The sequence below is a fragment of the Cryptomeria japonica genome, chromosome 4, assembly GCF_030272615.1.
Source record: "Cryptomeria japonica chromosome 4, Sugi_1.0, whole genome shotgun sequence".
NCBI classification, from domain to species: Eukaryota; Viridiplantae; Streptophyta; class Pinopsida; order Cupressales; family Cupressaceae; genus Cryptomeria; species Cryptomeria japonica.
In genome coordinates, this window is record NC_081408.1 from 2,899,030 (window position 1) to 3,043,208 (window position 144,179).

Genomic DNA, 144,179 nt, shown 5'->3' on the forward strand with positions numbered 1-144,179 from the left:
TGGACTGTGTGATCACAAAGACAACTCCAAGGTTCCAAATTCATGCAGATATTTTCAGTTGGTTTGTTCTAATATGTTGGTAATCTCAATGGGGATTTACAAAAGTGTTTGAGGAATGAATCAATCAAAGGATTCTCTTGATTGTTGACACTTGTAACTTTCTCTTTTTTTGAAATAATTTTGCAATAAGTTCTTTTCAATCTTAATTCTACTAAGACTTGGAGAAAAGGGCAAAAGGATGAGGGTTTAGGAAGATAATTCTAACTCTAGATTAATCCTATGAACTCCGAAGACCGAAATTGCAAAAGTGGAATTAAAAACAATTCTTGCTTCGCCAAATTCAACAACTACACAAGAAAGGTGGAATCTTCTAAGGAATTCAAAAGATTTTCATATCACTAATATTCACTAACATTTTCAACAATGAATATATCAATAGAAGTTAATTTATTTTTTACTGGTTCAAGCTAACTTTTCAGAATAATTGAAAATCAAGCAATTATAAAAAGTATGAACTCATCCATTCCACATTAAGCAATTCTCTCAAATCCTTTGTTCAATCTAACAACTTAGAAATTAAATATATTCTATTGAGAGCCAAGAAACCATGCTAACTTGCAAAGGTAGACAAAATTCACCAACAATTCAAAATGTGAATTATGTCTTAGCACTTAAGAAGTATCACTACAACGGTTTCTCAGAAATCTCCCTTTACAAATGAGAGGAGGAGGGTTTATATAGGCACTCCATTACAAAGCAACGATTCAAATTAATCTAAGATCGACAACCAAGATTAACATATAAAACCCTAATTAGGGTTAATTGCAAAAAAACTCCTTTTGGCCAATGAGAAAATTACAATGGTTTGCATAACCAATGAGAAAATAGCTTCCACTTGTTGAGTCTGGTTAATTGCACCTGCACATGTCTAACTTGGAACCCTAGGATTGGTTGATTGATGATTGGGATGTCACCTTAGCTTGACTTGCATATTTGAATCCTCATCATGAAGAAGTGTTGATATGCTACTCTTGGATTTCCAAAGGAAATGCAAAATGTTTAGAACATTTTCTTCATTCTCGTTGCTTTTTGAACTTATCGCTCCTTGGTGTGGAATCTTTTGATTTGATTTTGGATTTCCAAAAGAAATCCAAGGTCGATGTGAAGCCTTTCATCTTTATATGACTTAATCTTCTTGAATCTCTTGATGAAATGTAAGTCCCTCTTCTTTATTCCTTTCATCCTTGGGTTCCATCTTGAAGCGTGAATGTTGTCCTTCCATGACTTGTGGAATCATCTTTCCAACCTGTTTCCTTGTTACTGAACTTTGTCTACATCTTTCCGGAAATCCCTCCTTGTGCTAACATCCACTACCTGAAAATATAAAAAGTTTCCAAGTTAGGGAAATACACATGATGTGCACATGACAAATTTCGAAAGATAACTCTGATTTTCTGATTTAATTCTTGAAATCAGACCCAAAATCAAACTGACTAAAGTTTGAAAAACGAAAAATCAGAATTAGAAAAACTTGGAAATTATGGAATTGATGTCTGATTGCAAACTTTAGAAATGGAAATCAGACTTAGTTACGTTCTGAAATTTGAAATCAAACTTAGAAAAACTCTTGATATCATGGAATTAAGTCTACATTTTAAACTTTCTTTCTTCAAAATTTGAAAAACACAAAAAAGCAATATGCTTTCTCTGATGAAATTCGAAAAATTTGTGAAGGAAATCCATGTGCAAGTCTTAGAATCAAAAATTCAAACTTAGAAAAGAATTTTGAAGGATTGTGATTTCAAAAATTTGCTTTGAGAATGCGTCTAGACCTAAAAAATATTGAAGCAATCCTTTGACTTTGATTTCTTTCTTGAAGTTATTTTGCACTTGCAATTTCACTTTGAAAATCAACTTCACAACCTGGAAAAAAATTCTTGGAAGAGTTTGAATTCTAAGCATGAGAATCAAGGTGTGCATAATGAATTTGCCAATGCTAATGTTTATTGGTAATTCAAACTTACTTGGCTTTGTCTTTTTTTTTTAATTATTATTTAAAACTTGTGGCAATTCTCTTTCTTTACTTCCTTCTAGAAGCCTTCCTTAAGCGAGCCTTTTGCTTTATCTGCCTTTTCACTTCTCAAGACAAGCGAATTCTTGCTTTCATCCTTTTTGCTTTATTTATTTCCATTTTGCCAAAAAAAAACTTTCACTCTCTCTCTCCTCAAGTTGGGTGGATTCTCTTGTGCTTTATTTCTTTTACCCCCGACTTTTGTTCTTCCACCAAATTCTTCTTTCTAACTTGGGTGATCTTTTGCTTTGTTCAAACTTCATCCTTGTCCACCAAGGGCGAACTTCATGACGGATTAGGAAATTTTTCCCATGTCTAGGCAGACTTGGGGTGTATGCAAGGAACTTCTTATCACCTAGAGGGCGGACTTTGATGCTAGCCAAGGAAGGTTTTCTCATGCCTAGCCATATTCTACCTGCTCACAAGGAAGACTTGGGTGGACTTAATCCCTTGGCTAGAGATTATTTCCATGCCTTAACACTTAGCCATAAAAATTCTAAACTCTTTTCCTTCTCCAAGTGCTCACCCTTAACCATTTTCTATTTTTCTTTCATTTCATATCCACTCCTAAGGTGGAGTTCATGTGGTCTTGAGGAATATCTTTTATACTTAGTCAAAAGCCTGAATTTTTCTTCCCAAGGTACTAACACTTAACCATTTTGCACACTCAATCTTGGGTGGACTTTGCATGGTCATGAGGAAAATTTTCATGCCTTGGAGCAGACTATGCTAGTTGACATGGAACTTTGCTCGTGAGGTAGGGCGGACTTTGCCATGCTTTAGAAATATTTATATGTGCCTAGGGCGGAGTTGGCTTCTTGTTGAGGAAGACTTCATATGTTTTTTCCTATCCACCTCCCAACACTTAATCCCTTTCCATACCCACTCCTTGAGCGGACTTTGCACATGGCCAAGGAAGTTTTCAATCATGCTTGGGCAGACTTTGCATGTGCACACGTATGATTGCTCACCTAGAGAGGGCAGACTATGCATATGCCCACGTATAATTTAGCATAGAGAGGGCAGACTTTGCATATGCACATGTATAATTTCACATGCCTTGGTCTTCAATTGAAAATTTTATCCTTTCTAGGCGACCTCCATGCTTTAAACAAAGAAATTCTTGATTTTGATTCCAAACTTTACCATTTCGCCATGATCTTCAACTTAGCTTTTCAAGAACACATCTTCTAGATTGGAAAAGATATTTCACGCTTGGTCCGTTTGGGATGAATTTTTCCAACCTAACACTTTCTCTGACCTTGAAACCATCCATGATCAATAAAGCAAAAAAGCAACTTTCTATTTTTAGAAAAAAATCAAACCGAAAAAGCAAGTTCTCGGACTGGCCCCAAAATGCCAAAAACAAAACTTCCTAAATTTAGACATAAAACAAAAAAAAAATTCAAAACAAAGACGCTAAGAGAACCCAAAAAAAAAAAAAAAGAGGAGATCCCCATTTGCAAGGGAGCGATGGGTGAAAACGTCAAAACAGTGAATACCGCAACAAGCCTTAGGTTAATGAAAAGGTGAAGCTAGTAGAGACAAACAACTAGGAGTTAAAAAAATATATACATCCATTGATATAGAATAAACTGCTTGTGCAATTAGTATTAATGAGGGTTTATTCTATATCATCGAGTTGTCTGTAAACACATTTAGGCATTTAACTTTCAAATTAAAACATTTATTTTCTTATAAACAAAAGGAAAATCAATACCCCCGAAAGAATATTTGATATTTTATTGACTAGAAAGATGTTAATAGAGAAGAAAAATATTTTATATTATGTGGCAGATTTGATTATGCTTGGTTGTTTGATAGCAGCGATTACTGGGGAAAAAATGGAATTCCAATCCCAATGTATCTGATTCTGTGTAAAAATTGGTATATGCAATCATTACAAACAGCATAGTACAAACTTATATTTGTATACTAGCATCATGAGTGTTTTGTCCAAATCCACTGGGTGGTTTTCTATTATTCAGATGAGCCACTGGCGAAGGATTTCTTTGTCAAGCTTACAATGATTGCATCTTGTTATGACTACTATCTCCGTGTGAATAAATCCATGATGCAGATTCGAAATTGTTGCAAAAGCACTTCATTATCTACTAAGTTCCTATACATATGTCTGCCATTCAAAATCCCATGCCACGATTGAATAAACAAATTTAAGTGTAACAAAAACATATGTTAGAGAAGAACCCATTTTGTTGTGTGTGAAAGGTCCATGGATCATATGCTTGACTAATTAACTTGCAAATATGACTTATTAAATTGTAACTTACACATTGAACTTATGTACACCAAAATATCATAAAGATACTGATTTTCAATATTATATAAAAACGCTTTCAATTAAGGTGCCATTTATAATGTGACTAACGAATAAGGACCCTAAGAGTGAATGGATTTGAGACTACGAGTATCTAGATTTCTTTTAGTTCAACCTACTTGTAAATATTTTAGTTATAAATTCTTTGCAGCTGTCTTAATAATCTCTATATTATCAGAAATGATAAATAGATTTACAGATCCTATACTAAAAAATTAAATAAGAATGTTATTTCAGTTTTAATTTTCCCTTTTATGCTTTAGAGGATAGCCAAGTGCTTTACAAGATCTAATGAGATGAAATCGGTACTTGCAAATAGGGTCTAATATTAAAAGACTTCTAACAAAATATTTAAGTATCTGCCTGCAGTGCATTCGCAACTATTATCAAGCTTCGAGTTCATTATTGTTTGTTTCGCAACATGATACAAAATACCAGTCAGTTCAAAGTTTTATGAACTGCAAAATAGCAAATTCTTGAAGGCCATATCAGTTATCTGATTAAATAGTTACAACTATAGTTACAAAACTTACAATAATACTTATAAACAGGAAAAATGGGATAAGAAATTAAAAAGGTCAGTTGGGAAAGATCTTCTACAGAAAGAAAAGTGGCATCCAAGCTGATGAATCATATCCACTGAGACTCATTGGGTCCTGCCAGTTTCTCATGCATAGAAATTGGTCTTAAGCAGGTTCAAGCGCCAGTTTTGACAGAGCCTGAGACAGTGACTCTGCCCGTGCTGCCTCTTGAGATTTAGTTTGTTTTGCAGCATCTGAAGCAATTGCTTTGTCCTCTGAGGCATTCAGTTTACCCTCTGAAACAAATATTTTATCCTCTGAAGCTTGCAATTTACTCAATAGATTCTCATCTTCAAGTTCCATCTCAAGTCTTCCAAATTCCTCCTCGAGGTCTTCATTTTCCATGTCAACGAATGAAATTGGTTTTGCCCCTGCATTACACAAGTTTGATATCAGTGGAGATCAAAACAATTTATGTAAACAATGGAAATTGGATTACACTTAAAAAAGGCATCATATAATAGGGGGGAAACTAAATTAGTTGTGAATAGTTAGAATGTGTGTAACTGAATAATATCCTTTGTTTGGAAACAAGATTGAATACACAAAAATGATCAAGAGATCACACCATGACGATCCAAGACTTTTTTTCAGCAATTGCAGGGCATTTCTTCCTTTTTGAACTTAACACTCCAAAAGCACTAATGGCACTGATACTTTTTCTTTAGATATTTCATAAAGTTTTCCTTTGGGAAAACAATTAAATGCAAAGTCTTGAGTATCAGCATGATGCCTTGTAATCTGGTCGGTAGCATTTCAAGGTTATGTTACTAACAACACATCTTTATGGTACATATTCAAAATCATTGCCTATGATTTATAAGTCTTTGCCAGGAAGAAGAGAACAAATGTATTTTATTGCTTTTCACAAATTCCTGTATGACAGACACAGTACTCTCTAGTTTTTTCCATTGTTACCAAATCCAGCTGAATCTGGTTCAAATCAGGCCAGATACCAATTTCTTGGACTGACTTGAATTGTCTGATTTGGTATGCATTTTTCCAATCCTAGAGAAATTTTATTTTATCTTTTACTTTCCTTTATTTTTGCTTTTAAATTCCAGATTACAGAATTCTTTCAACAAATTGAATTTTTCAAAATTGGTAACTATAATTTTTGCCATGAAATCAAAGAACATGATAAATCCAGTTGTAGCAATGATTTACAAAATTGGAATACGAAAGATTCTAACCATCATGTACCTCTGTCAAAACAGAACGTTATACATTGTTTGATGAGGTGTAGAATCCTACATCACTCTAGATTTGAACCTCAGTCTCACATATGCCCTCACCATCAAGACAATGACCAAAATACCTCTAAATCAACAAAATGAAATTTCCCAATAATCCAATACCATATATGCAAGTAAAACTTAAAAGTATGAATCTACAGTTGAAGGGAAGAATTTTTGGATAATTATTAGGAGTGTTATCAATAAGGAAAAATCAAATATTTAAAATGGGACACCACATAAAAGAAAACACACACAGTTATACTGAGAGTGGGGGTGAATCAGTATAAGAACATTTTTTTCAATTTATAACTTTAGCAATCTTAAGCAATAATCAATTTCACTAATCAGTGCCCATGATAAATTGCAATAACTTTAATTTGCAGGGGTCACAAGGGAAAGATAAGCAAATTGATGGAGCTCGAAATACTCAAGATCATTTGGTTTGAGTCAATTCTCGCCCAGCAGTCATTTAATGCCCATTTCTGCTAATAGAAAGGTTGGGAAAATATTATCCTGACTTGGTTATGTGTGAGAACAGAAAATAGTATAATGCCTCTTTGGTTATTGTTTAACTTTGGAATAAATGACAAATGTTTGATGCAATGTTCCACTAGTCAATGAGCATTTTTCTGGACAGTGTATCAGAAATTGATAAGCTTTATATAATTTCTTTGGTATCCATTACAGACAGCCAAGTGTTTGTCAAATTGCCTAATTGCAAAAAGGGAATGGTATGTGATTCTATCATTTACACAAGCACTTTCATAGCAAACACATTCAAAAATTGCAAAGCATGAACCCATGTCAAGTGTTTGACAAAATATCAATTCACTAAAATCAGAAATTTAATCATTTTGAACAATTATCTTGGCACAGAACATTACACGTTCCAAGTCTTGGGGAGGTTTATGAGTGCAATGATAGCATGCTTGGTCAAATGATAGCCACTATACAAAAGAAAGAGAACACCTTCCAATTCTATAATGAGCACATTAAGCCTATCATTCAATGGAGGGAGAAGCTCAACAACACTCCCTTGTACATAGTTGCCTGCAAATTAAACCCAAAGTGATATGTGTGTAAGTTTAGCAGAGTCGTCCTATGCGAGGTGAAGAGAGATTTCAAGAAAGCAATTGAAGAGATGTACAATGTAGAGGCCCACATCATTTGTCATAAGTGGCCCAAATTTGCTGCAATCAAGCGCTAAGAAGATGAGGCAAAGTTGGGTAGGGACACTTTTGTGCAGGAGAACCCAATGCTGTGGTGGCATTTGCATGGACCTCATTTACTAACAACCACATTAGTTGTTCTCCTCTTCAGACAACTGTGTAGTTCTCTTGCTATTGAGAGAAATAGGTTTACACATTGTTTCATCCACACTATCAAGAACATGCTTACCTCTAACTGAGAAAAGAAACTTGTGGTTGTATATTGTGCCTTGCATATCTCATGGACTCCAAGCCGTTTGTATACAAAGAGAGTCCAATAGATAGTTGGGATGACGACCCAAAGGAGTCCATGCAAATTGAATCATTGATAAGGAGCAAGACACACAAGCAAGGTTAGTTGGTGTCCACTTGGGGGAGCTTCAGTGTAATGTCCCCGCTTTGAAATAAAATTTAATAATAAATGATAATAATAAAATTAAAATATTTAAAATTAAATTAAAATATTTAAAATTGAATTGAAACATAAAATAATATAATTAAATATGATTAATTAAAAATTAATTAAGTTAATGAAAAGTCAAATGACATGAAAGGAAAAGTTGTGACTCCCTCAACAATGAGATATAAAAGGGAGAAGAGAACCTCAGTTGAGAGGGGGGATAATTTGGAAATGAGAAGTGCAGATCTGATTATGAGAGGTTGTGTCCCTTTCAAAGGGCAGAAATAATGAAGAGTTGCACTCTATCAAAGGGAATGGTGAAAGGGTGTGTCTCTTGCCAAAGGGCATACATGATGAAGAGGTGTGACCTCTCCCTCACATTGAGAGATATAAAGGAAAGGAATCAAAAGCATCTAGTAAGATCACCATGGATCAAATCAGATCAGAACTGTTATTAAGTTACAGGCAGTAACATCCTTGTTCTTGGTGGTATACATGGGGATGTGTTTAATAAGTATGCTTAATATATGAAGCCCAATAATGTTCTTATGCAGAATTAATAGTAATACTAATATGGACTGCAATATGTATGACAGTCATACTTAATTTCATATATATATTCATAATACATAAGAAATATATATAGTTATATACTTAATTTCATATATATATTCATAATACATAAGAAATATATATAGTTATACTTATAGTCTAAATCATGTTATTACTTTCCGTATTTAAAAAGATGGGATTGAGATGTTCCAAAGAGGGGCAGTCTAAATCCAAGCAATAGGTTAAATCCAAGCAATAGGTTAAGTCCCAAGATAGGGTGGGGATCAGCGACCCATAAGCCTTGAGGGTATAGACCCAAGATAGGTAAGGACTTGGATCTGTAAACTTTGAGGGAACCTATTGTAGTTGGTCTCTAAGCGCTTTGGTAACATATGTAAACCCTTCTCCCTTAAAACTGAAGTAGTAGCAGGGTTTGATATCTATATTAAGGACTATGAATAATGAAATTAATCAGTTAATGAGGAAAATAGAGAAGCAGTTGTTAATAACTTATTGAAGAAAATCTATCAATTTTAGTATATTTATATTGATTAGGTAGGGGACATTACATTCAGCTTGATAGGCCCAACAGTTCTAGCAATGGGGGAGTTTGCTATGATGTTTGAAGAGGATAATTAGATCAAAGTTGTAAAACTCTGTGGACTCGCCAAGACTTGCGAATCTGTTGGCAGGCAAAGTTGACTCGCCATGGACTCGCAAGCCAAGTCCAGGAGAGTCCATCTCCAAGACTCCTGATTTTTTACAGAGGACTTGCGCGAGTCTGATATTGGGACTTGCGAGTATGATATTTGGACTCTCAGAATTTGCTGGAAACAGGTCTGTAGGGTTTCAAGAAGGTGAGGAAACAAGATCAAAGAGGCAAAAAAAATTTAGGTAAAGGAGATCAATGATGAAATTTCAAATATTGAGTGTTTGGAGATCATATGATATGTGCAATGTTTCAATTATCGCTCTTATGTTCTCTAAATGCATTAATTTCTTTTTGTTTTTTTGTATACGGTTTTCTTTTTGGCCGAGTACTTTCCCAAGTTTTTGCTGAGCCCGAGTCCAAGTCCAATTTTTGGGCTGCCGAGTCTATGGCGAGTCAAAGTTTTCCAACTATGAATTAGATCACTAAGGCATTGGCCCATTGTACTTGAAAGTTGAAATATGATGTAATTATGATATTGAATATAATGAAATATTGATATGATATTCAAAATTTTCAATGCATTCTTGGTTCAATAGATTCATTTTGTTTACAATGTCAACTTTTCATTTCTTTTTGTTTTTTTGTATACGGTTTTCTTTTTGGCCGAGTACCTTCCCAAGTTTTTGCTGAGCCCGAGTCCAAGTCCAATTTTTGGGCTGCCAAGTCTATGGCGAGTCAAAGTTTTCCAACTATGAATTAGATCACTAAGGAATTGGTCCATTGTACTTGAAAGTTGAAATATGATGTAATTATGATATTGAATATAATGAAATATTGATATTCAAAATTTTCAATGCATTCTTGGTTCAATAGATTCATTTTGTTTACAATGTCAACTTTTCAATAGATTCATTTTGTTTACAATGTCAACTTTTACAACTAATTTTTCTTGTACTATCCCCAAATTTAAAAACATAGTGCCTCTATTGCCAAGACCCATCCCCTGTCCCCCATCCCCTCATTCTGAAACTCTATGGAACTATGCTAAATGGTTAAACACAACTTCCTACAAGGGTGGGATCATGCAACCATAGCCAGGTTCTGAAAGCTAGATATAAATGACAAATGCAGGCGCAAATGGCAATTACAAGCAAAGAAGAAATAACTACTCATAAAAATCACATTGCTTAAACAATGCAGTGGCATTAATATATGCATTATTTCTTAAGCAAGGCTGAATTTGGCCCTTAAATACCAATGTTATATAGTCCCAACCTGTTGTGACCATTTCACACATCGCCCCATTAGAATGGAGACCCCCTCTTTTTCTTGGGTTTTGCTTTCCCTTAGTTAGGTTTTCTCTGCTTGCTAGGTGTTTTGAGTGAGTGAATGGTCGCTTGGGCTGGGTAGATTAGGGTTTCTCTCTAAGAGCTCGTCTTAGGGTTTCTTTCAAAGCTGAGTAAAGTCTGGATTTGGGAAGTCAGATATTGTTTGCCTTGAACCCTAGGGTTGTCGCAGAGGAGGTTTTACCTTTCAGGAAAATGAAGATGGATAGATTGGATGAAAGAGATGATAGGTCTTAGGTCAGGGTAGGTCTGGAATGTTGGTTTTCTTGTCACAGTCTTGTTTTCCTCCAGCTCAGAGCCGATTAAGCAGAGTCAGTGGCCAAGGGGAGATTTAGGAGGCGATTTCAAGAATTGATGAGCAAATTTACTTGATGATGATTTAAGAAGTATTGAAAAGTTATATCCAAGACAAGAAAGGAGGTTTGAGGTATAAAATGAGTCTAAAAATTGAATTTCGCTCCTGAACCTTCCAAAGGGTCCGGGGCGAAATTCATATTCCTCTGCTCTGCCCCTTGTCTGGACCAATTTTGAAACTTCTACTGCATGGGATGGAGGACTAGGATGCATTTTTGCCTTAGGAAGAAGGTTTGAAGAGACAAAATGATGGAAATTAGCCTGGAAAAGATGAATTTCGCTCCTGACCCTTCCAAAGGGTCCAGAGCGAAATCCTCATTTGACCCTCAATTTTGGTCTAAGGCGTTGAAAATGAAGATTTTTGAGTCAAGTGGATGGTAAGTAGACATGATGGTGCTAGGGAGAGGTGAAATTGATCAAGTCTAAAGTGAGTTGAGTAGGAAAGAGGTGTGAAATCAACCCAAAACATGAATTTCGCTCCTGACCCTTCCAAAGGGTCCAAAGCGAAATTCCAAGAAGACAGTTTTTCTCCTGGTTTGCACTAGAAGTCTTGTTCCTTAGACATGTGGTGAAGGTTTTGATATTTTCTTGCCTAAGAAGTGATTGAAACCATTAAAGGAGGAAGATTATGACCCAAGACATGGATTTCGCTCCTGACCCTTCCAAAGGGTCCAAAGCAAAATCCACTTCTCCTCCACTTTGCTCAAGGATATGACCAAGATTGTTGACTTTTGAGGCATAGTTGATAAGGTTTTGATGCATGTTTGCCTTAGAGAGGAGGTTGAGACTTTGAAATGGCGAAAATCAACCTGGGAGGAGAATTTCGCTCCTGACCCTTCCAAAGGGTCCAAAGCGAAATCCTCCATTGAGCCTTCCTTTGACCTTAAAGACCTAGTTTGACCTTGCCTGGGGCCAGTTGGATGATGGATTGTCTTGATTGCGATAGGAGGAAGTTGAATCGATCAAGTTTGAATGAGAATGAGATGAAAGAGGGTGAGAAACTAGCCAAGAGTGATATTTTCGCTCCTGACCCTTCCAAAGGGTCCAGAGTGAAAATCCTTATACACCTCAATTTCTTCATTGTCCAAACCAATTTCCTAGTTTCTAAGGCATGTTCGAAGGTGTCTTGAAATGTTCTAGCCTTAGGGAGTGATTAGAGTTGGGACAGATGATGGATTTTAGCCTAAAAATTGAATTTCGCTCCTGATCCTTCCAAAGGGTCCAGAGCGAAATTCTTGAAAACACTCATTTTCCCCTTAGCCAAAGTTAGGACCTTGGTGGAGATGCAAGGAGAGCAGTCTATTTTTGCCTCCCAAAGAAGATTGGAGTTAAAAAAATGAACAATCAAGCCTAAAACATGATTTTCGCTCTTGACCCTTCCAAAGGGTCCAGAGCGAAAATCCTCATAACCCTCATTTCCTTCCTAATTTTGGCTAAGTGTTGGTCTCTAAGGCATGTTGGAAGGTGGATTGATGTGTTCTTGCCTTGGGGGATGATTGAAAGCGTTGAAAAGTGAGGATTTTGTTCAAGAATGGAAATTTCGCTCCTAACCCTTCCAAAGGGTCCAGAGCGAAATTTCCCATAAACCTCATCTTCTTCATTGTTTGGACCTACATTCTAGTTTTGAAGTGATGGGATGTAAGAATGTGAAGGATTTTAGCCTAAGACTTGAATTTTGCTCCTGACCCTTCCAAAGGGTCCAGAGCGAAATTCCTTACAAACCTATTTTTAATTTTTTTAACCTTGCTTGGGCTTAAAACTTTGTTCCTTGGGTGAAAAACGATGAAATTTTATCTTGTAATGAAGAATGAGATTGAAAGGATGAAGAATCAAGTCAAGAATGAGAAATTCGCTCCTGACCCTTCCAAAGGGTCCAGAGCGAATTTTCTCTAAACCAATCTTTTCTCTTAACTTTGTGCTAGATCATGTGTGGACTAAGGTAAATTCAAGAAGGAGATGTCCCTAAGAATGACTTTGAGGTGCTAGTAATCATTGAATTTGAAGGAATTGTGCAAAACCAAGATTTTTGCTCCTGACCCTTCCAAAGGGTCCAGAGCGAAATTTCTAAAAATCATCTATTTTCCCTGCAGGTCAAGTCAAACTTTGGGTTGTTATAGCTTGGATGAGTGTGAGGAGAGGTGTCCTTGCCCTTTTGAAGTTGATTGAGGTTGAAAGATGGAGGAATAAGCCTAAAACAAGATTTTCACTCCTGACCCTTCCAAAGGGTCCAGAGTGAAAAACCCTAAAACCATCTTTTTCTCCAAAATTTGTGTGGAGACTGGCCTAGACCAAGGTGAGAAAAGCTCTTGGGATTGCCTTTGAATGATTTTTGATCACCAAAAGTGTAAGTTTTGAGCTAAGACTTGAATTTTGCTCCTGACCCTTCCAAAGAGTCCAGAGCGAAATTTTGGATAGGTCCTGTCCCTGGCTAGGTTTTTGAGCGAATTTTCCTTTTCAAGGCTTTTGAGGATCAAGCAAATGTTGCCAAGTTGAGAAATGGATTCAAAAGAGGGAGTCTAGAGGAAACAAGGTGAAAGGAATGGAGTTGAGTCAGGATAAACAAGCAAAAGATGAATTTCACTCCTGACCCTTCCAAAGGGTCCAGAGCGAAATTCTTCAAATCCACTATTTCCTCCTTGTGTCAAGTCAAGATTTTGATTCCTAGGGTGTGGTTGAGATTGGAATGAGGTTATTTAATCCTTGCAAGATGAGTTGAAGTGAAGGAGATGAAGAATTAAGCCTAAGACTTGAATTTCACTCTTGACCCTTCCAAAGGGTCCAAAGCAAAATTCATAAAATGACATTTTTCCTCCAAAATTGTGTTGAGCCAAGTCAGTGATCCAGGTGGATTGGGCTTAGAGATTGCCTTAGAAGAGATGGTGAATGAAAGAAGGATGAATTTTGACCTAAAAGGTGAATTTCTCTCCTGACCCTTCCAAAGGGACCAGAGCGAAATTCTCATAACCACCTAATTTACCCATGGTGGAAGCTAAAAAATTGAATCCCTAGGCTATGTTGAGCTAAAACTAGCATATGCTCACCTTCGGGAGGAATTCGGAATGAAAGAATGAGGCAATTGAGACCTAAAGGAGGAAATCGCTCCTGACCCTTCCAAAGGGTCCAAGGTGAAATCCTTGGAAAAACCTATTCTTCACCTTGTTTGGACTAAGACAAAGGCAAGTTGCAAAGAAATGATGACAAAAGCATGAAGTGGTGATAAATCAAGGTTGTGAAGATGTTGATTAATGGAGTAAATATAACTAAGTGAGATAGTCAAACAAGCCTCCTTGGAGTGATCTAAACCTCTCTCATATCATGGACATTCTAGTGACTATGAAAAGCATCTCCTTGATTTACCTTGTCTCTTTAAATAATTCACAAGCGAAATTCTTCAAGGCACATTTTTTTTCTTATTTCAAATCAGTCACTAAACCTTATCCTTGATTAATAAAGCAAATATGCCTTGATTAAGCAATTGTTAAAATTGACAAAATCGACTTTTAGGCTTTGAAATTAACTTAAAATCAAAAAATCCACACTTTGGCACTCAAAACATTTCATTTTTGCTTTATTACCAAGTCGGCCAGCTTGTAAAAGGTTTTGTTTTATTTTATTCACACATTTATCAAGTTGGCCTAGTGGTAAAATGGTGGCAGCGCCCTATAAAGGAAAGGTGTGTTTTAAATTTTCTAAATCACTCATTCATTTTCTCCTATACGAATTTGGAAGAGCAGAACTAAAGGTGCGAATTCCAGCAGACTTGGGCGAATTTTTTTGATTAAAGAAAACTGGTTAAGGCGGATTGAAGGCTGATTGAGAGCTAAGTCACCAAGGGAAGAATCTGATATTCAGATCAAAGACCTTTCATCCAGCAAATCTCCATTTTCCTTTATTCATTTTTTCAAGGTTGATAGCTAAAAATCAAAGAGAAGGTATGTACAATCAGATTTTTGAAAGCATGTTGAAGATTTGATTTAATTTGCTATATCAATCCTTTATGAGGTTAAGTCTTTCATAATCTGATTTAATTCATAAGTAATATAAATTTGAAAATTCATAATTCTAAAGGTTTATCACATTATTTTCAAATTGTAATCTATTTATTTGCTTGAAAGGTCTCAAATATCCTATCTTAAGATATCATGCTCGAACCTAACTTAAGTGTTTTTTGTAGGTATCAAATGACAACCCCCAAGGCCAGTGGATCCACTACCCGGCAGGATCTCATCAAAGAGGATCAGAAGAACGATGAATTGGAGACCAGGATCGTGTCCAAGTGGAGCAATATCGGAGACACCAATCTAGGAAACTTCAATGTGAAGAAGTTTCGAGAAGCACCCTACATCGGCAAGCCGTCACCTGTTGCGAAGAGGATAATTGAGAGTGGCATCATCAAGGCTGCAGGATTTCCTCCTGCCGTCAAATGTCACGAGTTGATGATTGAATGTGCCCGACACTATGATTCACATTCGAGGACGATCGTAGCCAAGGATGGAACTATCTTAGCCTACCTTTTAGAGGAAGCTATAAGTGAAGCTTTTCATCTCCCGGAGCCGAGAGACATGATCTACAAAAGTTTGGAAGGAGCTAGGTCTATCTACGAAGATGATCCCGATTCCTGTCTGAACTTCATCAACAAGAATTGGTTACTCAAGAGTAGACCTCACTTGAACAAGATTCCCAATACACCGCACAGAATTGATTTCCAAGAAGAATTCAGGGACTTGATAACCATGCTCAATCGGGTTTTTGGTGCCTCTCAAGCCTTCTTCTTCGACAAGTGGATGTTCTTCTTCATACAAGTGATTGTCCAAGGAAAAGGAATGCTCAATTGGACTAGAATCATTAGCAACAACCTAGACGTGCAGTTGAGGAGGTTAAACCCTACCAAGACTTTTCACATGAGTTCATATGTTATATATTCCTTAGTCAGAAGTTTTGAGTATGCAGGGCTACCACACAGAGGAGTTGTTGGGAGAGGACCCGGAGAGATAAGAGCATGTGATTCTTATGTTCAACTGCATCATCCGCCAAGGAATGACTACAAGCTAATCAATGACACCTTCACAATGTACATCACCAGGACATTGCAAGGAGGGATTCATTACCGGTTGTCTACCGAGGCACAAGAACTCGTGAAGAAGCATGGTGCATGGTGCATGGTTCATTCAATTTCCAAAATTCACCTATATCAAAGTCCATGGATATCCTTCACCTCCCTATATGTTGCCAAGGTATCTAACGGACAAGATAATATTACTTGAGGTGACTAGACAGTTGGCAGCTTATGCTAGAGCATCAAGACATAAGCATGGAAATGGAATCCCCATACCCATTCTACTAGGGAATTCAATTGAAGTGTGTCCTAATTCTCAAGCTGCAGAGGATGCAGAGAAGGAGTTATCTCTATATTCGTTCACATCTTTTGCCTCAAGGGAGAATTTTGACCCACATGGTCACATGGAAGAGACAGTTGGGAGGAAATACAAGCATGAGTTTCAAGTAGAGGACTTCTGGATGAATATTCAGGATGATATAGAGGTGAAAAGAAAGATGCATTCTAGATTGCCCTTGGATCTCATCAGGAAATGTAAAGTTTACAGAGTAGCCGATCAAGCTCAAGACAGTGGTAGACATCTCCAATCGTCCTATGAGAAGGAAGATAAAGAAGTGAAGATAGATTGGAATGAGCCAGAGGTTTCGAACCTAAGAGCATTAATGGCTCCTGTGTTGAATTGCACTCGCAGATGGGTGGACGTACAACATCAAAAACTGAAAGAAAAGAATGTAGCCATGACGTTCACCCTGGAAACAAGAACAGAAGAAGGAGAAGCAAGTGTGAGTGAGAATACTTCTCATTCCAAGGGATCAAAGAGAAAAGAAGGACCTGAGAAGAGAGAGCCTTCCAAGAAGAAACAAAAGGTGAATCCTAATCGTCCACCGAGTACGTCTTCTAGGCATGAAAAAGAAACAAGTCAAGGAGAAGATCAAAGACAAATAGTGTATGAAATTGATGAGTCTATGGAATCTATGGTGCAGAATGATAAACAAGGTAAAGGACAAACACCACAGCATTCATCGAGTCAATCTCTCCAGGTTGGTGCTAATGAACAACAAGAAGAAAAGAATGATGATGAAGCAACATCTCCTTTTAGAGAAGATAGACCTCTGCCTAAGGAAATACAAGTGAGGGAAAGAAAGTCTTCTATTCCAGATTGGCTAAAAGAAAGGCTAACAAGGGTAGTCGTGGTTGAAGAAGAAGAACAAGTATTCGACTTGGAAAGTCTCATAGGAAATTCCCATGAAGAGATCGAAAAGAAGGAGGCTACAAAGATGTCAAAGGTAATTAAAGATGATGCAAGATCTAGAAAGGTACAGGTAGCCACACCAGTAGTGGACAAGTGAGGATGAGATTCTGGCAGAGGAATATGATCTAGAGACATTTGATCTTGGTCCACTTACCTCCGAGCAGGCCATGGAAGAAGCAATTGATTCAGTGAGAGCACTGAATGACAAACTCAAAGAAGAAATGGAAAAGAATAAGAAGCTAGAAAGGGAGGTCAGTGCTTGGAGGGATTATTTTGGCCACCTTAACCAACCTTTAAGGCGACAGGATCCAGCAATATCTCCTTAGGATGCACTTCCTCCCTCCTGAATCAATAAATGAGACAGAAAGGATGAAAGAACTTGGCCCAACTCATGAGTTCTTGGATTGATGAATCTTACAAGGTAGCCATTGAATTTGCAACAAGAATGATGAAGACAGTCCATTGGGCTATCCAGGTCCTTGAGATCATTCATAATCTATTGATAATTGTAGATGCATTCACTCACACTAGAGACGTTATCATCCCAGTCTTGCAAGTGATAAGAAGGACACCGAGACAGATTTTAACACAAGAGAAGATAATGGATGGAGGAACCCATACCCTTCTACAATGGTCCACTTTACTCTAGATGAAAAAAGTTCTTTTCGAGGACATCAATATCAGATGCAACCAAGTTGAAGGCACTATCCACCCTATTCAAGACAAGGTGTTTGATATATTGCGTACGATCCTTGACAGAAGGATTGAGATCGAGACCGATGTGGATGTCCAAGAGTTGGAAGACGAGATCAAGATCATTTTTTGCAAGGAAGAGAACACGAAAGAGCTAGAGCCTGGATGGGAGACGACCCTTCTCACAGCTTTTGATCAAGTCCTCCACTTGGAAGAACAAATGAAGAATCTTCATGAGATTCCCATTGCTGAAATTGAGGGGATTACGTCCAGATTCATTGAATATGCTAGAAAAGAGCAAAGGGAACAAAATTCTAGATGAAAAGTTGTTATAAGATGATGTGGCAACATTATTCCCATTGGGCTATGTTTCCTCGTTATTTGTGCCAATTTCTATTGGCTATGGATTGATAATGTTTATCTAAATGGGGTCTTTTTTGTAACAAACCCTAATTAGGATTTAGGTGTCAAAATCTCAGCCATTGATCTTCTTTTGATCCAGGCCATCCATTGTATTTGAGAGTGCTATATAAGCCCTCACTCATTTCATTTTAAAGAGTTAGAGAGTTAGAGTCAGAAAAAAAGAGAAATAAGATTAATATTGTTAGCAGCAGAGAAATAAGTAGTGAGGAGAGAAAGTTGAACAATTGTTATTTATTTGGCTATGAGATCATTGAAATATTGAAGTTATGGTGTTTTATTGCAATCCTTGTGGCTATTTTCATGGTTGTTTATCTTCTTGAATCACTCTTAGTAGAGATAGCGTTTAAGTTTTAAGATTGAAGGATGAATGTTGTGCTTGATCTTTGGTAAAACTCATAATCCAAACCACTAGCTCCTTACTGATTGTAAGTACGCCCTATGTGATCAACTGGAAACATTAAGATTGTTCAAAAGTTCAATCATTATTGGAGATATTTGATATGTATCTTAGTGATAGTATCTATCCCATTGATGACTTGAAAACCATTGAATCCCCTTAGAAGATCGCACCAATTCCAATGGAGTTGTAATCTTTTAGCAATATTGAAATTGGTAGAGTTTTACCTAGACCAGTCCTCATTGAGTCATTCTTAGGATTAGTTTAGTCTCATCTCCTTAAAACCATTATCTTTTCCCCTTTTTTGAAACATCAATTAGTATCAGGAGAATCCAATTTCCTCATTGAAAAGTAGTTGCACGAACAAGCTTTCCCTGAAAGTACGTAAGGCCCCTTGTAAAACAGCAAACACAACGACCACTGGTGCTTATCCACGAGTAGAGAACCTACATAACAGAACCTTGAAGTTTCTCCGATTGATCCTTTTTGCAATATCTTCAGCATTCGGGAACTTTACTCAAGAGAGGATAAGATACCTCTGGGTGTTTTATTCTGTGTTTGGTCGTGTACAAAAGACACATCAACACAACCATGCAAGAAAAATGAGCAGATTATACACAATAGTTATCAGAGAATAATTTCAACAACAGAATTAAATGGCTATGTCAGGAAACTTACCCAAGGAATCTTCCATCTCCCTTTGCAAAGCAACACTCTCATCAAGATCCTGTAGACATGCATGAACTTCTTCAATGCTGATGCCGTTTTCCTTTATTGATTGTGCCCCCAGTTGAATAGCTTCACTGACCTGTGAAAGAAAAGACCATACAGTGGAATTCAGCCTGGTTGCAATACAATATTGTTGTCATATTTCACTTGTTGGGTATGGAAAGAATATTTGTTCAAAACTGACCAATGTTTTCTCTCACATGTCATTGTTTTTCCTTTAGACAGAAAAACGTGTCAAGGTTTTCTCCTCATTTAGCTGATTTTCTTCAGCAGCACACCGAGCAGCCTTTTTATTTTTAAATGGCATCCTTTAATTTATTCTGATCTTCTCTTATCAAGTATAATGAGCTGCATACCTCAGGTGTATGAAATGCAGAAGATGGTTCGACCAGTTCCTCATTGGTTTTAGCCGATGAGCCAATACAGATAAATGGTATGTTTCATTCACATTGGTCACTTTTGGTCATTGATTAAATGCATTTCACTTTTAATTTCTAATCAAATCACATACTATGTATAAGAAAATTTGAAATTGGATTGTGAGCTTTACCTTTTTTGTTGATTCAGTATCCACTATTACACCAAGAACTTCTTCCACTCTGTCCATGAATCCAACACATTTTGCTTTACTTTCTAATGCCATCTTCATGTAACGTACATGTCTGAGAGAAACTTGTTTGTTCCCAGCCTGGATTGCAGATAGTGCTGAGGCCTTTGACCTGCCAAATGCTTTACACTTTGATCATCATGCATCATTCACACAAAATCAGATTATACATCCCTGTTCTACCTAAACTTAAATCCATCATATACACGTTTTCAGTGGCTGATATTTTTCATGATTTCTTTGAACCAGAATCACATAGAAAAATCAATCCTTCTTTCAGTACAATGAATATGGATAAACTCTGTTAGCTGTTATCAGAACATTATTAGCATGTAAAACCATATTAGGAAAGCAATATTGGTTCAAACCATAGATATGGGAACAAAGGCATTTTTCTCTTAGCTTGTTCAGTTTAAGGTTGTTTGTAAAACAAGTGTGACTAGAAGTTTAATTCTGGTAACTTAAATATGTATTCCTTGAGTTGCAACTTTGCATGCCTCCTCCATATGAAACTGAAAATGGTCAAAGAATATGGTCATTACTTCTTACATCGTGTATCAATCACTTCAAGCTGTTTTTGAAGCCTGTCCAATGTCCAATGCAAATGCAGAATGTCATAATCCAATTGTGAAACATTAGTCACAGGAACTGAGACCAGAGATACTTTTACACCCTGTCAACAGAAAACCAAGGAAATAAACATGAAATTAAAGCTATGGAGCTAAAAGATTCAATCAAAGCAGTTTTTCTAGCACATTACATTCTAGACTACCCACTAAAATGCATCAATACACCTAGAAAGCGACAAAAGTTTTACCTCAATATGGCCGTCTTCTCTATCAATTAGAAGGTGCTGAGCTCTTCTACAATCCAGAAAATTTGCCATGACCACATTTGCCTCTTCAAACCCTCCACAAAGATTTTGGAATCTTTCCATAGTCATAACACAATGAGAAGTCCAATGGCTTTCTGTTAAAGAACTTCTGACTTGATCAGCTCGTTCCTGCAGAATTTTCCAACCAAAGCACTCAAAACTGAGTGAAAAATCTCCCTATAATGGCAACAACCTATTATCATCCATGGGCCCACAGACACACTGCAAACTATGCCAAGTGATTTTTTTTTATGTAATGTTCCTCAGAAAGTGACAGGGAATTCTTGATAGTAAAGCACATGTTTATATAACTCCATGCAAAGATTCTAAAGAATTGTCACTGGAAAGACAAACATTTGAAATTTATATTTGTGGCTTCCATTATACATTTTACATAAATATTTGATTGGTCAAGAAAAAATCAAATCATGTAATGGTAAAAGATAAAACACAGTAAATACTACCACAATAATATTCAGAAATTTGCTCTGCAGAAGTCTGAAAGGCCCTCTTTTAGCAGGATAAATAAGTTTGGATACAAAAAACTAATCTTCAAGATATTGTGTACATGGATATGCAAATAGAATACACTGTTATGAAAAGCATGTCTTTATGCTACTTCAGTCAGTCCATTGTTCGTCATTCCTTAATCTCCTCATACTCAACGCATTTTTGAAAAACCAAATAAATGAATTGTCAAATGGCTAAACTTGTAAGACCCCGTTAACTCATATAAATTATCATTTAACTTTGCTTATAATATGATTATATGTAATGTCCCACTTTGAGATAGAATTCAATGATAAATAATAATATTAAAATTAAAATACAAAAGAACAAAAATAAAAAAATACAATTTAAATTAACATATAAAAGAATATAATAAAATATAATTAAAATTTTAATTAAGTTAATGAATGGTCAAAAAACATGATATGAAAGTTGTGACTCCCTCAAACATGAGATATAAATGGGAGAAGAGAACCTCATTTGAGATGGTAGATGGAGAAAGAAATAAGGAAGGGAGCATGTAAATCAAGGAAAAATTAATGGAAGAAGAAAAGGAATGGGAAGTAGATAAGGAAGTGGCTCTTTTAAATGGCAGAGATTATGAAGGGTTCTACTCTTTCAAAAGGGTGCTAACTGTGAAATGTGTCTCTTTCAATGGGCAGGAATAATGAAGAATTGCACTCTTTCAAAGGGGTGCTAATGGTGAAAGGTTGTGTATCTTGCCAAATGGCCCTACATGATGAAGTGTGACCTCTGCCTCAAATCGGGAGATATAAAGGGAAGAAGGTTCATTTGAGGAAGGTATCCAAGGGAGATCAGTTTGGAGAATAATATATTATTCTCAACGGCAGCAATGAAAAGTGGTGACTCAATTCTTAAGAAAGGTGGTGCCTCAATCCCTATGAAAGGTGGTGACTCTTTCACTAATAAAGTATAAAGGAAAGATCATTTGACTTATAGAGTATAGGGAAGAACAAGAGAGCAGTTCAAAATATGCAGACCTGCAAATCAGTAATCAGCAGACTGGTAATACATCAATCCATTAAGAATATCAAATCTGATATATCTTTATACAATCTGCATTCAATGAAGGAAAAACAATTGAGTAGGCATTGAAGAAGTACAATCATAAGCATTCGATCCAGAAGAGTCTTCAGATTCAGATATAAATATATTAACCAGTGGCCTAGATATCTATCTAAATAGTGTGGTATAAAATATAATGCATTATGCCTTTGCTGAGTCATTATTGTGGAATATTAAGTTGCTACAGTTATATCTGGTTCCTATATTGCTGTTGTCATTATAATTCTGTCTATAGAATAGAGATAATGATTCCTCAATAGCTTCATCCAATCTGCCATCCTGTTATGGAGGGAGATGTGGGCATATAAGGAAAGCAAGTAACCGAGTGATCCATTCAAGTTGAGTTGGGGAGCCGAATGATGGATGTTAGTCCATACCCCAGACTTGATGGATAGGCTCAAGGTGCCTTGTATGATCTCCCATGGGCTTCATAACGTGGATGAGTTGTTGAGTAAAGCCTCAAAGGAATCCCACATATACTTTATGATTGTTATGATGATGAATAGAATTCTGTTTGTAACATCATTGGATTATATGTTTATTTATCTTTCAATAACTAACCTGGTTTCGGGATCTAAATCAAGACATTAAGTCGGCAAATCACATTTCCAAACATAATCCATACCTCATTTAGGTATTCTAGGGCACATTGAGTTAAACCCTAGTAGGGGGCATTACATTATATGAGATTAATTACAAATCTATAAAACTATTGCAAATGCCCCCTTCCATTTGGGGACAAAGCTATGTAGATTATGATTTTTGTATCATTTATCGAGCTATCTTTCCTTTAGTTTGGCCAATAAACGAACACAAAACATTATGTAAATATAAGGAATCACTAATTTTATGTAAGAGGGTAGATTGACATGGAATAACTGAAACTCAAATAGAGTCATGCTTTAAACATAGATTGATGGGAATACAGCCACATAGTTAGGACATACAAACACCACCTTTCAGTACGCCAACTTCCTTTTTCAATTCATATTCAAATGTTGTTAAGTAGCTTAAGTACACATCTTGCCTTGACACCATTGAATAATAGACGTCGAGCCTGTTACAATCCACATAATGCATGAGAAAACTTTACTCAGTGTTCCAAGGGAACATAACCCCATGGTTTTGGGCCATGTCCCAGACATTGACCACGTTTCAAGGACAACAAGACACTCCTTGTCCCCTTTTGTGCAAGATTCGATGTAATGTCCACTTTCCAACCAGTTGAGTTGGTAGACATTTAGCCTATCCAATTGGTTCTAGTAGGCTAATGAGTTAGCGTTAGGGAACCGTGGAGGTAGTTTATCTAGTGCTTTGACAGCATTTGATGGATAAGTTGAGCTCCCACCGTTATTATGAGCTTAATGCCCTTTTCTGGAGTGATTTTGGGTTAGTCTTGTAATACTTACTATTTTTAGTAAGTCAATTTCGAGCACCAACTAGACTAGCTAGCACGGTTACTATTTTTAGTATTGTCGATGGGTTTAGTTTTGATGACTATCTCAACAATTTATATTTTGGTGGTTTTAAATATAATAACGATAAGTTATTAATTGATAAAGTTAAATTTAACTTTATCATTATTTTAATTTATTTTATATAGTGAAAAATGACTTATTTTAAATATATGGGCCTTTATATTTAATGAGACATTGGAGAATTCAAAGAGATGATTTTTAGTAAAGAAAAAAATGGAACCTCTTGGGGAGTCTAATAAAAGGCATTTTGGGAGTTAATTTTCATTCATCTTGAGTTTTGATATTGGATATTGTTATTTCTTTTGGGAAGATTGTTTTCTTAGTTAGTAAGGACGGAAACCCTTACAGGCAACATTCTCTACAAAGTTGAAAGACACTATCTGGAGAATTTCTTGGTATTTTCATACAAAAGGAACAGCTATGCTTATCTGTGGAGATTTTCATTTCAGTTTTGTAATGTCCCCTTTTTTCCATGGTCCCGAGGGCTAACCAGGACATTTTAGGGACTAGTGAGGAAGTTGGCCTAGGTGTTTTCAGTTTCAGGCTGATCGGAGGTGATTTGATGGATTTTTCCAGACACTTACTGTTTATAGTAAGTCACCAGGAGCGCAGTGGCAGTGGAAATTTTGATGCATTTATTATGCCGACTTCTTTGGGTTCATTTATTTCCAGTTGGATTGCCATTTTAATTAATGATTTACTTGGCTAATTTATTAAAAGTTCCTAAGTTCAAAGTAAATATTTAACTTAGTGAATTATTTAATGCTGGGACTATAGTCAAAAAAAAGAGAATTAAAAGTGTCCCTTTCATTTGGGAGACATAAGGGATAATAATATTTTATTCTATCTTTCATTTATCCCACATTGCTGGAGCCTTGGGATGTGTGCCAAAGTGAAGTAATAAATAGAGCATTTAATGAGGATTTGAGGGCATCTTGGAAATTGTGTCCTGATGTTGGTGATTTCTGGAAATTAATTCTGCAGATTTTTCTCGCTTTTGACGACATTCATCCTCAATTGTATCAATTCGTACGCTTGTGAAAGATCAAGTCTAAGAATTTCTCAAAAAGCAAACAGTGCTGGTGGATTGAAGTCATGAATGTTTTCAGTGGGTCTGCTTATTAATGGCTTGGTTTGGATCGCAGTCAAGTCTCAGGTATTCCTTCCAAATTTATGCACTGAAAATTGTTATTCTGAAGGTATCAGGTGTATAGAATCGAACTCCAGCAGTAGCAGGCATCTACCATTCCAACAGTATTCAGTTGCTTAGGTTGAAGTCGTACTTTCACTCTATGAACAGCCATATCGAACTTAACTTCTGAGCTCAGACAGTAGTATTGTGTGGAGTCCAGACAGGGAAATTTAGGTTACAGCGACATTGAATTACTCTTTGCATTTGCAGCAGGTCGCAGGGGATTAAGTGTCCGTAGATAATGGTGAGCACTGTGCATGGGTTCTGCAGCTGGACGTAGTCTTCTCCCTTGAGCCGAACTCACAACTGAAGTAGTTCTGCAGATGGTGTATGGAAGTGGTTTGTGCAGTTCAAATAGAGGGACTGGACACAAGTTATATTCACAGCTGCATTTTGGATGTGGCATAGATCCACAACAGTATTGGTCCGAATGCTGACATGAGTCGTGGAGGTGTGAAGGCTGTCTAGGTGAATGTGGCGTTGGGGAACTGCAGATTACAATGCTTTGCAAACACTTGAGTCACAGGAAAAATCAGGTTCTAATATTCAAACAATCCCATTACTTGCTGTGCATTGTACCAATTCGGCAGATGTAATTTGGATTTATTTGCAAGTTACAGTTGAGAGTGTGCTGCCTTTCCTTAGAAAAACTAATTGACTGAATTAGTGATGGTCAGTAAATGCTATTGTTCTTGTATTAGACTGTAAGAAATTGCTGTTAGAATAAATTTATATATATATATACACATGCTGGAAAGAATTACATGTATATCATATGAAACCCAAAACACGCACCAGGTTACAACAAAACTTCAGTAAACTCAGAAAAGGGAAAAAATTGAATGCTTGCAAACTGTTCGAATTAATTCCAACAGCAGGGCTAATAGGGAAATTACAGCAGATAGGGCATCCTATTACAAGTTTGTAGAGGTTTTGAGCACCAGTTTTGTGAAGAGCAAAGGAGGAGGAGATTCAGAGAAGATTTAATTGTTTATTGCTGGGTTTTAATTCCCCCAAGCTGGCCATACATTTCCAAAGCTTGTTGCAAACCTTCCACTTGGTCGTGTAGGGTTTTGAGGAGGTTAAACTTGCTGTTTTGGGGTGTTTTGGACCTGCACTTCCTTGCATACCTTCAGCATAGCCCTTGGAGCAGATTGTGAGGGTTGGTGTTCACTTTGGAGTGATATTTTAGTGATTTTTGTGAGCAGCTCAAGCAAAACCAGTATTGCATTTTCTAGGGCTGCATATTAATTCAAGATCATCCCCTTGTTTTTAAATGATTTTTGGGGACACCTTGGCATCCATAGGATAGCCAAGGCACATCATGGCACAGCTCAACCATCCTAGGGACATCAAGGAATCTACTATGACACAATACATTTTGGGCCTTTAAGATTCTTGGGTCCCAAAACCACTACTTCATTTCCTAGAGCAAAGTCTCACTTTCAAGCAGAGAAACAAGACTCGCCCAAACTCGGCGAGTCCGGGTCCAAGTCATGCCTCCTGAGTCCAGGAGGCAAAATCGCCAGACTCACCGAGTTGGTGAATTTGGCCTAAAATCACCAAACTCGGCGAGTCTCGTGCCTGAAACTTGGCTACAATTTGTGTTATTTCCTTCAACTACAATTTGCGTTTATGCTTATGTGATTGATGTATACTTGTGTATGTAATCGAATGAGCCGAGTTTGATGATGTTATTGTGTCTTTAAGGTGTATTCAATAAAGGGTGCATGAAACAAGTTTTAAATCTTAAAAAAACTCTAAATTTCTTGAGTTTTTCAATTTCCCGAGTCCAGCTGAGTCCGAGTCCGAGTCCCGAGTCCGAGTCCGAGTCCCGTTTCTTTGCTTTCAAGGCCAAGGTTGTCATCATGAAAGTGAGACTTGCTCATCCACAAAATATTGAGGGTTCAAGGTCAACTCTACAAAAATGTTTTCTCTCCTATGCTTCGAGTTCAACTTAGATGCAGGAGAGTGTTCCTAGGGGTATACCTTAACAAATATTTGGATCAAACAATATGAACAACTAAACTTGCTCATCTTGTTTAGTTGACCCCTAAATTATCACTAATTCAAGCAAGACTGGCTATTTATAGCCCCTATATAGTTGATGAAATTGTGAAAGCATGACCCGCATGAAATAAATTCATTTTAAATATCCCTTAATAATGATTCCCTAAATATATTATTAGGTCATGAATGTACAACATTGATTTTTTATCCCTGCACTACTGATTGATGTTCTAATTTGTTGGGATGATGTGAGATTGGTAAAGGGGAATTAAGACTAGTGCCTATCCAATTCGAGAATTGTTGTGCGTATTGCACACCCATCCCCGTACTAGACAAGGACCCCCCCCTTTTTTTTAGTCTAGTCTGCCCTATAGAGAGAGAGGCATGCGGTTGAAGTATGTGAGAAACCCCACGATTCGCGTAAGATCATTAAGATCAAAATGAGAATGCTCTGATGGCGAATGTCAAGGGTTTGCAGTATGAACCCGACTCTACCTGAACGCCTTTAAAGACCAGCATCCAAACCCATTTCGTGAGGAAGTTTAAACAAATACCAGGAGATCAACATCATGCATTTCTTCTAGGAGTCAAGTTTTCCAAGCAATGAGGGATAGAAGCCCAAAATCACACAAAACGACCATTATGCCCTAAACCACTTCAAGCTTCCAAAGTAACGATAAAGGCCGAGTAAACATAAGCTCAAATTCGGCTTCCAAGCCGAAGCTGGCTGCAAACCAAGTCACGATTTCGAGTCATTTGACCGAAATACAAGATCGCCCGAGTTCTCAAAATGGCTTCATAGCTCGAAAATGAAGGGCGGGCTAAAACTTGCGAGTTTCCCTTCTAAGCCGAAAATCGTTCACAAGTCACAAGGTCGGCTAACAAGCCCAAATGCAAACTCACAACTCGAGAAATCTCCAAAAGAGCCGAAAATCATGAAGGAAAGGCGTTATAAAAATTTGCAAAGGTCTTTTTAGCCCGAAAATGGGCAAACATGCAAATCGCGCGACATAAAGTAAGGCGTATCTTAAAACATTTCCAAAAGGGACTTTCAACCCGAAATTGAAAACTTAAATGGCATTTAAACTTTAGAGCTTTTCATAGGCCCCTTTTGACCCGAAAATGGAAAAAGGTTAAAACATAAAACTTTATAACACCTTGCAAAATGACATAAATCGCCGAACTTTGCAAAATGGCTCTATGAGCCGAAAACATCAAAACCCTTCATTTGGCCGAATTTCGAGAAAATACGAAAGGAGTAAAATAGCGAAGTTTTGCATTTTATACTTCTCGCCCGAAAATGCTAAAATGGTTGAAATCGCGCATTTTAATAATTTTGTCTGAAGTTCAAAATCGCGTGAGGAATCCCAAAAATTATAAAACAGACTAAGTTCGCAAATTGCCCTTTTCAGCCGAGAACCCTGGATCGCGCAAACACACCATTTGGCCCGAAAGTCATGCAAAAATAAAATCTCTTAGCCCAAAAAACATAAAGATGAAATTCGCGCAAAAGGATGATTTAGGCCGAAAAAGAACTTTAAAGGAAGTCATGCATTATATCCTGTTAGCCTGGAACTCGCAAAATAGTTCCACAGGCCGAAAGGGTCCGACAAGTTCGCAGAATGGCTCTATGAGCCGAAAATCTCTCAAAACTCCAAAACACATGAGAAAATTGCGAAAGAGAAGTCCCCACTTAACCCAAAACCCCGAAGTCTTCTTAGGCCGAAAATCACGAACAATGAAAATCGCACAACTCATTTGCAAATCCCGAATTTGCTGATACAAAGGGCAAACAATAAATTGTGTAAATCAGTCAAACTACCCGAGTTTGGGCATAAGAAAAACTCGCGTGAAAGTTTTAAAATGTTAAGTTCGCCCATTTTAACCTAAGAGGCCAAAAACACTAAAAAACAAATCTCCCAAAATCGGCTTATACGTTGAAAAATGCCAAACTGGTTTCAGTTCGCCTAAGAACACAAATTTCGCCCATTTTCATCATAATGAGCGAGTTTTGTGTTATAACAAAGGATGTAGAGTTTTAAAGTAAGGCATTTCAAGATGCCTAAAATATAAATCGTGCATTTTGGCTAAGTAGCCCGAAATTGCCATGAAAGGGCATTGGGATGAAAATTTCCAAGTCAAGCAACCCCCAGTCAAAATGCCCAAAATAAGATGAAGAGTTTAAATTCACATTCCCTCAGCTAATCGAAAAGGAGAAATGAGACCTCTCAAATCGCCCAATAGACTCGGAAATCATGTAAGAACAAGGGAAAACATGTGCAAATTATTGTGTTGAATGGTACGTCAAGTGATAAGGTTTAGGTTATGATCAATGTACGAGGGAACTAGAAGGTACAGTCATCTTAACCTCAAATTCAGCTAAGGATCTAACGAAGGCATTTGAGATTCGCCTTAAGGAAACACATCATCTCTCAACTTGCCTAAAGGTCTTGAAAATCCCAAAGAGGAGGCGAAAACATTTAAAAGATACATCTCACAAAGAGCTTCTCAAACCAGAAGTCGTAATTAAAATTTCATATTTGTTAAATTAAATTATTTAATTTTTCTAATTAATTTATTAAAGTGAGATTGATTGTTCGCAAGACGTCATCAGAAGAACTAGGAGAAAGCCTGAAACGACAAAGCCAGGTGCTAAGTTGAAGAGAAAGATGTTGGAATGCGCTATAGGAGCGCGATCTGAACCAAGCATCGGAAACCGTGTCGCTGAACAAAGATGAAGTCCACCATGCAAGTCTATGCATTCTTAGGAAAAGTGCACAGCTGGATTTAATTCTAGAAGTTTAGTTTCTGAAAGCTGAAACTATTTTATTGTAAAACTGCCTGTGGGCCCCACTCAGATATTTTGAAAGAAAGGGGAAACAAGTCAATTGTGGACAGTTATGTCCAACTACTGGATAGATTCAAATTAAATGCCAAAACAATTGTGGGTAGTTGAGATAGTGGTTGGATAGATGACTGAGAGTTTAATGGGCATGGGTTAAGGCTACAAGCTTCTGGAAGGCAGGTCAGGACCCTTGGATGCAGTCCATCCTAGCCTTCAATTCAATATTGTAAAGATCTATAAAAGGCAGAGGCCTTTCTTTTGTAAAGGGTTAGACAGTTAGAGAGAATTTTGTAGTTAGAGTTCTATAGTTAGATTTTAGAAGTTAGAATAGGTTAGACCTTAGCAGTAGAATAGAGATGCTGCTAGAATTGTTGTAATAGGCAGCTGAAATCAATATATAAACATTGATTTGGTGTTTATTGTCTTGCTTTCATCCTGTTTGCATGGTTTCTTTTAGCATTCTAGATAGATCTTTCTGTTTTGGGTGTGCAGGTATTTGATAGATTCAGGCTCATATCATTGAAGATATACTGATTGTGTACCCTTTTGTATGGTTAACCTGAGCCTTTGAATTGTGCTTAGTTCAATTGCAGGTGTCCATCTAAGCTGTGCCAAAATTGGGTGCCTAGCCGTGCATCTCCAGTCTTAAAATCTTCCAAGTCCCTTTGAAGATTGCACCATTCCTGCAAGGTTGTGAGCTATTCTGGCCAAGCAGGAATTGGTTATGTTGTATCCGTCTACCCGCATACCAATCTTGTTAGCTTTAGCTCTCCTATCCCTTCCCTTTTGATTTTATTTCGCAAGTCCGAGAATCATAGCAGACCAGCTTGTTGCAAAACCATAAGTCCCCTTTGTGTTTCCAGCAAAACACATCAAACTACTAGGCTATCCTGCAGTCAAGACCTGACAACCAAAACATTGAGGTAATCCCCATTGATCAAATTAACACAACATTAGGGATTTCCTTATCTAGAGAGAGGATAGGATTCTTAGTATTTCTATTCTGCGTTGGCCGGATGAAGTCGTAAGTTCAGTGATTTTAGACACATCAACAGAATTGGCGCTAGAAGGAGGGCCATTATCAGGTACCTTGCAACAAGTTGAGTCCATTGAGACCTTTTAAATGCTATATTCAGGATATGCAAGATCCCTGTTAAACCAGAAAATCCAAAAAATCAGAAAATTTGAAAATACAAAAAGTATTTCTGAGTCAGTATGTTGGGTCAGCCATCTCATGAAGATTGTCCGCAATCCGACGTTTTCCAATTCCAGCAAAGGTTGAGTTTGCAGCTATATCCCAAGCGGCTGTCCAAATTTACATCTACAGCTCATTGCAGAATTCATGACACCACAGTGCACGAAGAACTGAATTGCTTGGCATTTTTGTCAAGGGTCGATTTAGCACTGCAGGGACAAATATTTTTCTGGGATATCCCCAAACCAAAGGAGATCCTACAGTCGGATATTCCCAGTCCTTCGTCCAGCATCGAGGAGTTTACAAGATTCAAGAATTTGATTGATAACCAATTTGGTCTCGAAGAGGAGTTATGCTTGGAGAACGTGCTGTCACCTTGGTGGTGCCGAATTCAACACACCCCACATTCAGAGTTCACCTGCTCGCTATGCATGGAGGCAGTCAGTCAAGTCAAAGCCCGGTTTGGACTGTCGGAAGATCTAGAGGAGAGCATCACCAGCAAAGTGTGGAGTGCCTACCTTGCTGCAGACGAGTATAGATGAACGCAAAATCAATGCAGCGTCCCACTCCCCGATGATGTTAGGATGGAGCTATCAAGTGTTGAGCAAGATGAACTAGTCAATCAGACCAAGGCAGCAGATGAATTTATTATCCCTGCAACTGATGAGGACAGTGTTCAAGAGGACGATCAAGTGAGCTTTGTGGATCAGCCACGGGTTGAGGGGCAGTTTGCAGCAGCCTCACCAATGGACGATGCAATCCAGGAGTCTGTCGAGGACGTTTTTGAGGATCAATCGATCAAAGAGTCCCTGTTGTTTGGAGACGTGTTGACAGAAGTGCATAAGGCTGCACTATTCATTCAATCCAAAGATACACTGATAGACGATGCACCCCTCTTTCCTGAGTTTGAGTTCGGTTTCAAGACTGATTTTCAGCCTGCGCAACCCAATGTGGAATTCGATGCTGATTTACACACACCGGACGCTATCGAGAACGTCCACCACCAATGGCGACCTCCTGATACAGTTGTTGAAGATCTTCCGCCTCACGACACCCTGCATGACTCAAAAACTTGCCAGGTTGTTTCTTTCCCTTTTGCTGTTACTTCTGAAAATTTTCAATTTAATTTTGAATATTCTGGGAAAACAACCTGTAAATGGATTAACCACGAACCTAATGAACTCCCTCAATTGATAATTTTGCCCGATGCCCTAGTTAAACCTGAGAGTGGCCAACTGAAAATTTTCTTTTCAGAGTACAAAGACAAACAAGCCAAACTGAGAACTATTCCCACTGCCCTGTTACTACTGCATATACTGAAAAATCATCATGGATTGGGAACGCATGCATATAGTCCACCTTTTGTACAATCAGTCTTTTCTTGTATATAGTTAGTCTAGGTTTTGTTTTACGTTTTAGAGTCATTTGTTTTTCTGTTCTTAGTTTAGTTTCCTTGTTTTGCTGCTTTAGTTTAGTTTGTTTTTCGTAGCGTAGGTGTCTTTTCAGAAGAAGTTGTCTCCCTGTCAGTTTTTGTAGGGGTATGTTTGCTTTTCCCAACATTGGTGTACAAAGTTAGGAAGTTTTGCCAGTCTGTTTCTTGGATGCCAACTTTGGTAGAGCGCCTAATTGACGGTTGCCCCCGTAGTCATCTCATTTGGTTTAAGGCTTAGTCATTCTAAAAATTTAGTTGCTTACTGCGTTTTGTCACCAACGTTGCGATCGTTGCACTTTTAAGCACTTAAAATCACTTAAGTCTGTCGTTTTATCAAAGGGAAGTCATTGCAAGTGAAAAATCTGAAGCTCTACTTCAGCGACCACTATAACACTCAATCCCACATAGGCTTCACTGCTTACCAGCCAAGGTGAAAAAGTGGAAATAAAAGAAAAATCAAAAGAAATGAAATTGAAAAGCAAAGAAATATCAAGTTGCTTGGCTTTGGGAGTACAGACACCTCTGTTGGTATTCAAAAGAAAATTCATTGGAAACACAGCAATCTCTGTGAGCTTACAGGCGATAACTCCGTCGAGGCTATATACGCTTGCTGGCAGCGGGGCTCTATCCAGGTTGCTTTTGGAGTTAGAGTTGCTCTACGTAGCTTGCATTAACTAAACAATGATATCTCAACTCTCTTTAAGCTTGAATGAACTTCACTGCACACACTTGATTCTCAGGTTCGGTGACTTAGTTCAACTTGCGACCTCATTTTTACTTTGAATCTGTCTTCTATCATTTGGATTGTTTTGTGGGGTATATAGTGGATATTCTGGGGTTTGATCGGGATAGTCATCCTTGAAATGCTCAGGAACATTTCCCAACCGAGTCGCCATTTGTTGTGCGTATTGCACACCCATCCCCGTCCTGGACAGGGACCCCCCCTTTATTTTAGTCTAGTCTGCCCTATAGAGAGAGAGGCATGCGGTTGAAGTATGTGAGAAACCCCACGATTCGTGTAAAATCATTAAGATCAAAATGAGAATGCTCTGATGGCGAATGTCAAGGGTTTGCAGTATGAACCCGACTCTACCCAAACGCCTTCAAAGACCAGCATCCAAACCCATTTCGTGAGGAAGTTTAAACAAATACCAGGAGATCCACATCGTGCGTTTCTTCTAGGAGTCGATTTTTCCAAGCAATGAGGGATAGAAGCCCAAAATCGCACAGAACATCCATTATGCTCAAAACCACTTCAAGCTTCCAAAGTAACAATAAAGGTCGAGTAAACTTAAGCCTCTCAAATTCGGCTTCCAGGCCGAAGCTAGCTGCAAACCAAGTTGCGATTTCGGGTCATTTGACCAAAATACAAGATTGCCCGAGTTCTCAAAATGGTTTTATAGCCCGAAAATGAAGTAAGGGCTAAAACTCGCAAGTTTCCCTTCTAAGCCGAAAATCGTTCACAAGTCACAAGGTCGGCTAAGAAGCCCGAAATGCAAAATCACAACTTGAGAAATCTCCAAAAGAGCCGAAACTCATGAAGGAAAGGCGTTATAAAAATTTGCAAAGGTCTTTTTAGCCCGAAAATGGGCAAACATGCAAATCGCGCGACATAAAGTAAGGCGTATCTTAAAACATTTCCAAAAGGGACTTTCAACCCGAAATTGAAAAGTTAAATGGTGTTAAAACTTCAGAGCTTTTCATAGGGCCCCTTTTGACCCGAAAATGGGAAAAGGTTAAAACGTAAAACTTTATAACACCTTGCAAAATGACATAAATTGTCGAACTTTGCAAAATGGCTCTATGAGCGGAAAAAATCAAAACACTTCATTTGGCCAAATTTCGCAAAAATACGAAAGGGGAGTAAAATCGCAAAGTTTTGCATTTTATACTTCTCACCTGAAAATGCCAAAATGGTTGAAATCGCGCATTTTAATAATTTCGCCCGAAGTTCAAAATCGCGTGAGGAATCTCGAAAATTATAAAACAGACTAAGTTCGCAAATTGCCCATTTCTGCCGAGAACCCTGGATCGCGCAAACACACCATTTGCCCCAAAAGTCCTTCAAAATAAAATCTCTTAGCCTGAAAAACATAAGATGAAATTCACGCAAAAGGATGATTTAGGCCGAAAATGAACTTTAAAGGAAATCATGCATTATATCCTGTTAGCCCGAAACTCGCAAAATAGTTCCACAGGCCGAAAGGGTCCAAGTTCGCAGAATGGCTCTATCAACCTAAAATCTCTCAAAACTCCAAAACACTTGAGAAAATCGCGAAAGAGAAGTCCACACTTAACCCAAAAGCCCAAAGTCTTCTTAGGCCAAAAATCACGAACAATGAAAATCGCACAACACATTTGCAAATCCCAAATTTGCTGATAGAAAGGGCAAACAATAAATCACGTAAATCAGTCAAAATGCCCGAGTTTGGGCATAAGAAAATTCACGTGAAAGTTTTAAAATGTTAAGTTCACCCATTTTAACCTAAGAGGCCAAAAACACTAAAAAAACAAATCTCCCAAAATCAGCTTGTACGCCAAAAAATGCCAAAATGGTTTCAGTTCGCCTAAGAACACAAATTTCGCCCATTTTCATCATAATGAGCGAGTTTTATTTTAAAACAAAGGATGTCGAGTTTTAAAGTAAGGCATTTCAAGACGCCTAAAATATAAATCGTGCAATTTGGCTAAGTAGCCCGAAATTGCCATGAAAGGGCATTGGGATGAAAATTTCCAAGTCAAGCAACCCCCAGTCAAAATGCCCAAAATAAGATGAAGAGTTTGAATTCGCATTCCCTCAGCTAATCGAAAAGGAGAAATGAGACCTCTCAAATCGCCCAATAGACCCGGAAATCATGTAAGAACAGGGGAAAACGGGTGCAGATTATTGTGTTGAATGGTACGTCAAGTGAAAAGGTTTAGGTTATGATCAATGTACGAGGGAACTAGAAGGTACAGTCATCCTAACCTCAAATTCAGCTAAGGATCTAATGAAGGCATTTGAGATTCGCCTTGAGGAAACACAACATCTCTCAACTTGCCTAAAGGTCTTGAAAATCCCAAAGAGGAGGCGAAAACATTTGAAAGATACATCTCACAAAGAGCTTCTCAAACCACACGTCCTAATTAAAATTTAATATTTGTTAAATTAAATTATTTAATTTTTCAAATTAATTTATTAAAGTGAGATTGATTGTTCGCAGGACGTCATCAAAAGAACCAGGGGAAAGCCTGAAACGACAAAGCCAGGTGCTGAGCTAAAGAGAAAGATGCTGGAACGCACTGCACGAGCGCGATCTTAACCGAGCATCAGGAATCGTGTCGCTGAACAAAGATGAAGTCCACCACCGGGACCAAAGACCAAAGAACACTCCGAATGCAGCAAGTCTATGCATTCTCAGGAAAAGTGCACAGCTGGATTTAATTCCAAAAGTTCAGTTTCTGAAAGCTGAAACTGTTTTATTTTAAAATTGTCTATGGGCCCCACTCAGATATTTTGAAAGAAAGGGGAAACAAGTCAGTTGTGGACAGTTATGTCCAACTACCGGATAGATTCAAATTAAATGCCAAAACAGTTGTGGGTAGTTGAGATAGTGGTTGGATAGATGACTGAGAGTTTAATGGGCATGGGTTAAGGCTGCCAGGTTCTGGAAAGCAGGTCAGGACCCTTGGATGCAGTCCATCCTAGCCTTCAATTCAATATTGTAAAGATCTATAAAAGGTAGAGGCCTTTCTTTTGTAAAGGGTTAGACAATAAGAGAGAATTTTGTAGTTAGAGTTCTATAGTTAGATTTTAGAAGTTAGAATAGGTTAGACCTTAGCAGTAGAATAGAGATGCTGCTAAAATTGTTGTAATAGGCAGCTGAAATCAATATATAAACATTGATTTGGTGTTTATTGTCTTGCTTTCATCCTGTTTCCATGGTTTCTTTTAGCGTTTTAGATAGATCTTTCTGTTTTGGGTGTGCAAGTATTTGATAGATTCAGGCTCATATCATTGAAGATATACTGATTGTGTACCCTTTTGTATGGTTAACCTGAGCCTTTGAATTGTGCTTAGTTCAATTGCAGGTGTCCGTCTAAGCTGCGCCAGAATTGGGTGCTTAGCCGTGCATTTCCGGTTTTAAAATCTTCCGAGTCCCTTTGAAGATTGCACCATTTCTGCAAGGTTGTGAGCTATTCTGGCCGAGCAGGAATTGGTTATGTTGAATCCGTCTACCCGCATACCAATCTTGTTAGCTTTAGATCTCCTATCCCTTCCCTTTTGATTTTATTTCGCAAGTCCGAGAATCGTAGCAGACCAGCTTGTTGCAAAACCATAAGTCCCCTTTTTGTTTCCAGCAAAACACATCAAACTACTAGGCTATCCTACAGTCAAGACCTAACAACCAAAACATTGAGGTAATCCCCATTGATCAAATTAACACAGCATTAGGGATTTCCTTATCTCAAGAGAGGATAGTATTCTTAGTATTTCTATTCTGCGTTGGTCAGATGAAGTCGTAAGTTCAGTGATTTTAGACACGTCAACAGGTACAATGTCACAAACAACGGAAAAGAAAACAATGAATAGAAACAAATAAAAATAAATCTAGGCACATGTGCCATCAACTTACAAGCATTAAACACAAAGCATACTTAGTAATCCTAGATTAACTTGCACGAATCCATATGAAGAGAACAAAAGACTATTAGAGCACATTCATTTCAACAAATTCGACCAGAGAAAACGTTGACAAAAGTACAGATTTAATTGAAGAAATACAAATAGTTTTACCCCACTTGTCTCCCAACTTCACCCCCTTTTTGTAGTTGGACATGGCATGATTAAAACCCTAAACAAACCCCTACAGTTGCACAATCTGTAGCCACCACCAGAGCCAAAAAAAGCATTTCCAAAATGACTAAAAACTTATCAAAATCAGAGTTGGCGCCTACTCCACTCAGCAATATTGTAGCACCCCAACATTGAATGGTGCAAATGCATTATCCTTCAAATTCATGTCCCGAATGTGAGATGGAAACATTGAGGTATGCATGGTATCTAGGAGAGACACCCTACAATAATGGTGATTAGGTTTAAAAGACAAACATAGCACCACTCTGTTGGGCACTCTATATCACTTTAAAAGTCTTTTAAAACAATATATGGGCTCCCTTTGAAAGCTTGCCTTTTAAAATGCTTTGAACAAGTCTTCATACCAATACCTTTTTGTTTGAATTGTGCCCCTTGTCTTTTAAATTGTGTGCCAAATCTATTTCATGACAACCTTTGACATTTTGTTGGCACCAAAGGCCAAGTGCATTATGACCTATAGACCTCCAATAAACCTAGAGCTCACACTTAATACCCTTAAGCATCAGTGTCAACATAGTATGTTTATGTTGAGGAGCAAACACATTATTATAATAAGACTCTCAACATATCCCCAATTCTTCCCACTGAATTCACCATACAAGCTTGTCGGGCTTGTATAGGAAAGCATGCATCAATATTTTGATATCTCTGGCAGATAATGAGTTTCTTACAATACAAAGCTTTGCGCCTTTGGATATAGTCAAGCCATTGAGCCTTTGACAATTTGCCTACCCATGAGATGGGAGGATACATAACATCAACTTCCCAATAACTCTACATGCTTCACATGTCAAGGTGGGAAACAAGTCTCTACCACCCTAATGTTCTAACCAAACAATACAATGCCTTCCCATTTTGGGCCATTCCATCATCTATTGCCAAGGAATGGAGGTAGGCACATCTTCAATATCTTGATAAAAAAAATACAATGCTCCTTACCTTAATTTTCTCTACTTGAATATATCGAACATCCTTTGAGATGCTTGCCATATGGGACACGAATAGAGGACACCCCAAGACATCAATAAAAATCCACTACCTTCATATATCAGGTTTCTCATTCTTATATGGCACATGGGATGGATATGAAATACCCTAGAAGTTCCAATAACACCAAGTGACTCACACAAACATTTCCAACACAACCTTAGTGTAATTCAGAAGGTTGATTCAATTTTTGTATACTAGTCAATAGCTATACCTCTTAGGATGGCTAGTGTTGATGTGTGTTTTATGCACTATCGAACACAAAATAAAGTATTGAATACTCCATAGCTATCCTCTCTTGAACAAAGACTTCCCAAATGCTGAGTGTTAGGATCACTTGAGACAACTCCAAGGTTTACAATGTTAAGTCTTGACATGTTGGATTAGCTTCAATGGTTTGATGTGTTTGCTACTCCTCAAATGGACTTACGTAATTGTTCTTCAAAGAATCAAAACTTCTTAATCACAAGGAATGTTGTTCTTACGAATGATATTGCAATGAGGTTCTTCTACTACTGCTAATGATCTCTTGATAAAAAAAGTGAAAAAGGGGATGAGGGTTTAGGAAAGCTAGACTAATACTAGGAATCCAAGAGTGATGGAAGACTTCAAGTGAGGCTCAACTAAGCTTTGCTTTGACATGCGATGAACATCTCCACAAGGCTAGTGCGATCTTCTAGGGATAGCTAATGATTTTCAAATCACTACCACAAACATAGATACCCTCAAGATGAAGCATATCAATGTAAAAGTAATAATTGAAGTTAAGCTTGGCTTAATGAGTTCAGTTGACTACGCAAGATACTTCACCATTGATGAAATACTTTTAGCATGAACAATAAGAACCTCACTATCAATCATGCACATGAGTCTTTCATTCATCTAAATACTTAAGAAAATTCTACTCTATCTTCTTCTTTTTTTGTTCTTTTAGATTTTAAGTTCTCTCATAAAAGGATGAAGATACAAGCAAATGCTCCAAAACACAATAACTCACCAACATTTCAATGACATTATTATTTCTAGCACCATCTAAGCAACAATTGTTCAAAACTCTTTAATCAATCCTTCACAAACGAAATGAGTGGAGCTTATTTAGTGCTCCCAAATACAATGAATGGACAAGATTGAATCAAAATCAAGGGCCAAGATCTTGCCACCTAAACCCTAATTAGAGTTTGTTACAACAAAATGCCTATCTATTGCAAATTATTGAAAATCAGCCAATGGAAATGTGACATCCATTTGGCACAAATTTCGAGTAAAGATCCTCCAATGAGAAAAATGACGCCACATGGTATCATAACAAACTTTCTTCTAGAAGTTTGTTTCCCTTATCCTTTTCTTTTGTTGCAAATTCAATGAGTCTGGACATTGTAATTTCAATTTCAGCTATTAGAGCAGCAGGTACATTTTTCAACTGATCTTCCATGAAGCTCACTTCATCTAAGGCAGAAGCAAAGGTTTTCTCCCAACCTGGCCCAAAACCTTTACTCTTGCTAGCAAGTACCATGAATGAGTGTATATCTTCTAGTTGTTTCTCCGAAGGTGATTTGGCTATCCCAAAGAATATGACTTTTACTCTCTCAATCGATTGATCAGCATCTATATGGATTCCTGCATTCATTTCTTTCTCAAGTATAATCTCAGCTACTTCCATGATTTTATCATGTATCACGTTTATTACATTGTCTACTTGAGTGCAACCACTGTCGATATCTTCGAAGATGACCTTCCTCATTCAGAGCAAGTTATACCAATGATGGAAATCATGTGATTGTCCTTTCGCCACTCCTCCATTCACCAAAGTCTACTTAGGTAAATTCTTCATTGTTTGTTGTCTCAGCAAGGTGTAATCTTTGGTGAAAGTGAAAACATCATAAGCTGCCATGAGGGTTTGGCTTATGTCAAGAACACTTGGGACTTTATCAAATATCCATACTAGTTCTTTCACGAATGCATTAACATTTTTGAAAGACTTATCTATCCACTTTTCCATCAAATGAGCTTAAGTCCTCATCTTTTCTAAATTATCAATTGAGTTTGGAGGAAGCAGCGGTGGAGGCGTGCTTGATGAATCATGTTGCTTTATCGGTTCTTTGAACTGTTGTAGTTAGTTCCTCAATGCATTCACTTCTTTCTCAAGCTTCTTGTTCTTCTCGACCTCAAGCTTCAACATATCATGAACTGTTTTCCCGACGTCATTCAAGTCTTCCATTGCCTGCTCAATAGTGGGAGGACCTAAGTCAATAGTCTCCAAGTCATACTCCTCTGCTGTGATCTCATCCTTAGGCTTCTCTACCCTTGGAGTGGCAATTTGTATCAATCGAGATCCTGTACTATCCTTTGTAATCTTCGACATCTTGGTGACCTTCTTTTCAACTCTCTCTTGAGCTCTATTTAGGAGGTTGTCAAAATCATCTATAGGCTCTTCTTCTATCACTATGACTTCCTTTGCCAATCTCTCCAGAAGCCATGTTGGGATAGCAAATCTTTCTTCTCCCACTTGCACCTCCTTGAGTTGTTGATCTTCTCGGGGTGGAGAGGTTACCTCTTCATCATCATTCTCTATATCCACATATGCATCTTCACCTGCTTTGCCTTGTACTTAGGGTGGTTTCCCTTAATTTGTCTTTTCACATCTCACTGAGTATTAGGACAACCGGTAAAGTTTAACAATGCAGTTGCAGATTTGTCTAAGTGTCTAAACCGGTATACTTTATGAGTTGATTCAGAGTTGAAAGTTTGTTTTGGTGAAAGTTTAGTTTATTTTCTATCTACTGATTCACCCCCCCTCTCAGTAGTTGATCGGATCTTTATAGTTTCATCATATTATCAAAAAGAGATCGGACTTTTGAGAGGGCACTGACAAGAAGTGGTCGGGCTTTTGAGTAGGCACTGACAATGCCTTGCTCATGGTTTAGCCCTTGGTGAAAGTAAAAGCTTCCAATCTCCATTATGTTCATGCCTTCAAACTTCTTTGGCGATCCATTTGATCTCTCCTTTACCTTACTCGACACATTGAATTCATCATTCTCTCATCATTACCATAGTCATCGCCTTAGACATTTTCTCTTCTAAGCTTGGGCGGGGATTTGAGCATGCACTGACAATCACTCAAGGAGGTCATGGTTTTCATGGTGCACTGACTAGAAGTGGTCGTGGTTTTCACCCCTCACTAACAGTGAGCCAAAAGATGTTAACTTTTCTTGCTCAATCACCTCTATCTCTCAAAACATCAAGCACTCATCTCAAGAGACCTTCATCTTGCTACGATCGAGCTTTCAAGGGGTCACAGGAAATACCTGTGAGCAGGTCGAACTTTTGAGGGGGCACTAACAATAGGCTGAGGCAAGGCTTTCAGGGGGTCACTGACAATGACTCAACTTTGATCAAATTTGTGAGTAGTAGCACTCACCTCACCAACTCAAAGGGTCCCTCATCATCATCAAAGCCTTTCCATGCTATTTAAGCCTTCATCTTGCATCTATCATCTCAATTCTCATGATTCATCTTCATACTTGCATTCATTGCATTCATCTCTAAAGATGATGATTAAACGAAATGATCATCATATATCACTCATAGCCAAGGTATTGAGGGCTAAATCAACTCAACCTAATCTAATCTAAAGGATCTGACTGTTACCAAACTAACCTAAGACCTAAAACCGATAGCAAAAGAGGAGATCCCAATTTGTGATGGGGTAAAGATCAACTTTGCCCCCTTTCCTTATCACAAGGACAGCTTGTTACCATTTGATGTAGCTCATCTCTAGCCTCTATGAGAAAAAGGGTTGCATGTTGCAAAGCAATCATTTAATCTTCCACTGGAGTTCCTTTGCCCTTTGTACCACCATTGCATATATGTACATACATAGATTGGGTTTGACAAAAAGAGAAACAACTAATCATCTCTTTTTGGACATTATCATGTACAGAATGACCAAATCAAAAAATTTCTTCTACAATTATATCTTTTGTCCCAGGTACAAATGCAATTTTGTCTCTGGTTTTTTTGTTTCTAGTTTGCTATCAAATATGGAACATCTGAATTCCAGCAATTTTGGAAACCATCCACCTAATATCTCTTTGGATACAGGTTAACAGCCCCCATGCAGACCATAAACAAGAAAGAATAGCTGGTAGGTTCTAGAAGTCATCAAAAGAAGCACAGATGAACTAAGAGGGACCGTAATTCAAAAGCTAGGGTAGTTGGGTTAGTTTAAAGAAGATGTAAGATTCAAATACACATGAGGTTAAAAGTCTTCTCTACATGGCTGCATGAACATGTCTAATAGATCATTACAGCAGCACTGACTCAGACACCTATGAGCTTAAGTATTTAAATGCCAAGACCATTACCTATGAATGACAAGGGACAAAAAGGGCCATAACAAAGTTAAACTTTGAGAAGAAATCTTTAAGTCCTTGCTTCACATCCCATATCTTTAGAGATTCAACCTTGTGCTCCACTGCAGTCTAAAGAATATGTACTTGTTTGCCTCACTGGGTAAACAGAGAGAGTACAGAAGTAACGCAGAAATAAACAGTACAAAATGAATGCAAGAATAAGCTTTCCATTAATAACTCAAAGTGTATACAAGGTTCATAGTATTATATGCCGTCACACAACACACTTCAATACCCACAGGTAGTACAATATATAACAGCCGAAGGGGTGCGACACAACCGTCAGCTAACTAACTACTAACAAATGACATTACTACCAAAACATAAGATATACATATTTCCCGACAACATCATCCCCCCCAAAAAAAGAAGTCATCTCCGACAACTAACAACAAAAATGGAGATAAAACCACCCATACAAAATATTCATCCAAGACAAAACTAAGGAGGGAGCTGAGGAAGCGTCCCTGAAGTAGAAGGCTGAGATGACGGTGTCTGGGCCGCCAAGTGGGCGCGGAGCTCATAAACCTGCTGAGTGTGTGGAGTCACATCCCGCTCCACCACCAATACTTTCTCCAAAGCCATCTTCACCATGTGCGCGGCTTCCGACAACTCCTCTTTTGTATCCGCTGCCTCCGTCATACAGACCAATCGAGTCTGCAATAGGCTCCTCTCGGCACTGACTGCATCCAACTCCTGTTGCACGTGGCTCCTCACACTCTGCTCAGCCGCCAGGCGAGTCTCCACCTCAGCCTTCTCTACTCGGGTATCAGTCGTCTTTGCTCGGGCCACCTCGAGTGTGCCAACAACTGTGCCCTCGCTGCTGCCCACGAGGCCTGCTGACTGGCCACATCCCTCTCCAACTCGACTCGTGCAGCCTCGCGGACCGCAGACTCCTGATGTGTACGCCTCAATGTATAACAGGCGTCTCGGTAGACCTGGTCGATCTCTCAGATGACTTCCATCACCCGACTCTCCACAATGGGCTCTCACACAATCCAAGCCTATAGCATCTCATCCATCTGTGTAGTCGACCATCCCTGAGACTCAAAGCATGTAGCAAAGGCTGTCGGGCAGCCCACCCACATAAACTGTAGGACCCGCTCTAACTCCACCACAACCTACTGTAATGCTTGCATCCGAGTCGTGGCCACCACTAGTCTACCCCTCGTCACCACGTCAGCTAAATAGGCCTCAATGTCCTCCCCCGTCTACTCTAAGGGTTGTGACCGTGATGGAAGTGGCCTCTGTGTAAGAGCGCCAAGGGGTAAAGGAGAAGTCTCTGGCGGAACAGATACTGCCGCATCCGGCTGGCATGAAGGTACCTCCTCCGCCACTACAGGTGTAACATCCCCCTGTTCCTGTACGCAGAGACGACTTCTCCTACCTCGTTCCCAACTGCTAGTCCATGTGCCTCGCCTGATGAGTCGTCCAAGTCTACTACCTCTGCTGGAGTCTCTCGACAAGGTAAGAATACAACAGTTCCCACGGGTGATACCACTATCATCTGAAATCGTCGAGTCAGCCAGCTCTCCATAGCTACTACCAACGGGTCTGTACTAGGGATCCCCGGGACTCTCTGCATCTCTACCACTGGAGGATGTGTCGCCATAGCCATGGGCTCCTCCAACAAAGAGGCGGAAATAGTCACCACTACCTCAGTTCCAACAACATCCAATCGCACCTGAGGCTCCTCATCGACCACTACCCGATGCGGCGACTCTCCCATGTCTTCTGTAAGTGCCTCCATGGTCGAGGCCGGTCCCGAAGGTGGTGCTGGATCCGGCGAAGGTGATGCTACCTATTGCTGGAGGGGGCCAAGTGCAACTGGCGTGCGGCTCTGCCCAAATGCAGGAATAAAGGTGCCTCCCACTCCGAATGACATCACAGGTGTGCCCATCGATAACCAGGGTGGGGCAAAAAGGACCCTCTCCTCCGTCGCCCTGCTGCTATCATCCTCCTCATCCTCCGCTTCTGAATCCTCTGTACTACTGGAAGTCTCCCTCCCACTATCAGGTTCCCCTGAGGCTGTATCCACCGTCCGTTTCCGCTTTGCGGAAGAATGCCCAATGTCCAGGTGTCTCCAATACATGATAGGAGGCTTACCCGCTGCCAACGGTCCCTGAGGCCGTACCTCCAGCTCTGCCTCCGACACGGCTTCCTGCGTGGCCTCCAAGAACAGCCCTATAGCATACTGGGGCATGTAGAACGTGCGATGTTGCATCGTCAAAAACTCATACATGCGCTCTGCTAGCAACGCGGCCCAATCGTACACAATGTCGTTCATCAGCCCGTTCATTAGCATAATCTGAGGGAGTGCGATGTCCAATGCCCTACCCGATCCCGTCAACCTGCTCTTAATGATATCCATAATGCACCGCCAGTGGCCCTCTGCAACAAATGTTTTCCGGATTCCTCGTCCCTTCGTGGCATTAGCCACGCTGTCCAACTCTGTTGTCGTCAAGTTCCTAGATATTAATTTTATCCAATACTCCTCCTCCCGCTTCATCTTCTTAGCCTTCAACTCTATTTTTCTGCCCTGTCTACCCGGAATGCCGAATACTCTGGTAAAGTCCACCACTTTGAAGGATATGGTGACATCCCTCCCGAGGTATTCAAAAGTACTGGTGCATGTGTTTGTCGAAGGTGTCCACCATGAACCGCAGGGCACCCTCATACTCGCGGATAGGAAACACGGGCATTCGAATAGCCCACTCCACTTGTGCCTTACGAAGATTCTGCTTCACCAAATCATCGTTGGGAGTGTCTTGCCACCATTTCCGGCATTCCGACCCATTCAGGGCTTCAAAGGTGATATTCTAAGGTGTTAATGTATTTTTCCCACTTATGGCAGTTTGTGGTGCTTTCTGCTTTTGCTTATGGCTGGCGCTAGCATCCATTGTGTTGCCTGCCACACGCATGCCTGACGACAAGACCCTGGTATTTCTATCCATCTGCCTGCTATTGGAGGAAGCCTGCAACTGCTTTTTCCAGCTTCGTTTCCCCGCTGACTCCATTAATTTTTGGTATAACTAATTTCTGGTTAAAAGTCATACGGTCATTGGACACCTTTGTAACCACCTTCTTCGGTTGTGTATGGTTGCGTTGTTGTGCGGGGCTGTTGCGTTGTTGTGCGGGGCTACTGGTGTGTGCGTCTCTCTTTTTTTTTTTTCTTCGTCTGTTTTGCATTTGGCGGAGGGTTTATGTTTTTTTTTGGCGTGGGCTGCGTGGTGCGGGGGTTTTATTTTTTTGTGTTGGCGGTGGTGTACACTGCACGGTGGCATCCACCGCACAGTGGTGTCCACCACCGATGGTCCCACCCCACGGTGGCTCCACCATCGGTGTTACCACCGCATGGTGGTTCCACCTTCGATGGTCCCACCGCCGGTGTTACCACCGCACGGTGGTCCCACCGCCGGTGTGGTCACTGCACAGTGGCCCCCGTCAGTGTTGCCACCGTACGTCCGGTTTTTTTTGTTTTTTTTTTTTTTAAATACTGTCAAACATCCTGATTGGAGGGTCCAGGTTCCCTCCGTTCGTGGTAAACTTTTAATTTCGACCCATTGACGGCGTCTGGTATCTCCTTCCCGTCGAGCGTCCACAACCTAATCGCCCTGTTGGCATTGACCTCACGTACCTTGAAGGGCCCTAGCCATCGCACTTTAAATTTTCCTGGTTTGATTTCGTTCCTCCCGTTGAATTTCAACACTAACTGCCCAGGAGTAAACTTCATTCGTCAAAGATGCTTGTCGTGCCAGACCTTCCATCTTTGCTGGGCTACCTCTATGGCCCATTGTGCCATCATTCTTTTTTCGTCCAAATGGCTTAAGGCATACAGTCTCTCCCTCATACTCTCCATATCCTGAGTCTATTCTCTACTGCAATGCGAAGGCTTGGCACCACAGCTTCCTGCCCGTACATGAGTTGGAACGGAGTGTGGCCTGTGGTCACCTTGTAGGTTGTACGATAGGCCCACAAGACCAAAGGTAACTTTTCTTCCCAATCTTCTCCCTCGACACCGCACGACTTGTATATCACGCTCACAATAATCTTGTTGGTAGCCTCGGCTTGTCTGTTGGCTCGCGGGTAGTAGGGGCTAGATAGTGAATGAAAAATCTTGAATTTTGTAGTAAGGAGTTTAATCACGTGGTTCACAAAATGTCCGCCTCTGTCGCTTGTCAACTGCATAGGGATCCCATACCGCGTAATAATTTGCTCATAGATAAATCTTGTTGTACTTACGACCGAGTTGTCTGGTAGGGCTCGCGCTTCAACCCACTTTGTTAAATATTCAGTGGCTACCACAATGTAGCGACACCTCCTAGCACGGCTCACTTTGAGCGGCCCGATGAAATTCAGCCCCCGGCGCTTGAATAGTTCTTGAGCATGCGACGGGTTGAGGGGCATGAAATCCCTTTTTAGCGGCCTCCCCGCTCTCTGGCAAGTATCACAACCCACTACCCATTCTCTCGCATCATTATACAATGTGGGCCACCAGAGGCCTGCTAGCAACACCTTCCTTGCTATAGTGTCTGGTCCCATATGGCCTCCTGCGGGCCCCTCATGTGCTTCCCTCAGGATGCTTGGCACCTCTTCCTCCATCACACACCGACGTAACACCTCGTCGAGCCCCATTTTATACAATAAACCATTAATCAGCTAGAATGTGCGGCTTCTCAACACAAGCTTTCTTCGCTCTCCCGACGACATGCCTTGGGGGAATACAAAGGTGGAGAGATATTCCTCCATGGCAGTATACCATGGTTGTAGTACTGCGATCTTGAATAGGTGGGCGTCTGGAAAGTCGTCATTTACCCCTTCTGTCGGCTCTCCGAACCTGATCCGGGACAGTTGGTCAACAATGACATGGCTTTTCCCTGGCCGTACAATTATTGTGAACGTAAACCCCTGTAGCAAGAGTAGCCACCGACTAATCCTTCCCTGAATTATCGGCTTGTTGACCAAGTACATGAGGGCTTGATGGTCCACGTAGAATGTGAACAATGTCGCCAACAGATAGTGTCTGAATTTTTGTACCGCATAGATCATCCCCAATGCCTCCCGTTCTGTTGTGCTGTAATTCTTCTCCGCTTTAGATAACAGTATACTAGCAAAATAGACAGGATGATCCAACCCATGATCTCCCACTTGGGCCAGTGTGGCACTGATCGCAAAGTTTGAGGCATCCACATGGACATGGAACTCCCTGTCCCAGTTGAGGTAAGCGAGGATGGGAGCAACTACCAGCCTTGTCTTTAATTCCTCAAATGCTTCACTCTCAGGGGTCCCCCAGGTGTACGGCTCACCCTTGCGAGTGAGCTTGTCCAAGGGGTGGGATATTTGTGCAAAGTTTTTTATGAATCTTCTATAGTAGCTGATATAGCCCAGGAAGGACTTTACCCCAGTGACATCCGTAGGGGGCTCCATCTCCACGATCACCCGTATTTTTGTCTGGGTCCGTCTTCAGACCTGCTTTGCATACGATGTGCCCAAGCAATTTGCCTTGTGGCACCATAAATCGACATTTTTTTGGATTAAGGGCCAGCCTTGCCCTTCAGCATCTCTCCAAGCACTCTCTGAGGGCTACCAAATGCGTATCTTGGCCACTATAGATGGACCAATCGTCGAGGAAGGCTTTAAAATTCCCTACCGACATCTTGTCGAATATGTGTAGTATAATTCGCTGGAATGTTGCAAGTGCATTGCATAGGCCGAATGGCATCCGGTTGTATGCATAGACACCATCTTCGACCACGAAGGTGGTCTTCAATTTATCTTCCTCGGCGATTGAGATCTGGTTATATCCGGAGAATCCATCCAAAAACGAGTACATCTCATGGCCGCTCCTCCAGTATGCTGTCCGTAAATAGGATTGGGAAAGGGTCTTTAATCGTAACTGCATTGAGACACCGGAAGTCCACACAAATCCTTATTTGGTTAGCCTCCTTCTTTAGTGAAATGACTATGGGTGACACCCATTCGCTTGTCTGCACTTTAAAAATGATACCGGCCTCGAGCATTTTTTCTCTCTTCATTCACCCGCACTGCATAGTTGCGGTTCATCCGGTACGGTCTTTTTCGTACCGGCTAGGCTCCGAGTACCAACGAGATGCAGTGCACGCACAGTTTGGGAGGTACTCCCTTCAAGTCTTTATACGTCCATGCGAAGACATCTTTAAACTCCAAAATATTTTGAAGGCCACTGCTTTCAGCACAGGATCCCAGTCATCCCCGACTAATATATTCCGTGGGTCCTCTTTTCCCAGGTTTGTTGCCTTCAACTTGGACTCTTCAAATTGAATTGGCTTGTCTTTTTCGAACTGATGTGCAGGTGCCTCGTCCACCCGGGCTTCCCCCTCCTTATATTCCCTGTACTCTGGAGGGAAGACCTCCTTATCGGCGGGCTCCTCTATCTGCAACATGTTGCATTGAAAAAGTTCGTAATCCTCCATTTGCTAATGGAAGACCCGTTGAGTGAGCACACTTCGTCTCCAGAACATTCCTCCAATTCGAGTACCCCTTCACTGTTTGGCTCCATCGCGTTCTTGCCTTTGCTTCCGTCGGAACCCCATTCCCATTTATTAGAGTCCTCTACGTCTAAGTCGAGAGAGGCGAGCTCTTCACCAACATTTGGGGTCCGTAGGTCAATGATATATTTCCGCCCTCCTTTCTCCATGGAGAGTGTATTTTTCTTCCAATTGTGGTTCACCCTCACGGTGATCAACCACACTCTCCCCAGGATGGCGTCATAGCCTTTCTTTTTCGAGGGAATAACCACAAAATCTAACAGGAATGGTTGCGTACCAATTTCACTTGCTGGGCCATCAATAGGCCGAGTGGCTTGATGCCGTGTTGGTCGGCTCCCACCAGATTGAATGTGGGTGGCCACAGGGTGGGCTTCCCCAGCCGCTTCCATGTCTCTTCTGGTAGTACATTCACTCCAGAACCCCCGTCCACAATGGTGTCCTTCAGAATGGTCCCACAGATACCCATTTCGACCACAACTGGGTGTCTACCACTGCTCAAGGCTAGTAACATCGGGTCAGTCGAAGGGCTGACGGGAACCTCCACCTGTGGTGCACTTGTCGAAGCGCTGACGGGAACCTCTACCTGTGGTGTACTCGAAGATGCATGTGCGGTGCTTTGCACATTGGTGAGGATGGCAGTCCTCAAATGTGGCATGGAGTCTAGAAGGTCTTTTACCTTTATCGACACCTCCATCTGCAAGATTTGCCCAATGATATTCTTTTCCGCTTTCAGGCGGGTTGAGGGACTCATCATCTCCGTGTTCTTCTATCCTTCTGCCGCCATCTCCCATTCAATGTCGTCCTTCGCCTCCCGCAGTCTCTCCTTCTCTGTGCGGGGGTCGAAATAGGTTGCCTTCTTCGCCTGCGCGCGAGTGATTTCCAGCACTTCTTTGTCTTCGCCCCTCTTCTCAATATTGAGCAAATTCACCCCCTACTTAGGGCAGCGTGTGTCATCGTGGTCACCGGGGCCACACCATTTTCAAAGGCTCTGGGGGGTTTCAGTGTTCTGGCATTCCCGAGCGAAGTGCCCCCATTGGTTGCAGGCCCGACATTGAATTATTGGTCGCCCCTTAGTATCATACTGCACTCTGCTTTGATTGTTATTGTTGTTGTTGTTGCCTCTCCCTCCTCTTCGGTTTCCTCTATAACCACTGGATGATGCAGTGGCGTCGGCTTGCAACAGGGCGGAGCCTGCTACTGCGGGCAGCGAGGGTTGCTCTTGCGCAAAGAATACCTGGTTCCCTTTCGTTTTCATGTTGTAGGGACACTCTTTGACAGCATGTCCAAACATTTGGCAAATTTCGCAGAATGCCTTTTTCGGGCAGGTGCCTTTTGTATGGCCTCCTTCCTTACATTCCGTGCACCACACGTCTTCATTTTTACTCGTGCTCCCTCTCATGTTCTTAAATTCCTTCATCATACGGTGCATATCCTTTTGAAGAGCTTGCACCTTCTTACTTGACGATTCATCACTACTGCTTCCTCCCGAGGACTCCTCTTCTCCAGAGGACTTGTCCTTTTTCTTCCGCAATGTTTTGTCTTCACTTTCCAAATCCATCGCGCGGTTGTATGCGTCATCGTATGAGGTGGGCGTTACAATTTTCATTTTTCTCCGTAGGGATGACCGCAACCCTTCCACGAACCATCTCTTCTCTAGTCCGTCAGCCGGCTGGTTCTCCATCTTCCCCAGTAACTCTTTTAACCGTCGCCTGTATGTTCGCACTGTCTCGTGCTTTCCCTGCTTTGTGCTTAATATCTCCACCACGATCTCATTATCATCTCGAAGGAGTCGAAACTCCGTCTCGAAAGCTTTCTGTAGGTCGTCCCATGTTCCCACCTTTGTTTTATCCACATCAGAGTACCAATCAATGGCTACTCCTCTCAGGGTGGCAAGGAACTGTACCACCCAATCCGCTTTGTCAACTACCCCGTTGGTTGACCATATTGTCTCACACGTACGGCAATGCCATACGGGGTCATCGTTGCCATCTCCGTTGAATTTAGGCAACTTTTGTTTGCCCGCCATCGATGGGGGTCGTCTGCCTAGAGGTGGTTGTGGTTGTGTCTGTGCCACTCCCCCCGGCGCTGGTGGTGTGTCCTGCATGGGTGACTGGAGGTACGGTGTTTTTCCTGCCGTGTGTGGCACCTACAGCCGTACGGTTATCCTCCTCTTCGTCCTCACCCGCGCCCACTCCTGGCTCCCTTTGGTGATCCTCACTTCATGGTGTAAGGGATAAGTTTCTGAACCGATCCCGGGTCTCTTCGACTAGATCTCTCTGTAACCTTGTTTCCTCCAGAAACTCTTCGTGGCTTCTCACCCTACGGTGGTCTGGCGACGCGTAGAAATTCCCCTCGGCTTCTGCACCCTCTATGACACCTCCTTGGTTCCCTTCGAGCAACCCCTCGTCAAGTTGCCTCAGCCTTCGTCTACGTTCTACTCGTCGTTCCAGAATCAAGGCCCTCTGCGCGGCCTCCCACTCGTCCGTTTTTGCTTTCTTATTTCTATCTTTGTTTAATAGATTGGGCATTAATTGTCGTACATTTCCATAATTCACAATACATAAACCAAAACAAGCCTTTATTAATTCATTTTGTCAGATACAACTTGTGTCAATATTATGACACCTTTATTTGAATATAGAATGTTCCTTTATCCCTAGGGATTCAGGGTTCAATTCCTTCCTGGCCTGGCACCATCCCGTTCCGCTTCCCGTCGGCTGCTTTCTTTGTACTGTTGAAGGATTTGTTGGCGTCGCTCTTCTTGGGCAATCTCCTCCAGGCAAGCTTGTTGTGCCAGCAATGCCTGTGCAAGCAACCGGGGAAGGTGGTTCATCAACCGATTTACTGTCGGGCTAACCTCCAATGCTGTCCACACGGCACTTGGTAGGATTTCCGCCTCCATGGCCTCTCGTCAGACGTAGGTCTCGATGGCTACCTGGAGCAGAATTGAAAATTCCCTCGTCGCAGTGTCTTCTCCGTTGTAGAGCTCTGTTAGCGCGTCGTCGGCCTCTGGGTTTATCTCACCAACGGGTAGGCCCATCATGTTCGTGCACCATCCACGTCTTCCGTTCCCGAGTATGTCTAGGCAACGGCGCCAAATGTTTGCCACACTGGGTAAACAGAGAGAGTATAGAAGTAACGCAGAAATAAACAATACAACATGAACGCAAGAATAAGCTTTCCATTAATAACTCAAAGTGTATACAAGGTTCATAGTATTATCTGTCGTCACACAACACACTTCAATACCCACAGGTAGTACAATATATAACAGCTGAAGGGGTGCGACACAACCGTCGCGACTCCAACTACCTACCCGTCGGCTAACTAACTACTAACAAATGACATTACTACCAAAACATAAGATATACATATTTCCCATATCTAAAGAATATGTACTATGGTACACTTTTAAAATAAAACTAAAAATATTAAATCTCCTCTCCCAAGTTTGACCTTGCCTCACATTCCATATCTTTCAATGAACCATGGGGACACATCCCACCCCTCCCACCCCCTCACCCCCACACACAAAAATTCTCACGTTTCTCCGATGTGAGGACTTGGGGGAAACGCCCCCCACTGGGACATTTGAGGACGCCAAGATATCCAGGGGACTTACGTGTGTCTCTTGACTATCTCGGGGTTGCCAAGGCATCTCCCATGGCCCCCAATTAGAAACTCCAAGTGAAAACATAAAAAGGTGATAAACTTGTGAAAATGAAATTCGTCATGAAGGTTTGTGATAAAATTGCAGACCCTCAAAAGGGACGCTACCCACTGGGGCCATTGCCCCCAAAGCCATACATGAACTGCTACGACTTGACTCGTTGGGGGCTCTACCCCCAGACCTCAACCCACCATTGTTATTGTTAATGCAATCATTGCTATGTTTTTATGTTTATTAGTTTAAAATTCACTTAGCATGCCAAAGTTAAATTTGCAATTCTTATTCCTGATTTGCTCCCAAATTTCCAAAACTCCGCCCAACATTGTTAATGTTCAATGCAATCATTGCAATATTTTTAATGTTTATTAGTTTAAATTTTACATAGTAGGCCAATGTTTTATTTGCAATTCTTATACTTATTCCTTATACATCTTCTTATAAATAAATTTTCAAGCACTATATGTATATGAGTACTGCCCCCCACCAATTTTCTGCTGCTGTCCCCCTACCATCCCCAAACTTAAGCCCTTAGGTCCTCCCATCCCCACATTCCCACACCCCCCTGTCAAGAAAACTATGATATCTTTAGAGAGACAACTTTCTGGTACAGTGCAATTTAAAGAATATAAACCTAAGTATACTGTAGTCCCAGAAGTAGGTGGATTGAACAGTATACAAGAGCTTTTAGGGATGACTTTGGCCAAAATCAAGCCCAACTTTCAGAGAAAAAGTTAATCTAACATGCACAATTCAAACTTACAAAATGGTTACATATTGTTGCAGTTTTCAGAACAGCTAAGAGTGGCATCAACTTCATCACTCGAATTCAGATTTATTCAATCAATTGATATTTCTGCTCCACTGTGATGTCACCTAGGGCACTGTGGCATGACAGTTACTACTTTACTTAAATATCTAGCGTTTTTTATTTTTTTAATGTGCTATAATGCAGCCAGTATTTTCCAGTGACCTGGCTTTCAGAAGCATTCATTATCTAGAAAGGAATATCTCTCAACATGCATAAACCATAGAGTATCTCCAGAATCATCTAACAAGATAAGGAATATAGGGATTTGCATGAACATAGCTTTCATTTTCAAATGTATACGGTGGAGATAAAAAAATTTACTTATAACTTCCCAGTGTAGTGCTCCAAAATGAATCCTATACATTTCATGAATGCTGGAAATTTTGATCACACCCTATTTAATAGACGGAATAGAAATTGTGGTATATCATTGCTTAACCAGGTGGTAAAAGCCAAAGTCCTCAATACAAATACTTAATAAGCTAAATCTAAAGTCTTTGGACATGGTTGTATTGCCCACTTTGTGAAGACAAATATCCTTTGAATATGAACATTCTAAATTGTGTAGGTGTATTCACCAAAAGCTGATTTGGGTAGGACAAGATGAAAAATCCAATCAGAAATTATAATCAAGCAAGTGACCTTGACCAATACTGTCACAGCGAATTTCCCTTCAACCACGTCCTGGACAGGAGTTGATGATATGCCTATCAAACTTGCTACTTGTTTAAACAGCCACAGAAAATGAGAGGATGTTGGACCTTTCACATCTTGATCTCGGTTGTAAAGATCCCCAGACCTGTACATTTCAAGCTGTGCAATACAATGAAAAGAACAAGTTAAAAGTAAGTATAAAAAATATATGCAAGAATATGTTAATGAAGTTGATATGACAGAACAAACCCTAGTATATTTGAGAAAAAACTATAGTATATTTGAAAATGTAGGCAAATAAATAAACATAACTTGAGCAGGTAAGTAGGTCAGCAAGAATGGTTGTGATATGCTATTAAACACACTCTAGCTGCTACGTCTAATGCAATTGAACAGAGAGAAACAACATAAAAGTTGGAAGAGATAAAAATATGAAAAGCAGTTTTGAAAGCACTATTGAGAAAAGTAGACCACCCCAACTTTTTAATTGCTTAAAAACCTTGCAATTGATAAAATCCAATGCTAATATATTCATTGAATTCAAAACAAAGAGAAACGAGAGTTTTATGATTGAATAAACCAAATGAATTATCTAGCAGTCCATCTATCTTGAAGATAAAAACTTAAGTCCAAACCTCTAGTTGTGTTTAATGGTATCAATCAGGGGCAATACCATTTTTTATAATGTGTGCCAATATTAGCACTTAGTGGTTTTTTATCCCATAAGCTTCCCTTCATTTCACATTGAACGTACACCACAGATTGATTGCACGAGAATAAATGTAAACTTTTGAAAGCAAATCAGAATTTGATTATTATTTTTCCCAAGAAGGTCGCTTTCTCATGGGCACTTAAATCTTATCCTGCACTAAGCAAAGAGCAAGTTCACACAACATCATCTCATATCGCAGATAATTCTGATAATCTGATGTTCACCAAATGCCAAATGCTTTTTACACTTTCATATTTCAGAAAGCATAATTTTTTATGCAATAAAGTCTCTTCTTTTGACATACAGCACTAACTTGAATTATAGCTTGTGAAAAATAAATAATGAAATTTTACCAACTGAACTTCATTTTTGCACTTAGCTCACAGAAACGAATTATGCCATGGAGAATATAAACAGATGATTGTTGCACGATAAATTTCAACATAGCTTGCTTAGAAATTAGAAGATAGAAGACACTATTAATGGCCCAAAAAAGCTCATTTTTCAGCTTAAAATCAACAGCTAGTAAGATTCCCCAATTCAGTTGTATTTTTAGAAGATTAAAATGTTCCGTCCCTTGTTTCAATTAAATTTCTTTAGTTACACTAACTGATTGCTACTTGATATACTTTTTCCTGAATTCTCATATTTAAAAATTTAAGCTATTTTTCTTATTTGTCATAAATCTCAATTTTTGCAACTAGAAATTAGGTCACAGCCTTCTTTGGCTTCAATTATTAATTTTTTTCAATGCATCACCATGGTGTTAAAAAACATTAATCTGTTCATGATCCCAAAAAGCCCTGGAATCCAAATTCCCAGAAAGTTTCTGATTGTAATGGTAAACATCTAAAGAGCTTCAAGTATTATGGTTAACAAAAATGATCCCTAAAATTTATTCGTGGTACAACATCTACAAAAATTTGATAAGCTTCAAGAGGCAACAAACAATGATGCTAGTTCTCCACAAACTCCAATTGCTTTTCTCTTTGATTTATATGTTTTCTTCATGTGTTTGACATGGAATTATAGGATATTAATACATCTATGGGTCATGAAATCCTTTGTTCATGTAATTTTCTGCTGTTAGATTACATTCCATTTCTTAAACCCTAGTTGCATGCTTGTCTATTTCAAAAATCCTTCTATATGGAATGAATCTTTATGTTCGTTCTTCTTTCTTTGTAGTCATTTTACCATTTCTATTTTAGTTTAACTATAATTCCTACTTTTTGGTTAAAATCATACCTTTAAAAACTAAAATCTTATCATGCGAGGGAGTTGAACCTCTAAAATTCAAAGCAAAATTAAGTAATAACTTTTCTAACAGTTGGTTTATTTGTTTCTGCCTGCTGGACAATTCAGGATCATTTTTCAAGGTGGAACCACAGCAACAAATCTATTTACCAACAATGCTCATGATATAGTGTATTAAATTGCTCGCAGGTAAATTTAGGTTTTTAGTCTATCAAGCTCTTCTTTTTCTATGTTTTTACTCTAATAATTTTTTTGTCTTATATGTAATGTTTTAGGGTTGTTTCACAATGTCTACCCCTATTAGCTACCTATACCAAGGTCCTAGGAGCCATCTCCTTAAATTTTCTTGGGCACATTTGGAAACCTTGGTTTTACCATATTTTCATTTATGTTATCATGTTAATGGCAGCTCTCTTCATATTTATTTTTTTGAATTTGCACACTCAGAAACACACACTAGACATAAAATATACCCACATACTCCAATACTCAAATTTTGAACAAAGCATTGACACTACCCCATTCTTGTATCCAAACGTCTACTAGTACCCATGTTTCCTATAACAATAATTGAATGGAATTCATTTGGATGTTGATTCTACTTCTAGTGTTCAAGAGTGATAGAATTAAGACTCATGGTGGCTTTCTTGAGGATTTGTTGTATGTTCCTATTGAAACGGGATTTCGAACTTATCAAGCAATATACAAGAACAGTTTTTTAGATGAATTTTGAGATCTCAAAGATTACCCTATGAAATTTGGTTATCATTGATATTATGGTTTTAGTGGGAAGCAAGGGTAATGCATATGTGGTAGAAAATATTGATAATAATTTTAGTAAACCCTTATAAAGATATTACTATAAGCAATATTTGGCATGAAAGGTTGCCTCACCTGAATTGTTCTTGCATCAATCTCATGAGTAGACTTAGAATATTTAAACAACTTTCCCATACTACCCCTAAGAATACTTCTTGTGGAGGTTGTATAACTATAACTGAATGACAACATCTAGAAAACACAAAAAAGCACAAATCCATGAGTTAAAACATGTCGTGTCTCCTTTTTAGGATTAAATCCATGGAGAGGACCTCTAATCTATTCCCTTTCCCTATAGGCTATAGATGGAACAAGGGATTAAAAATAATAATATTTTAACTTGTCATCGTGATCACTTATTTTCAAATAGGCAACTCAAAATATTATTTTTGGTCCTATGTAATATTCACTCTTGCATGGAGAAACATCTCCCACCACCTGGGATACACTTTAAATTTTAGAATGCATCTCCAATACCAAAGATGGGTGTGGAATGTGCCCCATGATAGGAGATGCCCCATCTAAAAATTCACAAGTCTCCCTAGCAAGACTCTGAAAGAAAATGAAAAATCCTTAAAACAAAAAAAAAATATCTTAAAATTGTTAACAATGTTGCAATACACTTCATTATTAATTGTTTTACTCCCATTATGAAGACAAAGGAGTGTAAGAATTCTTTTGAAAATGGTGTTTACATTTGTAGAAGTCGTAGAAGAACAAATTTTAGTTTACAATGATACAAGTGATGTCAAAAGCAGCAAACCTTTTGAGCTTCGTTTAATTTTATTTGTTTCCTTGTTCTCTATTAGCGGATACATAGCATACATGAAAAATTCATAGAGTTTTAGGCAAATTTAAGAAAAATAGCATATTAAAATTTTTTAAAATATCTTGAAAATTTATAATGTATAGTCTAGGTTACAAGGTTTAAACTTTAAAACTGCAAACTATAATTTTAAATTCTCTGCCATAACTTAAAACTTTAATAATTTAACTTATGAATTTATTAATTTTCATTTTTTATTTTTTATTTTTTATTTTTTATTTTTTAAATTACATGTTTTATGATTTATTTTTTAGTATTTTAAATTTTCTGAAAATTTATTGTTATATTTATATGATAATACATATTTTTTAAAATTTAAATTTTAAATTCAAAATGTTTAAATAATTAGTTTTATGATTCATTTTTTTATTTTTCAAATTTTATGAAATTGTTTGTGTGTTCGTGCACACGTGTGTGCCTGTGTGCGTGTGTGTGTGCAAGTACCATGTCTTCTATTTTTTTAAATCTCATACTTTACCACTAACTATCTCTCATACTAGTATCGGCAGCCATCTCCTAGCAACTATGGTAATATTTTAAAAGTATTTTTAACACTTTATTCAAATGTAATTCAAAAAGGAGCCTTTGGATAAAATAAAGTTTAATAGTATCTTTAAATAATTGGAGGGAAAAAGAAAAATAAATAAAAATAAAATAAAATAGAGGGCCTTAAGTAAAGGGCCTATAAAAGAGATGTCAAGGGTCACATCAAATCATCATTTGTCATTCTCTTTTTGAATACTTTTTGGAGATCGGTATTTTTGTTCATCTTTCCATCCAAGGACAAGAATCCTTGACATTTTGGACATCTTGCAGGTTGAAAACCCTCTTGATTTCCACAATTGGACTTGAGGATGCAACGCCTTTTGTCCATTAAAGGTGATTCCACCAAGGGATCACATTTGTGCTCAAATAATTGAAATCATTTTCAACTTACTACAATGTCATTACAGTCAATTATTGAAGATTTCAACCTGTAGAAGATTGAATCAAATTAGACTTGCAAAAAAACCAATGTTATTGCTGATTTTCAGACTTTTTCAACATATTTGTTGTTGTTCTTCATTATCATTCACCATATTTTGGAGCACCAACAGCATAGGGAAGATTCCATACAAATTTAGGGCAATTGTATTGCTGCACAGCACTTGGAATTATTAGATTAACTTCAGACCTGCAAGTTCCAGGCCATTTTTTACTCATATTACCTGCTGCTGTACAGTTTCTGTTGGAATTGTTTGTCATTTCACCAAAACCTCGAACTATCAATGCCCAACACAAACACTGGATTTAACCTGACCCTTGGGAGGCAATTAAGCCATGTCACGAGTCCCCAAGGAGGTGATGACCACCAAGTTAACAATCTCCCCCTTAGCACCAACTGAGCCTTCAACACCCACTGGAGGAAGACTCGAACCCGTGATCAAGGCTCTGATACCAATTGTTAAAATCATTTGCCTGCGTTTCCTTTCGCGATTCTGCATTCCGCATGGCCTTCGGTTTTTTCGTTTTTTCTGGTCATGTCTGGAAGTATCTGAAGCCGCCGACCCTTCATCTCCTACCGTGATGGGTTTATTTTTTGCTAGCGACAAACTTTATTTCTCTCAGCCAACTAGGGTTTCTTTGAAATCCTCTGATTTTTTGGTCGGATCCAAATTTAGCCTACATAATATTTGTGGGTTTTTCAAGAAGTTTTCTAGGTCATCGTCAAAAATTTTGGGTCTAATGAAAAAAAAATTCTTCAAGTTTCGTGTCAGTCATACTTCATAATTTTTCAAAGTATGTACCCGATTCTACCTTTGCTTTAGTTTCACACCTTTTCAAATTTCTCATTTTCCGTGCTTTGGGAAGTATGCACAATGGTGTCATTAACCAGCTTAATGTTGGAAGGCAGTCAGAGATTCAACGGCAAGAATTATAACACCTGGAAGCAACGCATGTTGACTATTTTTTAATATCGTCGTCTTGATGATCTTGTTTTGGGAAAAGAGTCTCGTCCTACCACAGTCGGATCAGATCAAGACAAGTTTGATGATCGGAATCGAGAAGCTGTCATGCTCCTCGAGCTCTCCGTCACATATGACCAGTTGCCTCAGATTCCCATCGGCAAGTCAGCATCAGAAATCTGGAAGCATCTGAAGGAATTGCATCAAGCATCCGGCAAAAGTCGAGCGTTCTTTCTGAAGAACCAATTGTTCTCCATCATGATGGATGAATGTGTGTCCTTACAAGAGCATCTCACAAAGATTAAGGATCTTCGAGATGAACTCGAAGCTATTGGTCGGAAAAAAGGAGGAAGAGGATATGGCAGTCATTACCTTGAAGAGTCTGCCAAAATCCAATGAGCACTTCATAGAAACTCTCAACATTACCTCGAGGAATGTTGATCTGAAATTTCCAGAGTTGTGCACCAAACTTTTGCAGCAAGATCGTTGGAAACAACAGTTTGGTAGCAGTGCCACTTCATCCTCCTCAGAGCAAGCCTTTGCAGCCAAATCCTTTCACAAGGATAAAGGCAAAGCTCAGTCCTCTCAATCATCTCAGCAAAAGGGCTCCAATCAATCTTAGGATGGTTCGAAGAAGAAAAAGGTTCAATGCAACTACTGTGATAAATATGGCCACATGATCAACTTTTGTCGCAATTGGATAGCTCTTGAACAGCGGAAGCAAGGAGGGTCTTAGCCTAAAGCCAATGTCGTTGAGCACATAGAGCAGAAAGAGTCTTCCTTCTATGCCTTCATGGCTAAAAGACCTGCAGACCAAGTGAAGGCTTTTGCCTGGTATATAGATTCTGGTGCTTCTTGGCATTTCACTCACAAGCGTGATTGGTTTACAGAATTCTCTCTATATACTGATTCAATCATTTTTGGAGGATGTGAAGAGCATACTGTTGTCGGCAAGGGCAACGTTCAAATACAGTCTGGTGGGAGGAATCTTATATTCCTCAATGTATACTACGTTCTTGGCATGGAACAAAACCTACTCGCTGTGAGTCGAATCATGCGGCATTCTCCTCAGCTTGATGTGATCTTCAGTTCACACAAGAGTTCAATTGTTGATTGTGCATCTTGCACTACTGTAGCTGTTGGCATCAAGAATCATGGTCTATACAAACTTGTGGATACGGGTGATTCTCTTGAGCGTGCTTTTGCAGCTAAATCCTCCTCTATCAGCATTCTCTGGCATCAACGATATGGTCAACTGAACATTCACTACCTTGCTCAGCTTGTTCAGGAAGATTTAGTACATGGCCTACCTGAAATTCAAACTCAAAATCAATGAGTTTGTGAAGCTTGTCAGGCTGGGAAGCAGCACAGGACACCGTTCAAGGATGGTGACTCATGGCGAGCCTCTAAGGTACTACAGTTGGTCCACGCTGATGTATGTGGTCCAATGAATACATCTTTTGTTACTGGGTGCAAGTATTTATTGCTTTTTGTTGATGACTTCAGTCGTAAAATGTGGGTGTACTTTCTTAAACAAAAATCAGATGTGTTCCCTGTATTTCCGAAATTTAAGGCCTTGGTAGAAAAAGAGTCTGGTTGTTCTATTATTACTCTAGGTTTGATAATGGGGGGGAGTTTTGTTCTACTGCTTTCTCCACTTTTTGTGATACACATGGCATAAAACGTCAGTTAACCACACCATACACCCCTCAACAAAACAGCGTTGTAGAACGTCGCAACCACACCATTACAGAAATGGCTAGGTCAATGTTGGAACATAGGAATGTTCCTAAGAAGTATTGAGCAGAAGCAATGTTTACTACAGTCTGTCTCCTTAATAGGTCTCCCACTCATGTTCTTAAAGGGAAGACTCCTGAGGAAGCCTAGACTGGTCGCAAACCCAAGATCAGTCATCTGAAGGTTTTTGGCTCTTTAGCATATGTATGGATTCCAGATGCCAAGCACTCCCAAGTTGTATTCCAGGAGTCAAAAGCTTATGTTTATAGGGTACAGTGACAACCACAAGGCTTACTGGCAGACATTGATCATCTTATCTTCAGTCGTGATGTTGTCTTTCATGAAGAACCAAGACCATTTCAGCTTTCCTTGTCTGAGCAAAATTTTGAGGATCAGCCTTTGAAGGCTTCTGATTTGGGTGTATGTCTTCCATTTGGTTCACCTGATGGGAGGGATGATGTAGATTCTAAATTTGATGATGCACTACCTGAATTTCCTCCAGATGATGCTAATCTTCCATCTTATTTAGGTCTTGTTCCCGTTATTCCTCCTGCACCTGATGTTGGTTCTTGTTTACCTCACTGGGTAAACAGGAAGAATACAGAAATCGAACAGCAATGCACAATACAAATACAAAAGAAGTACCAGAATAAGCTTGCCATTAATGTCAAAAGATGTTCATATTATAACCTGTCGCCAATGTTACATGTCCTCCAACACCCGGAGGTGGTACAATATATGACAGCCGAAGGGGTGCGACACAACCGTCGCGACTCCAACTACCTACCCGTCGGCTAACTAACTATTGATAATTAACATTACTAACTATACACTTTTTCCCGATAACATCATCCCCCCCAAAAAAGAAGTCGTCTCCGACGACTAACAACAAAATGGAGACAATGTAATATAGATATACAACCAAGATAAAGTCAAGGAGGGGGCCGAGGAAGCATCCCTGAAGTCGAAGGCTGAGATGCGGGTGTCTGGGCCGCCAGGCGGGCGCGGAGCTCATAGACCTGCTGGGTGCGTGCTGCCACATCCCGCTCGGCCACCAACACCTTCTCTAAGGCCGTCTTCACCATAAGCGCAGCCTCCAGCAGCTCCTTCTCCTTGGTATCGGCGGACTCTGTCATGCGAACCAACTAAGCCTGAACAACATCTAACTCCTGCTGGACGAGACTCTGCGGACTCTGCTCCTCCGAAAGACGGGTGTCCACCGCAACCTTCTCTGCGCGGGCTGTCTCAAGCTGTGCTATCAACTCTGATCTCTCGGCTGCCCACGAGGCTTGTTGTCTGGCCATGTCCTGCTCTAACTCAACTCGAGCAGCCTCACGAACCGTAGACTCATGCTGCGTCTGACGTAAGGCATAGTAGGCCTCCCGGTAAACCTGCTCAATCTCCCGGACGAGAGTCGTCACCCTACTCTCCACGACTGGCTGAGGCACACTCCAAGCCTCCAACATCGCATCCGTCTGGATAACTGGCCACCCTCGTGCCTCAAAACATGAAGTGAAAGCTGCGGGACAGCCGTCTCGCATAAACTGGAGGACCTGGTCTAATTCCTCCACAACCTGCTGCAGAGCTCGTGTCTGAGCCGCGGCCACCACTCGCCGACCCCTCGTCACCATATCTGCCAAGTAAAGCTCAATATCCTCCCCATCCAGCCCTGATGTAGGTACAGGAAGCCCACGTGGTAACTCAAAAGTCTCCTCAGGGACCACACCTGCTGCATCCTGCTGGCACAATGGTGTCTCCCCCGCCCCCTCAAGTATAGCAGTCGCCTGCTCTGGGCCGGTAGGAACACCCTCTCTAATCACCTGTCCCTCTGCTGGTGCCTGCGTCTCCGCCGAGGAATCCTCCAGATCCACCACGTCAGTGGGAGGCTCTCGCCAAGGTGAGAATACAGCTGCTCCTATGGGTGGCATCACTGTCATCTGGAATCTCTGGGTCAGCCAACTCCCCATAGCCGCCACCGATGGAACTGCACTCAACACCTCCGACCCTCTCTCCCCCTCGGAAACATGTCCTGCGATGGGCTCCTCCAACAAGGAGGCAGCAACCGTCACCACTGCCTCGGATCCCACAACGTCCAGTCGCACCTGAGGCTCCGTCTCAACCATCTCCTCTGCCACGCCTCCGTGCGGTGGACCACACGACTCCGCCCTGCTGTCAGTACATGCCTTTGCGGGAGTCGGTCCTGCGGCTGGTGCACAAGCCTGCTGCGGTGGTATGGCGGAAGGTGATGCGGCCGGCTGCATGGGCCCGAGTGTAACGGGTGTGCGGCTCTGCCCAAATGCCGGAATCGAAGTACTGCCCGCTGATGACCCCACAAGTGTGCCAAGTGGGAGTGTGGGTGGCGCAAACAGCATACGTTCTCCGGCGGGCTCCATCCTCCCCTCGTCTGTGGCCCGACTGCTACTGTCATCCTCATCCTCTGAATCCTTGGAATCCTCTGCACTGCTAGAAGTTTCTCGCCCACTATCCGGTTCTGCTGCGGTGGTCTCTAATATCCGTTTCCGCTTCACGGAAGAGTGTCCAATGTCCAGGTGTCTCCAGTGCATGATAGGAGGCTCACCCTCCGCCAAAGGTCCCTGTGGCCGTACCTCCAACTCAGCCTCTGGCACTGCTTCCCGCGTAGCCTCCAAGAACAGTCCAATGGCATAGTGGGGCATGTAAAAGGTGCGCTGCTCCATCATCAAGAATGCGCACATCCGCTCTGATAACAAGGTAGCCCAATCATACACGACGCCGTTCATCAACCCGTTAATCAATACGATCTGTGGTAGAGCGATGTCTGATGCCCTACCCGACCCTGTCAACCTGCTTTTGATGACATCCATAATGCACCGCCAATGACCCTCTGCGACAAAGGACCTACGCATCCCACGACCCTTCGTGGCATCTACGATGCTCGCCAACTCTGCTGGGGTCAAGTCTCGGGACACTCGCGTAATCCAATGTTCCTTTTCCTCCCGTGTCATCTTCTTGGCCTTCAAGTCCACTCTCTTGCCATGTATGCCTGGGATGCCAAATACTCTCGTGAAATCTGCAGGTTTGAAGGATATGGTGATATCCTTCCCAAGGTACTCAAATGTGCTCGTCCGTGAGTGGCTATCAAAGGTATCAACCATATATCGCAATGCTCCCACGTACTCGCGAATGGCGAACACAGGCATCCGGATAGCCCATTCTACCCCTGCTTTGCGAAGACTTGTCTTCACCAAATTATCATCTGGCGTTTCTTGCCACCATTTCCGACATTCCGCCCCATTCAATCCCTCAAAGGTGATACTATGTGAAGTGAAGGTGTTCTTCCCTCGTGCAGTGGGCTACTGTGGTGTCTTTTTCTTCTGCCTGGCTTCCATTGTGCCACCTGCTATTCGAACACCTGAAGGAAGAATACGTGCATCCGGCTTCCTATGGCTGCTATCCTGCAACTGTTTTTTCCAATTCCTTTTTCCCGCAGACTCCATTACTACTACCTGGTAACCACTTCTTAATTTTGCCTTGTCGAACGAAAAGCACCTAACTACCTCCTGGCAGGTAGGCCGTACGGCGGTAATCCCCAACTACCTCCAGCTAGTAAAAAGCTGAACAAAAGTCCTCTTGTCCACCTCCCGCACTATATATATCTCCGCCTATGTTTGTGAACACCACACGGTAGCTTCTTGTCCGCCTATATTTGTGAACACCGCACGGTAGCTTCTTGTGCTATCTTCTGTGTACAGTCAGAGGTAAATTTCAACACGCTTCGGCACAAACAGATCACAAAGGAAAATAGAGCTTGTTTCACAAAGGACACGATGACATGCTGCACTGCCCTGCCACAGCAAGCTCATCCTTCATCTCCCACACAAGGTTATGGGTTCCCAGAACGAGGAAGCCTGCATTCGACCCTAACAGCCCTTTTGTAAAAAATGAAGTGACGCAAATCTTTCTCGAACCCTTGCCCACAAACTTCCTGTTCCTTTCCGCTGTTCCGTAATCAGCCGACACAACTCTCCTTCCCTGAGAAACTGCTCGTATGTCTCGCTTTCCCAAGTGAATTTCTAGGACGAAACGAAGCCAAGATTATAGCGCAAATCAAATATTAAACATTCCTCCATCCGTCTCCTTCACCGTTAATGATGATGTGTCTGGCCTTCCATTCATTCTCCCGCATCATGACTCGCGCACGCTCTCTGATCGCTATTACCGAGAATCCTTCCTTCCATCCACATCTGCTCAATTACAATCTGCCGTCGTCAACTGCCGGACACATGCACTTCACTAAACCCCTGCCTTTGTACCTACTGCTCCATCAATCAATTACAATCCGTCTGCTCTTCTGTCAGTTGCCGCATACGATACGTCTGTGTACCGACACCTCTGCTTAGGAGACACTGCGGGGACCGGTTTGCGAGGCGGGCCCTGCATTTGCACGCACCTTCCTTTTTCTTTTCCTTCCTCGCCGTGGTAGCTTCTACCTCTCCTCGGCGGTGTGCGGCGTTGCGTGGTGGCATGGTGGTGCGGGTTCAGCGGCTACCTTTCTTTTCTTCAGCAGTGCCTCTTCCTTGCGGCGTTTCCCTTCGGCGACATTCCTTAGCGTGCGGTGTTGTAATAGAACCCTTTCGTTTGGCAGCCTTTATTTCCCACGGCCTTCGGTGGGTTCCACCGCACGGTGGCTTCCACCGCACGGTGGTGCCACCACGTGTCCACCGTACGGTGGTCTTTTTTTTTCGTTTTTCTTTTTTTTTTTTTTTTTTTTTTTCAATTTTTCTTTTATATATACTTTTTTTTCAAATTTTCATATATATATATTTTTTCCATTTTATATATATATTTTTTTTCAAATTTTCTAATTTTTAGCTGTGGCCGTTTGACTAGGGGTTCCCGGTTGCCTTCGTTCGTGATAGACTTTCAGTTTGGACCCGTTGACTGCCTCTGGTATCTCTTTTCCGTCGAGGGTCGAGAGCTTGACTGATCCATTCGCTGCGACCTCTCGGATCCTGTAAGGACCTAGCCACTTCACTCTGAACTTGCCGGGCTTAATCTCGTTCCGTCCGTTATACTTTAGGACTAATTGGCCCGGCGTGAACCTCGCCCACCGAATGTGTTGGTCATTCCAATATTTCCTGCGTTGCTGGGCCACGTCTGTCACCCATTGTGCCATCGTCCGTCTTTCATCCAACTTGTTTAGGGCGTATAGTCTCTCTTGAAGGCTTTCCATGTCGCCTAGCCTGTTGTCAATAGCGATTCTGAGACTTGGCACCATGAATTCCACCGGTACCACAGCCTCCTGGCCGTACATCAATTGGAAAGGTGTCTGCCCGGTGGTTACTTTGTAAGTTGTTCGGTACGCCCAAAGTACCGACGACAGACGCTCCTCCTAGTCTTCTTTTTCAACCCCACAGGACTTATAAATTACCGACACCATGATTTTGTTGGTCGCCTCAGCCTGACCGTTTGCCCTGGGATAGTACGGACTTGATAGGGAATGAAAAATTTTGAACTCGGTTGTCAGTAGTCAAATAATATGATTTACAAAGTGCCCCCCTCTATCACTTGTCAGTTGAATAGGTATTCCGTACCGGGTGATAATCTGTTCATAAATGAATTTTGCCGTACTGACGGCGGAGTTGTCTACCAAAGCCCTCGCTTCCACCCATTTGGTCAAATATTTTGTCGCCACGACAATGTATCTACATCGTCGGGCGCGACTCGGTTTCAATGGACCAACGAAGTCTAACCCCCATCTTTCGAACAACTCTTGAGCATGCGACGGGTTAAGTGGCATGAAATCTCTCTTTAACGGTCGCCCAGCACGCTGACATGTATCACAACTTGTCACCCATTCTCTGGCATCATTATGCAGTGTCGGCCACCACAAGCCCGCTAGTAGGACCTTCCTTGCTGTCGTATCCGGTCCCATGTGTCCTCCAGCGGCCCCTTCATGGGCTTCTCTCAATACTCCTGGGATTTCCTCTTCCAAGACGCATCGTCGTAGGATCTGGTCAGGTCCCATTTTGTAGAGAAGGCCATTTATAAGTTGGAATGTTCGGCTTCTTAATACAAGTTTCTGTCTTTCGCCTGCTGACATTTCCTTAGGAAATTTTGACGTTGATAGGTATTCACCCACACTCGTGTACCAGGGAGGAAGGATGGCAATGCGGAAAAGATGGGCGTCCGGAAAATCCTCGCTAACGCCTTCGGCCGGCTCTCCCGACTTGATCCGTGATAGCTGGTCGCCTATGACATGGCTCCTGCCAGGTCTGACAATGATGTTGAACGTAAATTCTTGTAACAGCAACAGCCATCGACTAATCCGCCCCTGGATGATTGGCTTGTTCACCAAATACATCAACGCCTGGTGATCCACATAAAATGTGAATGGTGTCGCCAATAGGTAATGTCGGAATTTTTGGACGGAGTATACCATGCCGAGGGCTTCTCTCTCCGTCGTGCTGTAGTTCCTCTCTGCGTTTGACAAGAGTCGACTTGCAAAATACACTAGGTGGTCCAGCCCGTGGCTGCCAACCTATGCCAGGGTGGCCCCTATGGCGAAGTTGGATGCGTCGACATGTACATGGAACTCTTTGTCCCAGTCTGGGTATGTCAAGATTGGCGCACCCACCAATCGTGACTTTAACTCTTGAAAAGCCTCTTCTTGGGCCGTCCCCCAGACGTACGGCTCCCCCCTTCGTGTCAGCCTATCAAGTGGGTATGATACTTGGGCAAAGTTCTTAATAAACCGCCTATAATACCCGATGTGTCCAAGAAATGACTTGACGCCAGTGACATCGTCAGGCGCCTCCATCTCCACAATGACCCGTACTTTGTCAAGGTCCGTCTTCAGTCCAGCCTTGCAGACGATGTGCCCTAGTAACTTGCCCTGAGGCACCATGAATCTGCATTTCTTGGGATTTAGGGCGAGGCGGGCTCGTCGGCATCTCTCCATGCATTCGCCAAGTGTGGCCAGATGTGCCTCCTCCGTACTGTAAATAGACCAATCATCCAAGAATGCTTTGAAGTTTCCTACGGATATTTTATCGAAAATATGGAGGATTATCCGTTGAAAGGTAGCTGGCGCGTTGCACAACCCGAATGGCATCCGGTTGTATGCATAGACGCCATCTTCTACGACAAAGGTGGTCTTCAATTTGTCCTCCTCTGCAATGGAGATTTGATTATATCTGGAGAATCCATCCATAAATGAATAAATTTCATGACCCGCGACTTCCTCGAGGATGGTGTCTGTGAATGGTATGGGAAATGGATCTTTAATTGTGACAGCATTCAAACACCTGAAGTCTACACAGATTCTTATCTGATCGGCCTCCTTTTTCAAGGATATCACAATGGGTGATACCCATTCACTCGTCTGGACCTTGAAGATAATCCCTGATTCAAGCATGCGGTCAATTTCGTTATTTACCCTGGCCGCATAATTTTTGTTCATCCTGTATGGCCTCTTCCGTACGAGCACGGCTCCGGGAACCAGAGGGATCCGATGTACACAAAGTTCTTGTGGTACCCCCTTGAGGTCCTTATACGTCCAAGCGAACACATCTTTGTATTCTGTGAAGATTTTGAACGCCGGCGTCTTTAAGACCGGATTCCAATCGTCGCCGACTAGAATGTTTTTCTGTTCTGAAGTTTCTCCAAGGTTTGTAACTTGAAGTGCGGATTCTTCGTACCTTATGGGCTTACTTTTGTCAAACTGGTGCGCTGGTGCGTCATCCATAGGGACATCCCCTTCCTTGTACTGTCCGTATTCTGGCGGAAACTCGTTCATGTCAGGTCCTTCAATCCCCAACATATTGCACCCATACAATAATTCATAGTCTTCCATTTGCCAATGGAAGAGCCCTCTCAAAGAATCCGTCTCATCCTCAGAACAAGCTTGAATTCCTAAGATGCCTTCGTCATCTGGTTCCCTGCCATCTTTTCCTTCGTCGATATCGTTGTCTCCGTCGGACTCTGACTCTGACGCCAACTCTTCACTGACCAGTTGAGTTTTGAGGTCAATGGTATACTTTCTACCAGCCTTTTCCATGGACAAGGTGTTCTTCTTCCAATTGTGGTTTGCTTTGGCCGCCACCAACCAGCCTCTGCCGAGGATGGCATCATACCTCTTCTTCTTCAATGGGATGACCACAAAATTCAAGACGAACGGCTGTGTTCCGATCGTCACTGGTTGCGCCATGAGTGTGCCAAGCGGCTTGATGCCATGTTGGTCTGCTCCCAATAAATTAAAGGTGGACGGCCAGAGAGTAGGTTTACCCAATTTTTTCCATGTTTCCTCTGGCAAGACATTTACTCCCGACCCGCCGTCGACAATTGTGTCGGTCAGGATGGTGCCCAATATACCCATTTCCACCACTGCTGGGTGTCTACCATTATTGATCGTCAGGGTTAATGGGTCTGTCGCTGTCTGGCCAAGGTTGTCCTTGCCTTGTATTGGTTGGCCTACTGGGGTTATCATTGCAGATTGCAACAATGTCGCTCGCAAGTGCGGCATACTTTCCAGGAGGTCCTTCATTTTGACGGGTATCTTGACCTGTAACAGTTGGTTTATAATGTTTGTTTCTCCTTCAGAGCGAGAAGTACCCGCAAGCCCCTGTGCATCCTTGCTCATTGACATCTCCTTCTCCAGTTCCGCTCGTGCCTCTAGTGCCTTTCGTTTTTCCGTGCGGGGATCTGGATAAGTGGCCGCTTTCGTCTTGGACCTTGTTATGGCGAGTACATCCTCCGTTTCTACATTCAACAGGTTCACGCCAGATTTGGGACAATTGCCATCATCATAGTCCCCCGGACCGCACCACTTGCAAAGTTTTTGTGGTGCTTCCTCCACTGTACAGTCTCTGGCGAAATGCCCCCAGTGATTGCAAGCTCGGCATTGTATCATCGGCCGCCCTTTAGCGTCGTATTGGATTCGGCTTCTATTATTCGTATTGTTATTATTACCTCTTCCTCGCCTGTTGTTTCGATAGCCGCCAGACGAGGCGTTGTTGCTCGCAGGCTGGGACATGCCGGTTGACGCAGATGGTTCTATAAAGAGAACCTGTTGGTTACGGGTCCTCATATCGTACGGACACTCCTTGGTAAGGTGTCCGGCAATCTGGCAAATATCACAAAATGCTTTTTTCGGACAAGACCCCTTGGTGTGTCCGTCGGTACGGCAGTCCGTGCACCATAACTCCCCTTCGTCGCCCTTGCTTGTGCTTCCTTTGGTTGCCTTTATTTCTCTCATCATTCGCTCCATATCTTTCTGGAGAGCCCGTGCCTTCCGATTAGAGTCGTCATCACTGCTATCACTTTTGTCAGAAGAGGAATCATCCTCCGACGAGGATTTATTTTTCTTCTTCTTGGACGTCTTCTGTTCACTTTCTAAATCCATTGCCCTGTTATAGGCATCAGACTATGAAGAGGGAGGTACTATCTTCATTTTTCGTCTAAGGGATTTCTTTAGACCTTCCACGAACCACCGTTTTTTCAGTCCGTCTGCCGGCTGGTTCTCCATCTTTCCTAGCAGCTCTTTGAGCCGCCGGCTGTAGGTTCGAACAGTCTCGTCCTTTCTCTGTTTCGTGCCGTAGATTTCGGCTATGATCTCATTATCGTCTCTTAGGAGACGAAACTCTGCTTGAAATTCCTTCTTCAAGTCTGCCCATGTGCTAATTTTAGCCTTATCCGTATCCGAAAACCAGTCGATGGCTACGCCCCTCAAGGTTGCGGGAAACTGTGTTACCCACTCGTCCTCATCGGTAACACCATTCGGTCCCCAAATTGTTTCACAAGTGCGACAGTGGCGGACAGGGTCTTCTTTCCCATCCCCATGGAACTTTGGAAGTTTTTGTTTTTGTGCCATGCCTTGTCTTTTTACTACTGGTGGCTGTTGTCCTACTCCGAATGGGTCAGATCCTATAAGGGGTGCTTGACCGCCGTGCCCCGGTGTCCCTCCGACACTCCTGGCAGCCCCGGTGTCTTCTCCCTCTCCTGCCTCCTCCCCACTCCTTGGAGTTTTCCTAGCCTCTGGTGTGTGTGGCAAGTCCCTCAAATCCCTCAACTGAGTTTTGGTACACTCTATCCTACGGCGGGTTTCCGCAAGTAACTCCTCCCGACTCCGTGGGTGGCCACTGGCCTCACCGTCCCCTTCGGAGCGTTCCTCCTCTCTTCGCTTATACCTCTGTCGCCTTTCCGCTTGCTGTTCAAGGATCAAGGCACGTTGGGCTACTGCACGTTCATCTATATATTGTTGCTTATTTTTGTCTTTATTCAGTGTATTGGGCATTAATTCCCAACAGCTTTCTATATACTTAATGACATAAAAAGTAGAACACTTTTATTCATTCATAATGTGGAAGACAAGTTTATGCCAACAATATGACATAATTATTACAATAAGTGTTCTTTATTCCGCCCCGTATGGCTCACGGTTCAAATGCCCCTGACCTGGCGCCATCTCGTTCTGCTTCCCGTTCCTCGTACTGTTGCAAAATTTGTTGGCGTCGCTCCTCCCAGGCAATCTCCTCCAGGCGAGCTTGTTGTGCCAACAATGCTTGTGCTAGCAATCGGGGGAGATGGTTCATCAACCGATTTACCTCCGGACTGACTTCCAACGCTGTCCACACGGCACTTGGTGGGACTTCCGCCTCCGCCGCACGTAGGTCTGAATGGCTACTTGGAGTAGAATTGAAAATTCTCTTGTCGCGGTGTCTTCTCCTATGTAGAGTTCTGTTTGGGCATCGTCCACTTCTGGGTTTATTTCACTAACGGGTAGGCCCATTTGGTCTGTGTGCCATCCATGTCTTCCGTTCCCGAGTTAGTCTAGGCAACGGCGCCAAATGTTTACCCCACTGGGTAAACAGGAAGAATACAGAAATCGAACAGCAATGCACAATGCAAATACAAAAGAAGTACCAGAATAAGCTTGCCATTAATGTCAAAAGATGTTCATATTATAACCTGTCGCCAATGTTACATGTCCTCCAACACCCGGAGGTGGTACAATATATGACAGCCGAAGGGGTGCGACACAACCGTCGCGACTCCAACTACCTACCCGTCGGCTAACTAACTATTGATAATTAACATTACTAACTATACACTTTTTCCCGATAACAGTTCTTCTACTCTCCGACCTAAATGGTGAGCTAAGACAATCAGTATCTTTGTCCTGGTGAGCTCATTGAGGGTAGATCTTCCAGAAACAAGAGCAAACAGCCGTCTATAGTCAATTTTTCTCTCATGGCCAACATTCATAGTATTTATGAGCCTTAGACATATGCAGAGGCAAAAGGGATTCCAAAGTGGGAGCAGGCAATGGACGTAGAATACCAGAGCCTTTTGAAGAACAACACCTGGGTTCTCTCTGATCTTCCTCCAAGGAAGAAGCCCTTAGCTACAAATGGGTGTATAAGGTTAAGTATCATACAAATGGTACCTTGGATAAATACAAGGCCAGATTGGTTGCTCGAGGATTTACACAGCGGGAGGGCATTGATTATGAGGAGACTTTTGCTCCTACTGCCAAGATGAGTACAATTCGTCGTCTTCTTGCTATTGCCACTCAATTTGGATGGAAAGTCCATCAAATGGATGTTAAGAGTGCCTTCCTCAACGGTGAGTTACAAGAAGAAGTCTACATGACGCAACCTCCTAGTTTCAAGGTTGCCGGCAAAGAACATCAAGTATGTAGACTCATGAAAGCACTCTATGGACTCAAACAGGCTCCTCGAGCATGGTACATCAAGATTGATCAGTACTTGGTTGCTCATGGTTTTCAGCGTTGTCCTTCTACCACTAATCTTTATATCAAACACTCTGGTGATGATGTTCTCTTTCTTGTTGTCTATGTTGATGACTTGATCATTACTAGCAGTTCAGCACATTTGATTGTAGAAACCAAAAAAGACCTATGCAAGGCTTTTGACATGACAGATTTGGGGCTTCTCCATTATTGTTTAGGTGTTGAGGTTCAGCAGATTGATGGTAGCATTTTTATTTCTCAATTTAAGTGCTAGGAACATGCTTGACAAGTTTCAAATGCAAGATTGTAAACCTACTCCCACGCCTATGGAGACAGGACTCAAGTTGTCAACCAAGTCTGATTCTCCTCCTGTAGATGAGACAACATTCAGGCAACTAGTGGGCAGTCTAATCTATCTCACTACCACTAGACCTGATCTCAATTTTGCAGTGAGCTACATTTCACGCTTCATGACAACCCCCAAGGCTGATTATTGGGTAGCAGCGAAGAGTGTGCTGCATTATGTGAAGGGCACTTCTGATTATGGACTTCTTTGCACTCAGAGTCACAATCCTAGACTCAATGGTTTCATAGATTCAGATTGGGCAGGTTTTGTTGATGACAGGAAATAAATATCTAGGTATGTGTTCAGTTTGGGATCTAGTGCAGTCACATGGGCAGTAAAAAGCAGTCAAGATCCTAGACTCAATGGTTTCATAGATTCAGATTGGACAGGTTCGGTTGATGACAGGAAATCAATATCTGGGTATGTGTTCAGTTTGGGATCTAGTGCAATCACATGGACAATAAAAAGCAGCAAGTTGTGGCTCTCTCCTCGACACACTTGGAGTCACGATCCTAGACTCAATGGTTTCATAGATTCAGATTGGGCAGGTTCGATTGATGACAGGAAATCAATATCTGGGTATGCGTTCAGTTTGGGATCTAGTGCAGTCACATGGACAGTAAAAAGCAACAGGCAGTGGCTCTCTCCTCGACAGAAGTAGGGTATCGAGGAGCAATTAAGGTAGCTTGTGAGGCAGTTTGGCTTCGCTGGATGCTTGCAGATATGCAAATATCTCAAGCAGGTCCGACTACCTTGATCTGTGATAATCAAGAAGTTCTCAAACTTGCCAAGAATCTCATCTTCCATGAAAGAAGCAAGCATGTAGAAACTCATTGTCATTTTATTCAGAAGCTTGTTGAAGACAGTTCAGTTCAATTGCAGTATGTTCCAACTGCGGATCAGACTGCAGACATTCTCACCAAGTCTCTCAACCCAGATAAGTTTGCTAAATTCGGGGGGCAGCTTGGTGTTGTTGACAGATTGACCATTAAGGGAGGGTATTAGAATAATATTGTTTATTATTAATTAATGGTCAATTATGTATTATATTGTAAATAATTAGATTCTTTATATTTACGATTGTTTCTTATTTAGAAACATTGTCTTTATAACTCTATAAGATTATTTCGATCTTTGTTAAAAATTCATTAAGCTTTTTACCAATTACTTGTTTGTAATACTTCAAAAGTGGAATTGTTAAAATTCTTCCAAGGCAAGAAAATCTTCCAAAATGTCTTTTGTGAGCCTGGGATGGAAAGGTTTTTGTAAAGGATGAGATGGCAACGTGCAAAGAGAATATTCCATGTTAATGAAGCACAACCCGGAAAATTATAGAAGTTCCTATGATGGTGAGATCCACTTGCATGGTGAGAATCTATTGAATGCATGGCAGCATGATGGCGCATTTACTGCTAGCGAACATCTTGACCGAGTGGTGGCATACTTAATGCATGGCAGCTACCTTATTCCAAGAAGTAATGGTTCATTTATTGCATGTTGGGTGATTTTGGAGGTAGTGGTGCATTCAATGCATGTTGGGTGATTTTTGAAGAATGATGGGCATTTAATGCATTGTGGGTGCCATTTTGAGCAAAGGGTAATTAATGTATAGTGGCCGAGATTCCTCATTTATGACTCTCCCCACTACTTGGCGTCATGTATTTTGGAATCTTATGGGTCAAACCCTAATTAGGGTTTGCATGTTGAAACTTAGTCGTTGATCGGTTTGTAATCTAGGTCGTCCATTTTCAAGCTAGAGGCCTATATAAGGGGGTCACCCCTTCATTTGTAAGGGACCTGATTGTATGAGATTGTTGCGATAAGTTATTGAGATAATAATAGTGATATATTGTTCTCTGATGGTGTTCACTTAAGCTATTTTTCAAAACTTGCATGGTTTCACCTTCCTCACTTTGAATAGAATTTTATTTTCCAAGCAGTTAGATGAACAAAGTTGATTGCAATGTTTTAAGGTGAAGATCGCTTGCTTTGAATCTTTTGTTGGTAGATGATTTTTATCAACAGTGTACGGTTGGACTCAGCTATTTTATGTGTGCACTTAATCTAAATTATTGGATGAATATTGTTCTCTGATGGTATTCATCAATGGTTTAAAACCTTTCAAACATGACCTCTAAAGATTGCACCCGCTTCATGTAGTTGTCTTCTAGTGGCAAATGAAGTGTGGTTGATCTCATCCGAAGCATTGCTATCAATTGAGTTCTTAGATTTAGCTTACTCTTCCTAAACCCTTTCCCCTTTAATTTCAGTTCATTCTAGTTCAGTTCGTTTGAAGCAGAAGCATCACAGAATTGCTACATCCGATAATGAAGTTCCAGCCACAGCAAAAAAGTGAAAGAATGATCCAAACATAAGTGCCCTTGGATTACCAGCAACATCAACCACACGAGCTTATATCCATATAAAGTCGCTAGTACGCAGTTGGAACCTTGGAGACAATGTATGATCTTCTTGCAATCTTAGCATACATTTGATTTTGATCAAGAGAGGATGAGGTAGCTGTTTGGAAACTTTATTCTGTGTTGGTGTGGTCACAAAACACCACTCAACACTACCCTTATCATCTATTGGTCAAAACTCAAAGGACATGTGTCCATTTTAATGTAATTTTATCATTGGTCAAGCATTAAATGCTTTGTAATGGGTGTAACAACCCCTAATTAGGGTTTCTATCTTTCAGTCTTGGCCATTGATTGTGAATCAATCTGAGCCATTCAATGTAATGAGAGCACTATATAAGGCTCTACTTCATTTGTAAAGGTTAAAAGTGAATAGTTGATAGTTCAAGAATAGATTACTAGCAAATAATAATTAGCAGCTAGAATAGAGTAGGAAGAGAAGGCAAAGATTGTTGCCAGGACTTTGTTTTATGCAGCATATCAATTTCATTGAAGATATGGTAAACTTTATGTGTTGATTCAACAATTTGCATGGTCTCTACTTCTCATTTAATTTCCATGTTGTTTAGATGAATGGAAGAAATTTGGGCATGATAAATGGCGAAATTCGTACATCAATACTACTAACACCTTGCTGATTGTAAAGTGTCTTGCGTAGTCAACTGGATGCATCTTAGTCGAGCGTAACTTCAATTGCTACTTCTTCATTGATATGCATCGTCTTAATGGTGTCTATGCTTGTAGTGATGATTTGAAAATCATTAGCTATTCCTAGAAGATTGCACTAGCCTTGTGGAGATGTTCGTTGCATGTCAAAACAAAGCTTAGTTAAGTTTCATCAAAGATTGTCCATTGCTCTTACATTCCTAGGATTAGTGTAGCTTCCTAAACCCTATCTCTTTTGCTCTTTTTTAAGTTAAGTCAATTTTCCACGTTCCAACAACCTTCAAGAATTCAAAGATTCAACACATGCCCTGTTGTGACATATTCACACATCGCTCCATTGCAAATGGGGGCCCCCACTTGTTCGCTTTCTTGGTTGGTTGTCTTAGCTTGGTTGTTGGTTGTTGTCAAGTCTTTGCTATTAGCCTCTTATTTGTAGTTGCTCAGGTAAGGATGATACTCATGAGTTAAGAGGTATGCAAGAGAGATTGAGATCATCTAAGTCTCTTAGCTTAGGTCAATTAGGGTTTGAAAAGAGCATGAGGAATGTGAATGAAGGTTTGCCTCAACTATGTTGAAATATCAACACTTAGTGCAAATAAGCTTTTGGTGGTCAATTTGGTAAAGAAGGTTTCAAAAAAGGATGAAGTTTTGAATCGTGATTTGCCTTAAAAGATGAGATTGGACAAACTTAGTTTCAAACTCTGACAAAACTTTGGAGTGCAAATGGATTGCAAAACAAGTCAAAGTGGCCTATCAAGTTTTGAATTGCAAAGGTCACTTAGAAATCCACCCATGATGTTTAGTTTCAAAACCACCTTCAGAAGCCACTTAGATTATTGAGATGCAAAGATGCCCCTAAAGGCCGCCTAAGTGCAAACTTGCAATGGTACTCCAAAAGGCTGCCACCACTCACATTTGCAATGCTCTCTCTAAAAAACCGACCACTATGAAAAGTTGCAAAGGTCATCCAAAATACCGACTTGATGTTGAGATGCAAAGCTCCTTAAGAAATGTGCCCTCGTGCTAAAGTTGCAAAGCCGCCTTAAAAATCTTATCAAGAGAAGGCTTGCAAAGATGTGTTCTAAAGCTTCTTAAGGTAAAAATTGCAAAGCTATCCGTAAAAGTGGACTTGGAGAGTGAGTTGAAAAGATGGCAAGGAAATCCAACTTGATGACGAAATTGCAATGGTGTCTTAAATTGCCGACTTGAAGATTGATTTGCAAAGGTCCTCTAAATTGCCGCCAAGAGCTGAAGATGCAATGGTGTCTCAAGAATCCGCCTAAGATCATGAGTTGCAAAGAGACTAATGAATTTCGCCTAGGTCAAAGGATGTAATGGTCATTGAACAGCTAAGGTCTCCTAAAATTCCACCCAAGGTGCATGATGCAAAGGTCCTCCAAATTTCCACCTGTTGTGACGTTTTCACACATCGCCCCATCGCAAATGGGGACACCTGCTTTTTTTTGCTTTTTAGGGTTTGTCTTTCTAGGCCTTTTAGGGTTTTGTCCATTAGCCTTTGCATTTTGGGTGTTGTCAGGGAGATCAATAGGATAGCAGGTCCTGCTTGATTGATGTCCTGATCCTGAAATTTGGCTAAGTCTGAAAGTCTTGATCCTAAAATTTGGCTAAGTCTGGAAATTGAAAAACCTCAAAAAACTAGATTTTGCAATATAACTCCTGGAGGTCTGAAACCAATCTCAAACATCCTGAAAGTATATATGGAATATAACTTAAAGTATAAGAACTTATACTTAAATGTTATATTCCATAAAAATTATCCTGATAGAGAGTTCAAAAAGTCAAAAGCGCTCCTGTCCCTCACCAAGGGACCAGAGCACAAATGTTATTTTATGCATATTTGTCACTGACTTTTCTATTTTGTTTTGTGCAGGGTCTTCCGGAATGATAATTGGACATGACTTGATACTTTTTGAAGATTTTGAAGGCACAAAAATGGTGAATTCTGAAGGTTAAAGGAAAAAGTGCTCCTATCCCTCTCCAAGGGACCAAGGCGAAGTGCTCCCGTCCCTCACTGAGGGACCAGGGCGAAAAGACTTATTTGAGCCATTCCTGGCCTTGTTTGGTTAAATTGAGACATCAAAGGCATGGTGAAGGACGAAATGAACATGATAAAGCATCCAGACTTGATTGAAAACAATGAAATGATGAAGTTTTTGCCTAGAAGGTCAAAAGTGCTCCCGTCCCTCACTGAAGGACTGGAGCTTGAATTTCAAATTTGCACTGCCTTTACAAGATTAAAGTGATTTTATGGTTTGAAGAGGTTAAGGGAAGCATGTTTTGTCCATTGAATATAATTTAAGCGGATCACAAAGGAGTAAATCAATCCAAATGACAAAAAGTGCTCCTGTCCCTCACTGAAGGACCATGGCACTTTTTCAAGTTTCTCCTGTTTGTTTGATATTTTATGGCAAAACTTGACTTGGATGGGAAGGACAAATCATGTTTTATGCCTTATATGCGATCGAAGGTTTAAAAGACAAAGAAGTACGCCAAGAAGTGAAAAAGTGCTCCTGTCCCTCTCCAAGGGACCAGAGCGATTTTCAAAAGTGCTCCCGTCCCTCACCAAGGGACCAGAGCGATTTTCCAAAAAGTGTAAATTTCTTGCAAAGGTAAGGCAAGTTTCGTGATTGAAATGAATGAAAGAAGGCAAGATTCATCCATTGAAGATAATTTGGAAGACTAGCAAAGGACGAATTGGCTTGGAATTGCAAAAGTGCTCCCGTCCCTCACTGAAGGACCAGAGCAATTTTCAAAAGTGCTCCTGTCCCTCTCCAAGGGACCAGAGCACTTAACATGTTATCTTGCCTTTCTCACCAATTTTCGACAAATTGAGGCCAAGGCGCAAGTTTGAAAAAGTGTTTAAAATGCCTTGAAGTGGAATTGAGATGCGAAAGTTGCAAATTTTGATGACAACTGGCACAAGTGCTCCCGTCCCTCACCAAGGGACCAGGGCGCAATTTCCAAGTATGACCATTTACCTTGTATTTTGAAATGATATTTTTATTACCAAGGCTCAAGATGGAGTGAAATGTGATATTCTACGCCTTGAGGGTAAATTGAAGATTAATGTGATCAAGAATTCATGCAATGGACTCAAAAGTGCTCCCGTCCCTCACTGAAGGACCACAGCGCTTTTTATGAAAACAACTAACTCCCTCCGAGATTATGCTAAGGCAAAGTTGTATGAGATGGTAAAGGTCTTCTAAAGCATAGTGAACAAAGATTTGACTTCAAAATTTGAGAATCCTGTGCTAAAATGCAAAAAGTGCTCCTCTCCCTCACTGAAGGACCAGGGCGAAAATCTTGGGAGAACCTATTTTGCCTTGCAAGAACGAGTTAAGAGTGCATGGAATGGATAAGAGAGATCATTACTTACCCCACAATGAGAGTTGGCAATTAAAAGCTGAAGGATTGAAGACAAAAGTGAAAAAGTGCTCCTGTCCCTCTCCAAGGGACCAGGGCGAAAATGTCCTAAGGCACGTTCCTTCTAGAGATCAAGTAAATTAAACTCAAGATGCCTATTGAAAATGCCATTTTAAAATGCCTAGATGAAGTTTTGAACGTGAAAAGTGAGGAATGCAAGGCAAAAAATGCAAAAGTGCTCCTGTCCCTCTCCAAGGGACCAGAGCGAAGTTATTGGCATTCACTATTTTCTACCATATTTTGGATGTTAACATCTTCCAAATCGCATTAGAAGCTAAATTTGCCAACTTCAAAATATTTGAAAAAATTAATTAAATTGGCATTTAATAAAAGACGCATTGGCATTTAATAAATTAATTTTGAGCCTTTAGAAAATCGATTTTTTTTTTATTTGGGGCATTTAAAATTAATTTTTATTAAATTAAAATTAAAAAATGGAGCGCTTGAGGTATCGTTTTTTTAATATTTTATCAAGTCGGCCTCTTCTTTTTTTAATTTTATTTATTTTTAGGCTTATTTGCTAGGTCGGCCTCATGGTTGAAGAAGGTGAGCGCTCTATAAGAGAGGAGTGTTGTGGACAAATGCAAATCATTCATTCATTGTTTTAAAATGCGAATTGGAGGAGCAAATTGGAGAGGCGAATTTCTTGCTAGATTAGAGGATAATTTCCAGATTTTTGAAGGCATTTGAAGGCGAATTTCCAGATTTTGAAGAAGCTAGTGGAAGGTGGAGCTCTTTTGAAGGCTAGAGGAGGCGTAATTCATCCAAGGGAGGACTATAATCTAAGCTTGTCCATCAAAATCCGGTTTTCTTTCATCTTTTGCCAAGGTTTTGTAAGTTAAGCAATCAAAGAGGAGGTATGAAGAATCATTTTTGAAGTTCTTATTCAAGACTTATTGTGATCCCATTGCAATTTTGTAAAATCTAAGTCTTGAAAATCCAATTTCCATTCATGATTAATTTGAAAATGTATAGTTCTTGATTTATCATAACTTTTTTTCAAATTAATATCTTAAGTTTTACCTTTGAAAGGTCTTAAATTTCATGCTTTGATGTTTGATGCTCAAAAGACTAACTTTAATATTTTGTGTAGGCATCAAATGGAGATCCCGGAGTTGGAAAATCAAGCCAGATCAAGGACGATCAAGCAAGGACAAGGGCGACCTCATCCAGTCTAGCATCGACAAGGACGACCTTCTTTGATCCAGCATCATCAGGATAAGGGCGACCTCCTCCAGTCTAGCATCGGCAAGGACGGCCTTCTTTGGACTAACGTCATCAAGGGCGACTTCTCCAATCCAACATTCCAAGGCGAGGTACATCAATCATCCTGCACATCGAAGACGAAAGAAGTTAGAGCAAGGGTTCGTTGAAGAAGCAGATACTTCCAGATGAATTAATTAAAGCTAGCTTCTCAACAACATCAAGTTGAATATCTACCAAGTTACAAGTGTCGGACGAGGTGGCATCCTAGTCATCGCTCATCCAATCAGTGTGGTCCACCTCAGCATGTCCAGATTCAATGTACCTAACTCATGGAAGGTGGCACAAACTTCGATGTACCTACCCCAGCTATCCATTGGTCGATTTTTCCAGAGAGGACATGTGTCCAAGCAATACAATTTTATCATTGGTCAAGCATTAAATGTTATGTAATGGTTGTAACAAACCCTAATTAGGGTTTTCATTGTTGAATCTTGGCCATTGATCTCAAATCGATCTAAGCCATCGAATTGTATTCAGGGCACTATATAAGCCCTGGCATTTCATTTTGTAAAGGCATATAGAAAAAGTTGGAAGCAGTTAGAAAGGAGTTAGTGAATAGAGAGTAGTTAGCTAGTTGATAGAATAGCAATTAGAGTAGAGTAGATAGAGAAGGCAAAGGTTGTTGCCAAGATGTTGTTGTAAGAGACTTGTAAAACTTGATTGAAGAAATGGTGAAATTTATGGGTCGATTCGACAATTTGCATGGTCTTTATACTTCTCATATTTGATTTCATGTTATTAGATGAGTGGAAGAAATGTGCTTGATTGATGGTGAAATTCGCATATCCATACTACTAGCAGTTTGTTGATTGCAGACTTGCCTTGTGTAGTCAACTGGAATCATTCAGCTTAAGCTTAACTTCAATTGTCGCTTCTTCATTGATATGCATCAGCTTGATGGTGTTTATGCCTGCAATGATGATTTGAACATCATAAAGCTTTCCTTCGAAGATCGCACTAGCCTTGTGGAGATGGTCCTGCGATGTCAAAACAAGACCTAGTTAGAATTTCATCAAAGATCATTCATTGCTCCTACATTCTTAGTATTAGGATTAGATCCTTTCCTCGCCCTCGTCTTTTTTTCCTTTTTTTTTCAAATCTAAGCCAGTAAAATCCTGTGTTCCAGCAGTATTCAAAGCAAATCAAAAGTTCAGTCATCAAGTGTAAGTCCTCTTGTGATTCCAGCAAATCACATCATACCACAAAGAGCTTATCCACACGTAGAGATCCTACAACGAAGAACCTTGGAGTCATCCTGATTGATCCTTTCTCGCGATATCTTCAGCATTCAGAGACTTTATTCAAGAGAGGATAAGGTACCCTTGGGTATTTTATTCTGTGTTTGATAGTGTACAAAATACACGTCAACACCACCATGATGTCAAATTGCAAAGGTAATCAAAAAAGCCGCCACCTATCAAATATTGCAAAGGTGTTGCCAAAATACACCCAAGAGGAAAAGTTGTAAAGCTCCTCCAAATTGCCGCCTCAACCCTGAGATGCAATGGTCTTTCAAAAAGCCACCTAAGGTGACAAGTTGCAAATCTCCCAAAATACACCCAAGAGGAAAAGTTGTAAAGCTCCTCCAAATTGTCGCCTAAACCCTGAGATGCAATGGTCTTTCAAAAAGCCACCTAAGGTGACAAGTTGCAAATCCCCCTTGAAATGCCGCCTCAATGCTAGGATGCAAAGGTCCCTCAAATTTCTGCCAAGAGGTTATGTTGCAAAGGTGCTCTAAAAAGATGCCATGATGAAGGAGATGCAAAGGTCTACTCAAATGTTACAAAGGTGCTCAAAAAATCCACCAAGTATGATTGACTTGCAAAGGTCATCCAGAAATCCGCCTTGAAGAAATCTCACAAAGGTTATTCAAAATTCCGCCCAAGGTGAAAACTTGCAATGCTCCTTCAAAATGCCGCCTTCATCAAAAGTTGCAATGGTCATCCCAAATGCCACCTAGGTAATGATTTGCAAAGGTGTCCCTAAAAGCCCCACCTGGGTGGATGAATTGCAAAGATAGATGATTTGACCTATCCATGTTATGGTTTGCAAAGGAAGACAAAATGGCCGATCACACCATGAGGTGCAAAGGTGGCTTATAAAACCGATCACATCAAAGGTGCCAAAGGTCCCTAAAATCCCACCAAGGCTAGTACAGAGCTAAGTGAATTTACCATACATTGCATTAGACCTCACAAACGTAAAATCAGATCTAAAGCATAACGATAGACCTCAAAGGGTGGAAAGAGATCTCCAAACATGTGACTCGGACCTCGAAGCACTTCAAAATCAGATATGGAAATGAAAGATAGAATCACCATCTCACCATCGTTTTGAGGATATACCAAATTGTAGGTTTGTGAAATCTATCTATATGTGTTTAATACCATCTTTGTTTATTTTGCAGGTGACAAAGGATGAAGATACGAACTGCAAACAACATCAAGAACAATTCAAAAGTATGGAAGAAGATTCAAGACATTGCAAAGATGAAAAGACTTCAAACCTACCAATCATCGCATCGCGAGGAAGTTAGGACATTGGAACATAACTTACATTGTGAAGGAAAGTTTTACAATCTTGAATTCCCTTTGGGAATCCAAGAATCAAAGTCAATACATTGAGGAATTAACCCCAACCAGGTGCACCATTCATCAAGTGTATCATGAACAAGGGAGGATCAATCAAGGTCATCACACAATCTATATCAAACATAATCAAGGAAACGGATAGTTTCATAAGAGTTAATCAAAGTTTGTTAGATCATGATGATGCTTCTCATCATCATCGCATTGAGCAAACTGGATAATGTTGAGTATCAAGAAATACTACTCAATACTCTTTCATGATGACGAACCAAGTCTACAAGCAGGATGAGATGGCGTCCTAGCCATCATCTCAGACACTACCTCACCAATCAAGGAGTTCCACCTCAAAATGACCGGATTCAATGAACCAAGCTCATCCATGGGGGCACAAACTCCAATGTACCTACCCCCACTAATTATTGGTCGAATATTCCAAAGAAGACAAGTGTACAAATGTTGTAATTATTTCATTGGCCATAATTGAGTTTGTTGTAACAAACCCTAACTAGCATTTTCATCTTGTAATCTTGGCCATCGATCTCAAATCGATCTAATCCTTTGAATTGTATTGAGAGCATTATAAAAGGCTCAAATCTCTTAGTTGTAAGGAGTTAGTAGCATAGAAATAGCGAATAGTTGATAGAAGTTATATAGTAAGCAATTAGAGCAAATTAGGAGAAGAAAAAATTGTTGCTAAGGCTTGTAAATGGAAGTAATTTTTTCATTGAAGTTATGGTAAAATGTGTTATTTCAACAAGTCCCATGGTTTCTACTTCTCATTTGTTTCATGTAGATTAGATTGAATGGAGGAATTTGTTGAATGTATTTGTATGGAATCCATTTAGTCCATACCGCTAGCCTCTTGCTAATTGCAAGTGTGCCTTGCGTGGTCAACTGGAATTATATGAACTTAACTTCAATTGTTATACGTCCATTGCTTATGCATTAGCTTGAATGGTAATCAATGTTTGATAATAATGATTTGAACATCTTTAAATGATACCTTAGATGATTGCATTGAGCTTGTGTCAAATTGTTCAGTTTGATGGCGAGACCTTGCTCAGTAGGATTCCATCGAATCATTCACCCTTTTCTTGCATTCTTAGTCTTAGGATAGAATTCCTTAGCCCTTTCTCTGTTGTCCTTTTTTTCAATTCAAGCTAGTTTAGAATAAAAGGCATAACAAGATTGCAACATTAGATGATCAAGTTCCAGCAATTCAAGCGTTCAACAATTCAATAAGGCCCCTTGATGAAACAACAATCACAACGACCAACTATGCTTATCCACAAGTTGAGACCCAACATTAGGAACCTTGGAGTTGTCTCAATTGATCGCAAAGCATAGCATTTGAGAGACTTTGTTCAAGAGCGGATAAGATACCTTGGTATTTTATTTTGTGTTCGATTGTGCCTAAAAAACACATGAACATGTCCACCTTGTGATTCTAACAAAATCATATCACAATCATTAAGTCTATCCAAGAGCACGTCAAGACCAGACATTCGGAACCTTGGAGTCACCTCCCATGATCACGAAGCTTAGCATAACAGGAGATTTTGTTCAAGAGATGATTGAATACTTAGCATTTTATTTTGTGTTGCATAGTGCATAAAAAACACATCAACAAGTAGCTCAAGAAAGCAACCAAGTAACTCAACATTTCATTCCAATTCTAAGTTTAGAAGCCTTGACAAATATCCTTTGACATTGATGACAAAATGTTCAACAAGTTTTAAGTTTGGTCTTTCATGCAGAATAATTATTCCCACATAGTAGCTGAGAATCTGGAAGTAAAAAATCTTGGATAACTTCCTGCCATTTTTGTTAGCTAAATAAAAATGTTATTTTGTCCTATAGCCCACCAAAGCTTCAGATAAATTGTGCAAACCCTGCGAGCATCAAATCTGCTAGAAAATAATGACTACAACCAATACTTGTTCAATACATTGGAGCTGCAACAAAGCCGTTTTGATCACAGACCCATAGGTGATTGATTGTGACCAAGGATTGGGTTTGGCAAATGGGGGGCCCTACCAATCGAACTCAATCACAACCTCATGGCCTTCAAACAGATTACGCCCGTGTCTTCATCAGGGTGTGGAGAGGTCATATAGACCTGATTTGAATGCAAAGGCTGCCTTGGCCAAAGAAGCCACCACCGCCAATTGCCAGGGAAAAATTAGCAAACTGCCACAAACATCAAAACATAAGCTTATATCATGATCATCCTAAGCGCGGGCCAAAGGGAAATAGTCTGGATCTATGAAATTTACGGCCTGTGAAAATAATGGATCACCAAGCCCACCAGGGATGTGATGTGCTCAGCCAATGAGCACACCAGTTCTCCATGGAAACAATACAATAATCCTCTGTGGCAATGAACTCCATTGAACAGGAAGGTTAGCATAGCCTCGATCAATACGGCCTTCACACAATACACCCATGGACAAAGAGCATGGGCTGGCGATTAATGTCGATCCAATACAATAACACTCTCAACCAGATCTCAGGTGCCCACTAACCGAATGGATCTCTGCTCTGATACCATATCAGAATTTATTACTTGACTGTTTGTGAATTGCATAATGAATAGTTTATATAGCTATAAAGTAGCTATAAATGAGGAACTTACGGGTTCCATATAAAACTAATAAATAACAAATATTATCTAACATAAAAAAACAACCTAAACAAATTACTAACAAACTATAAACAAACAAACCATACGGTGATAATGATGGAATATCCAACAACCACTTGATGGTGAATACTTTTTTCCATAAAAGACATGTTTCTCACATTCCCAAACATGATTTAAAGAAAGATTAAAATCTAGGCCTTATATTCACTTAGCTAATGAAATGCATATGTGGGATGCTACATTATTGTATTTTTTGAGGTATTGATTTCCATCTTCTGCAAACCTCATTCTGTTATTATTTTCACTTTCAAAAAGTCTATTCAACATAAAATACAATCCTTTTTTTCACATGATAGTAAAGACTCGAGATATTAAAAATATATAGCCATCATGAAATTTAAACTTATGGGGTAATGTAACCACAAGAATATAGACTAACAAAGAATGCATTGATTGCTTTTTATAGACACAACAGTTCTAAACCAAAAACACAGAAGGATGTCTCTTAAATTATCATGCAAGATATCTTATCAAAAAATGATTTGGGCATAAAGGTAACCAAACCAAAAGCGAAGAAGAGTGTCTCTTAGATTATCATCCAAAATATCTTACCAAAACATGATTGAGGCACAAAGGTGTCAGGCCTTGTCGAACAAACCAATTATTTTTCACCTGCAAAAATAGATAAGTCAAATAGAAAACAAAACACTTGCTCTAGAACTCTGGACTTTTAGGTAAATATAGAACACAGTCTGCATACAATTTGAAGTAACAAAACCAAACAGATGCACCCTTTACCCACATTACCAAAGGTTATAGTTCTACTATTTTAGAAACAAACATACTATAATCACTTAACTCCATATGGCATATAGCTCACAAAGGCAAGACCTAAGGGTGAAGGGATTTTTAGGTAAATATAGAACACAGCCTGCATACAATTTTAAGTAACAAAACCAAACAGATGCACCCTTTACCCACATTACCAAAGGTTATAGTTCTACTATTTTAGAAACAAACATACTATAATCACTTAACTCCATATGGCATATAGCTCACAAAGGCAAGACCTAAGGATGAAGGGTCATTCCTCCACCTCCCATGAAAGGATGCTTACAAAAACAGAGCTTCTACTCATTAAAATGGTCAAAAGCATTTAACAATCAACAGCACAATGAAGAACCACTCAGTGTGTAGCTCTGCAACTTTTGAATAAAGGTAGAGCTAAAGCTTAATAAATGTAAAGTTCCTTTCCAGAATTTTTGTAAATAATAGATTCACAATACCAGCAACACATTCACTGAGTAACGTAAACACAAAAACCCTCTCTAGATTTCTAGTTTCGGATTTGAAAGATAATCCCTAGCTAGATTGGTTGTGATTTCATTCAGGAATCACCATCAAGCTTCAAGCAAAGTTTTCAGTTTTTGTATTTCATGATAGAGGTATTTGATGTCTTCTAATAGCAAGTATTTTAGGGAGTATTTATCTAATATTTGTAGAGTTATTGGAAGATATTGTGGGCGACTGAAGAGGTGCTTAATTGTTTGGCCATACCATCTTTTTGGACACCATTGGTGGGTAAATCTGCTAAGTTGCTTTCTGACTTTGTTAAAAGTTTTAGATATTCCATTATTAAACCTCTTGCAGACCATACAAAATCCATGAGAAAGGTTTGGTATTAGCTGTGCCATACTAATACCTCTGTTGATCAAACTCCTGTTGTATTGGCATGGAAAACAAGGATAGATTTGCTGCCTTTTAAATGCATTTAATTCAGTCATTGTTGGTACTTTGAACATAGCTTTCATCTACAACCTGTTTCATATTGAACAAAAGATTTACTGTGAAGTTATGAGGGTTGGTAGCTTGCTGTCCTTGGTTATCAGTGACCAATGTTGTTGCTCTGATCTGAGCGTGAGGTTTTGGAATGAAATGCCCCCTATTTCATGGCCTTGGAGTGTACTTTGGTGGCAATGAGTAATCATATGGCTGATGCTTGATGTTTGGGAGTGGGTTTGGCTGATTGGAAGGCATTAGAATGAATTTCATGGGCAGTTAGACCTGCAACAGCTAAATTCTATGGTATATCAGACCTGCATTAAAGAGGGCAGCTTTGCAAAATGAGTTCCAGACTTGCCACTAATTATTCCAGCAACTAATTGCAAGGTATATCACTGTTTGTCTCAGGTTGAGTAGGTAGTTTTGGGCATTGCTTGAGGTGTTTCAGTAGTGTTCTATCACATATTAGCATTTGTTGTTAGATATTTTGTCATTGATGTTAAGTGGTGTTTGTCAAGCTTATGTCATTCAAGCTAGAGGATTACTCAAAGTAATATTGGACTGAGTTTGAAGTGTTTTTCGAGCTACTGTTTATTCATTAAATTTTCTCAATTTTAGTTGAGCTCCTTGAGCTGCTTGACGTGTTTGAGTTGCTTGACGTGCTTGAGCTGCTTGAGTTGCTTGAGGTGTTTGAGCTGCTTGACGTGCTTGAACTGCTTGAGGTGCTTGACCTGCTTCAGCTGTTTGGTTGTCAGCTTCACCTACTTGTTACCTTACTTGTCAACATCTCAACTACTGAGTTAGAATTCTTGCCATGTCACTTTTGAATGGTCAAAGGAGCCTTGATTTGTATGTTTTTATTAATGATGGCTTAATTAATTCAGAATATGGAGTGATGCATGTGGTGGCTTATTTTAAGTGGACTTGATGGCATTATCAAACACTCTACTGCCCACTCCACTTGGTTATGGCAGATCAGCCTCTCCATCCTCTTCAATGAAACAACTCTAAGTCCACCATTGGACATTCCTCTCAATACCACCTTTTTCCCATCCGACATGAATTTCAGCTCCATGGTTTGCAGATTTAATGTGATCTCACCAAGAGATCTCAAGGACTGCATCATCAGTCCCTCCAATGCTAACCACAAAGATGTCATCACTAATTTCATGATTTCCCAACTGCAAAGACATGTTGGAAATCATTCAGTTGCATGATATAGTGGAGCCATCAGCTACCATGACCTTGAAGCCTTCTACTTCCTCAGCCACTAACCCCTTCTTCGCAGCAATCCTCTCATCAATGAAATTGTGAGTCGCTCCTGTGTCAATGAGAGCAATGACACGATGTTTTTCTATCACTCCCCAAACTTTAAAAGACTCATTTTTGTGAATGCTCAAGAGTTGAGCAACAACTCCTCTATCTTTTGGCTCACTTCCAAGCCCTTCTAGAGCCTCCTCATACTCATTGTCCTCATTTTCAGTCTGCTGTTCTGAAATTTCAGAATCTGATTCATCAGCTAAATAGGACTCCATTTGATGTGGATTGCCCTTCCTATGACATTTATGTCCTGGGGCCCAAGGTTCTCTATAAGAATAGCAAAGATTCTTCCTCCGAAACTCTTGGCGGAGCGCATCATCCATCCGAGAAGGAAACTTCTTAGGCCGATTAGAAAATTTCTTCTTATCTTTACGAAATGAGAAAGGCTTTGACTAAAATTTGAACTTAGGGGCAGCCAACTCCATGCTCCTAGCCTTCTTAATAGCTTCAGCCAAGGTGGGCAGGTCAAAGGCTTTTACCCATCCTTTCAATGGTTCTTCAAGGCCATCAGTGAATAGGACCACTAATCTCTTCTCAGAAATACTACTAACCATAACTGAAAGACTTTGAAACTCAGTTATGAAAGTATCCAAAGAGCCTTGTTGTTTGAGTTGTGCAAGCTCTCTAAACTTCACCTCCGAATCCTTGGTATCAACTTTCAATCAACTTGTTCGTGAATTCCACATAGGTATTGATCAAGTTACGGCCAAGGGCAACCAACCCATGGTACCACCACTCGCAAGCAGCTCCATCCAAGTGTAAGGTGGCGAACTTGATGGCCTCTTCTTCGAGAATAGGCCTCAAGGACAAATAATTGTCCAACTTTTGCACCACGCTCTAGCTATGTTGTTATTGCTTCCATCAGAATGCGCTAAAGTAACCTTCCCAAGAGCTTGTTGATAATCACTTGGAGCGGAGTATCGATTATCATATCTTCCTTCCCTCCTCTTCTTCTGACTAATGTACTGGTCAAGAGACAAGACATTTCGGATCTATTGGGGAAATGATGCATACTCCACAAAACTAGCCCGGATCTCATCAGTCACAGGGACTTCTACTTCAAGAGGTGGTGTTTCCCTTGGAAGGAAAACTGGTTGCAAAGGCCTTGTCACTAATCCAACAGGCATTCCACCATTGTTTCTACTATTGTTGCTACCATTCCCATTACCACCAGAGTTGTTGGAAGTGTTGGCATTATGTCCATTAGTATTTTGATTATGGTCTTGACTATGCCCTCCTCCAGCATTTTGTCTAAAAGTGGCTATCATCTAGGACATCATGTCCATCATAGTATCAAATTTTTTCTCCATTTTCTCCACAGCCACAATTGCATTATTCTGACCGAATATTCTCTCTCCCATTGAATCCACAGAATCTACTGAATCAACCTCCTTATCTCAGTTTCTCAAAACCTCTGAAAAAGTTTCCTCTACTAGCACTGATGGTATCTGGTACTGCTACCTTCTTTGTTCCTAGTTGTAATATCTGATATCGCTGTCACTCATGGAATCCTTCTTTCACACAGGTTGGCAGGAAGAGTGGCTCTGATACCACTATAATATCCCCAACAATTTTTTTTTTTATTTTCAGTTGTTTTACACACAAGCAATCACTCGTTAGGGTTAGAATAAGAAACCCAAATCCAACAAGAAGGGACCCTACACCTTTTGTTCACCGAGAACCCAAACTGGGAGGGTGAGAGCATACGGTGGCAGGGGATCGTTAGATACAACTTCAATGAATACTTATTACAACAACGGGCGGCAAGCCAGCCCCTTCCGCTTATACAGCGGGTATTGAAGAAAACTAAGATCACTTGGCAGTAAACCAGCCAAGGAAAATACAAACAACTGAAATGAGCAATCACTCGACCGCTTATGCAGCGGGAGGACTAAAATAAAGATTACTATCAACTCCACCGCTTATTCAGTGGGAGGACATTATTACAAACAAAGATAGGCGGCATGGCCAACCTCTTCCATTTATGCAGTGGGAATTACAGATAAAATGCAATAAGAATGATTGATTAGTACTACTGAAAGTCTGAAACAATCTTACAAAATAGAGATATGAAATTAAATAAGATGCTTAATGCTGATCTCAAGCAATCCACTATCAAAATCACACAACATTAAAACACTACTTGCTGTTCAGAATCTGAAAGTCAATAACACGCAGAACCAACCACATCCGACAACACCAAAAAGCTCACAACTACTCAAATCAACACGGAATCACACCAAATCAAGTGCAAATGAACTATATGGCTTAGATGAACAATTTAGAACCTCAAACCTGCAACTTTGGAGTCTGAAATCCAAGGCATGCATCCCAAGGCAGCAAGGAAAGGGGCAGCCCAGCAGAAAAACTCAACCAGCAAGGAAAAATTCATCTCAACACATTAGTTTCTGCCCTTTGGAGGACTTCATCACCCATAGGATGGTAAATTTTTGGGCCAACACCCACAACAAGACGATCAACAGGCAGGGAGATATGAGCAAAAGATTGCTTCAGCCACCATACGTTCAGCATACTCAAAAAACATGAAATACAACAGCAAACTCCATCATGAAAAAGCTCAATCTATCTTGCTGAGTGGGAAATAGCCTCTCCACAGCTAGGTGCTATCTCTCAAACACGAAACCAACATAAGCTAGGAAGCACACAACTTCGAAGCACACTTTTGGCAGCACTTCGTTATATGATTGTTCAAAGATACCAAATGAGAGACCAAGCTCTCATATTTATAGATTCTAAGACCCCAAATTCACCTCCAAATGACGTCCAAATTACAACTGCATTTGCATTTCATTTCCCACTCCCTCATATGTTTGGCGTCCAACTCCTAGGCAAAAGTTTGAACTTTTCCTTGGTGTAAGACTTACAACTTAAAAACATAATAAACTTCATGAAAATGCCTCCTTTTCTCACGCCAATGACTTAGGAAAAATATAATATTTTTAAGTGCAAAGTTTTTTTCCATAAGTCGTCCAAAACACATTAAATATTAACTTTAGCATAAAGTAATAATATTTAATAAATCACTGAAAATCAAATACTGATTATGCCAAATTGAACTGATGGATTGAAGTGCTCAAAACCATCAAACTGAGCTAGATCAGAACTCACAATTGAACTGCTATAAATAGAACTACCTAAAATGACACTTACTAAAAATAGTAATTCCTGAAAACAACTCCAAAAAGACTGTTCTTCGAACCCTGTACCTCAGCTTGAGAAACCTAGAAAAACCCAGTAATCATGACAACTAACACTTACTAAAAATAGTAAGTTCTGCAAACTTCCCTGAACTAGTTGCATGCCATACCACTGTGAAGCTTGCAGAAAACCCAGAAGGAAACTTTGATTCATTCTGCCAAACTCCAACTGCTTCCCATTCAAAATCCTCCCGAAAGATGGAAACCCTAATTGTGCCAAAAATAGCCTACATGAATAGGCTATTCATCACCAAGAGTGATCACTGGCTGGAAAGGGACATTACAAACTCTAATACCACTATAAGAACCCTCATTGTTTCTATCAAATTTCTATTGTTCCCTTTTTTACAACTTGTCAAACAGTTCACATATTGTGAGAATGTAAATGTTTGTGGCAAGCTTTATGTATTATATACCATGAATGTAATCATTGTAATGCAATCTTTCCATTATGAAATCAAACAAAGACAGAGATTTTCATCAAAAAGATAACAAATCATTCTATTACATTAGTACTCGGAACAACATAGATTTTACAATAATGATAATTATTAATTCTTACCTGTATACAATGCCCAAGAATGAGAACTTCTATAGAAAACTCTACACAAGAACACTCTTCACACCTACTGACTATAACCTACCCAATACTCAGCCCAATTCTGAAGGTGTAGAAACTCATAATTTGCCCATAGCTTGGCGAAACCAAACCTCAATCTGTTCCAGTTATTATTCCAATCAAGAAAGAGAACTCCAACACACCCTGTCACTTATGTGATCCTTCTGAATTGTAAACAGTTAACATAACATTGGAAACTAATGCCAAGAAAATGAGGGTCCACACCAAGATAGTGAGAGAATATGTATCGCTGCTGCTCACAACCACATGCCTCCACACACAGGATCAACTGAACAGAAACCACTGTATAAGTCCCTACTTATTATCAATGCCAAACTTCTATTACAAATTGCAGAACCTTATAATTGAAGCCTTCTTCAATTCGGACAGCAGATATATGAGCTAACTCTCAAATATGGAAGTCATGGATAAAGATCCGACCTTGTTCCAGTAGCTTGAAATAGCAGAATTAGATTGATGATCCAAAGTTCATACAAGATATGCTTCAGGCCTAGCGTTGAAAGTGCTAACAATCATATACAGCCACACTGCCACAATATTCAAAAACTTCCAACAATGAGACCAACTGGAAAACCACACCTTGACACCAATAAGTCCGACCAACAAGACAGTCTTCACGCCATGGGGAATACTACCCAAGCCATAAACTGGTTTGCATACCCAACGGATTGTTTGCACTAGATTCAATTGTCACCTTCCATGGAAAAGAACTCACCCCACTATCAATCTGTTAACAATATAATTCCTTCCTCCCAAGATATGTATTCACGCCATGAATTGCATCCTTCAGTAACCTCATGCCATCAAATTACAGCATTGCCAATGAAAGTGACTCACACCAGCTAATAGATCAACTCACACTCATAGAAGGTAAAAATTGAAGAACAATCTCATGATTTGGAAATTATAAGCAGCAAATACCTTTCTTTAGAAAGTATAAAAGAATACCCAGCTTGATAAAATAAACCTCCTTTTTATTTTATCAATTCATATAATGAATATGGCATTCTTTATTTTTCCATACGGCAAGATTAATCATTGCTATCTTTATTTTATAAGTATATTCCTCCAAATTAATAAAAAATCATTTCTTCATAGAAAACAGTATGAGTTCACCGGATGATTAAAAACAAATCAATAAATTCCCAACATTTGCAAATTTGTCTCAAAATGAGACTTCAGAAATTTGATTAAACTTCTTTGTAAAATCTTCTGTGAGATTCCTGGATGAAACCTCCAACCTTAACTGATTTTTTGTCCAATTCCAATCCTTGGGTTTCTTGACCCGAAAGCAAGAAGCTCTCAAAGTTCTTCAAAAAACAATAATTTACCAAGCATATTGGAATGAGCCTCTTGTTGCTCTTTTTATAGCCAATTGGAGAGACTCTTCAAATTCTTCTTTTAATTTCTTTCAAATTTTCCTCCTCTTTTAATTATAACTTTAGCCTGGGAAATAATAAAATGAACTCCTTATAGTTCTTTGTTGACATAAACCACTTTAATGACCTTATTAAATAATCAAAATAAGTCGCCATCAAATTTATATATTTTTTGACAATTTAAATTTTAATCATTTAATTAAATTCTAAGGTCCAAATAGAGGGGACATTAGATACCAACTCATTCCCATCACTTTTTGCAGAACTGCACTTTTGGACACTACATTTCACTGGGTTTGAATGCATTCTCAGTCTTCTCAAGTAGAGGTTTGATGAATACCATTGATGTATTACAATGCAAGGTATTTTGGGAGTGAATTCATGCTTCCATACATAGTTTTGAGCACTTCCAGCTATCCATCTGAAATTTCTCAAAACAGCAGCAAAGGATTCAATCAGACTTGTAGCAGCCTATTCCATAACCTTCAATCAAGGTAAATCTTAATTGTGTCTTGTTGGGTGTATCAGCATTTGAATAAGCCTTGTCATCTTAATCAGTACTTAACAAGTAGAGATATCACTTTAGTTTGCATGTTCATTTTATGCATTGTCAAAAATTAGGAAAAAAGTTGAGGATGGTTATTGCTTATTACAATCTTCAATGGGAGAGTGGCGTATTCTGCATAACTAGCCCTCACTTCTTTCGCCATAGGAACTTGGGTTTCTGGAAAAACTTGAACCTCCTCCCTATGTGGAAATGTAGGTTGGAGAGGTCTAGCAACAAACCCAAGAATTGATCCAATAGTGTGACCATTATTATAATGATAATTATTGGTGTTAGTAACTAGTTTCACCATTCTGAACAGGAGAAGCTTGAGGCACACTCTGATTCGTTTTAGCCAACATCTATGACATTGTGTCAAGCATAGCATCAAACTTTCTTTCTGCTTTGGCATTTGGACTATTTGGTGGGGTTGTTACCTTATCTTTTTCTGGCATGTTGCCCAGTGAACTTTCACTAACAGTAGCACGATTCTAACATACTCTTAGAACCTCTAAAAAAGTGTCTTCAACTGGGATTTGTGGTCTCTGATATATATCTTTTTTGCTCTCTATTATAATATCTGAGTTATCTATCAGTCATAGAGAGAGCTACAGCTACATAACAAGCTTAGAGGCACGGGCTGGCACCATCTTCAGCTCTAATACCACTGTAAAATACACCCCTAATTTTTTTTTTAAAGATTATCAACTGAAATTGATATGCAAATCAACTTCCTTTCCACTTTCTAATCACCCGATTCTTGAGATGGACAACGTGTGAGCATACTGTGTTCAGGATTAGAATTGAACTGAATGCAATAACTGAAAAAAAAAAGCACCAAGTGACAAGACAGCCAATACCATTTATTAAGTGGGGTGCATATGCAATACTAAAATAAGTAAACAGCCATTTATTCAATGGGAATTACAAGGGTACTTCCACATTTTAGTGAGAAAGTTTATACAATACTGAAATGTAAACAAGCTTCTTCCACTTATCCAGCGGTGAGCAGGAGGAGCACGTCCACTTATTTAGTGGGAAAGCTTAACACAATTAAACCACTTGTTCAGTGGGGTAAGTACATTAGCAAAAACAATTCTAGACACATTGAAGGTACTACCATCAAGTGCTTAGTAAGTGCATACAAATTAAAGCTTTCGACAGTATAACCATCCATAGCATTAGAAGGTTAGCACTTATGCATTGTAGATACCAAAATAAGACGATTAGTTGCAGATATAAAGTGTTGATGTAAAACTAAACTGCTGTACGACCCCAAATAGTGTCCAAAATCATGAACAAACCCACCCAGCTTGTAACAACAACAATATAGTTGCCGATAAGAGCATTCAAGATGAGGAAATGTTGGTACAGGTCTGATAATGTGCCAAAATGAACGATGTCAACACATACAGCAACAACCTAACACTCAATAAAATGAGACTTAGCAGCTTTAGAAGTTTGAGGTTGAGGTTTCAAGACCAATTCGAAAGGCTTTGCTACATTGACACATCCAAAATGCCGACAACTGACAAGCACAACATGAGGCCGAATATGAAAAAAACAAGGTGTGGACCAGGTCAAATAACGAAAGTATGACAACATACAAAATCACGAAACTCCAATAACATTTGAACTTAATCAAATTTGGATTTTTCAACTTGGATTGTGAGCTAAGGTGTGGACATGGGAGCATGAAAAATTTGTAAGTTCTAACATAGTGGATGGCATACCACATCAACACATTTCCTTCAATGATTTTAAATTCTGATGCTGCCTAATCTGTAGGAACCTGAATGTCAAGCTTCTAACTCTAATCAACAAACACACACACATGCACACAAGCACACTTACACACACACACACAGATGTGCATATGTATACTTAAACAAACTCTCCACATTACACACAACATCATATTCAACATATACAATGAAATTAGCATGATAAAAAGGAAAGAAACTCATGGAAACATGAAATAGTTACATAAACCATGAAAAATAAGATGAACTCACACTGTACAAATGGAAAAACCTTCAAATGGAAGAAAACAGGAAGCATGCATTTTCATGCCTCTTGCCACTATAAACACATCTGTATTGTGCAAGTGTTATATCACCCATGGGGTACATAGGAAATTTAAACACATCTATGTTGCTCCTTCACACCTGCTATGCATCCAAACTTGGGAATTCCTATCCATTCTCCAAGAAAATTCAATCCACAAGCATAACTAGAAGTTTGTTCCAAGAGCCAACCTTCAAACATTCATAAAACAAACTCATATAGTGTAATGGTCACCCGGAATGCCCAAAAACCATACCAATTGCTGCTAGGAATTTTATCAAACAGTTTGCATCCAACTCCTTATTTCTCCGTTTAATGTTTTAAATTCCTTTATGGCTCCGGAAATGAAATGTTGGTTTGTTTTACATGGAATTGAAATCACAGAATATGGACAAGAATGAAACTACAATAATATGCAAACTGAAAATTGAACTACTGCTGATAAGATGTTATTTTCAGATTTTAATAAAATCAAATACATGGCAGATTATCAACTCACTAATTATTCCAGCATTATTGACATAATACTCCAGCAATCATTTTCAATCTTTCTGCTACAGTGACATGAATAGTAACCCCGTGAATAGTAACCACGTGAATAGTACCCATGTGAATAGTAACCGCGTGAATAGTATTGCAGCAATATTAATTTGTCTTCAACAGGTCCAATATCTTCATAAAATCATCTCCTCAAAATGGCATAAGCATCGGACAAGTAGGGAAGAAGATATGAACAAACATTAAATCTACCTGTAGCTGGAAATGCACCCAATCTGCCTGATAATGAAGCTGATAGCAATGGATTCCAAAGGCCAAACCCCACGGAAATGACGTCTAGAATGTCACAAGAGAGGATAGACGTCCTCTAATGCCAAGAACGGATCTGCAACTCACACATACCAATTCTTCTCATATTCAACATATCTAATGAAGCCACAAACGCTTTCTTTTATTCTTTTTCCAAAGGTCCACTCAACTCTCATGGGCAATGTGGGATAAAAGACGAGCAATATAAAACATATATTAAAATATTCACTTATGTCTCCCTTGGGTACAGATCCCCATAAAATAAATATTAGAGTAACACTTTAATATTTTACAATTAAATTAAATGTTACTTTAATAAAACTTCAGGCATTAAAATGTATTAGCAATCGGACTCCGAATAATGCAAGTGATAGCTCGTCGGAAAGCTCTCACCGAGGAGTATCAAATCCAAACACCAAAACTGGCCTCCACTATGTCCTGCTGACTTACTAAAAATAGTAAGTATGCCTGAAACTGAGTAAATCAACTTCGTTTTGGCCCAAACTGGAAATGACTAGGCCAAAACACTCCAGGATCCCCTTAAACCCTTCGTTAGCCCTCGGGACCATGTAGAACAAGGCTAACGCACACACACTTGGTCAACTGCTAAAGTGGGGACATTACATATAGACACCTCTCAACCTCCCACAGCCAAGATGGCCAAAAGAAATCCATGTGAATTTTCCAACTTCAGAAACTTTTCAAATTCTAGCTTCTACCCAAAACAGATAGAGTTCAGCACTTTACCAATAAATAATTTGCCACTAGAGGCAAGTTGACCATTGGCAAATGCCAAATTCACTTCCTATGGAAGTAGTATACATGTCAAACTTGTTTTTCCAAGTACATCTAATGTCGCCAAATTGCATCACAATCCTTGAAGATGCTCTGAACCACCCCTTACACCTTCCCAACTACTTACGAACTGGTGTTCACAACATTTAAATCAATCTAGAAATGATTTTGTTCTCTCAGCCAAGTCCTATCTGGTGACACCCCAATTGTCCAGTGTACTTTGACCCAATTCAAGGACCATCTAGCGGACATGCAATGATATGCAAAGAAAACCCCAGAGATTTTACTTCTTGAGCTGATTTGTTTGCCTAGGCTTGTGATTTAATGAAAACAAGGTAGACTTTTAAGAACTTGAACCAAGTAGAATCATCCCACTCCAGTAAAGTGACCCATAAATCCAACGGATATGTAAGGTATGTTACACAATGTTTTATATACACGTCTTTAAAGACTTGGCCTTAGGTCTTTACAATTAATTCCCTATTAGGTTTTACTTTCAAATCTTTAGCTGGTCCCAATTAACTCCCTATTAAGTTTTACTTTCAAATCTTTAGCTGATCCCAATTAACCCAACACTGTCATAATTAACGAAAAGGAATGCCAGGGGATTTGTTTCCTATAGTCATGGGAGACTAGGAATATCGTTATTTTGAAATGAGCTATGGAAGTATATGAATAGGGGTGTGGCTAGGGTATGTTTAGGTATAGTCATAAGAAGATGTGACTATGTAGCCTGAAAAGGAGTTTCCCATCGGCTATGGGAAAAAATTCTGCCATGAGCCAAGTATGAATCCGGCCACATCAGTAAAACCACCAATTAGACATTTAGTGAGGTTGTTATGTGACAATTAATGGATACATTCAAAAGAAACCCATGGTCACAAATCTTTAAAACATAGAGCAGGAATTATTAACATAGCCTTAAAAGACTGGTCACAATCAAGACAAAGCTTTACTAAGCGAAAAAATGCAGAAATATGATCAAATTCCCATTGTTCTGTACGAATTTTTGCTTATTATATGATTTCATATGTCCAAATTAAAACAAAAACACGCAAAACTATATTGTCCGAAATAAGAAGGGCAGAGAATAACATCAACCTCTTCTGTATCGATTATAATTCGACCCAAATGCCGAGCAACCTTGATGATGAGATCTCTCCAGAACTGAAACCTAGCTTCCCAATCCGACCTTTGCCCACTGAATGCCTTAAACCTTGCACTTGTTATCACATCGTCATCCCAATCCGCTACTTGACTTTTTATAAATTCACCCACTGTGCTCTCCATTAATGCCAGTAAGGCTAAAAAAATTCAAACTCTGTTTTGTTAACAGTTTCATACCCAATAACTATAATTCACTCCGAGGCCCGTTTTTATTTAACTAGAGCAAATTCAGAGATGAATATATCGATCAGAGCACAAATTGATTGCAACATGGAATGCAAAGCTAATTGCGCTTCTCAAGTTTATAGAGGGAAAAATAATGGTTGAGTTAGCTAATTGTAAATTTGCAGTGATTCGTTTTCGTTTATTAAGGAGATGTGTGTGGCGAATAATTCTAAAAGCTTTCAGACCTTTCCCACTAGTATAGGTAGCATACCTATATTTTAGAAAATCTAAGTAATATACATAGATAGATATTAAGAAATATGTTGAAATATTTATAAATTAGTTTGAAGTGAAAAATGTAATGTGATAGAATGCATAAATTAATTTATAAATTAGTTTGAAGTGAAAAATGTATTTAGAGTTGGGAAATTTGAATCATTTACAAATAAAATATGAGATGCAAATAAATTTAATAATAGATGATTTTTTTTAATTGAATTTTGATATAAAAGAATGCATTTAATTAAATTTGAATTATTGATAATAGAATAAGATAAATGCAATATCATGCTCTTTAAAAATATGACAATGATATGTGTAAAATATTATGCAAATTAAAAATTAGCAAATAATTAACCATTTGTGCTTTGGTAATAACTCTCTATTTTCACTATCATCAAGAAGAACTCAAACTTTGATTGTCACATTGGACTTTACGAATAATTAAAATTAAAAACTTAGCAAGCAATCATTTTTCAAGTGGGTCTATGTAATAACTAATTTGTGATTGTCCTTTACGGAAATAAACTTCATATTGAGTTGATCAAATAGGTTGTGCTTTTTTATAGTCATTGTTGGCATAATAGTGACCTTTTAGATACATCCAACAAGGTAAAAGATCTTGAAGCTCATGGTATAGAGCAACAGACTAGTCACAAAAATATGTAATCTCAATTTGTATATTATAGAATTTTACATATAAGTTTTTTTTCACGTTGGATCCATGGAGAAAGTTAAAGTATAAAGTATAATTATCAAATAATATAAAACCTAAACTATAATTCAAGCCACACCATTGAGGATAAAAGTTCATATTGGAAATACATTTCTAACTTCTATACATCTAAGCTAAAAAAAATTGTTAATAAGAAAAACTCAAAAACTTAATATTTTTCATTGAAGTGGGCTATTTCACATAAAATTTGAAAGTGGTATCCATCTCAAATAGTCTCAAAATGAAATTGGAAAGACATGAGTATTATTATGTGTATCTAAATAAAATAAAAGTATAGTTAAAAAGCATTTCCTTGGATAGAACTTTGGCTTTTAAAACAAAAAATATATATTTAAAATTTAAAAAATCTACTGATAATAAATAAAAATAAATATGTTATTTTCCTGCTTTGAAAACATTTTTTTTTGCATTTATAGTTTATAAAATTTGATAATAATAAAGAAATACTTATTTTTTTGGCTTTCAAAACAAAACAAAAAAACTTTGCATTTAAAAATTATATAATATAATAATAATAAAGAAATTTTTTTTTTTTTTGCATTTATAATTTATAAAATCTGATAATAATAAATGAAATCCATTTTTTTCTTTGAAAACAAAAAAAAATTGCATTTAAAAATTATAAATTTGATAATAATAAAAGAAATGCCTTTTTTTTTTAAATGCATTTAAGAATTAAATTATAAAAAAATAGATGCCTTTTATTTTTGCATTTAAAACTTTTAAAACCTGATAATAATAAAGGAAAAAAATTTGCATCTAAAAACTATAAAATCTAATAATATTAAAGGAGATTAAATACCTTTATTTTAAATTGGGTGATGGAAAACTGCATGTCAAAATAAATGACTTTTGTTTTTATTTACGAAGGTTTTACATTCATTTATGAGTGTAATATGTCTCTTGGCGTAATTAAGATTATTTCCAATCAATCTACAAAATTAGAATTTTCATCTAAATTTCTCAATCTTTTCATAATCATGTGTATAACAACAAGACTTAATTAAAAGAATTTTGTCTAAGAAGATCGTTTTTGCAACTATACATAGACAAAGACTTGATTAAAGATTGTGATTAAATAATTCAGTCAATAAAATCTGTGAGATGCAACCTTAATTCAAAGGATAATATACAAGACAAATTAAAATCAAAAGAAATTTACCGAGATTTCTTGAGGAACCTCCGCCTGATATACTATAGCAACATAGAGGAATCAATGAGGTTCTATGCAATTAAACGAAAACATGTTTTGATTACCTTCTTTTAACAAAGATCATTACATGAAAATTAAATTTTAGTAATCTTTGGAAATGCAATTTTGAATGATAATTAAAAATCTGATAGAAATTGTCTTCTCAATATTCCTATCACTTTTCAAAAGGTGAATTCAGCTTGTTTTTATCAAACTTGTAACATTTAATTACAATAAAAAAAAGACAATAGTAGCATTTGTATAAATGCATTGGTGACAATTGGAGCCTCTCAAATGTTATCTCCCCTTGTCTCATTCCCACCCATAATTCATGAAAATAAAAGAAAATAATAAACAAAATAAATAAAGGATACTCTTCCTATGTTGTTAAATAGTGCTTAGAACCCCACTTTACCAATCAATTGCCAGTTTTTTTAAAAAGGAACTTCATAGAACAATGACCACTTTACCAATCAATCTCCGAGTTGTTTAAAAGGGAACTTCATAGAACAATGACCACCCCATGTGTTTCATAAAGTAATAAACCCTCATACTCTCTGAAAAAAATTTTGCAATGATCTAGTTAAATATAAATTTATCTTTTAAAGTTGAAAAAATTAGAAACTTGGAAACTACCCATTTTTCATCTATTCCTTTTTCTATTACTTTTTATGATTTATGTTATTAATATGTATCGTTTTATAATATTTATTATAAAAAAAATTATTAAATTAATTTTTTTTATAATAGGAATAAAAGTTTTTCCATTTTAAAATATTTTTTAAAAAATTATCATAAATATTTTTAAAATATTAATTCAGAAACTTATTATAATTAAGTCAATTTTTAGGAAGGATATCCTTATTATGACAATTTAATATTTAATATTTAAAAAACGTATTTTTAAAAGGATGTATTTATCCATATCATTCTTGTGCATTTAAAAATTATAAAATTTAATAATAATAAAGAAACTTATATGTTTTTTTAATTGATTAATTTGTTGATGACTAAATGCACATCAAATTAAATGACTTTTGTTTTTATTTACGAAAGTTTTTACATCTATCTGTGAGTGTAGTATGCCTATCGACGTAACAAGAAAGCATTCCTTTATGTCTCTTTTAAATTATTGTAATGGTGAAAAGTGAATATCTATTTTATTAGTACTTGCAGTTAGATAGTACAATTGCAATCCACTTGCATTTTTATATCGAGATACTATTAAAATTTATTTAAATCAATTAGAAGGTAGTATTAGTTTTTTTAATATAAAATTGGATTTTCTTAAAGACAAATTTCTAAAAAGTGTTTATACCTACAATTGATTTTTAATTTATTTGTGGGTCAAAATCAAAAAAAAAAATAGTTTAATGACTAAGCTTGTACTAAGCCTAAGTTGTCCTAGCTTCACCACGAACTAGTTTAGTGAAGTCTTCCATCCATTTAACATTGTAAGTTAGCTCCAGGTTGGTGAACTTCTTCAAAAAATCACAGCCCAATGCATCTTTGGCCTGATGTTGTTGAATGGAGATAGAACACAACTATGGCTTAATGTTGTTGAACGGAGATTGAACATAGCTCTAGCCTAATGTTGGTGCATGGAGATTGAACGCAAATTCGTGACAAAAGGATGCCAAACAACCTCCACACCTTGCTCCAAAAGTTCAATAATATCCACAAGGAGCAATTCCCACTCCAATTCTTGCAACCAAGATAACCTCCTCCAAACCACCCAAAAAAGCAGGATAAACTAATTCTCATGCAAGAGCCAAGATTATCACTTTCAGCTCCCCCAAGTCTAACAAAGAAGCGATGAAATGAGAGGATATATTAGAATTGACATGATGCCTATCTACATAAGACATAAAATCCTCACCCAAAACTATGCTAATGGTTTCCATCATGGTGCAGAAGCACCTAGTTTTTAACCTAGTTTGTGGATGCATTTTCAAAATTTTGGTGTATTAGTCCATCTTTTGGATTAATGTTTGAATAATGGACTACCTAGAGATCCACATGTGTGTTTGATAGTCATTTGAAGGATGACTGTGACCTTGGTTGTTTGTTTGCTCAAATTTGGCCCATGAGCCCTTGTAGGCCTAAAATGGCATAAATTTGCATTATGATGTAAAATGTCTTGTAAAGCCTCATTAGGAATTTAGGAATGTCATTTTAATGTTATGGAGTAATAATAGGAGGTTTAGGATGAGAGGAGATGCATAAAATGCAAAAATGCACATTTGAGCAAAAGTTGTCATTGTTGCTTGACAACTTTTTGCAACTTTTTGAGCAACTTTTTGAGCAACTTTGCATTTTTTAGCAAATCGGTGGTTAGGAAACCAATGAAGAGTTGGTTAGGATTAAAATGGCATATAAAATTCTCTGATAATGATTGTACATGGGTTGGTAAATTCTTAAGCAAGTTTGAATAGATTTTGTAGATATTTTCCAAATTTTTACCTTGTGTTTTCTTATTTTTTGAGCAGCAGTCTGTACCAAATGGATTGACCTTGCTATTGTTCTTCCATGATAGTTTAGTGTATATCATTATATTTCTTAGAAGGTTTTTGTAATTTCTTTTAGTGCGGGTTTGAAGTGTGTTTGCAAATTTGTATTGTTCTTGGCCTGAGCAAGGGTTTAAGAGCCCAATCATGGTTCCAAATTGAAATCCCTTGAGTTTTGCTCAATGACCCTTGGGATTAAAGTCATGGAACCTTTGTATAGTGTAAATATGCTCTATAATGGCTTGGAAGATGTTGGGGAGCAACTTTCCATCATTTCCTAGGTGAGCTCGGTCATAGCTCGGTTAGGAAAATGATTGAAAATGTTGTATTTGCTTCCAGGGATGAGCAGTTGTGAATGTACCAATCGTTTGATATAGAAGTGTGATGCAAGAAAGAGAATATGTGAAGAGGTGGAGGAGTGAAAGGGTGTAGAAGCCATTAAAACCCTTTGAAGAAGGCTTCTAACTCTAAAACCCTCAAAAGTGCCATTTTTGTGATCTGTATCGGTACAGATAGACCTGACTATCTCACCTAGTGGATCCAAAATTTCATCCAAAAGGGTACTCAGATCACCAAATATGTTGGAAGGTTATTTGAGTGATTTTTGAATAGTTTCCCAAAAACTGGCAAGGTAGGGCTAATTGGGGCTCTAGGGCTATTAGGCCTGGAAAATAGGAGAAAGAGGGAATGATGGAAAAATGATGGAAAGCCAATTGAAGAACCATTTGAGTGGAATGGAAACACCTTTAGAACACCCACTACAACCCCTACAAGTACATGTTAGAGGTTTGGATAGTTTAATGGTTGGATTTACCCTTGTGAATCTCAACCATGCTTGAAGCATCTATTGAGCACAAATTGATAGGGAGCACTCCAAGAGAGTTTGAGTGTTTGAATTGTTAAAGGACAAGTGGAGAGTGATAGGAGCCCACTAAAACATCATCCAACTACCTATTGAGTAAGGTTTGACTCTCTTTGAGAACCCCTCCCCATCACATCATCAGGTTGTTGGGAGCCAAAACACCACATTTAGTATCTACTTTGTTATCTCCCCCAAGAAAGACATTTGCCTCTTTGAGAAAGTTAGCCTAACTAGCATATCAAGCTCCACCATATTCACCCTCCAACACTGAATTGTTTTGAAATGTCAATCATTATTCAAGCTAGAGGATTTAAAACCTTTTGAGAGCCTCATTTCATAGGCTCAAGCATGCCAAGGTGAGGTACCAGAGGATTTAAAGCCTCTCGAGAGCCTCATTTAATAGGCTCAAGCATGCCAAGGTGTGAGGTACAAATATGAAATTCAATGACAATCCACCAAAGTAAAATCACCTTGGGTAATCATAATAATATTTTATCCTCTCTAAAGATGTGGCATCCTTAGAGTGTTTGTAATATCATTAAGCCACCTATTTATAACAACCAATATGTCTCTCCTTGTGTGCGAACCAATCGTTATCGATGTGATGTGTACATAGCAATTATAGGTCAAGTCATATCACATCAATGTTTGAAAAGCCATAAATCATCTTTTCATATGTCCCATCTACAATCATATTTTCCAATTGATTAGCATCCATATTGACCTCTTGATAAACATGGCTTACCATGTTGTTAAATAAACCATTCAAAAGCTTAAGAGCAACATCCAACAATGCATTAAGTTGCCAACTTGGTGTTGTCCATTTGTGGAGGGCATTGATAACAATTATTAAGTTGCCCTCAATCTCCAATTTGGAAATCTTTGTTGCAAATATGTGTTTTATTGTCATTGACGTCAAATAGAGTGGTCCAAACATGTTCTAGTCTAGACTTTTGGTGTATTGAGTTCAGTATTGAGGTCGTTGGTGTATGAGTTGTTATGGTTTTTGGACTAGAGGTTGTTATGGTAGTTTCATGTGTTGGCAAGTTGTGTTATATTGATATCAATATGTTTTTGATGATGAATTTGGTTGGAAGCATGTTTTGGATGGTCCAATTATTATTTGTTTTGGTTTAGACTCTTTCTTTTTGAGTTGAGATATATTTGGTGCATGGTTTAAATCATATTGTTGGAATTGGATATAATGTATATGTGTTCTAGTGATTCTGTGAGAAATATTATTTTGATGACATTCTTGGTCTGACTTATGTTTTAAGTTTTACATTTTGGTCTATTTTTATACCTTGGTCAAAAAAGTATGTACACATTCTGATCCTTCTTTTGGCCGACTTGGTGAGAATGTTTTTGTTCCAGTTTGATATATATGTACATAGGATGTGTTGTTAAAATGATGATAGATATGAGAGATGCATGGATGATATATAGATGCAGATGCTAGATATAAGTGTGTGCAAACATCTATGAGATGCGAACAAGGTATATATGCGAGATATATGGAACAATGTTGTAGTGGATATGAGTAAGAATCTATCGGATGATATAGCAGTACAAAAGTTGACGTGAATATAGATGTTGATTCGAAAGATCTGTTGGTCCAGATATTTCAGTAAGATCATATTTTTGAGCTTTAAAAGTGTTTGTAATCTGCATTTTGAGATGTCTCTATGAGTAAAATTCTTTTTCTGATTTTGTAATTTTGTATCTTGCCCTGACTGTAGTTAGCTTCAGGTTTGCAAGTCTCTCCTTTGTATCTTGCTCCATGAGTAGTTAGCCTTGGATAGAAAGTTTGGAGTAGTTAGCTCTACCTTTTGTAATCATCTCTTATATAGTGGATTATCTTGTGAGTTAACACTCACTGTGGTTTTTACTAGTTTGGGTTTTCCACTTATAAAATCTTGGTGTTCTTGTGCAAATGTTTATGCTACTATTATATAATTCTTCACTGTGTTGTTAAGTGGATTCAAGTTATTGTTTGTGCTATAAATTCAAGAATTCAGTTTATTTTGATTCAACTCCCCCCCCCCTCTCTCAGCATCTAGTGTGTTCAACAATCTTATGTTGCTAAGCCAATTTTAAACCTCACAAAAGCACTTGGAACTTTGCAAGATGAGCCACTTCATTACCTTTTCAATTTTGAAGGCAACATCCTACACCCAATTGGCTAGGATTACCCCTGGAAGCTCCATAAAAATTGAGCTTGCACCATTCATGTTGTGGCAATTCCCCACCTTGTGTTTCTCTAACATCTCGGCCCTCAATGCCACTAACCACATTCCTAGACATCAAATTATTTAATTGTTATTTTTATTATAATGATTCTATTATATTATTATTAATAATATTTATAATGTGAGAATTATAATTAACATTACATAAATATAATTAAAATAATATAATCTTAAAATAATAATTAAATTTAAATTTAGTCTTATTATTATTATAATTATATAATTTTTTAGTTAAATTAAGATTAAGCTTTTAAAAAGTGTATATTTTCTCTATAACATTTATACTATATTATAATTGTTAATAGTATTTTATTTAGATGCGAGTTATATCAAATATTACATAATTATAATTGAAATACTTATTTTAAAATAGTAATAATAAATTAAGTTTCTTTCCTAGCCCACGTGGTATTGGAGGGCATGTCGCGCCAATGTCATCGATCATGTTAAAAAGTTTGCCTAGCCCACTATAATTTATAGGGGCTACTTGATTCCTACAGACTAAAAAATGTAATGAAAAAATAAGTTTAAAATTAATTTTATTATAATGAAAAAAATTAAGTCTAATTTAATACTCAAGGAGTAAATAAAATTACACAAATTTTAAAGGTAGTTTTTTCGTGATTGACAATTGAAATTGAAAATCTAATTAAGGATCTATGATATGTAGCCATTAATTAACCAATAGACCCTTATATACTTTGTTGCTAGATACCATGTGTGTGTGTACATATACATATACATATACACGTGTGTGTGTACATATACATATACATATACACGTGTGTGTGTACATATACATATACATATACATGTGTGTGTGTACATATACATATACATGTGTGTGTACATATACATATACATGTGTGTGTGTGTGTTTTGCTACCTTCTATGCATATTGTATAAATGAAACTTCAATAGAAAAATATGACCATCAATCTTTACTATTATCATTTTGAATTACAAAACAAAATAAAATTTTTGAAGTATATAATTTTACATATTTATCATTCCAAATTATCTCTTATACTAATAGCAAATAAATTAAATATAAACTAAACTATTTACTTTCTATTAAAAATCTAAAATCTAAAAAGACAAGTACTCACCACTATATGGCACTTGATTTAATTGAAAAAATTTCAATGAACTGATAAGTTTATAAATGGTATTTTTGTGTGAATTTATTTTACGATATTATTGTATATTAATTTTATTGTTATTCATTTTTTAAGAATGATTTAAATTTTAGATTCTTTATTTATCATCTTGGAATAGATTTGTGGGTGTGGATTTGATCCAAATTAATTTTGTAGTCATGAATTTGCATCTTAAATTTTTAAAATTCAAATTTTAAATCTATACCTTTTCAACATTTTCATTGATCATTAGGAACCAATTTAGTACATTTTTGTGTTAATTTATGCATAATGCTTTTGTATTTAAAGATATTTATTCATTCATTTGAAATCATGTGAGCAAAAAATCAAGAATAACCTTGGGATTATTGAGATGCATTGTCACTCAACATTTATGAGAGTATTAGAACATATGATATCTTAGGTCCATTACATGCTTGTTGTCCTTGATTTTTATTACAAATTTATTAAATCATTCCAACTAGTAGTTTAATTGGGGAGAAAATGACTCTTGTGATTTAGCAGATTCTCCAAAGGTGTTCCAAAACTCTATCAACTCTTACTAAAATTCAAATAATAGAAGATTGAAGAGAGCAAAATTCAACAATCAAACTTGTATTAGTTCAATCTTGCTACTACAAACTCTAAATTGCATGCCTAATCATTTTTACAGTCAAAGACATTAATTCGTAGGTGTAGATCTTAACTAAAGTGATGCATAATCAAATTGTAGATTCTAAGACACTTGTTTAATCAATCCCTAAAAATCCAACATTGTGGAAATAAAATCTAGTATATTCAATATCATTTTCTTGAAAAGAAGCAAGGCAACGAAAACAACTTCCTACATTGATCTAATGAGGAAATTTGTGTAAAAAATTATTTTCAAACCTTTATACAGTTACTAAATGAAGATGTACAATCATAAATTTAAACACACAAAACAACAACACTATAACACAATGTACACATGGGGAAAACACTTTCAAGAGAAAAACCCCACATTTCAAAGCACAACCTGGTGTATTAACAATAATCAAATGGTTACACCGTAGTTTCAAAACTATGCTTTTTCAATAGTCTTCACACAATGATAGTATTTTGGAGCAATTATAGCAACATAATTGTCCTTGTACAAACCTCATACAAAACATTTCAAACTACACATTTTATAGAGTAAGAGATAGGCACCTAGAAGTGATACATGTAATCATCATCTTCACTACATGCATGTAGATAGAAAATATAAACATGCAAAGCACCTATCTTATCTATCTTATGAAAAATAGCTCAAATCTCAATGCAAGGTGTTTGCATGCATGCAAGAGGTACCACTTAATATTCATAGCACCTACCAAATGCCATAATTTCACTATTCACACCTCTAACACTATTATGAAGGGTGTCATAGTCTACTATAGTGTTGTCATTAGAGTTGTCATAACCCATCATAGACCAAACTCTCAAAAATTATGATGCATGCTACTAAATTAGCCCATAGTGGGGTTCACCAAGTGGGGCTACTACTTCCACAATTATAGCTTATATGTCATATAGTCGCCTCCATTTAGGATGCCACCTCAATTGGTAAGTCCCACAAATTAACTTTTTATTACTAGAAAATATTAAACTTAAGATAAAATGAATAGTTAAAAAATGAATGAACTACTAGGACGTGCAAATGTTGAGACACGCTATTCCTAACATTCTCCTACTTTTTGAAGACATTTCAAGAGCCAATATACAGTCAAATACTAGGGGTCATGAGGCCCATAGAATAAGAACACCATCTAAATTTCTTTATTCTCACAAGCTTTGTCAATGCATCTACACATTTGTCAAATTATCAATATTTTCCAATTTCAACTTCCCATCTTCCATCATGTAGCAAACAAAATAGAAATAAACATCAATGTGCTTTTTTCTAGCATGGAAAGTAGGATTCTTTTTCAAAGAGATGGTACTTTGAATATCATAATAGAGTAATCACATGTACATCAATCTCAACATTTTAACACAACTTTTTAAACCAAATGGCTTACTTACAAGCATGAATAACTGCTATATACTATGCTTCTACCATAGACAAAGTGACTACAACTTATTGCTTACTCATCCAACTAATATTACCATTAAATATTGTGAACATGTATACATTGGTGGATCTTTTTTTGCCAATGTCACCTACCCAAACTAAATTCATATATCCATAAACACAAACTAAATGTCAAGGTCCAATAGGATAAGCATGAAAACATGGAAAGACTCAAAATTACCCCACAAATATTTGAACACTCTCTTAACCGCATCCCAATGTAGTAGTCTAGGATTAGCCATTAATTGACTTGGGACTCTCACTGTTTGGTAAAGGTCATGCCTAGTATATACCATTACATACATCATATTTCCAATAACACTTACATAAGTTACTCTAATCATATTCTCCATCTCAGTGGGAGATTTTGGGCAGTAGTCCACAAATAGTTTTGTTCTTTGTAGAACATGAAGAACCAAGGATTTAAATTTTTTCATGTTGAATCTATCCAACATTGGCTTCACATAGTTACTCTTGTTTAACAAAAGCTTTTTTCTAGCTCTATCTCTTTTTATCTCCACTCTTAGAATGTATCCACCTACATCTAGATATTTCATCTCGAATTTGTTAAATTTTTCAACACAAGCTCCTGCAAGATCAAACAGAAAACAAAAACACCTTCCACAAGAGAGTGTTGCACAAAATAATCCTATATTACTCAAAAACAAAAAATACAAAATGAGTTACAATTATACAATGAGGTGCTTATAAAGAAAGCACTATTCTAAATTTAGGAGAACTAAAGTGCAAGCATGATGAGCTAAATAAATCTCAACTCTAGCTAAACTAGGTTCACAACTAGCACAACTAAAATAAGCACTCCTAAGTGAACTTAAATAAAAAAGTTAAAAACCATAACTAGTTATAAAAACAACAACTAATAGCTACATATGCTCTAACAAAATTGTGCAGACAATTAAGACCTAAAGCTATAAATAAAACCATTACCATTCCAAATAAATAAAATATAATCCACATACAATACAATGATGAGATTGTGACCAAAAACAACAAAATGATTATAGTTTAAAACCTTAGAATATTTGTGAGAACAAGAAAAAAATTGAACACAATTTTTTTTTATATAAATACAATATTAGCAAAAGTCTAACTTGAGATCGTAATCATCAAGCCCCTTTACAAGACATTTATTTTTCATGAATTTAATACTCTACTCACAAATATGGCCAAGTCCTTAGTGCCATAACATTATCTTATCTAAGAGCAATCAGATTTCCATACTTCATGATGATTGTTGTAATTATTTCTAGATTACACTATGAGAATTTTTATTGCATCAAAATTTGATGATGGATCCTTGAGTTTGATTTGAAATGTTGACGCAATAAAAATTCACACAATGTAATCCAAAAACAATTACAACAATTGTCTTATCTACAAGAAGTTTCGTTTCCAAGGAATGAGCACCCTTAGGTACCCAAAATGCATGACCATCAAAATTTGATACAACATTTTTTTTCATTGCTTGATCTGATGGTGAATATGAGGAATCTAAGGGTCTTTCTTTTATCTTGTTAGAAGAACTATCATAATGAATCTTGCATGCATCTCTAATGTTTACAATTTTGCTTGACATCTGGAACATTTTTTAATTGTTGTTTTATGTCAATTTCCCATTATTTGACCTATATCTAATATTGGAAATCAACCCTAATTACAATTCAATTTCAAATCTAACAAGAGAAGAATTAACTTGATCTAAATTTAATTCTTTTGGGATTAGATCAATTAAGTTCAATTCTATTCCCTGAATGTAATGGATTTCTTAAATTTATTGCTTAATGTAAAGTTATTGGTTTATTAATTTTCTACTTTAAAACTTTAAATTTCTTACTAGCATTTTCATCGTTTTTAAATTAGTCTAGAGGGATCATTAGTATGTTAAAGCATATGTGGTTGAATGAGATATCTCTAGAATTAATTTATACCATTTTTTTTATTTTTAGGTTTATTTGGTGGTTTGTTGAAATCCATTGAAAGTATTTGGCCTCTCAAAAGGCCACTTTTCTCTCAAATGGTTTAATAATAAGGGAATTAACTTTTCAACAAATCATTAATGAATTAGATATTATATTATAAGATGTTAACAAAACTATAAATGATATTCTTATTTCTTAGGAACAAATACTTTCTTATTGTTGTTACTATTGGTAATAGTTGTCTAGTGATTAAAAGGAAAGACATAATTTTGTGGTATAATTTTTCATGGGTTTTTGTGAATAAGTTGATAGAAATTTATGTAGAAAATATATAATATATTTATGAATGTGAATGAGTTTCATATTCATTTTAATACTCCTTGGGGGCCAATGATGTGGAGGAAGTTGTTGAACACATCATGTTGTTTTTAGATCAAAAATGCAATAAGAAGAAAGCATAACACATAGAACAATGAACACAATATTTTACCCTGGGAAAAACCTCCTACTCGAGGGAGGAAAACCAAGCAAATAGTATCTTCTTATAAAAGGAATAAATGCAGAAGTCTGCATACAAAATCAAGCCCTTGAATTTGTCCAAGTCTTATACAATAATATATGCTACTTCTCCTTGAGTGAATGATAATACTTCTTCAAAGAATTGGATCTGTTGTTGAAAGATGCAAACTGCTACTAGGAAATGTGAAATGGAGAGTGAATAATTTTTATATGTCTTCCCAAATGTTGAGACTCCACCTCCTTTATATAGCAAGCTAGGTGACCACCTTTCTAGGGCTAACCTTTGTAATACAATAATTGTTTGTAATATAAGGTCGACCAACCTTAAATATTTATTCTTTTGTTTTACAATACAAAGGCCAACTTGCCTTTAATCAATTATATTAAGGAAAAATAGCTCCTAAAGCTACAAAACACTAACACATCGCTATACTGAGAGGGAGAGTGAATCGGTCTGGATCAATTCTTTTCAAATCTACATAACAATTAATATTATATTGTAATTGCAAAACATGAAAGCACATAACACATTCAACACATGAATACCATATTTATGTAGAAAGCCCTATAAAGGAAAAACCACTGTGAGAATCAAACTCACAATATAATAAAATTTATTATAAGGTTTTAGGCTCATTGCCAAGGAGAAATATGCACCCAATGGTCTTGCAATGCTAAAGCACACAACCTTAGGGAAAGATACAAAGAAAATTTTAGAACTAGATGAACTATCCTAGGGAAAGATACAAAAACCTACCAACAAAATCACTATCTACTGGTAGACCAAAGGAATAGTTGAAACTAAAATGAGTAGGATCTTGATCATGAAATTAACCTTGAATCTCTGTGTCAAGCGACCAATATAATGGCAAGCACATCTGATCATAAACATTGTTTTTGATCATTGTCACTTTGAGGATATTACTATCAAAGTACTCCTCAACTAACTTTCGCACATCACCAAAACCAAATCTACTTGAATATTATTCTCATCCACTTCACAATGATTTGCATACATTTCGTACATAAACACATACAACTATACATTCGTATATATTAAAAAAATCATCAAAACCCTCAATTAGGTCGGCCAAAGATAGAATAAGAAAATTTATATTAATTAGACCATGTAGACCTAAAATTCATCAACACTCTAACTCATCCTCCAAATCTTATCTAAACCAAAAGAGAATCATCCAAACAAGATAGACCAACTAGAACAATTGAGACTCAAAACAACAACGCATGTCAAGCACATACCAACATTACTAACTTGCGGAACAAAACCAACACTTGAAAGTTGAAATAGAATACTATAGAAAATAAATGAACATGTCCTCCAAACCACAACCCTTGAATCCTCATATCCAAGATCCACCATGTAATTTTCGGTCCAGTTTGATATACAAACTTACTATCAGAGAACAACAACAACTAACAACAACATCTGAGAAATCAGAGGTCCTACACACCTGATAGTAAATCATTCACAAAATATAAACATTTTATACAAATACACACATCATGATATTCAACATCTAGAAGGATACAAAACACTCTTCCACTGGAACATTAAATACTCTTTCCTACATATTGAAAATTTATGCATTGCAACCTTTTGAAACCAACTTATGCATGCAACACATCAATACTTAGAGGCAAAACAATAACATCTAAATATCTAATCTTGGATCATATTACTAAACACTTGCAATCAAAGACAAACATCAACTAGGAAAGACATATAAGACTGATATATGTGACAACACAATGCATCATCAACCATCTTCTCCAAGTTTCAATGCATCCCTATCATAACTGAATATCTGCTTCATATTTGCACAAACTAAGTGTGATAAACTAGACAAGGTATCATTTTATACACATAGGACATAAATGCTCTTACCTATATATATTAAAGCTTACTCGACATTACTATCAAACAACATACCAATTCTCTTATCCATATTGAAACATCCACAACTATAGATGCCAAGAAATCCACACATATAAACAAAAACACCACCATCAGATTTCTCTAAACCCATAATTAGCAACAAATACACTAATATTTCTGAAACATGTAGTCTACATGACTAACCATCAACTGAGCACTAGACAAATTATCAACAATTGAAGAATTGAACAAACACATAAACTGATCACCAAACAAATCATCAATTGAAACACATCAACTGACCATCAGATAAATCATCAATTGAAACACATCAACTGACCATCAGATAAATCATCAACTCATCAAATGAACATAAGAAAAATCATCAACTTATCAACTAAACATCAGATAAATCATCAACCAGATCTAAAACTAGACAACCACCAAATAGGTAGACCATATTTCACATCTATGAAACTGGTCATCTACATCAACTGATTATAAAAAACATCAGACAAGTTTAACATCAATTACAACACAATAGAGCATCACTCAGGTTTCCAACACTCTCCCCCTTTTTCATCGATGGCAACACTTTTACCATCAAACTCTAATGAAATCTTTCCCCCTTTGACATCAAGGACAAAGAGTACGCAACTGCAAACAACCACTTTCCTACTAAACCCATCTTACTTCCTAAAAAAAATGATAAATGCACAACTTCCCAAGACAAGGATACCACCCAACTAAAACCACATCACTACTCCCCCTGAGAGAACCCACTACATCAATCTAGAAACAAAATATTAACTATAAATCTCCCACTTGATTAATGCACATCTTTATCAATTAATAACTATGCTATGGACTTGCACAAAAAATCTAGAAATCTCCAAAAAATTATCTTTCTAAACTTTACCTTGATGAGGAAATCTTGGCACCCAAAACATGAGGGGGAGGAGCACACAAGATTTTCATTCATCTCTCCCCCCCTCAAACAATGTACCTCTGATTAGTTTCTGGAAGAAATCAACACCAATAAGGGGAACCTTTGATTAGTTTTTGAAAGAAGAATCAACACCAATAGAGGGTGTGGATCCAACTTTAGCATTTCCTTCAACACTCTCATCTACTTTCTTCACCCAAGTTATCTCCATTTTCTTTATTTATTTATTCAAGTCAGTCTTCTTAACCAAACTAGTCTTCTCATTCCTTTCTCTGTAAAATCTAGAAATGTGTCTTGATTTGTTGCAATTATAGCATTTGGGCCTTGTTATTGTACATTTATGCTCATCACTTTACCTATGATATTTCCATTCCTTCTTGTGTTAATCCCGCACTTAGTAGCCTTATGCCCAAATATGTTGGATGCATGATATCTATTGAAAGACCAAGCATTTCTACTATGACTTGTGTTTTCATATTTATTCCTAGATTCATCCTACTTTTGCATAAATTTACCTTATATCTAAACTTATTACAATTATAACAATGTCCATTAAAGAATTTTGATCTGATTTAACTTCTACGTTCACTAGCTCTATGTCAAAACTTATTGCAAGAAAAACAGTTCCCATTAAAAGTTGAATACCTGATTTGAGTAGTGGGAGAATTTATGACATTCTTCTTGTTTTAGACTAGATTGAAGACTTGTTGATCTTTAATAAAGTCAGTCAATTCAACCTTCACCTTTTTCTTCTCTTCATTCAACTATATTTCTATTAGGGTGGACATTGGTTCAATTGTCCTACTATCTTCTAATTGATTCGACTCTTCTTCTATTATCTGCATCTAACTATTATCTTTTTGAGTAACTTTTTCTTTAGCTTCAGGTTCATGTACAATTTTAGTCTGATACACTTCTTCACAAAATTGTACCAATAGGCAATTGTCATCACTGTTATCCTTCACAAAATAGACATTTTCCTCAGCTCTTATTCCTTCTGCAACAAGTTTTCTAGACCTTTCTTTTTTGATTTCACATCTTGCCTCTTTAAATGTAACCTCATACCCCTTATTGCACATATGACTAACAATTAGTGAATCATGTCTCATACCTTTAACAAATTGACATCATATGTCATATGCTTACCATTAATTGTAATGCTTCATTTTCCACAAATAGGACCTACAATTTTAGAATACAAAGCAATTCTTTATTTTACTAGGTGTCCACCATCTGACCTTCTAGATCTTCCTTTATCCTTCTCCTTTATACCCAAAAATAAAAACTCTTCATTTGAATCATCATCATCTTTATCCTTGGATGAAAATGTCTCCATTGAGCAAAACCCTCTTTTGCCTTTATCTCTATCATATGGCTTCTTGTCTTTGACATTTCTTTTGTATCTTTCCTTCTTATCACCATCACCTAATCTATTCTAGTCTTCTTTATACATACATCTAGAACCATAATGACCAATTATTCCACAATTAAAGCATTTCAAGGATAACATACCTTTGTAGCTTCTGGTTCCTACCTTCAATCTCCTCACAAAGTTTGATTTGATCTCATCTATATCTCACTTTCTTTTAGTTCATCTTTAAGCTTCTTTGACACATTGAATGCAATCTCTTTCCTGTCCCTTTTGATATCATCCATTTTAACAATATCGTAGGCAGAGAGTGAACCAAGGAGCTCATCCATTCTGTACTTATCCAGATCATGACTTTCTTCAATAGCACATATTTGGGTTTGTAGGATTTGGTAGAGTTAGCAACACTTTTCTGACAACATCAATTTCTTCCATTTTTCCACTAACACCCTTAGTAGCATTTACTATTTCATTCACTCTGTGTATATATTCTTCAATGTTCTCATCATTTGACATTCTTAGGCTCTCAAACTTGTGCTTTAAGTTCATTAGGTTGGCTTTCTTTGTCTTTGGATCTCCTTCACATGCATAGCTTAGTTGCTCCCAAATATCTTTGGCAATTTTTGACAATCTTGTAACTTTAGCAAATACTATATCATTTATACAACTAAAAATTGCAGCTCTAGCCTTCACATTGTTCTAATGATTCTTAACCTCCTTTAGAGTCTAAGCACCATTCTTTGAAATGGTATATCCAGTCTTGACAATTTCCCAAATTCCATTTGGCAAAATTTCCAAATAACATTCCATCCTCTCCTTCCAATAAGAAAATTGTGTGCCATCAAACTTTGGTGTTTTATAGTTGTGCTTTTGAGCCATTCTGAATCTACCTCAAGCTGTTAAGCTTCTTTAAGAGGAACCTTACTCTGATACCAATTGTTGATCACACAATATGACTGAGAGGGGTGGGGGTGAATTAGTATAAATCAATTCTTTTTAGATCTATATAACAATTAATTTTATATTTCAATTTTAAAACATGAAAGTACAAAGCACATTCAACACATGAATGCCAAATTTATATGGAAAACCTTGTAAGGAAAAAACCATGGTGAGAATCATACTCACAATATAATAAAACTGATTACAAGGTCTTAGGATCACTGCCAAGGAGCAATATACACTTGATGTACTTGCAATACTAAGGCACACAACCTTAGGGCAAGATATAAAGAGACTTGCAAAACTGAGATGCACTAACTCAAGGCAAGATACAAAACTCTACCAACAAACTCACTATCTATCGACAAACTAGAGGAATAGCTTAAACTAAAATGAGTAAGATCTCCTGATCATGAAGTTGACCTTGAATCTCAATGTCAAGTGTCCAATATCGTGTCAAGCACATCTGATCATAAATATTGTCTCTGATCATTGTTTCTCTAAAGATATTACTATTTTTTATCCTAAGAAGGCTCACAACTTAAGTAAGGGCTATCAGGAAGTAAGGCCCCTAGGTCTTTATGATAAATATTTTGATGAGTTTAAAATATTCCAAATAGGAAATAAGTTGTAAATATTTAATCGTTCTTCTTACTCAAATCTATTCTTAAAGAGGATTTGCAAAGGGTAATGTGCTCTGCATTGAATATAGTCAATAGAGTCCTTGTATAATTTGGGAGGGAGAGTACATTTTGAGATTAAGTTACCTCTAACTATGGTTAGATCTTGTGGGTAAAGATTGAACTATGTTGAGAGGTTCAAGTTAACAGTGAGTTTGTTCACTCACATGGACTATTCATAGCAAGAAGGAAAAACCCTAAAATTTGGTTCAATCTATCAAATGAGGCTATTGTGGTGGTTGTAGACATGAGTAATGCTAAGAAAACATCACATTACAACCACATAGTATGGGTAGCTTGGCATGATGCATGCAAGGAAGTAGTGTTGGGAAGATCTTAACAAGAGAAACCCATGCATTGAGAGAAAGTTCATTTTATACCACTAGTTTGTTGCTTATCTTCCTCTTATTTGAAGAGTTTTTTCATCATGTATGATAATATAATATCTTGCTAAATATGGAGTTGTGTGAACCCTATGATAATATTCTTGTGGATCAATGGTGCTTTTCTTTCATACTTTGCTTTCAAAATATTGGGTCTATGAGAAGAGTTTGAATACAATATCATTTGCAAAACTCATAAAACCTCACCAAAACAAAGACAATTTAATAGAGTATGAAGTAACCAGAATAGTGGCTTGATAATAAGACAAATGGATGTATAATGTGTGATTGTCAATACAAAGGGTTGAATATCTAGAAAACAGTAAGACAAGAGACCATTCTCAAAGTAAAGAGGGTACAAATCAATCTTTTATCTCAGACATACCAAAACAATCATAGCAATTAGAGGACCATGTTCACGAAGAGAGAAATGATAAATAGAGAAGTACAGTCATACACGGGCCATTATGAGACAAAGACCATATTTTTTCCTTCTTGTAAGAAAAGAAAAGCTGCCAGGTTAGAGCAGATTTTGAAGAAAAGATTGTCATCAATAAAAGCAATATTGATAATCAAGGAACAATGGAAGCATGGGATGCATGATAAATGCAACAAAAAAGACCAAGATATAAAATCAAGCTATGCCAAAGGAATATAAGATAATATTCATTTAAAATCAAGATATAAACTAAAATTAGAGTAGTCTTTTAAGGTAACGATATTGGTAGATGTTGGTGATTTTTAAAAGACTCAAAGAGTAGTCAAGTTTCAGATCTTGGGTGACAAAGACCAAAGGAAATTTCCTAAACAATGAGATAATATAGCAAAAGGGCTAAAACAAATACAAGGAAGTTTGTGACAGACTCGTCCCCAAAAGAACCTTGATAGTAGTCACAAACCGATCATAGACCTCAAGTTTGCAACCACATCCAATAGAAGCAATAAACAATTTTAATGAGAAGCGGAAAAGATAGTGAATAAAGGGGTTTTCTCACAGTCACGGTCCCAAAAGAGCCCAAGGTAGTCCTAGACAGTAAAAATAAGAACATGTCGATACTTGTTACTAGTAGGGTCTTAGAGAAAATAGCAAGAACAGTCTCAATACATAAAACAAAATTCATTGTCACAAAGGGGCAAGGAAACATGTAGATTTATCAAGTAGATATGCATATTTCAAATAAAGGAAAAATAGTGAAAACCAAAAACGACAATAAAGAAGTTGTCATTCAGAATGCAGTCACAAGAACACTATAGGACAAAGCACAAAGAGAGTCCAAGGAGAAGGAAAATTATTGTCACAGACATAGAGCACAGAGCTATTAAAGGTCAAAATTATGATGAAATGGTGCATGAAGGATCAAGGAAGAAGATAATCTATGCCATCCAAGTCTTCAAGGTGACAAAGAGTTAGAATTATGACAACCCTATTAACCAATTACAGTCATTGTTTGAAGCTCCAATGCCAATAGAAAGACAACCACTATCTCAGATAAGTCATAAGAAGATATTTTGGAACAAAAAAAAGAGATAAGGATGGTCCTTACTATGGTATGAAAATCCATGAAAAGTATGAGAGTGAAGATAATGGGCTCATAAAAGGCCAACAAAAGCAAGGACTAGTCAATAGAAGCCTAGGATAGTCATAATAAATGCTAGAGCAATGATCAAATGATCACAAGAGAAAAGACAGAGAAACTTATGACAAGGACAAAGGTTTGAGAGAATTTAGGAACATCTCAAGGACAATGAACAGAGAAAGCAATACAATGTGTGCAACTCCAAATGGCATACAAGACATTATTGACAACAAGCATTCATCATAAATAAAAGTCTTGAAGCATGAACAAATAAACTCATTCTAAGAGGTATCACAACCAGAGAGTATATTGTTTGGTCCATTGTTTGATGAATCTAATATCAACCAATTGCAGGGGTCCCTATGGGAGAAAGAGTAGCCATTAAGGCTAATAAAGTATTAGTAATAAAGAATGCAATCAACCAAAGGAGACAACAAAGACATAAGAGGTGTTCTCATCAAAACACAAAATGATAAAAATTTTAATCAAGTTTTTTGAGAAAACCTACGCCTGATAAGGACTATGCTAAGCAATGTAAAGCTCAAATCACATAAGCCTTTCAATTAGTTGATATTTCATACACATCAGTTCAAGGATCAATTCAAAAGGACAAGAGGTGGAGTTAGACCTCATGGTGTCAATTTGATCCCAAAAAGGAGGAATTTTGAGGAGAATATAGCAATTTATGACTAGTTAAGAACCCCACAAGGAGGCAATACCACTTGAGGCTACTTTTGGAGCAATTAACAATCAGTTTGTAGTAGTTCCAACCTCTTTTTTGCATGCTTCTTCATTAAATTCAACCCAAGAGGATAAGGTCATGCAAATTAGAGAGAATATAGATTAAAGACCACTAGTTCAAGCTAAGTTCAAGGAGTTCAAGCTTAGTTCCACCTTTCAATCAAGAAAGAAGCCATCTTTTCTATAAAAGCTTTTTTTCTTCATTCCTCAATTGTTCTTTGTTTGTCTTGCAAATCATAGCAAGTATTGTATTGTAACTCAACATATTTTTAGTTTTATAGAGTATTTTATACAATTTGTTAAAAATCTCTTAGCCTTAATAAAGAAGAAACCTTTCTTACTTAGATCTTGTTTCAATATTGAGTGCTTTGATTAATTTATTGTGTTTTATTCCTGGCATCTTTTAAATTTTTCTTATTTATGGACTGCTGAAGCAAAACAATTCATATCAAATGTAGATTTATGATTCGTGTTGTGATGATTTAGTAGTTTGAAATTATGAAACTTTGTTTTCATTACATAAACTTTGAAGTTTAGATCATCTCATAAAATATTAATGTATTCCATGATTAGTTATGAGTTGTGAATGTAAAACCTTCTTTATCTAAACTAATTGTGAGTTTAGGATAGCGGCCATAATCACAATATCAGTGCATCACCTTATATTAGTGTTGGTTAACATATTGGATCTCTAAAAATTTATAAATAAATACTCCTGTTGCCCAATAGAAAACCAACGAGAACCAACAGTTGGGTAAATAATATTATTTTTCCCTCTGCATAAAGGTACAACTCCCTATATGATATTCAATGAATCTTGAATAAACTTAATCATGTAATTCACTTTTAACCAGAAAGCAAACAAAAGGCTTTAACATTCACTTGTCAACACAACGTGAACGCTTCATGATAGATAATGAAATTCAGATTAAGACATTAGACTTCAAATGAAGATTAACTCATAGAATGATCAAAAATATTTGAACTCTGATTGATACTCGCTCATGTCTCATAGGACAAGGGGAATCAGAATATTCAAATGCTTTCAGCTAATTTCATTCATCAAATTGATTCACAGACTTAAAATGAAAAATCAGAGAAAGGAATTAAATACATGAACACATAATTATTCCAATAGAAATCTTTATATATTCAAAGTCACAGGTTTTCTAAAGCTATATCATATATTCCATTCCATTCAAAGATGGGTATTTCACTGAAATTAAAAAGTAAAACCAGTATGCTCTCTCAATTTTTACAAAAATTTTATATATATCCCGCCAAAACATCCATAACTAATATTTATAGCCACCGGGCTCAATTGTCTTTTTTTAGCAAATGAAACTGACCCATTAACTAAACCAAAGTTTCAAGAAACAACCGTTCATAACTGAAATTAACTAAATGGCCAAGAGCCGTAAATAGAGCTATAATGATAAGAACAAAAAATGGCTTAAATTGTCTCAGGGGTGTGTGTGGTGCCACGTATATTTCGCCATTCCATATGAGCCATGGAGAAGTTATGAACAACCTGGTAATGTGGGAGCCCAATGTCCAGGATGCATTGCTTCCAAACTTCTTTGTCCATACTCACTTGCATAACTTTAATTTTGTGTAGTTCTAAGTGATCTAAACAGACAACTAACATAGATTCAATTCGAGCTACTCTGGTGAAGTCATCTCTGGTTAAAGACTTTGATTCTTTAACCAAGTTCATCTTTCCTTTGAAACTCTCCACCATATCTACTGCCTGCTCGATAGTCTGTCCATCTTCCTTAAGAAGCTGTACATCAATGCACTTTAAGTCTTTCTGCATCACGGCAATGAGTTCTTTCAATTCTTTCAACAACTTAATGGACTCTTTGTGACCTTGCTTTATGATTGAATTTCTCCATTCAATATTTTCCTTGGCCACATACAGTACCTTGTCATCCAAATCGTTTACTGCCTTTTCTGTGAGAAATTTCATGACACCATATTTATGCACATATCTCATCTAAATCAATACTGCAGCCCATTTTTTCCTTTCCTTCTCCCACGCCGACACATCTGTTTCAAGCTCTTGAGTTACAGTTACAGCATCTTCGTACACCCTGATCAGATTGGCGATATACTCTGTTCCTTGCTGAATTATGGATTCAAGCCACTCCTTGAAGGTTTCCGCCAACATATGATTCCTTTGAACCTTATCCAACAAATTTTGGTTCATGGGTGATTTAGGATCAAAACTCTGAGAAACCTGTGACAGGGGCTGTGGACTGGGATGATGTATGGCATTGATGTACTCTGCCATCTGCTTAACAATTTGTTTCAACTCCCGTTTGTCCTTCTCATCCTTCCATGTTCTGGATAACATTCTTTTAGTGGAGGACTCTAGGTGTTTTGCGTCAGCAACCCTTGAAGCAGTTCCTAAATCAACCTTTTCAATGGCAAAATCCTGCTCAGTAGCATTCTCTGGATCTTTGTCTGAAATCGGCCTAGCCACTTCAGCTACCCAATGCCCTGTATTCTCATCCACTTCTACCATAGATTCTTCTTTTAGCTTCTTAGACTTAGGTGTTTTCCTGAGGCATCTACTCACCATATCCTCCATTGGTACGCTGATAGGGACTACATTACGTTTCTTACTAATTGACGCTCCCAACCACCTTGAAACATTTGGAGATTCTTTTGTTGGCAGCGTCTGATATTTAGATGAATCCATGATAGCCAAAGTAGCCACTTGACTGGAGCTTTCCTCAGGTTGCTCCTTTTCTTTACCTACAACTTGAGCTGCAGGGATGTTTGCTTCCAGTTCTCCCATAATCACTTGTGCCTCTTCACTATCAAGAATTATGATAGTTTCTTTTCCTAAAATTTCTTTACTTTTCTTCTTACTTCTGGAATGGGTGACTCGAACTATTGAGGGGCCAAATAGTGGTTCTTTAAATCTTCTAGTTTGAACCTTCTCACTTTGTGTATCAGTGACACCTGCAATATCAACAATAATGTTAGAAGAAGAAATTGGTACAGCAGCATGAGGTTGCTCAACTAATTTCTCGGCTGAGGTAGTGGTCAATCTTATTCCAGATCTACGGTCTTTTAACCATTTTTCTATTCTCCTTATAACATTAAAGGTTTTAGATTGAATATTTTCTTCTTCTCTCCTATCCCAGTCAATTTCAGGAATAGGTTGCTCTTGAACTCTTTTATTGAACTTCGGGTCCAATAGATCTTCACCTTCCTCCTCTTGTATTTCTGATATGTTCATTGGCAATTTCAAAGTAATGATTTGCCGTATAGTGAACCTTGACCATAATCTTCTCTGAACTTCAACTTCATCACGACAATCTTCCTAGTAGTCTTCTAACTGGGGTATATGTGAAAAGTTCACATCAACATTCAGGTGTTTCATTGCATATTCTTTGCTGTCAAACCCCTGCCAAGCAACATAAGGCTGCAAATTCATTTTCTTGAGCTCCACTTCTAAGTTCAATGCATCAGAAACAGTTTTGCAACTATAATATCCGAGTTCAACTGGGAAAATTGCTTCAGACTCACTTTTCATCCCTAATTTCTTATCAACATGAGCTAACTATCTGCAAACTTCTAAGAGTACATAACTATCGTGAGCATATCTGGGTAATTTGAAAGGGTCATCTTCAAAGCCACCAATTCTAATATAAGTAAATCTAGGAAATTGAATAAAACAAATCCCATATGTACTAACCAACTTTAATGCCTCAAGTGACATTCTATTATTCAAATTTCCCTCCAGTTCAAAAGTTAATCTTCCCACAAAGACATCATTCCATCTCAAGAAGTTTTTTGTGTACCTCTGTATCTACAAATGTGGATAGAACTCATAGACCTTCATTCCATCAACCCAAGGTTCTTGATATAATCCAAGCCATTCTCTGATACAGGCTAAAATATAAAACAGGTATGAAGTCATATGAAAATCAGCTATTCCAACAAAATTACTCAAACCTTCGCGCAATCTCTCAGCAATTACTTGCGCCCAGTCAAGGTATTTCTCACCAGATAATAATACTTGAATGTAAAAATACATCCAGTCTTCCCAATAGAAGGCATGTGAATTCCCCTTAAGCCTATTCAAAAGAATCACAATATCTCTTACTTCTGTAATAAAATGCTCTCTTATCAAGGGTTTAGGCAACCTAGAACCTCTCTTCTGTATTTTAAGGAGCTAGTTTCTAGCAATGACGCTCCGATAAACACTTTTCTTCTCAGATAAAATTGCGTATGAGGTTCCTATGGACCAATCTTCATATGACTCTTTGTGCGGAATTCCAATTGCAGCCATTACTGTTTATCTGTCAATCCGCACTAGCGTGTCTCCATTATTGGCTCTAATACACCTATTACTAGCATCATATCTGTTCATGCATGCATATACTAATTCTGGGCAAGAAGCAGCAATTGGGAATGCGGCGGCCTCAACAAGACCACTGTGAACTATCTTTCCCATCATGGAATTGGCTTTTGGGTTCTTAGCCCTTTCTAGAAAATTATCTAACTCATCTTGAACAAAGGCTGTATCATCTAATTCTGGGAGGGTACTAATCAAGCATGATGTTCGACCCAATTTTTGAAGAGTCGGTCTCATTTTTGCTTAAGATTGCATCAATCAGACAGAATTCAACTCTGAGGCAAAGAATTACACTTTTCCAATTTCAGAACTAAAACAGAGCAGGGGAAAATAAGCAATTGAACTCACCTGACTTCACCATCAAATTGTGAAACCCTCAGAAAAACTGAGCTAAATTACCTTTCGCGTCTCTACTCTTCACCAACGGAAACAATAATTGTCTTACCTGAGAAGCATCATATTTAAGGATGGAAAACACTGAAAAGTACCAAAACACGCTTCGCCCCAACTCATTTATCTGTGTAAATCCCCTCGTGATTTGATATAGTTCTGACATGCTCATTAATTAGAAATCAATTTCACACAGTTGACATGCTTTCTCATGATTGTTTTCCATAATTACAATTTGAAAACACGAAAAACAAGGAATATTTTGTTTCCATCGCGCCGCGTTTTCTTCCTAAACACCATTGGGCTAATTTGAAACACCTTTTCGAACCTTGAACTATTTCAAAAGAAGTTCATTGGTTCAAAGTTCAATGACAAAAGATCAACATTTGTGAATAGGCAGAAAGAGACAAAAGGAACATTCAATGACACGGGAATGAACCTTGAACCTTGAACCATTTCAAAAAATGGTTCAATGGTTCAAGTTTAAAGTGACCACAAGACTAGTACTAAAGAGACAACCACAAAACACAAGACAAAATACCGATTGAACCTTGAACCGGAAAGGTTCAGAGTTCAAGTTCAACGACTATGCTAATGAAGACTTAGAACTTAATGGATCGCATTTCCTTTGAACCCGGATTTTGAACTTTATAAAAGGTTCAACAGATGAGTACGAAACTCGATTGATAAATACTTAAGCTCTGCAAAAATGATGACCCTTATTTTTGATGGGCTATAAGTGGAAAAACAAAGGGGTAACAATTGGCTCTGACTGGGGACCAGGACTGTGAAGGACTAGGAAGGAACTTAGAATCTTCGGTTTCACACTAAAACAAAGACGAGGATGCAAAATAGGTACGGCTAGACACAACAAAACTGAGCTATGTACAGAGAATACAGGGAATGCCTGCTTACAATTTGTAAAGTTTGAGATCATGTCCATGATAAGACAGGGGAAGAACAATACCATCCATATATGTGAGCTTGAAAGAATTTGGTCCCTTAACTTCATGAATAAAAAACGGACCCTTCCACAAGGACTCAAATTTTCCATGTGCTCCCCTCGACTCCCTTCTTTTGTCCCAGAGTAGGACTTGATCTCCTTGCATAAATTTCCTCGGCCTGGCTTTATGATCAAAAATCTGTTTAACCCACTGTTGATGTTCCGTAATGTGGTCAACCAATTTTTCCCTTTCTTCTTCTATTCTAGCTAGATGCATAATCCTCCTTTCCAGTGCATTTTGAAAATGTGAATCTTCAATAACTGTCTGTAATTTGGAAGCTGCCAATTCAAGAGGAAGTGAGAGCTGAGCCCCAACACCATACACAAGTTCAAAAGGTGACATACCAATTTCTCATTATGGTGACGTCCTGTCTGCCCACAGGGCTTCATATAACCTTTTATGCCAATCTTTAGCACTTTCACTGACCAATTTCTTCATGATATTTATCAAATTTTTGTTACTGGATTCTGCTTGACCATTACCTTGTGGATAATAGTCAGAGGAATGCACCAAAGAAATACCATGATCATAACAAAACATGGATATTTCTGTAGAAGAAAAATTTGCAGCATTATCAGTCACTATCTTCAATGGTACCCCAAAGCGAACCAGAATATTTGCCTTTATGAACTCACATACTACTTCTGAGGTTGTTCTCCTAACAGGCACTACTTCTACCCACTTAGTAAAATAATCTGTAGCCGTGAGAATATGTGTATGTCCAGTGCTAGAAGAGGGTGTCAGTGGACCAATGAAATCTAGTCCCCACTGCTTGAAAGGTTCTTCCACAACCACTGGCCTGAGAGGTAAAGCAGCTAGTTGCGGTTTCCCTGTAAAGAATTTACATTTATCACACTTAGCAACCTAGGCGTAAGCATCTTTAAACATACTGGGCCAATAATAACAGTTCTTTAATATTTTGTATGCGGTGACTGTAGAAGAGAAATGTCCGCCACAAGCATCATCATGAAATGATTTCAACAAGGCCTCACGCTGTGCTTTATCCACACACCTCAGGAAAGTTCCATCTAGACCTTTCTTATATAATATGTTATCAAAAATAACATATTTAGCTGCTTTTAACTTCAAGTTTCTCTTTTCTCTGGGAGACAAATGTGTAGGACATTCTCCATATGTCAGGAAAAAGGCTACATCCGTGAACCATTCATCCTGCAGGCTAACAAATAGAGCTAAAGGCAAACTTTCTTCTTCTTCTTTATTTTCTGCCATTAGGCGACATAATCCTTGTCCATGAACTAACTTTGTTGGCCTGATATCCAAGTCAAATTCTTGAACCTTTGAAACCCAGGTTGCTCTATTATTCATTCCCACCTCTTGCTGAGTCAAGATACTTTTAACAACAGAATTTGGCACAAAAACAATTGAATGAGAATGCAATATGTAATACTTGAAATGCTTAACAGCTTTAACAACTGCGAAAGCCTGCTTCTCATTCAATGAATAGTTTAATTCATGCTTTTAAAGCGGAATACTCATAAATGCAATGGGAAACTCTTCACCAAGTTCATTCTTTTGCAGGAGAATACAGGACATTGTATGTTTTGAAGCATAACAGTAAATGATAAAGCTTTTCTTGAAATTAGGATTAATTAATGTTGGAGCATGAGCAATGGCCTTTTTAACCTCTTCAAAAGCTTTCTTTGCTTCCTCTTTCCATTTAAAGATCTATTTTTCACTCATCATTCCTACAATATGTTTAGTGATTTTAGCAAAATCTGGCACAAATCTCCTGAGAAAGCTTACCTGACCAAAGAATGATTTGACACCACTCCTCTCTAATGGCAAACTTAGCTATTGAATAGCTTTAACATGATCAGGATCAATATTGATACCATCTTGCGAAACTATATGTCCTAAAAGCTTTCCTTCAGTAACACAAAAAACTGATTTCTTTGGGTTAAGAGAAATACCATGATCTCGACATCTTTGCAACATAGTTTCTAAATCCTTGAAATGATCTTCCCTTTTCTTGGAGAAAACTGTCAAATCATCTAGATACACAACAATGGTCTTACCAATCAGATGACCAAAAGAAAGGTTCCTTGCTCTTTGGAAAGTAGCTCCAGCGTTTATTAGATCGAAAGGCATGCGGTTATAAGCAAAGTTCCCCATGGTGTTGTAAAGGTGGTTTTGTGTTGATCTTCTTTTGCCACACTTACCTGATTATATCTAGAGAAACCATCAAGCATTGACATCATTTCAGATTTGGCAACAGTTTGGAGAATGTGATCCATTGCTAGTAAAGGATAATTGTCTTTTAGGCTAGCTTGATTCAGATTCTGGAAATCAACACAAATTCTTATTTCTCCATTTTTCTTACGAACCAGAACAATATTAGCCACCCATGTAGAATGATGAATTGGATAGATTATCCTTGCCTGAAGCATTTTATCTATTTCTCTGAAAATTGCATCTGCAACTTTTGGGTTATAATTCCTTAATTTCTGCCTGAAAGGAGCCGCTCCTGGTTTAAGGGGAATATGATGTTGAAATTGACCATCTCTAAAATCTTTCAAATCTTCATAAGACCAGGCAAAAACATCAAGAAACCTTTGTAATAGTTCAATAAACAAATGTCTTTCTTTCGGAGTGCAACATTTACCCAAATTAACCATTTTTGGATTATTTTCATCACCAATACTAATTTTCTCATATTCACCTGATGTATAAGCATTGTGGGAATCAATTCTTCTTACACACTTGTCATTGTGGTCAAACAGGCTCTCTAAAGTTACCAATCCTTTTGGAATTCGATTCCCTTTAAGCTGAACTACTCCCTCTCTGAAGCTTCCCTTCTCATCTGGACAAAATCCATTACATTGGTTTTCTGAACCTTCAAAATAAGAAGAAGCAAACATAGCAGCATTTTGTAAGAACTTATCAATATGTTTATCATCTTCAAAAACTTGCCAGAAATCCAAATTATCAGGAACGTTCGGACGATAAATTACTTCAAATCTGTAAACATCAATACCAAAATCTGGATGTGGAAGTAGTAAAGATGCTGATACCGCTAGAGAATTTGCACGAGAATTTTGACTTCTGGGAATAGCTTTTATTGAAAATGCATCAAAATACTCAATTTCATCCCAAACTCTATTTCTATAATGCTTGAGCCTCTCATTTTCATAGAATAACGATTGCGAACCTGATTAACAATCAATTATGCATCACCTTTAGCGCACAACAGTTTAATCCCTCTTTTCTTGGCTTGTTCAATTCCTAGCAATAATGCTTCATATTCTGTGGTATTATTTGTATTTTTAAACTCTAGTTTAAATGAAAAAGGAATCTTCTCACCCTGTGGAGAAATAAGTACTACTCCAGTGCTAGATCCAGCAGATGCACAACTTCCGTCAAATTCCATTGTCCACAACCTTGCAATGTGATCAACCACATCTTCTGACATATTTTTTATGTCATCAGAGAAAAGCAAATAGTTACCAAATTCACATTCCTGATACAATATTTGTGATTTTGGATCATCTGAAGGAAACACTGTAAATTTGGATTTTGGTTCTGGCATGAGAGTAATCTTCTATTTTCCCATAGGAATCGTTGCCTTAGACCAATCCATTTTAATCTCACCACCTAGGTCTTTACAAAAAGTTATACTCAACAACATTCCATACATTGCTGGAATATTAGCAACCAATATTGTGAGCTTTACTCTTTTATTGGGATGAACTGCTAAAGCAACTTGAGTGTCTTTAATTTGACCAAGTAAAGAAATTTGTTTAGAATCCATTGAGAAGCATTTGCCAAAGGTTTTAGTAAGTGTGAGACCTAATGCTTTGGTCACTGTGGAAGGCATTATATTATCTAAAGCTTCCAAATCAATAATACAGTTATTAAGTTTATAACCATTGATAAATAAGGAGACATAGAAAGCCTCAGGTTTTTGGTCAAGCATATGTGATGGTTCTACAGATTCATTAACTGACACTTTTGATGTAAAAGTATTCATTTGTCTTGTTAACTGAGCTTCAACATTGAACAGTAAAGACTCAAAGTTTGTCAATAATAAATTGGAAGGCTGCAACTGAGAGTTCTCCCTCCACGCATATTTAATCAACTTTTCCAGCTCTTTGGGATTCAGCCCGAGGTATTCAATAGGAGAGATCTGAATTTTTTATGTTTTGCAAAACTCAACAATATCAAAAGGGATATCAGACTCAGGTCGCTTCAATATTTGAACCTCTTGAACCTTTGAACTTGTTTCTGAATTTCGGTTCATAGGTTCCTTACCCTTGGTTGAATTTTCAGAGGATGATGGAGTGTTTGTATTTTTAAATTGATGCTGGTTTCTAGTGAGAACAACACAAGAGGGATCTTCAAGGGTTACCAATATATCACCTCCTCTATCTGACTCAGACTCATATTCAAGGAAGTGTATTCTAGACTCGCCATGCTGTCCATGAATTTCCTCTATTGAGCCAGGCTCATTTAGAACTTCTCCTGTGCTAAGCATCTATGCATGTCTCACCATTTCTGGACAAGAGTTACCATCATGGTCATCTGTTAAGTGAAAGATGCACATATTTCTCCTGGGAGGGGGTGCTTCAATGGGTAATCTTTGTTGAGTTGGGGGAAATTGTAAAGCTTTATTTCCTGTTCTGGTAGGCTGATTATTAGGCCATCTTGGAATATCTTGATAAGGTTGAGGGTATGACGTATTAGCCTTGGGGAGTTGTCTTTTGAGAGTGATCACATCATTAACCAATCTTTGGATTACGGGATCAGAGGAAGTTATGGAAGTTGATGGCTATGAGTTAACAGCTTGAACTTCTCTCCTCCATTTGCCTGCATTGATCAGATCATCTTCTACTTCTACTGCAGTGGTTTTGGTAGTAGCTAAATCCTGGACTCTTTGTCTATGAATAAAGAAACTTATTTCTGCAGGCATTGCATTAATGAAGAAACATTTCAAATTATCATCAGAAGGTCTCTAATTAACCGGAATCTTATGAACAATCTTGTCAAACTTTGCCACAAAGTCTCTCATAGATTCAAGTATCTCCTTTTTCAGTTGAGCTAATTGGGCTAAAAGAGAATGGTCATCTTCTGCCACTTTAAACCTATCCTCAAACCTAGTTTTCAAGTCATGCCAGTTTGTTATTACACCATTTGGCAAATGATAAAACCAGTCAGCTGCTATTCCAGTCAATGTCTGGATGAACAACCTTATTGCTACATCTTCATGCTAAACCGCAAACACACCACATGCAACATTAAAAGCATTAAAATGCTCATCAACTATAATTTTCCCATCACCATTAAACTTAGGTAAATGCTCTCTAGAACCTTTAGGTAAGGAATTCAAATTTGCTCTGAGGGCAAGTGGCCCTATTGCTGGACCCTAAGGATTATTTGTAGCCATGGGAAGGATAATATTCAGAGGAGTAGGATTAATCACAGAGGGAAAGACAACACCATGTAAAGTCAAAGAATGGCAAATAGAAGATTGGAAAGGAACGGAAGGAGATCTTGGGGGCCTACTTCTTGCCTTTCTTTGAGGTGTAAAGGAAGGGAAGAAATTTAGATTTTGCAATTCTTCAAAAACTGAATCAACTAACCCTTCTCGCCTTTGGGATCTAGTATATCTTCTGGTCTCTAGTGTTCTCACACCCTACAGACTTCAAAATAAACTACGAACCAATTCAAAATAACTTATGGCTGTAAAACTAATCTCATTATTCGACTCCCCAGCAGAGTCGCCAAAAATCTGTTGGTTAACATATTGGATCTCTCAAAATTTATAAATAAATACTCCTGTTGCCCAATAGAAAACCAATGAGAACCAACAGTTGGGTAAATAATATTATTTTACCCTCTGCATAAAGGTACATCTCCCTATATGATATTCAATGAATATTGAATAAACTTAATCATGTAATTCACTTTTAACTAGAAAGCAAACAAAAGGCTTTAACATTCACTTGTCAACACAACATGAACGCTTCATGATAGATAATGAAATTCATATTAAGACATTAGACTTCAAATGAAGATTAACTCACAAAATGATCAAAAATATTTGAACTCTGATTGATACTCGCTCATGTCTCACAAGACAAGGGGAATCAGAATATTCAAATGCTTTCAGCTAATTTCATTCATCAAATTGATTCACAGACTTAAAATGAAAAATCAGAGAAAGGAATCAGATACATGAACACATAATTATTCCAACAGAAATCTTTATATATTCAAACTCACAGGTTTTCTAAAGCTGTATCATATATTCCATTCCATTCAAAGATGGGTATTTCACTGAAATTAACAAGTAAAACTAGTTTGCTCTCTCAATTTTTACAAAATTTTTATATATATCCCGCCAAAACATCCATAACTAATATTTATAGCCACCAGGCTCAATTGTCTTTTTTTTAGCAAATGAAACTGACCCATTAACTAAACCAAAGTTTCAAGAAACAACCATTCGTAACTAAAATTAACTAAATGGCCAAGAGCCGTAAATAGAGCTATACTGATAAGAATAGAAAATGGCTTAAATTGTCTCAGGGGTGTGTGTGGTGCCACGCATATTTCGCCATTCCATATGAGCCACGGAGAAGTTATGAACAACCTGGTAATGTGGGAGCCCAATTTGCAGGATGCGTTGCTTCCAAACTTCTTTATCCATACTCACTTGCATAACTTTAATTTTGTGCACTTCTATGTGATCTGAATAGACAACTAACATAGATTCAATTCGAGCGACTCTGGTGAAGTCATCTCTGGTTAAAGACTTTGATTCTTTAACCAAGTTCATCTTTCCTTTGAAACTCTCCACCATATCTACTGCCTGCTCGATGGTCAGTCCATCTTCCTTAAGAAGTTGTACATCAATGCACTTTAATTCTTTCTGCATCATGGCAATGAGTTCTTTCAATTCTTTCAACAACTTAATGGACTCTTCGTGACCTTGCTTTATGGTTGAATTTCTCCATTCAATATTTTCCTTGGCCACATACAGTACCTTGTCATCCAAATCATTTACTGCCTTTTCTGTGAGAAATTTCATGACACCATATTTCTGCACATCTCTCATCTGAATCAATACTGCGGCCCATTTTTTCCTTTCCTTCTCCCACGCCGACACCTCCGTTTCACGCTCTTGAGTTATAGTTACAACATCTTCGTACACCCCGATTAGATTGGCGATATACTCTGTTCCTTGCTGAATTATGGATTCAAGCCACTCCTTGAAGGTTTCCACCAACATATGATTCCTCTAAACCTTATCCAACAAATTTTGGTTCATGGGTGATTTAGGATCAAAACTCTGAGAAACCTATGACAGGGGCTGTGGACTGGGATGATGTATGGCATTGATGTACTCTACCATCTGCTTAACAATCTGTTTCAACTCCCATTTGTCCTTCTCATCCTTCCATGTTCTGGATAACATTCTTTTAGTGGAGGACTCTAGGTGTTTTGTGTCAGCAACCCTTGAAGCAGTTCCTAAATCAACCTTTTCAATGGCAAAATCCTGCTCAGTAGCATTCTCTGGATCTTTGTCTGAAATCGGCCTAGCCACTTCAGCTACCCAATGCCCTGTATTCTCATCCACTTCTAGCATAGATTCTGCTTTTAGCTTCTTAGACTTAGGTGTTTTCCTGAGGCATCTACTCACCATATCCTCCATTGGTATGCTGATAGGGACTACATTATGTTTCTTACTAATTGACGCTCCCAACCACCTTGAAACATTTGGAGATTCTTTTGTTGGCAACGTCTGATATTTAGATGAATCCATGATAGCCAAAGTAGCCACTTGACTGGGGCTTTCCTCAGGTTGCTCCTTTTCTTTACCTGCAACTTGAGCTACAGGGATGTTTGCTTCCGGTTCTCCCATAATCACTTGCGCCTCTTCACTATCAAGAATTATGATAGTTTCTTTTCCTGAAATTTCTTTACTTTTCTTCTTACTTCTGGAACGGGTGACTCGAACTGTTTAGGGGCGAAATAGTGGTTCTTTAAATCTTCTAGTTTGAACCTTCTCACTTTGTGTATCAGTGACACCTGCAATATCAACAATAATGTTAGAAGAAGAAATTGGTACAACAGCATGAGGTTGCTCAACTGATTTCTCGACTGAGGTAGTGGTCAATCTTATTCCAGATCTATGGTCTCTTAACCATTTTTCTATTCTCCTTATAACATTAAAGGTTTTAGATTGAATATTTTCTTCTTCTCTCCTATCCCAATCAATTTCAAGAATAGGTTGCTCTTGAACTCTTTTATTGAACTCCGGGTCCAATACATCTTCACCTTCCTCCTCTTGTATTTCTGCTATGTTCATTGGCAATTTCAAAGTAATGATTTGCCGTATAGTGAACGTTGACCATAATCTTCTCCGAACTTCAAATTCATCACGACAATCTTCCCAGTAGTCTTCTAACTGGGGTATATGTGAAAAGTTCACATCAACATTCAGGTGTTTCATTGCATATTCTTTGCTGTCAAACCCTTGCTGAGCAACATAAGGCTGCAAATTCATTTTCTTGAGCTCCACTTCTAAGTTCAATGCATCAGAAATAGTTTTGCAACTATAATATCCGAGTTCAACTAGGAAAATTGCTTCAGACTCACTTTTCATCCCTAATTTCTTATCAACATGAGCTAATTGTTGCAAACTTCTAAGAGTACATAACTATCGTGAGCATATCTGGGCAATTTGAAAGGTTCATCTTCAAAGCCACCAATTCTAATATAAGAAAATCTAGGAAATTGAATAAAACAACTCCCATATGTACTGACCAACTTTAATGCCTCAGGTGACATTCTATTATTCAAATTTCTCTGCAATTCAAAAGTTAATCTTCCCACAAAGACATCATTCCATCTCAAGAAGTTTTTTGTGTACCTCTGTATCTGCAAATGTGGATGGAACTCACAGACCTTCATTCCATCAACCCAAGGTTCTTGATATAATCCTGGCCATTCTCTGATACATGCTAAAGTATAAAACAGGTATGAAGTCATATGAAAATCAGTTGTTCCAACAAAATTACTCAAACCTTTGTGCAATCTCTTAGCAATTACTTGCGCCCAGTCAAGGTATTTCTCACCAGATAATAATCCCTGAATGTAAAAATACATCCAGTCTTCCCAATAGAAGGCATGTGAATTCCCCTTAAGCCTATTCAAAAGAATCACAATATCTCTTACTTCTGTAATAAAATGCTCTCTTGTCAAGGGTTTAGGCAACCTAGAACCTCCCTTCTATATTTTAAGGAGCCATTTTCTAGCAATGACGCTCCGATAAACACTTTTATTCTCAAAGAAAAATGCGTATGAGGTTCCTATGGACCAATCTTCATATGACTCTTTGTGGGGAATTCCAATTGCAGCCATTACTGTTTATCTGTCAATCCGCACTAGCATGTCTCCATTATTGGCTCTAATACACCTATTACTAGCATCATATCTGTTCATGCATGCATATACTAATTTTGGGCAAGGAGCAGCAATTGGGAATGTGGCGGCCTCAACAAGACCACTGTGAACTATCTTTCCTATCATGGAATTGGCTTTTGGGTTCTTAGCCCTTTCTAGAAAATTATCTAACTCATCTTGAACGAAGGCTATATCATCTAATTTTGGGAGGGTACTGTAGTCACATAAATCTGTCCATTTTAATTAAATGAATATTTCGTATTTATTTGATTAAAAATCCACTAGCCACCAGTTAATTAAATTAATATTTAATTAATTCATCCCCAAACATTCTTCTATTAATTAAATAAATTATTCAATTTATTTTAATTAATTCATTAAATCCAATTCCAATCAATTAAATAAATAAATCAATTTATTTAATTAAATCCCCCTTTCCCTCTTTTAAATAAATTAACATTTATTTAAATCATTTTAAAACCCCCCCCACTTGCATTTTCCTACAAATGCAACTTGCACATTTATTTGAATAAATGAATTTTTATTTCAATAAAATCCTATTTTCCCTCACCCACCAAATCCACTTGCAAAATCTAATCCCCTTCTAGATTCTTCTAACCCCTTCCTAAATTAGCCTAATCCATCCCCTAATTATTGTCACATTCCTAAGCAAAATGGAGTCACTTCTCAAATGGCCCAAAGTCTTGGATAACCATTGAAGGTTTTCAACCTTCAACCACCAAAAACCCCAAAGTCTTTGAAAACCATTAAAGGCTTCCAACTTTCAACCACTTAATCCACAAAGTCTCCAATAACCATTAATGGTTAACCCAAACCCTCCTACATGGTTAAAACATTTGTTTTGACTCAACCTCTACCCAACCCAAGGGTCTCATCAGGTCATTAATGCTTTGACCATGATTATCTCTTAATCATTTGCACAAAGGTTTATCCTTGGATTAACTCCTAATCCAGTGGGTAATCCTAATTTAGGCTTGACCCTTAGTCTTTAGATAACCATGAGGTCTTCTCAGGCCTTTAATGCCTCCAACCTCTTCTCTCAACCCAATCCTGTGTTGACACTTGTCACCATGTCATTGGTGCAAATTGTGCACATGGATCCCCAACTTTCAAGCTTGACCCTTGATTAAACCTTTCAATCCTGGCCATCCATTGCTCCATTTTTCCTATAAATAGAGCCCATTCCTTCATAATCCAGATCCTGAAAACTTGTAAGCATTTAGACTATAGCCATTTTAGAGAGCATTTAGCATAGCATAACTAAATATTGTCTTTTTGGTAAAATCAATCATTTTAGCATTAAAAATAGCTTTTCATTTCATGTTTGGAGCTATTTTACAAATCTCAATCCTCCATAAGCATCCATAGTGCAAAAAGCTGCTGAGAGCTACACTATTTTGGAACTTGGAGAGGAGAGGAACAAGGGAGAAGGAGCTAATCTCATGCTAAGAGACAGTTGGAGATGTCTCATTGTCTTACTTCTTTAGTTAGATTCATTAGCATGTGTTTTTAGTGTCTCCTTTGGAATGCCTTCGTTGTTTCAGTTTTTGATTGATTAACTCTAACATCTTGTGTGTTTTGTGTTGTTTGATCTTGAACTAACAATTGTGCCATTTAGGAGGGCATCAGGTACTAATCAAGCATGATGTTCAACCTAGTTTTGGAAGAGTCGGTCTCATTTTTGCTTAAAATTGCATCAATCAGACAACATTCAACTCCGAGGCAAAGAATTACACTTTTCCTATTTCAAAACTAAAACAGAGCAGGGGAAAATAAGCAATTGAACTCACCTGTCTTCACCATCAAATTGTGAAACCCTCGGAAAAAATGAGCTAAATTACCTTCTGCATCTCTACTCTTCGGTAGCGGCAACAATAATTGTCTTGCCTAAGAAGCATCGTATTTAAGGACGGAAAACACTGAAAAGTACCAAAACACGCTTTGCCCCAGCTCATTTATCCGTGTAAAACCCCTCGTGATTTGATATAGTTCTAACATGCTCATTAATTAGAAATCAATTTCACACAGTCGACATGCTTTCTCATGATTGTTTTCCATAATTACAATTTGAAAACACAAAAAACAAAGAATATTTTGTTTCCATTGCGCCGCCTTTTCTTCCTAAACACCATCGGGCTGATTTGAAACACTGTTTCGAACCTTGAACTATTTCAAAAGAAGTTCATTGGTTCAAAGTTCAATGACAAAAGATCAACATTTGCGAACAGGCAGAAAGAGACAAAAGGAACATTCAATGACACAGGAATGAACCTTGAACCTTGAACCATTTCAAAAAACAGTTCAATGGTTCAAGTTCAAAGCGACCACAAGACTAGTACTAAAGAGACAGCTGCAAAACACAAGACAAAAGACCAATTGAACCTTGAACCGAAAAGGTTCAAAGTTCAAGTTCAACGACTATGCTAATGAAGACTTAAAACTTAATGGATCGTATTTCCTTTGAACTTGGATTTTGAACTTTATAAAAGGTTCAACAGATGAGTACGAAACTTGATTGATGAAGACTTAAGCTCTGCGAAAATGATGACCCTTATTTTTGATTCGCTATATGCGGAAAAACAAAGGGGTAGCAATTAGTAATCTTAGTTTTAGTTTTCAAGCAAATCTTTCTCTCTTTTTCTCAAGAAATCAATAGTATTAGGAGGTATCCATCAGGAGAACCAACTCACTCTGAAGATTCACCTTCATAATGAGCAACCCACAAGCTCAAAGTTGTTTCCATTTTGCACGAGATTGCCAAGCTTTAGAGCTTGATCAATATGGCGCAATCCATCATGACAACAATGCCAAATAACCCTTCTTATATATGAAACACGATCCAAGATTCCATCCATGACACCAACAAAACATTAAAAAAGATCATCCACCATCCAATGGGGAATCCATAATACTACTACAAGCTCCAACTAAACCATGATACCAACATTTCCATGCCATTATGATAAGCCATCCTCTAATTGAAGATCATCTAGGTCCCCAACACAATCAAATAACTCAACATATGAGCTCCCAAAGGGAATAGTCAAACCATAATCTCCAAACCGAGAAGATACAAAACCACCAAACATCATTGTCACCAGCCCCCACTAAAGAATGTAAACAAGCTATCCATGAGAGCATGATAAAAATGTCCCAATTGAGAATCAGCCAAGGCCTAGACACACAATCAAAGAACTCAAATGGATACCATGAGATCTCAAAAGGAAAAGTAAAACCCTGGTCCTCAAACAAGAAGATACACCTTCATACCAATCATGAATCCAAAACCATCACCAAAGAACCTGCAAATACAATCTTGTCATACCAAAGTCCCTAAACACAAGGAACATCCATGATACCATGATCACCTTAATCTAAACAAGCATCTAACTCCTAATTTGTCACACTTGTAAGCATCACATAGTCAACAACATAGGTCCTCCATCATGATTGTACCTAGTAACACAATCTCTCCTCCTCAACATGACAACCAAATCAGCAAACCAAGTTACTTAACCAAGCTACGAATTTGAATATGCATCAACAAAGAAATGTCTATGGATATAGACAACTTTCATCGAACTCGTATACGCAACATGTAAGTATACACCGCTTACAACACTGCACAACTTGTAGATCCAAAAATGCAACATACATATCCAAACCAAATACTCATAACCATGTCAAAATGAGATTAATCTAAGATACATAAATTTACTATCTTGAGGTATGATAGTTGCTCTTACAAATCTTACAGTTGTCATAAGATTTTTTCACAAATATTGTCATAACTTAAAAACACTTACAATTGTAAGAGAATCCATCATAATTGACTATTATTAGTTGATTCTTTTACAACTTGTCATAACCCAAATTGGGCACCCACCTTCTCCATGAAAAATGCATCTCATGCCACATGTCCAATATGTCATAGACTATCATAATTTTTCATATGCAAGTGTGTCATAGAATCTTATCATAAAACTATCATAACATGACACTCATCAAGATCCTCAATGTGAAATGTCTACCTCCACATGTGTAACACATATGTCATATAGTCATATCCAAGAAAGATGCCACCAAGCATGTGGATCCCACTAGATGACTATACATTTGTAGGTAATTAATTAATAAAAATAATAAATAAATACCATAATAAATGTTAGGATTTGCAAAGGTTGAGATATCTTAAACCCAAATTTCTCCCACTTGTCAAAGACCATTCAAATAGCCCATACATCAATTGCAAGGGGCAAAGAGGCCCATAGAATTTGAACACAATTTTAACTTTTTTCTGCTCACTGGTTTCGTCAATGCATCTACATTATTCATCAAAGTGTCAACCTTCTCCAATTTTATCTTCTCATCCTCTACCATATCATGAATAAAATAAAATCGAACATCAATGTACTTTGTACTAGTATGGAAATTTGGGTACTTTTCTAAGAAATTTGCACTATGATTGTCACAACGTATAGTAATCAATCGTGCATCAAACCCAACATTTGAACACAACCGTCTAAGCCAAATAGTTTCCTTACAAGCATGAGTAGTTGCCATATACTCTACTTCTATCTATTGAAAGGTGTGCGTCCTTGGTCTCCTTGTGTTGTGTAGCACAAGCAACAGGTTTGCGATATGGCTTAACGGCCTCTCATGGATTCTATGTATCACGCGGATGTATCGAGCATTAACAGTTTGATCTTTTGGTGCAACGACAACCATGTTTCCAACAAGTGGTATCAGATCTTGGTCATGGGTTCAAACCCCCGGTTGCGCTAGGGGGAATTGTTGCAAGGTGTGTGCCCTTGGTCTCCTTGTGTTATGCAGCACAAGCGATGGGTTCACGACATGGCTTAACCGCCTCCCATGGATTCTATGTGTCACACGGTTGTATCGGGCATTAACAGGTCAATCTTTTGGTGCAATGATAACCATGTTTCCAACAATATCGTGGATAAAGAAACTACAACATGTCACTTACACACCCAATTAAAAGCACCACCTTACATAGTAAAGACATAACGAGTATTGGATCTTTTGTTGTTAATGTCACTTGTGCAATCTGAATCCAACTAAGAAATGATCATGCATTGAATATATTGATATGATCAATAATAGATCTTGAAGCTTCCATCTTTAGAGAATGCATTGTCTTTCTCAAAAAAAAGTTTTTTTACTAGGGATTTAGCCTGATAAACATCTCCAGTCTTCTCTTCATGGACATTCAATATAATGAAGTTTTCTAAAAGAGCCTTATGAGGCCCTTATATTTTTGATTGATCATATCCCAAATATCTTATGTTGCAGTTTGAGGTTTTTTGTTTGAATGTTGTAGCCCAAGATCTCGATCTATGAGCATATCCTCCATCTTCAACTTCCATAGTTCGAAGTTACTACCATCAAATTTCTCCATATAAAATTTTGTGAACGTGATTGTCATCTTTGTCACACAACAAGATTTTGAAAATACTTTGCAAAAGCTCCCACTCAAACTAAGATCACTATAAAAAAACTCGCTACCCAACAACAAAACCAAAAATGGTTAGGCTCTGATACTGACCGAAAAGAAGCTAAAGTGCGGAAAACACTTCTTAACATTAATCTGGTGGGGGAGATAGTATAAATTTTCTTTATATAATCTTAACTATTACAGAAATAGAAACATATTCACAAGGAAATAGTGAACATGCATAAAGATATAAAATAATGAACACAAGATATATCGCGGGGTAAACCCGTTTAGGAGAAAAACCTCACATTCCAAACACTATGTTTAATTACTAAAACTACAACAACAATACACTGCTTCTTTAATAGGAGTCTTCAACAATCAATCCAACAATAATTTTAATTGATTTTGACAATGTAACACTTCACCTACAAACGTAACATGACTAATACTCTCCAAGGCTACCTTATATAGAGTAAAACAACTCAAGATGTAGCTTCTAGATGAAGATACAAGATGGGGTTGTGTAAAAAATTTGGCACTATGTTTTAGCCATCAAAAGGAATGCAAACAACACATGTACATCTCCAAATGAATCCCCATTCAAACCTCCTAAGTTGGGTACCCATCTTGAGGTATGATAGACGCTCTTACACATCTTACAATTGTCATAAGAATTTATCATAAATATTATCATAAATTACAACACTTATAGTTTAAAGAGAATTCATCATAAC

At 38.2% G+C, this 144,179-nt stretch overlaps 1 protein-coding gene across 3 annotated transcripts; it reads right to left on the reverse strand.

Moving 5' to 3' along the window:
* Window positions 1-4,718: 4,718 nt before the first annotated feature.
* On the reverse strand, window positions 4,719-100,941 carry LOC131064539 (uncharacterized). 3 transcript variants are annotated; one of them, XM_057998689.2, is made up of 8 exons: window positions 100,491-100,940; window positions 87,450-87,509; window positions 54,424-54,594; window positions 20,715-20,900; window positions 20,440-20,570; window positions 19,841-20,009; window positions 19,240-19,369; window positions 4,719-5,361 (listed from the first exon to the last, which is right to left on the reverse strand). In XM_057998689.2, the coding sequence occupies exons 1-8, from the start codon at window positions 100,677-100,679 to the stop codon at window positions 5,096-5,098; spliced, it is 1,302 nt and encodes a 433-aa protein (XP_057854672.1). In that variant the 5' UTR covers window positions 100,680-100,940; the 3' UTR covers window positions 4,719-5,095. The 3 variants fall into 3 exon arrangements, with proteins under 3 accessions (XP_057854672.1, XP_057854673.1, XP_057854674.1); XM_057998690.2 differs by lacking the exon at window positions 87,450-87,509 and having other exon boundaries at window positions 100,491-100,941; XM_057998691.2 differs by lacking the exon at window positions 54,424-54,594 and having other exon boundaries at window positions 100,491-100,941.
* Between the last annotated feature and the right edge of the window lie 43,238 nt (window positions 100,942-144,179).

Excerpts from the sequence above, each read along its gene's own strand:
- LOC131064539 (XM_057998689.2), bottom strand. The coding sequence starts at position 100,679 with ATGGAGAGCACAGTGGGTGAATTTATAAAAAGTCAAGTAGCGGATTGG. Across the intron at positions 87,510-100,490 it reads TTATAATCGATACAGAAGAG|GTGAAAAATAATTGGTTTGT; the intron begins GTTGATGTTATT and ends CTATTTTTGCAG. Across the intron at positions 20,571-20,714 it reads GAGAAGACGGCCATATTGAG|GGTGTAAAAGTATCTCTGGT; the intron begins GTAAAACTTTTG and ends TTCTGTTGACAG.